Below are 137,287 nucleotides of genomic sequence, written 5' to 3' on the forward strand. Positions count from 1 at the left end.
TAGGGAGAAGGGCGGGGTAGAAATACAAGAAATAAATAAATAAATAATAAATTAGATAGTGAGCAGAAAGTGAAGGCCAGGATCGTATTCATAATACAGATGACACACACAATATGTATATATATTAATCAGTAAGCAATCCTAAGATTCAGAATGAATCAGTAATATATCATGCATTGAAGAAGTATGTCTTGTTTTCTGTTTTGGACATATATCTTACATAATCAGCATACAGGTGTCCCTCAACCTATATCAGTCCCTCTGATTGTGGGAAGCCAGCAGGAAGTTGCCTCAGCTAATGACTGTGGGATTTAGTTAACAACGGCAACTGGGACTACAACTGCATTGTTTAGCAATTGAAATTCTGGTCTCAATTGCACTCTTAAGTCAAAGACTGCCTGTGTTATTTTTATGAACTTAATTGGTACCACACAAACCCCAGGATGCCAACAATTTTCTATAAAGTATTATATTTTGATATCTTTATAGCTGAAATGCATGTAACATACAAATGAGAAGGTGGCAAAATGTATTTATATATTTGTCATATTTGTATGCTGCATATTCCTGACAAAGTCAGTCCACAAAATCAAATAATGCCCAGTGGTCCTGCAGTGCCCACAATTTCCCTAAACATGTCCATTCACATCAAAATATCTTTTTAATTAAATAGCCGAACTCTTACAAAATAAGAGGACTATTTTTCTTACTACGTTTCATTTTGTTTAATATTTTTTTTTTAAAAAAAAATTTAATCTCTAGTGCACACAAAAGCTTGTAAAATGTTATGTTGTGCCACCTGCCATAAAAAAACCGCTTGATCAGATGTAGAGCTTGTCTCATGCCCCAATGATTCTTAATAATGGAAACATAAAAATCATTGCATAATGAGAACAGTTTTATACATGGTTGTTTTGAGTAAACATGATCCACAGTGAGGAAGAAAATAGTATTTAAAATCAGGATGGAGCGATTAAGAGTTTTAGCAGATGGTAGCTTTTCTGAGCTTGGAAGTTAAGGAGTGTTGGACCTGGTTACTGCTTGAATGGGAGATGTAAGGAAAAATGCTGGGCTGTAATAAAACATAAATGCAAAACATAATTTAGACAGAATGAAAATTTGCTTGCTATATTTGGCATAAAGTTGGGCTAGAATGGTTGAAAAAAAATCTTAGAAGGTAGGAGGGGCAAGCTATTTTATTATTGGCAGCATGAAAACATGGACATAGTCTTCAAATCATCAGAAAGTGAACTCAACTTGGAGGAATGAACACTAAGATAGATTATGACTAGATAAATATGGAATGGACTTAAAATGAAAAGATGAACTCTTAATATGTAAAAAAGAAGAGTTATTGTCAGGGTAGCATCTAATCGTCAATTTGATCATGTTCCTGCTGCAAAAAACTCTGGACGTGAATGTATGGATTAGAAAGAAGGAGAAAATATGCAAAACATAATTTAGACAGAATGAAAATTTGCTTGTTATGTTTGGCATAAAGTTATGTTAAATGCGACAGGGTGGTATGTTAAAACTTTGAAACACAGCACTTTTTATAGAAATGGGTTTGTTTAGATGTCTTAAGAGATCTAAACAATCTTGTAAGAATTTTAGAACTTATTTGTACTTTGGAATGAAGCTTCTCCCATTCTACACAGATTCATCCACTTCCTTCTCAGCCAGAAATAGAACATGAAATATTAATACAGAGATATTGAATTGAGCAATATGTAACAGTGGCGTAGCGTGGGTTGTCAGCACCAGGGGCAAGGCAAGTAATTTGCGCCCCCCCCTCCACAGTGGGCGGCGACCCGGCGGCTCGGATCGGATTCGCACAGGCAGGGGCAGAGAGCTGCGAGTGCGAGCGCGCCCCCCCAGATGTTGCGCCCGGTGCGGCCGGCCCCCCCTGCACCCCCCACGCTACGCCTCTGATATGTAAGTTAGTGCTCATCTTTGATGCTCTTCTTTGGTGACATGTCTTCACTTGTATTAAGAAATACTTGAAGCAATAATGTTTCACTGTTTGTTGTTCTTTTTAAAGGCTGTCAAAAGGGAAGAACTGTTTGTTACATCAAAGCTATGGAACACCAAACACCACCCAGAAGACGTGGAGCCAGCTTTAAGGAAGACTCTGGAAGATCTAAAGCTGGATTACCTAGACCTCTACCTTATGCACTGGCCACATGCCTTCGAGTGCGTTTTAATAAGAGAAAAATTAAGAGATTAAACCATAATTTGTTATTTATTTAAACCTGGGGCACAGGGCAGGGAAACAGAGAGGGAGAGAGGCTGAAATTTACTCCTTTTAAAAAAATGTGGTGGGGGAAGTGATGTGTGATCCAACTCCTATCACAATGTTGATGTTTTGTTACTTGTTCAGCATAGTACTAAGACTCTAAGAAAAATTACATATGACTCCTGGAAGTATTTTGTTTTGCGTGTTCATTCTGGAGGGCTACTATTAATTTGTATATTTCATAATACTATGAAAATTTATATAGTTCATAAGGATAAAAATGTAAACTAGTAAATAGTAATTAAGCAATTATTTTAAAAGTGCATTCGTTCTTAATGGTGTTTCCAATGGATTTGTTAACTATTTTTTATAGGCGAGGAAATAATCTCTTCCCCAAGAATCCTGATGGTACAATGCGTTATGATTATATTGACTACAAAGATACATGGAAGGCTATGGAAAAATTGGTGGGAAAAGACTTGGTAAAAGCTATTGGACTTTCAAATTTCAATAGTCGACAGATTGACGATGTTCTCAGCATAGCTTCTGTCAAGCCAGCAGTTTTACAGGTAAGATAGAAGAAGGAAAAGAGGATGTGATTGATTCTTAAGATTATGATTAGAGTAATGGAAGTGCAATGTAAAAGAAACAAGTTGTGTTTCTTCTGAGAGGCATGTCAACATATCTGGGCCAAGAAGTGGCTTCTTAAGCAGTGGGTGCACCACACCTTCCTCTTTCAAAACTGCCAGCACCATCAATCCTCTCAAGGATTCATTCACCACTCCTGTATCCAACCTGTCATCCCCTCACATGTACTAGCCAGGAGGAGTATTTATCTAAATACAGGTGGTGAAGTTCATCCAAGAGAGGACTTTGTTCCTGTCCTCAGCTGTCACAGGCTTGAAAAAGTCCCAGATGACTTTGTAAGATGTTACCTTTGTCATCTCACAAGACTTTATAAACATTTAATCCGAACAGATTAGAGTGATTTTGTCTGCAAAATATCTAGTAAAGTGGTCATAGTGGCCTACTAGAGGATCCAACGATGATTTAGGTCATATTAAATAAGGTTGCTGGATGGCCTTTGCCAATAGATTAACTGGAGAAATATTGAAGCTTTATCACCCTTACTGCCACCTACGTTCAATCACTTTCCCTTTTTATTTTTCACTGCCATTGCTGCAGGTGTCTCCTGTATTACTTTCTGAAGCATCTCTCTAAACCAAAGATGACTCTTCCCCCCTCCCCCAGATCCATGCACAGGGAGAGGATGCTCAGGCATTCTGTCAAGTATTTTCCTCAGTTCTGTGTTTGTGAATTCAACTAAGAGTCTCAATTAAACACTCCTCAGTAGACTGCTGTTGTCCCTTGAATCCAAGCAGACTCATAAGTGACCTGGGGCCAACCCTTTAATGCTTCTTTCTTCCCTACAGGGTTGTTAGTGGCCATTGAATATCAAGGATATCAGAAAGTGATCTGACCATTTTAAAGGATTGGTATTATTGTCTTTGAGTTGGTCTGAGGTAAAAGCCAATCTAACATGTGACTCCAGTCTGAGTAAGGACTGTAGTAACTTGGGGCAAGCCATGGTTTCATGGCAGTCATAAACAAAACATAAACAAAGTTTATGCAATCATAAACTTCTAAGTTGTCCTATAACATACTTCCAACAGTTTGAAATTGTCTGGAAAAATCAACCACCAGCTAGGCAACGTTAAGCAGTTCTGGAAGGCAGCGTGCTGGCCAGCAGGGATGATACTACATTAGCAGTTCCCCTGCTTGTCCTTGATACCCAGTTTCATGTACAGGACCTTTGATGTAGTCATTACTACAAGAGTGCATCTGTTCACATCAATTTCTCATTGAATGTTATTGCCTCTCCTCTTTTCCAGCCTTGGTTTCAAGTTGGTATATTCATAAAACCTGACCAGGCAGCTTTTAGACAAAAGCAATCCTTCATTCTCACCTAATCCAGTCTTAAAGGTACATGCCCATGCATGTCTGCTGCCTCCTCCAACCCATGGCCATGTAGGGACATGTTCTTACTCTAAATAAAACCGGAATTGAAAAGAATCAACTTGAGGCCAACTTCTCCTGCAATTCAGAATCCAGGTTCTTAGTTGGGACTGGGGGACAGAAATGGAGATTGGTATCAGGTATCCAATTTACCTTTTTCTGTAACAGTCTGTCTTCACTATGCCCCATACTCCCTTTGTCCGTCACTACTTTGATCCTTTCCCATTCGGTCCTCTCCTGACTCTCCTCCCAGTACAGGGCACCCCCAGCCTTTCAGTCCAGTCACCACCCTGTTTGTATTTTTGAATAATCATTCTGCCATTTAGAATATAGTTACGCTAGCAGAATGGGCCATGGGCACCCTCTTCAGGTATCCCTTCCCTTCTCTCACTCATCCCCTTCCCTGTTGAAGTCAGTGTTACCTTCCATTCCAATTCCATCTTTAGTTTTTTTTCACTGTACCCTTCCTGGCTCTCCTCTAGGAAAAAAGAGTGCTCCCTCATGCTGTAAGTTTCCTTTTCCTCCTTTGGAAGTTGGTCCTCCATTCCACCTGCTTTTGCCGTGTTCCAGTGCCAGTCCAGATTTCCCATAAATACAGTGAAGTTTGCTACTCTTTCAGCATATTATCTCTCAGCTATTTGAGTTTCTCCAGAAATGGCAGTGACCAAACCACTTCTTTTTTCATGGAGCCTTGATGATGCAGAAAGTTGCTATTTATCACTGTCTTTTCTTTCTTCAGGCAAATCTTATCCATCTTTTTCACCAACATAAATCTGTCGGTTAACATCACTCTTTCTCTGCCCACTCAAGTCTTTTTTGCAACATTCCACAATCCGTCAAAAAAATTAGGCCACTATCTCCAGTTCTCTTCCCATCTAGCCCCAGTTCTCCTTTCTCCCTTGTTATGCGCTTCCTCACATTATCTTCAACTCACAGTAAAGCTTAGCTTTTCCCATGTCCTATCTCAGTGCTTTCTTTCCTGCATATGGAGTTTCTATTCTCTTGTATCCTATCAAGAAGATCAAGAGCCGTATCTATATTGTAGGAAATCAACAGGTCAGTCTTCAGCCTTAATTCCACTCCAGGAAAATGGACTGAGAAATTAGCTAAATTAGTGTCATTTATACAGTGCATCATTTTCTCTGTTCCTGCTGTTGGCAGCAAGCAGACATATCTAATGTTACATTACTTTCTTCTTTCATTCACAACTACATCGTGTACCTGTTCTTTGATTCTCATTTGGCCAAGGCCCTCCCTCCTACCCATAGCTTGCAGGATTAGTAGTCAAGGCAATTAGCATTCACCTCAACTCTGCTGTCTCATCCCTATTCCTTATTCTGCTCTGCCAGTTTTTCCAGCTCCTGCTTTCCAGGTATGTTTGCTTTCTCCCTCCTGCATCACATATCTTCCTCACTATAGTTTTTAGTTAAAACCAGGGCTTTTTTTTGTCATAGAACACCCAGAACGGAGTTCTGGCACCTTTTTTGGACGGAACCTTGTAGGGTAGGCAAGGCGGGTTGTATGACGTGAGTTCCGGCACCTTTTTTTTTTCTCTTCAAAAAAAGCACTGGTTAAAACCAACCTGAAAGAGGGAGAAAGCACAAAAAAGTGTCCCTTGTTTCTGATGTTAATGTCTCATTTCCAAGATATGGGGAAGGGGCACCTTTCCCCCCCTCCTGCAAAGTAATTTGAGGATGTATCTTTGTGTTAAAAGTGTAGAGGCAGAGACAAAATATTCTACCTTGTAGCATATGCAGAAGGAATCCCATCACTCAGTTGAGCTCCTTTGTTTCCGTATGAGCCGCTGGAGAGCCAAAACTGCATTTTTATTAACAATGGAACTACTTAGTTTTATAGAAGCAATTTAAAATCCAGTAGAACAGGAATGGGGGATTTGTGAACCTTTAGATCTTGCTGAATGCAGCTGCTTTGATCCCTGGTCACTGGCCAAGCTGGCTGGGCATTAGGAGGGCCAGAGATGTCCCACTCCAGCCACAATGAATGAAGGTATAGGAAGAAAAGTGATCTCCATATTTTTCTCTGTGAGGCCTTCTGTTTCACATCTTGTATTCTTGTATGGACCTTGATATGGTTGTAATGTCGGTACGAGAGGGAAAAATGTAAAGCAAAGTGGAGATAATGCAGTAGCTGAAGTAATTTTGCTTCTAGTTAATGCAGCACAACTTAAAAGCCACACACAGTTTCTATCACAGGCATTTCTACATTTTGCCATTATGTTTTTTACATTAACATTAGGAGGTTTTTCTCCAAAAGAATGTAGAGCTTGAAAATGTTTTATTATCTTGATTCTATTCATATAGTTCATTTGTCACATAATGTTCATCTAAGGTAGACAAAAATGCAGTATAGACTCTAGCTCAATACAATCTGCCAGAATGTTAGCTGCACATTTGCCACCAACCCACAGTTCATGGTGGACTTAATTTCCCCTAAATTGCCAATGATTGGAACTTATTACTCTAAAATCTACTCTTTCAGCAAAGTGATTTTAATTTTTTGGCACTAGTTTGCTCACTATTGTATATTGCTTTTAATAGGTGGAATGTCATCCTTACCTAGCCCAGAGAGAACTAATAGCTCATTGCCATCAGCGGGGGCTGGTGGTAACTGCTTATAGTCCTCTTGGTTCAGGTGACCGGATGTGGAAGCACCCAGATGAGCCAGTATTGCTGGAAGAACCAGGGATAAAGAAGCTGGCAGAAAAATACAACAAATCTCCTGCTCAGGTTCTTCTCAGGTATTAGTAAATGAGCTGTTGAGAAATCAGCATTAAAGATCTAAAAGAGCAGAGAACTAAAACCTAAAACTCTTTATATTGCTTATTAATATACTTAGCTAAACACTGTACAGTAAAAATTGATGTTACAATGTTATAATGTGATGGCAAAAGGATACCAACCACTCCTGATTTTGTAAACACTTGAATTTTGATTCTGTAGTGCTGAAATATTGCAGTGATTGTGGTGGCTAAGCGAATTTAATATCCGCTTGAAAAGACAGAGTGTAGAAATATAATTCCAATACAAGTCAGGCCATCATCTGCCAAGCCCTAGGCCAGTGGTTCTCAACCTTTTTAATGCCGCGACCCCAACCGGTCGTAAGTCAAGGACTAAACCGGTCGTAAGTCGAGGACTAAACCGATCGTAAGTCGAGGACTACCCAACCGGTCGTAAGTCGAGGACTTTCCCTGCCCGGGAGTGCCGCGCATGCGTGGTTCCGCCCCCTTCGCCGGCCAAGGCGTAGCTGGCAAGCGGCAGAGAAGGAGCAGGCCGACCACCAGCTGGCCCAGCCCAAGGGAGGTAAGGCACCTGCCAGAAAAGGGGAAAAAATGGCGGACAAAATAAATGGCAGACAAAATAAATGGCGGAGAGCCTTGCTTGGCGACCCCCATGAAATGGTCGATCGACCCCAAATGGGGTCCCGACCCACAGGTTGAGAACCACTGCCCTAGGCCATTCGAAAGAGTTGCAGAGGCATTCCAGTTTTCAAAGAAGCATTGATAAAAGAGATGTCAGGGATTGAATCTGAGATCTTTATAATGCAAATTTTTTTTAGAATGAAAAATTCCCTAAGGGAGAAATGAAGCTGGTTTAATGGTTAAGCTGGAGACTTGAGTTCTAGTCTCATCTTAGACATGAAAAGCCAGCTGGGTGACCTTGGACCACTCATACTCTCAACCCAACTCATTTCACAGCGTTGTTGTTGTTGTTGTCGTCGTTGTGGGAAAAATAAGAGGAAGGAGCATTTGACATGTTTGCCATCCTGAAGTTAGTTATAAAAATAATAAAGGAGTGATATAAATAAATAAGGAAGAGGAAAAAGAATGTTATTTTTTTGCTATATAACTAAAACGTTATTATATTTTGTTAATAGCACAGTATTATTTTATTATACAGTATTAATGTTTTTATTCTGTTGAAAACAACTTTGTAGTTTAAAATGAAGATTTGCAATATAAGGTGCTTTACATACATTTTAAATAATAATAATAATAATAATAATAATAATAATAATAATAATAATAATAATAATAATAATAATAATAATAATAATAATAATAATAAATGATAAAGTTGGAAGGGACCTTGGAGGTCATCTAGTCCAACCCCCTGCTCAGGCAGGAAACCCTATACCATTTCGGACAAATGGCTGTCCAGCAAAAGCAAGGAAGCAGCTTAGTTTTTTTTAAAAGAGCCTCGGATTCTAGGAACACAGTTTGAAGTTCTATTCAGAGGACCCTGATTAGTATTCTATATTCTATGTTACAATGGCATTATATTTAACTTTCAGCCTAAAATTGTGTAGCCTTGTAGAGAAAATATTTTCCCTGTCAGAATAGAGCACTTTGGATTTTGTTTATTCTGAATGAGAAAATCATAGCTTGTTGTTTAATTCTATAACAGATGGCAAGTTCAGCGGAAAGTAGTTGTTATTCCCAAGAGTGTTACTCCTGCACGCATACTCCAAAATCTTCAGGTGAGTGGGACTTCCGACTGACTTGCAAAAAGACATTACTTGTAGGCAGCTTTGGTCAACAGTATTGAAGCTTTAGCTGTGTCTTTTCCTTGGTAATGCATTGTACAGGTAGTCCTTGCTTATTGATTGCTCATTCAGCAACCATTTGAAGTTACAATGGCACTGAAAATAGAGGTTTACAGCTGGTCCTCTCATTAGCCATCTCAGTGTCCCTGCAATTACACAATCATGGTTTAAGTGCTTGGCAATTGGTACACACGTGTGACAGTCACACCATCCCATGATCATGTGATCTCTTTTTGCGACCTTCACCGCTGGCTTCCAACAAGCAAATTCAATGGAAAAGCCAGTAGGAAGTCCCAAGTCATAGTCACATATATTATGTATAATGAATGGTTTGCTTAATGACTGCACCCAGAACTGATACTGTAAGGTGTGGTCACTGGTGTTTTACTTTATAACAGTGTCACTTAGTGATAGAGTTGCGGGTCCCAATGCAGTAAGTAACTGAGGACTACCTCTATAGGAAGAATATAATTCTCATCTGATGTGTCCTGGTATCATTTTACTAGAGCTGATGAAGGCACACATGCACATTCTGATTTGTTTGAAGTACCAGCTGATCAACTAATTTACTATTGAATCTTACTACCACAGATTCTAGACTTGTTTATGTGGTTATATTTTTTACCTGCTACACTGTACTAGTTTAATATATCTGGTGCTTGCAGTTTGTGCATTCAATATATTTAATTGATCTTCACTTGTAAGCTTCTGCCTCCCAGACTTTAAAGGAAATTGTTTCCCTTTTGATCTTGATAGGTCCAGTAGAATCCAACATTTCTGTGTGATATCATATTACTGTATTGCTTTAAACTGCACTTCAAACGTTGTTTTTAATGCTGCAATTTCCTTTTGAAGTTGTTATAATCCCTTTGATATTTTTCAAAAGCTTTAGAAAAAAAATCGGATAAATATAAATCCCTTCTCTATCAGCCCTCTTATGTAGAAATCATTAAATAACAGATCTATGGCTATCTAGAAAGTGTTACAATTAATGCTATCTTATTTGCATACTCCTGAAGTGCTCAGAGAGATTCATTTTGAATAATTTGCAAAATTTTTGTTTGTTTAACAGCTTTTTATGTTATTTCTACATATTACTTGGAGAGGTATTACATCTGTAGATGGTTGGAAAGTTACTCTTTTTTGCAATGATAGGAAGCAGAATGAATATCAGTGCTTTTCTTTCCAAAGAATTACTGTATTGCTGAGTTTATTTCTTGTCTATGAAAAAAATATTCTTTTTGTTTAACCCACCAAAGAAAATTGCTCTTGCATCTTCTATTCAGTTACATTTGTTAGGTTATGGGAAAAATGAACAGTTAATCCAGGAGAATAAATCAGTAATTGTCACTTTGGCATCTTGTCAGTCAAGGAAGGTGGCGGTAAGTTGGGCAGCACTAGCCCAGGGGTAGGCAACCTCGGCTCTTTTATGACTCATGGACTTCAACTCCCAGAATTCCTGAGCCAGCTGTGGGAGTTGAAGTCCATGAGTCATAAAAGAGCCAAGGTTGCCTACCCCTGCACTAGCCTAACTCAGGAAGCCGATTCTGTAGGACTTGGCCTTACCTTTTCATGGTGAATCACCTGCTACTTTGATTTTGCAAAAGTTCACGATGATGAAATCCCGAGTGGAAGTCAAACTTCTTCTATAGTCATGAACTATCCTCTCATTGTCGTGTTGTGACTTAGTTTGCTTGAATAACTATGGCATATTAGGCCTGTTGAGAAAGTTTCAAACTCCATGGTACTTTCTTGGAACTTTACAAAAGCTTCTGCAGTAACATGCCTGAATATATTGTGACTCATTCAGCTATAAGCGTACGATTGAACACCTTCCGTGTAACTCTTCAGCCCTTGTTGGAATATTAATAAAGCTACTACAGCAGGACTCGTGAATCTGATGTCAATGAGCTCCAATTTCCAGTGAATTCAGCCATTATAGACAATAGTGTGAGATGCTGAGATTATTACAGGGATATCTGAAAGATCACAAATTTCCGAACTCATTACAATAGTCACTATTGTCCACTATCACTAGTTTTCACCAAATTATATAATGTTGCTTTTTGTGATGAAAATTTTGCAAGGAATAAACAAACTTTATTAATATGAACTCCTACTGAGGAATGTGCTTCTCTGTGTTCAGAGATTGCTGCTTTTCTAGTACTTGTTTTTCTGCTGTATATCTCATTGAGGCAAAAATTATAAGATTTCTGTAATCTACACTCCAAATGTGTAGTATATAGCACTGCCTAATAGAAAGTGTGAGTTTTTTAAGGTTGTCTCCAGTATCAGTTTTCTTGCAAGATGTCCTGTATTAATAGTTTCGCCAAGTTTCTGAAGTTTGGGTCTATTTCTGTACAGTGCTATAAGTAGCTAGACAATGGAAGTCATCACAAAGGAGATAATTTCACAATTTAAAAATAATAAAACTTTACAGATGAAGATTTTTTTTTTACACTTAGATCTTTTACAAAGTGTCAGAAACACTGAAAAAGATTATTTCTATATACCAGGCATGCTTGCCGACAAAAAACTATGTTTTCTTTAGGTGGTTAAGATGTGCAATGCTTTAGACCTGCAGCCAAAAATGTGCTTTCGAATGGGCAGGCACATTCATATCACATCTATCTGCATCACCTTAAAGAAGCTGCATCTTTAAGGAGATGCAGCATACACACCCGTTCCCACTTCAAAGCATCTTTTGGCTTTGGCACTGAAGCATTGCACATCTCTTAGTAGATAGCTTAGATATGTTCTCCACCTGTTTGCATTTACATGTGTTCCACAAGCAGAATTTTTAAGCTATTAAGACAGCTCACGAAGCAGCAACAGTGAAAATCATAGCCTTAATTAACAGTAAATGTATTTACATGTTTTAGGTGTTTGACTTCAGCCTGACCGTTGAAGAGATGAGCTTTATTGAAGGCCTGAATAAAAACTGGCGATATATTGTGCCAATGGTTACGGTAAATGTTGTTTCTGTTCATACAAAATCAAATAAATAAAAATAAACTGAAATTTGTAAAATACCCACTGAGTGTGTTTAGTCTCCTATCCCTTCAACAGCTGGTCTATCCTGTTCTATCAAAAAACAAATACATGTTTAAACTCTATATTTGTTAATGTTTTCAATTAAAAGTTGCAGTTAAGAAATGGATTAAGGTACAAATAAATCCATAACATCCAGTAACAATATTTTCATGTTTAATTCTCCAAAGTAAAAATCTGTGTGCCCTCTAGCGGCTTGTGAGCTATAGAACAAAATTATATAGTGACCCTGTTGCCAGTTACAAAGGTTGCCTTTCAAAACTCTCACAATTTGGTAAACTTAAGACCATATCGGAAAAGTAGAATTAAAGGAATGAAATCATGTTTCATCCTATTAAAATACTTCAAATATTAAAATAAAACTAACGAACAATAATAAGACAACAGAATATATTTTTGAGAATAGTATACGTTTAGATATAACCTTTACCTTTGTTGCGCTGGTCATATTAATATACTGTAGATATAGATAATGATGATGATATCTGTTCATATCTACAGTATTTCTCGACCTTGACAATTTTCAGATATGTGGATTTTAATTCCCAGAATTCCTCAGACAGCTTGATGGCTGCTGGCTGGAGAAATGCTGGTCTGCATGCTGACTGGGGAATTCTAGGAGTTGAAGTCCACATATCTTAAAGTTGCTAAGGTTGAGAAACATTGTACTAGTGAATGGTTGAAGATCAAGCTTGGCTGCTGGGCTTGCTGACTTTTTTGAAGAAAACATGACTAAGTGGGCTGAATATGTTTATATCTTAATATTTTTTTTGCATCGTTATATAGTATTACATTGTCATTCAGTGACTTTCAGCTGTATTACATAAACTGATATTCATCGCCTTATCTGTCATCTCAGTTGCATACTGCAATAGTTTATTTAAATGTTCCTCTTGTTTTTCTTTGTAAGCTACTTGATGAAGCCATCTGTTCTTGGAAATTCTTGGTGATGTTAATCAGTTCATGGATTCTTATAAATGGCCTAAGAGAGTGATATGTGCCAATATTTAACTACGTAATGAGAATTTGTCCTTAGGATAACAAGGAGCATTATTAAGAATCAGCCATAGCTTGAAAGCTGCATTTTTAGTTTTCAAATAATGTTTATTTCATGGGTGAAACAGATTTTGACTCAGTCATGAAAAGTGCACCAGTTACCCATGCCTTTCTACCCTCTAGAAAAGAGGAAGATGGCTCTAGTTCTTATTCCTATAAGCATATGGATGAAGGACCCTGATATAAAAACATAAAATCTTGACCATTAAATCTCTGAAGTACTGCCAGGTGCTTAGTTTTCTTCTAAGACCATCAGAAACCTAAAACACTAAGCAATTTCACTTCTGATTGTGTGCTTAGAAATAATTTCAATCATATTTATTAATATTATTTATCATTTTTATTTAGGAAACTGTTACTATATAAGTCACATGCCTGTGTCTCATTTGGGTATCAGTTACATAGAAGGCCAATGCATATACAGGTAGTCCTCGTCTTACAACCACAACTGAGCCCAAAATTTATGTTGCTAAGTGAGAAATTTGTTGTGAGTTTTGCCCCATTTTACGATTTTTCTTGCCACATTTGTTAATTGAACCGCTGCAGTTGTTAAATTAGTAACACAGTTGTTAAGTGAATCTGGTTTCCTCACTGACTTTGCTTGTCAGAAGGCTGCAAAAGATGATCACATCACGGCACAACACTGCAACCATCATAAATGTGACTCAGTTGTCAAGCATCTGAACATAAACCATGTGACCGTGGGGATGCTGCAATGGTCGTACGTGTGAAAAATGGTCATAAGTCACTTTTTTCAGTGCCGTTGTAACTTCGAGCGGTCACTAAATGTATTGTTGTAAGTCGAGGACTACCTATATACACTCATGTGCCTAGAACACTTATGAATGTATGTACAAGTGAGATACTTTCAACAGAGACTCATTGAGAAAGAATGAGATCAGCCTGCATAGTTGCTTCCCTCCATCTCTTATGAGAAGAGTCTTGCACCAGGACACATCATCTTTCCCTGCCTTGCCAATACTTAAGATTCTGAGAGTTATGAAAGGGAAGTTGCTCTGCAGAAAATCTTCCATGGAGATCAAATTTGTATGGTTGTTTGGTTATGGCAAAGGATCACTGTGGTATCAATTTGACTGAAAGCCTTTTCAAAATTCTAAATGTTAGTTAAGGTCATCTGCAAAAGTGCAATGTCTCCTTCCTGTTCTCTTAAGAGAACTGGGGTAGATGTTTTCAAACATGTTTCTTTTAAAGAGTTCTTTTCAAAACTATACATTGATAAATCTGATATAGCAAATGTAAATATTTAAAACATTTACAGTTCTCGCCAAGCTTTTGTTTCTATTCTCTGATTTCTTACTATATATTAAAAAAAAAACACCAAGCTGCAAGCTGTGCTGCTTCAGATGCCTAAACTGTAGTTAGTTTAGTGATATATTTGCTATATTTGCATATCTAATGTAGTATTGTGCTGATTTTAGGTTGCAATTGATACAAAAGTATCCATTTTTTTCAGAGAAATAGAAATGATGACTTTGTTATTAAATAAAGTCAAATTTCAGAGAATGCTATATTCACTTTGAAATAATAGAAACAATTGTGTTTCCTTTTAACTAATACTTTTCTTTTATCTTTCACAGGTGGGAGACAAAATGATAGCAAGAGATGCTGGACACCCCCTATATCCCTTCAATGATCCATATTAATTCATAGAGTTTGCCAAAATGAGAAATGTATTTCCATTCAGGACTGCTAGTGCCATCAATTAAGAAATTAAAAAAACCCCTAAATAATGTTTTATATCTGTAGGATTGCATTTAATCCTGAAGAGTTAACAATGGTTTGAGAGAAATAACTGTTTAACAATATAAATTGTACAACCTGAAATTTTTTTACAAGATCTTAACTAACATGTTTCTGCATCTTTTTTTAAACATCTGGACCAAAGTGTTTTCTCAAAATGTAATAAGGTGCAAAGAGGAATACATGCAAGAAGTATATAGCAATAGCACTTAGACTTATATACCGCTTCACGGTGCTTTACAGCCCTCTCTAAGCAGTTTACCGAGTCAGCATATTGTCCCCAACAGTCTGGCTCCTCATTTTACTGACCTTGGAAGGATCGAAGGCTGAGTCAACCTTGAGCCGGTCAGGATCGAACTGACAAACTGCTAGCAGCCGGCAGTCAGCAAAAGTAGCATGCAGTACTGCATTCCAACCACTGTGCCACCAGGGCTCTTTACACTATCTTATTTTTGTTCTTTAGTGCACCTGTCTCCCTAGAATTTATGATAGGTGAAATTTAAAAAAGTCTCGCATGGCTTAAGACCTACTCTTTCACAAAAACTGAAATCCCATCTAAAATAGTTTGGTGCAATGGTTAAGATGCTGGCCTAAAATCCAGGAGACTGTAAGTTTTGATTCTGCCTTACATCTTACCTTCCTGAAAGTCATCTGGGTAACTTTGGGCCAGTCACTCTCTCTCAGCCCAACCACTTCGCAGGGTTGTTGTGGGAAAATAAGAGGAGGAAGGAGTATTGTGTATGTTCACCACCTTGCTTGTAATAAAGATGGGATAAAAATCAATAAGTAAATAAGTAAAACAGGCTTCCCAAAATCACCCTGTCCCCTTTGAATTGAATGTTAATGTATTTCCCAGCTCCCATTCATTATAGAATTTAAGTGGTGTTCAAGAGTACTAATGGCTTTCTGGGAGGGAAACTATAGAGGTTGGTGTTATCAGCATATTGACAATATCTCATCATGGTTCTGTATAGATTTGAGATCTAACTTCATAGGGAACAAGATAGAATGCTATGGAACATAGTAATTTAGCAGTTAAGATATAGAATGGTAATTCCTCCATCACTATCTTCTGGTGCAATCTCTCAGGGAACATTGAAACAACTCTAAAATAATGCCTTTAAGCATGGCCCCTGCCATGACCAATGACATTAGTTACCAAAGATTCTATGAAAAGTACTAGCACTGCACTCCTCTTGTGATTCTTAGTGCAGATCACTTATCAAAGTAGTCTGTTTTATATCCTGACCTGACAGAGTATAACAGATTGTCGCCTTCCCAAAACAATACTGTTAAGCAAATAAATTCATATTTCAGGCTTTTTTGTAATATTTTTGTTCTGTAGCTTTTATTCTTGTAAAGTATCACTGTGAAAGGTTATTATGCTCCTGTAATTAGAATTTAGGAATACAGAAACTAGGGAGCCATAGTTTGTGTATTAATCTGCTTCAGTGTTTTAATAATAATCCCTTTTAAGTAATGAATCTTGCAATCTGAATAAACAAATTACTTCCTTGTAGCAACCTCAGGAACTCTAAGGTATGACTTCAACTCCTAGGTTCCCCTAACCCAGAGATAGGCAACCTTGGCTCTTTTATGACTCGTGGACTTCAACTCCCAGAATTCCTGAGCCAGCATGGCTGGCTCAGGAATTCTGGGAGTTGAAGTCCACGAGTCATAAAAGAGCCAAAGTTGCCTACCCCTGCCCTAATCTTAACCCTGGGGAATTCTGGGAGTTGGTCCACATACCTTAAAGTTGCCACGGTTGGGAAACGTAGCAGAAAAAAATGATAATCTATATAAATAAAAACGTAAATGTTCGTTTGTTCAAAATCTTAAATCTCCAAAAGTTCTTCACCAATTGCTTTGAAATTTTGACACAACGTTGCATTCAAATACGCGCATGTTTTTATATACCTACTATTATATAGATGTCACACCTGTGACACAAACATGCATTTTCTCTTTTCTTTTCCATTTAACCAGACTGAGCCACAGCAACGCGTGGCTGGGTACAGCTAGTTTCTGATATAAAGCCCCAGGCTGTTTACATTTTTACTATAAACATCATGTAATTAGGTTAAGTCACAGATACATTTTAAGATTTGATAGCCACATAGAATGATATATGAATTGAAGGACGTTAGAAGCAGTGTAGCACTACAGATGTGGAATGTTCTTTTTTATATATAAAGTACAGTTGTATTAACTAAAGTGATGGCTCATGAATGCACACATGGAGTTTCTTGGCATAATAGGTTTAACCATAGTTAATAAAATCATGGTCTATCCTGACCAAAAGTTCTACATTTGATACTAAACTAACCATAGTGGCCAGGTTCACACCATAGGCTAAAATATGATTGGCTAGATTAGTTCATTAGCCAATCTAGCTACTAATAGGGGCTTGGACAATGTTTTTGTACAGGTGCATATTCTAAAATTTTGTTTAATTTTTATCTTAAGTGTATCATACCAATACAATAATAATGTTCAGTGCAAAAAAACAGTTCTGAAGTTTTATTTTTCAGTGTAATGCCTTTATGAAAGCTTGCAACCCAGACCAAACACTTTAGTGATTGTAGTCTTTCTACATCCACTAAAGAAATATAAGTCTAAGGCCTATTGCTGTTTTTACAAATAACTCATATATACAGTGTTTCCGCTTATGAGATTTGTTCCTGAGCTGGATTTTTTTACATTATATTGTATGGTTAACTAATTTCTGTTCTGTCTGAACCCTGAAAAGATGGTTCAAGTATTATGCAGACCATAGCATTGATTAATTCAGTAAACAATGATTCTTTAAATCAGTGTTTCTCAACCTTGACAATTTTAAGACATGTGGACTTCAACTCCCAGAATTCCACAGCCAGCAATGTTGGTTGTGGAATTCTGGGAGTTGAAGTCCACATGCCTTAAAATTGTCAAGGTTGAGAAACACTGCTTAAATTAAGGATTAATGTGGAAACAGCCACCAATTACTGCTCCCACAAATGCAGTGCTACTTCTTCCGTCCAGAAAGTTTTCATAGCGAACAGAACAGTGTGCACTTAGTTGCATAAAAGATTAAAGATTTGTCCTCTCCATCTGATCATCTCTCTGTGAGAGGAGGATCAAGCCACATTTCACACTAATGCCCTTTTATTTATGCAGACTGGGAGCAACTACGCGTACCTTTCCTTCGGGATTATTTCGGGATAGACTAGTTGATCCAAGTTAAAGCAATAACGTAAGACGGGATAAAAGCCCGGGGAATTTGTCTGAAACAAATATATTTGCACAACCAATTATTTTTAATGCTTGCAAATCGGTTCTCATGCTTGCAACCCACAACTACTATGTTGTGAGATTGTATTTTCCAGCACGCCGAGACGGTGAGCTTTATTTACTCCGATTTTTGGACTACCTTTCCCAAAATGCCAATCGAATTGCAGACGGAACCACCCAGTTCTATTACAATGGTAGCTACCGGTATTAACGACCCTCGTCAAGAGACCGCCTTTCCTTTATTTTGAAGACGTCTTCCGATTCGTCGAAAGCCCTTAGTTAGAGACCACAAGGCATTCTGGGAAACGTAGTTCCTTTTCCGGGAGAGCGTGCTTCGCGCCACTGGGGCGTGTCCTCAAGGGCTATATAAGCATCTGGAGGGGCGGTGGGCTGCGTTTGTCTGCTGATTATTGCTTCGCTTTTGATTTTCTGTGGCGGGTCGTTGGTTACCATCGCCTTTTAAGGTACAAGGGGCTTGAGGCAGGATTTCTTTCTTCCGAGCTGGATAAGCAGGAAGGGGGAGTTGAGCTGTGGGTTCGTGTAATAAAGGGGCTACAAGCGGCCGCGGTACCATGGAGCCTTTTCGGAGGCTTTACGCGTTTATTCTCAGGTCGTAATCTGTGATGTTCGGACCCAGCTGTACAGTTTTTGATCCGGTTTTTTTCCTGTTAGTTTTCTCCATTTCTCTCCCCCCCCCTTTGAGTGGGTTCGTACGTGCCGTCCTCTGCGTGATGGAGGCGGCGGTTCTTAAAAAACCGAGACACCACGTGACCTGGCTGGAGTTTATGCCGCCATTTTTAATAGCTATCAATCCGGCGCGCGCCAAAGCGAGGGAGGGGGGGGTGGTGGTAGTAGAAGGAAGGGAACGAGTCACGTGGCCAGCAGCCTTGGCCCATCAAAAGCGGCCGTTGAGATTTGGCGCCGAAAGCGCTGACAGGAGAGGCGAGAAAGTGGCCCATTGTCTCTTCAGGTGAAGGCTTCCGTAGGAAGCGGGACGCTTCCTCTTGCAGAAGAAATGACTTTAAAACATATTTGAGAAACCTGAGTTATCGGTATTGGTGCCAGTCTGATGCCTCTTGACACATTTGGGCGTATTATAGGGCCTGGGTATATTTATTGTATCCCCTGTGGTTTTTATTAGGACAGGAAATGAAACATGCTTGAGAGACTAAAGCTTCAAATGCAATTGCGCAAAATATATTTTTTTTAGTTTTTCCAGTAATTATTCACATGCTTGTGTAGGTATTTCAGAGGATCATATATTCTTTGGTATAGCTTGTCATTTAAAGCTATGGGAAATAGCAAGTTGTCCATGCGGGTTTTTTGTCACTAGAATATATATCAAATCACATATGCTTCCTATATATATATTGAAATATATAGAAACCGTTTTTAAACCCATTGTGAGTTTTCAATTTTAATATTATTATTGCTCTCTTGGCAATGAAAAAGCTAATGATTTGCCACTGCATGAGTCAACTTATCTGAAGTAGCAAGTTATTTTACACCACACTTAATAATTTTGTAATTGTTATTGATGTATTTTTTAACTGATTGTCAGCCGCCCTGAGTCGGCAAGGAGAAGGGCGGGATATAAATTCAATAAATAAATAAATAAATAAATTCAATAAATAAATAATTTAGGTGGTAGCCTAAATACTTGAAAATGTGATAAATGCTTAGTGTTTATGTTCCAAATGCCTTCTGGCTAAACTTTGAAAACTTCCTAGTTTGCCTAACTTAAATTTTCAGTTTCAGGATGACAGAAGAGGCTTCTGCTCCCTCTACTTCTGCTGACAAAACAGAGAGGTAAGAAAGAATTGGATAAAAAACAAACACGGGAGAGCCAGAATAATGAATTAATTGAGCTCTTCACTCAAGCTGATAAAGGTGACACAATTGTATTTTGAGCATTTGGTGCTATTGATTTTAGAGCTGGTGTGATACGGTAATTTTTTTGTGAAAACCTTTTAACAAGATAACTGGAGGGTATATTATTTGGCCAAACATAGTAAGTATAAAAACTGGTATAAATTGGTAATCTGGAGGAACATGCCTCTGCTCTGCTAGCTGCATTGGTTATCAGTCTGTTTCTGGTTCCAATCCAAGGTGCTAATTATGACTTTTAAAGCCCTAAATGGCATGGGACTACCTTTCCCCTATTAACATCTACTTGTTCCACCAAATCTAGCAGAGAGGGCATGCTGGGGGTCCCATTGATTAGGGAAATTCACTTGGCAGATCCTGGGTGGTAGGCCTCTTCTGCTGTGCGCCCTCCCTTTAATGAACATCCTTCCCCTCAGCTTTCTGGAGGTTTCTCAAGATCTGGTTGTTTAAGCAGGCCTTGGAATCCTAGAGCAGCGGTTCTCAACCTATGCGTCGGGACCCCATTTGGGGTCGATCGACCATTTCACGGGGGTCGCCAAGCAAGGCTGTCCGCCATTTTTTTTTGTCCGCCATTTTTTTCCCCTTTTCCGGTGGGTGCCTTACCTCCCTTGGGCTGGGCCAGCTGGTGGTCGGCCTGCTCCGTCTCTGCCGCTTGCCAGCTACGCCTCAGCCGGCGCAGGGGGCGGAACCACGCATGCGCGGCACTCCCGGGCAGGGAAAGTCCTCGACTTACGACCGGTTTAGTCCTCGACTTACGACCGGTTTAGTTCTCGACTTACGACCGGTTGGGGGTCGCAGCATTAAAAAGGTTGAGAACCACTGTCCTAGAGACTGACAAAATATTTAGATGGTCTTGAATAATTAATATCTCTTCACCTAATCTTTTTATTCTGCTTTGTGCTTTATATAATGTTAAAAGTTTTTAAAATTAACTATATTCTAGTTTGTATATTTTCTTTTTAAATTTTGTTACATTGTTATGTAAAAAACTATGCAAAAAGCTATATTATGGGAAGACAATATATATTTTCATACTTGCAGTATTGATGTGGATGGGGAAGCCAAGAGATTACTCGGCTTGGGACAAAAGAATCTGGTAATGGTAGATATCCCATCTGCTGTTAATGCATTTCAGGAAGCTGCTAGCCTTTTGTAAGTATTTAGAGCATTCTATAAATCGGCTTTTAAATGGGAGTAGCGTGTCGAAGATTTGAGATTATATATAATGGGAGAGTAAAATGTTTACACAACTATAATTTCCTAGATATATTTTTAGTATTTGAAGATTTTAGTCTTCTCTGTTGTAGTTTGCTTTTGATATGTTCTACATAGTTTAAAGGTTCATTAAGAAGTTAACATGGCAAATAAGCAGGAGAATAGATTTTGTCTGTTGAACTACATTCCAGTTCAGTCAAGCTATAACAACAGCTTTATGTAGTCAAGACTAATGCATTTACAGTCAAGGAACAAATCCTTTAACACAGGGGTGTCAAACTGCCGGCCCACGGGCCGGACGCGTCACATGAAAGCTGGGCCCACCCCATTGCCGGCAATGGCAAAACCAGCCGGATACGTTGCGCAATGTCATGTGATGTCGCGAGTTTGACATGCCTGCTTTAACAGCCTAATTTACTCAGGCCTCTGCTATCTAGTTCTTTACTAGCTTATTTTTTATCTACATGGCAATATGAGTTAATATTCAGTACAGATAGGTCTCAACTTAACCACAATTGAATTCAAAATTTCTGTTGCTATGTGAGATATTTGTTGAGTGAGTTTTGCCTATTTTACGACTTTTCTTGCCACAATTACGTGAATTATTGCAATTAAGTTAGTAACATGTTTGTTAAATGAATCTGGCTTGCCCATTGACTTTGCTTGTCAAAAGATTGCAAAAGGTGATCACATGGCCTGGGACACTACAACTGTCATAAATACATGTCAGCTGCTAAGTGTCTGAATTTTGATCACATGACCATGGGGATGCTGCAATGGTTGTAAGTGAACAACTGACATGTTACTTTTTTCAGTGCTGTTATAATTTTGAACGATCACTAAATGAACTGTTGTAAGTCAATCTGTAGTATGGAGAGTATGTTAATGAGTTAATTTGAAATTGCTTATTATCCCTTAATATAATTTAAGTTCAGTTGAAGTAATTCTTAAAAAAACGGGAGAGTTTATATCTAATTTTTCTTTAGGGGCAAGAAGTATGGTGAAACAGCAAATGAGTGTGCTGAAGCTTTCTTTTTTTATGGAAAATCACTTCTGGAGTTGGCAAGGTAAGTTGATATGTCCTATCACTTAGCCAAGTGAATTTCAGTATATTCATTTAAAATTTAACCAGTCAGTAATTCATACAATTCTTATTGCTACTGTTCACATGTGCTTTAGTTCTTCTATGTGCAAGACTCTTTCTATGCCACTTTATTTTCCAAGAAAGACCCCAAAATCATATTTTCATAAGTGTGTGTGTGTGTGTGTGTGTGAATATATATTCATACTAAATATTTGCTCTGAAACTAACTTACACAAATCTTCCAAAAAGTCTCAAGTCACTAGAATAGATTTTATAGATATTTTATTATTGAAGGTGTAGTATCAGAACCTAATAGCTTTTTCCTAGACCCAGTGTAGAAGTCTGTAAATATTTATGAACTATACTTCTAAAAATTGGAAAGATACGGTTTATTTTATTTGTTTGGGTTGGTTAATCTTGGATACCTCCATTCCCAGCTGTTCTTTTTAATGAGCCATGTATTTACTTTCCAGAGTAAAACTATGCAACATGAAATGAGGGCCAGTTTGTGTTATGCTATCATAACACTGAATTCTTCCAAGTGTTCCTAGATTAAACATGTAATTTATTAGAATTTGAGCACTGAACTACCTGAATAAAATATTAATGTTTCCATTAAATACTGGTTAATGACACAATAGCACATGGTCTGTAAATCATTTCATCAATTAATATTGTTGTCCTAGAATGGAAAATGGGGTGTTGGGAAATGCTTTGGAAGGAGTGCAGGTGGAAGAGGAAGAAGAAAAAACAGAAGACTCAACGGTAGAAAATGCTGATAATATAGATGGTATGTAGAGCTGTCTTAATGCATTAGAGAGATGCCAAGCTGTATGTATTCTGAATGAATATGAGGCATGAATTGAGATTGTTTGTCTTAAATAACACAAATTGTAAAATTTAAAATTACAATAATTTAGTAAGGTCATTTAAGTGAAAATTGCAGTACTTAAATTTTTTTGCTAAATCAATGCTTCTATTAAATTAAAATCCTGCCACTTGTTCTTCATGGGAGAGAGTACCAACTGTTTTTTCTTGATGAAAACCTTGATTTATATACTTGTTTTAGAAACAATTGGAAGTAAACCTTAAAAGAAATGTTTTGAGACTAAACCAGATAAAAATCCAACACTTGGGCTTGCAACCAACTCATATATGTTGCAGTGCTCTCTAATCTTATTATATAAGATTTGAAGTATAAATTCTGTTGTAAGTATAAATGAAATTCACTTCAGAGAATGAATAATTGCTTGTCAAATTTGCTTAAGCCCCTGTATAGTGGCTTTCCTCTGCAATGTTTGGTGTCTCAGAAGCTTGGCATCTCTTGTTTGGCTGTTAACTCCTGCTAGCACACAATTCATTGCTTAAGCTCCACTGCTTGCAGTTCATAAATGTTACAGAGGTGCTTGTTCTTAAATTAAAAATAAGCATCTGGTATTTTGGCAGCAAGGTGTTAGTGGGACATAGGGTGGGATGTGAAGATCATAAATGCTTATCACTAAATTCGAAGATTTCTTTGTGCTTCATCTTCCTTCTTCATGTAGAAGAAGCAAGAGAGGAATTAAGAGATCAGGTATATAATGCCATGGGGGAAAACGAATCAAGAAAAACTTCAGAAGAATCTCTGGTAGAAACTAAAGCACAAGTGAAAAATAAAGATGCAGAAGTGGAAGAAGTTAGAGAAGAAAAGGCAGCTGTGAATATAGACAACAATCTTGGAGAAAAAGAAAAATCAACCAAGCAAGTAGAAGATATGCAAGAAAAACAGATCAGTGAAATAACTGTGAAATCTTCGTTAGAAGGTAGTGCTGCTGCAGAAGAAAAGCCAGAAGAGATAGCTGGACCAGAAAAACTAGCAGCAGAAGAAACCCAGGAAGACACTGTACTTAAGAAAGCATTGGTTGTAGATAAAACTCCTGGGGAAGAAAAACTAATAGAAGAGGCTGCAGAAGCAGCTAGTGGAGACACTATACAGAAGGAAGAGACTGCAGAAGAAAAAAAGCTAGCTTTACAAAAGAAAGAACAGAATGAAGAAAAGCTTGTAGTTTTGGCTGTTGAAAAACACACAAATGCAAAGCTAGAAAATTCAATAGTAGAGACATCAAAAACTTCAGATGAGACAGAGAAAAAAGAAAAAGATAAAGCAGAATGGCAGGCAGAGAAGGGAGAACAAACACCTGTGCCTATTCAAGAAACAGACATTGTTGTCGGACAAGAAAACGTGGATTTGAAAGAGGAAGAAAAATCGAAAGAACCCGTGGCTTCAGGGAAAATGTTGCCTACAGCTCCAAATGAAATTACTTCTCCAGGGGTTGTTGAACAGTCATGTGAAACAGAAATTGAAGAAAAAGCTGAAGCTGCTGCTAAGGTAGAAAAGGAAGAAGAAAAGGATCACGAGATGGGAGAGGGAGAAGGTAACAGAGATAGAAAATACTTGTGGGTGGATTTTGTTAGAATGCTAACCCAAGTAAAACACTAATCCATTCAGAATTCTCTTTGCCTCTAGTGAGGGAAGGGGTGTAGCTAGGGAGAAATATAAAAGTGCACATAATAGCATAATTACTCCCCCCCCTTTCCCCCCCAGACAGTTAACTGATAGACATAGGAAAACTATTGCCTGATTTGGGGTTATTGTTAATCTAAAAAGCAGTGGCCATTAGAGAATGCTGAATGGATGTTCACTGCATGCTCTGATATTGCAAAATTAACTCAAAGCATAGCTTTTCTCCTGTCATTTTATACCAAAGCAATAGTACCATTACATTAAGATGTCGAGATTATAGATTTATGCTAAAAATTAACAATTTGCTATCATCTAGAAATATCATGGTGCAACTAGCAAATTCATAATTTTCATGCTTTTTTCCTGCCTTATAACATTTTAGAAATTTATCTGTTCAGTTTTTAAGCAGTTAAATGTCTTAATAATTGCAACTATTTGCAAAATATAATTGATATATTAAAAGAGGCATGTCAGTAAGCATATTTCAGACCTTGCAGAAACTTCAGATTCTACCTCCTAAATGTTTTTTTTTACAAAGCAGATTGTATTTAGACATTTAAATGAAAAGAACCAGTAAGATACAGAAAAATACTGTTTACTTGCTCCGTAAACAGCATATTTTCTCAAAAATTGCAGAGTTAACAATTTGAACTATCCCACCTTAATCCTTTTGGAATGGGATCCATTGTAAATAATTCTCGCCAGAGAAACTGATCAATGCACTGAACTGTTCTAAAAGTTAATTTTTATTTAGCAGAGCCAAGTACCTTTTACCGTTTTCCGTTTATGCATCAGAAAATTTAATATAAATAGAAATGAGTTAACTTTGGTTAAAAAAAGTAGAAGTATTCTTCAGATTGAATCTTTAATCTGCAGATATTTTTAAAATTAAGTATGAATGTTTCCTGAATGTCTTGACAATTATAAAACAATAGCATGCAGCTGAGTTTAGAAAGACTGTTAAATAATGATGCTGTAAGAATAGCATTGAATAAAATAACCAAGTAAATAGCATGCCAGTAGTGTATATAACCAGGAAACTCCTCTTACAGAGACAGAAGGGTCAGAAGAAGATGATAAAACTGAAGAGGAGAAAGAAAATTATTCTACAGCTGAAGAAAAGGTGAAGTATAAATCAGTATTCAGATTATTAAAAGCTATTAGTGTTATGTAGGAGAAAAATAATGTCCTATTAGTAGATAAAGAGATGGCTCTTCTATGGTAAAACTCCTTAAGAAATATTTTCTGGTTGTATGAAAAAAGATAATCTGTTCTAAAGCTGTGTGAAATCTTCTCTTAATAAGAGTATTTCTATGAGAAAGACTATCATTTTCATAAGATTCAGTGCAGAGTCCAATATTTATGATGGCTATTAAGGAATAGGAAATTGGTACTACCTAATATGACTAATAAATCATATTCCTTCAGGAGAGTGAAGAAGATGAAGTTGGAAACTTAGAACTGGCTTGGGATATGCTGGAATTGGCAAAAGTAATATATAAAAGGTTTGTCTTGGAAGTTCTAATAAAATAATATTCTTAACTATACTACTGATGAATGTTATTACAGTGTATTTTCTGATTTGCTTTTTTGGTCTAGGCAGGACACTAAAGAAGCACAGCTCCATGCTGCTCAGGCTCATCTAAAACTAGGAGAAGTTAGCATTGAATCTGGTAATTGACTTAAAGTTGTCCAGACATGCTATTTCTAAAGTATTTTGCATGTTATGACTGTATATGAGAACATGTCTGTTATGCATTGACTATCAACCTTTCAGTCATACTTTACATTAAAAGTATACAAAATTGAAGTAGCATAAACTGAAGTATTTCATATACTGTGTTTTGACAAGTTTGATATTCTTTTATGTATATTATACATTGAAAGTTGTAATTGTTTATTTTTTTATTGTAATCTAATTACATTTATATAGCTGGCATTTTTTTCACTGTTCTAGCACTTAATTCCTAATTAAACTGATACAGATAGTCTTCAACTTACAACCGTAATGGAGTCTCCCCACTGCAGACACAAGTTATGACAGTTACAAAGTGAGCTGTCACATGACCAATCTAACTGACCTTTTTGCCATAGTTGTTAGGTGAATCATACAGTTAAGTGAATCCAGTTTCTTCCTTTGACTTTGCTTATTGGAAGCCAGGTGGGAAAATTGCAAATGGCGATCACGTGACCCCAGGACACTGCAACTGTCATAAATACATGACAGTTGCCAAGTGCCCAAATTTTGATGTCGTAATCATGGGGACACAGCAGTGGTTTTAAGTGTGAGGACCAATTGTAAGTTATGTTTTTTCAATGCTGTTGTAACTTTGAATCGTCACTAAGTGAACGGTTTTAATGAGTCAGTCATCATGTATGATGACTGAAGAAGGGAAAAAAGGATAACATGGAGGATGCACATTGTCTTGTAGCTATTAAATTCCTGGTTTGCAAAATTATAATTGTACCTTTGAACTGAGTCTACTTGTCTCCCAATATATGATACAATTATTTTCCTAAACAAATGTGAATATTTTTCTATATTGCTTTTAGAATTGAGTTTGTCTGCTTTTGGGATAACGTTTATCATGATTTTCTGGTGTCTTCTACAGAAAACTACATGCAAGCTATAGAGGAGTTTCATTCCTGCTTGACTCTTCAGCAGAAGTATTTAGAAGCCTATGACCGTTTGCTTGCAGAGACTCACTACCACCTTGGATTGGCATATCACTACAACAATCAGTATGAGGAAGCAGTGCTGCAATTTAGTAAATCAATGGAAGTAATTGACAAAAGACTGGGTAAATCAAAGCAGAAGTTCTGCATCCTTTTAATTATGTTCCTCCATTACTGTTCCCTGTTTGTTTCGAGTTTCAAATTAACATTGAGTGCAATTTGCCATTAGCGTCCTTCGACAACTTCCATAATTTCTGGTTTTGGGGGGAGTGAGGAAAATTTTAGAGGAGTGGATTTTCAGCTACAGAAGATTCTAGAAAGAATGAGTTATCTAGATCAATTCCAATCCAGTTTTACACCTGTGTGGAAGACAGAAGTATCTTGCTCTGGTATATGATATGAGTAGGAACTTGAAGAGAAAGAAATTGTGAAGCACTGTGAATGTGATTTTGCTCCTTTCTGAGTGTGTGGCTCAGTTCTGTCTGGGGAAGGGAACAGTTGATCCATTGGTTATTTCAGTATAGGGTGAAGGTGGATCTGCTCTCGTCTATTTTTCAATGTCTGTTGAAATTTTGGAGGAAAGCCTTTAACATGCGATGAAGTATCATTATGTTGGTACATAGTTGCATATAATCACTGTGGAGTTGTTGACTTGCTGTTTGGAGTATGTAAGGGACTGGATACCAGAACAAGCTTAAATTTCAGTAAGAGTTTGATCTGGGATAGAATCACTCTTTCCCTGAGGGAACAAGTCCATGTCTTAAGTGAAAGGCAGGTGGAACCTGTAGCCAGGAGACAAGTTTCGCCCTGCTTCAGCTGATAGTATAGTTGCAAGCCAATAAAAACATATGCTGTTATAATAATAATAATAATAATAATAATAATAATAATAATAATAATAATAATAATAATAAAAAAGTTGGAAGGGACCTTGGAGGTCATCTAGTCCAACCCCCTGCTCAGGCAGAAAACCCTATACCATTTCGGACAAATAGCTGTTCAGTCTCTTCTTAAAAACTTCCAGTGTTGGAGCATTCACCGCTTCTGGAGGCAGGTTGTTCCACTGGTTAATTGTTCTAACTGTCAGGAATTTCTCCTTAGTTCTAGGCTGCTTCTCTCCTTGATTAGTTTCCATCCGTTGCTTCTTGCCCTGGCTTCAGGTGCTTTGGAGAATAGCTTGACTCCCTCTTCTTTGTGGCAGCCCCTGAGATATTGGAACACTGCTATCATGTCCCCCCTCGTCCTTCTCTTCATTAAACTAGACATACCCAATTCCAGCAACCGTTCCTTATATGCTTTAGCCTCCAGTCCCCTAATCATCTTTGTTGCTCTTCTCTGTACTCTTTCTAGAGTCAAAACATCTTTTTTACATCGTGGTGACCAAAACTGGATGCAGTATTCCAAGTGTGGCCTTACCAAGGCATTGTAAAGTGGTATTAACACTTCACGTGAACTTGATTCTATCCCTCTGTTAATGCACCCTAGCACTGTGTTGGCTTTTTTGGCAGCTGCAGCACATTGCTGGCTCATATTTAAGTGATTGTCCGCTAAGACTCCGAGATCCCTCTCACAGTTACTACTTTTGAGCAAGGTACCTCCTAAATTACACCTGTCCATTTGGTTTTTCTTGCCTAAATGTAGAACCTTGCTTTTTTCACCACTGAATTCCATTTTGTTAGATAGCGCCCAATGTTCAAGTCTGTCAAAATCTTATATCTTAAGCCTGTCTTCTGGAGTATTGGCTATTCCTGCCAGCTTGGTGTCATCTGCAAATTTGAGGAGTTCCCCATCTATCACCTCATCCAAATCATGTGCTTTCTGCCTTTCTTGAGCCAATGTTTGGTTTAAAATTTGGGTTTTCATTATAAAGCTGTTTTAAAAATCAGTGGGTCAATTTACAGAAAATTGATCAGTTACTGCTCTCTGATTTTGTTTGGGGGGGGGAGTATTGTGTTTTGTTATTCTGTACCAAATGATAATATGGCCAAATTAAATGAATTGTTCCTACAAAATACTAATGGCCTCCTATATTGTCACCTTTTTTCAGTTATGTTGACTGAGCGATTAAAAGCAAAGGGAGAAGGACCAGCTGAGGATGAAAAAGAAATAGAAGAACTCAAGGGCCTGCTTCCTGAAATCAAAGAAAAGATAGAGGATTCAAAAGAGTCTCAAAACAGTGCAAGAGTGACTGAACTGGCTCTGAAAGCAACTCTAGTGAGTTCCATAATTGTTTCTGTTGAAATAAACAGATTTAAAACTGTATCAAGGCAAATAAATCTATGTGCCTGCAGGATGTACTTCACTATGAAAAGTGATGAATAGGTCTGAAACCTAAAATCTGAGCAGAGGATCTTTAATATCACAGTGACATATAATTGATCTTGACATTTGAATGCAATATGAAATAACCATGTTTCTGTAGATCTTATTTATAATTGTCACTGAAAGCAAGATTAGTTTACTAAAACTAAGGATTTAAAGATTAAGCTTTTAAATGACCTTGCAATATTTGTTTTTAACACTATTCAGATATATTCAATAAGTCAAGAGGTAGATTTCAGAAAATGCCTTTTTGCCCTAATCTGTTTTTTTTCCTGGAGTTTCAGTAGTTAGAGGCTTTCTAATAGTATCTTAAAAGGATTTATTTCTTTCCAGGTTGGTGGATCTTCTAGCTTTTCACAAGGATCTGAAAGTAGTGCAACTTCAACAGTAAGTGACACTAGCAATAGCAAGCAGCTTTATGCCATTATAATTAATATTTCATAGAAACTTCAACTGTTTCTGTAATAGATTCCAGCTGGACACAAAACTGATGGAGCTACAGACATCTCCCATCTTGTTAGGAAAAAGGTGCGTATTCTGTTAAATAAATGCAATTCTTACTGGCTTGTAGCTAATCCTGCAATTAAAAAGTTAAATCACATTATTTTTACAATTGTTATATATCCTGCATAAAATCCTTTCCACTGGGAGCCAGTCAGTCTGGGAACCATCTAACGTCCTTAATAGCTTTGATGGTTTTGTGCTGCGCAGCACCCACCTTATTAACGCTGGTTTAATTTCAAAGCTTGATTTTGTGGGTTCTGCAGGCACTTCAACTTGCCTGTGTTAAGGACCTGCAGAAGTATCCATGGTAGTCCTTCAGTGCAGAAGTCCCCAACCTTTGGGGCACCAGGGACTGGTTCCATGGAGAGAGGTTTTTCTACGGACTGGAGGGTACATAGTTTTGTGTGCTGCCTACATCCCATGGATAGGACTTTGCTTGTCTGTGCAGACCGGTTGCTGGCATGCCACAGCCTGGTGTCGATCCACAGACCGGGGGTTGGGGACCCCCTGCTTCAGAGTACAAAGGTGACATAACATCCATAGAAGCTGAACTGAGTTCCCTTATTTTAAATGGAAATGGAGAATTATTCACTAGCATTATTCAATCTCAAATAATCTGCTTAACTATCTTTGTATTGCGGCTTGGTTGTTTGCTTGCAGACGTCTTATTTTGTTTCCTAGTCACTTAATAAAATATCTGCACTTTAATCAAGGACTCTGCAGTTCAACCCTAAGCTACATGTATTCTCTTCTATTGTATGTTAGAACTACTATATGAGTTGCTGAGCAATATATCAATATTGTCCTTTAAATCAATTATTTGATTCTCATAATTAAATAATCTCTCTTTTTTGAACTGCTGGTCTAATGTTAGAATTCTGGTCCTAAATTTGCTCTTTAGAGTAATATGGAGGCTAAGTAACTTGAGGTAATTAACTTTTTAAATTTTCAAACACTTGGACCAAATAAATATTCATGTTTATAATCTTAATTTAAAGCAGTTAGCAGCTGCTATTTAATAGCATATGGATAATGATAACTAAATATTCTTAAGATTCACATTTAGAGTTCCGCTTGATGAGGACTAAACAATTTTGTCTTCAGAGGAAACCAGAGGAAGAACCTCATCAGGGAGACATTGGAGCTAAGAAATCTAAATCAGAGCCGTCTGTCAATGGTGGTGGTGATGCAGCCCCCAATGGAAACGAGGTTGCAGAGAAAATGGAACAGGAGGTGGGCAGTTCAGTCAGGAGTCACATAAATTGAAGTAAAGAAAAATAATATTCCTGGGCTTTTTTTTCTTGACTATGTTTAATTGCTTGCTGGTTTTTTCCCCAAACATCTTGAAGTTGGAAATATATCCATGCTAAAACACATATTGATGTATCAGATCTAAATAGAAAACCTAATTTGTTGTTGGGAGCAAACAACCAGACCCATACATGCCGAGTTCTGCCTATAAGGAATTTTTCAGTCTGGCAGCCTACCCTTGAGAACAATTATATAAGACTCCCAAGAAATTTAGGGGTCCTAGTCCTTTTGTGGTTGTACAATGAGTCCAAGCTAACTGCACTTAATCCCTTTCCTTGCCAGACTTCATGCTTCCCAACAAAAATATAGCAGTGTGTACTTCTTGATAATTGCTACAGTTTATACATGGGTTTAAATCTTGAGCTTCTTTAAGTGCTATTATGCAAGCATCATATGTGTATATTATGTGCAGCAAGATACTAAAACAGGATTATTAAGCACTAATAGATATTAATATCTTCTATTAAATTGTCTATTTGTTAGACTTACAAACTACCAAATCCTTTAACAACGCATGAATTAATTAACCTTCTAAAAGAAATATATTTATTGAACTTTTTCTTTTTTAGACAGGGGGAAGACCACAAGTTGAAACTGTTCAAAGTACCGTATGATAGTTCTTTTAATATTGGACATGCTGCCTCCCAAGGATTGTGGGTTTTGTATATAATGTATTTTTTCACTCTTTGGCAACTTTTTGTATTCAATAAAGATTGTACTCAAACATTAACATTGTCATTTTAAGATATGTAAAATTAAATCTTAAAATCTATTAAGTTAGTGTTCTGGCTTCAAAATTTGGTTATCTGCCTTACATGCAATCAGCATGGTAGTTACTTATTGTCTGGTTTTTTTAATACTTAAAAGTACTGTTGAATCTTACCATTTTGGTACAGTAAGTTTCTCAAGATTAAAGTGGGAATCTTCCAAAAAATCTCAGACCAAAATAAGTAGATAGGAAAAGAAAAATGTATGGAAAAGTATGTTTTTAAAACTCTCTAGTCTAAAATGTGAGGTTTCTGTTTATTTTAAAATTGTAGTTTTGAAATTTCATAGAGACAAAGTGTCAAGATTATGACAAAACCTCAGTTTAAGAAATCTTAGGAAAGAATGACTAAAGGAAAACCCAGGTGGAGTCAGAAAGTTTGCACATAGTCCATTTTGAAGGATTACTACTTAGTACTCAAAGCTGAAAAACCACTCAATAATATGAACTTATTGAACCCTGATCCAAACAGAAATATAGCTTCTTGGATTGTAGATAGGACAAAATCAGTGGCTCTAAAACTCCTTTAGGAATTAAGTGTGAGACAATGCAATCTTACTAGTAACAGTATAAAATCTGAAATGTAGTTTTAACAAAGTACCTAGTTAGCAAGAATTAAGGAAAAGATAAACGTCCTTCAAGAAAGCTCTTCTATAATTGTATCATGCCCAGACAACAACTTTTCAAGAGAAATAACTGCAGATAGTTTGCGTTGCACTGGACCAATCATTGTCTCTCCCCGTAGATTTGCAAACCTCTAAGTAAGCGCACACTATGCTTTTCTGTGTCTACTCTGCAAGCGAATGCAATTTGTTGATTCTTTCCTGGAGTTAAAAATACATGAAATATTTTTCATCACTAGCCTTATTGATAAACATTTTTATCTAATACATGATACATTTTTAGCTTCTTGTTTGCACCAAGATAAAATAAGACTTGAGGTAGAGCTGAGTGAGACACATAAGAAAGTAGCATTTGATGAGAATATAAGAATTTGGAAGATTTACTAATAATGATGGCATTTTATTAATACGGGCAAATAAGATATTTTAAGACATATATCCATTTGAACCTTTTACCTGAACTGACGTGGACATTTAGGGCTTCTTGAGATAGCAACTTCAATTTCAGACTTTAAAACTAAAGTATACTGATGTAATGGATTTCCGATTGAGATTTTTCTAGTTTTACATTTACCAAGAAAAGAAAAATTCAGCTAGAATGCGATGGTAGTGCACGGATTAAATGCTCTGAAATGTTTGGGACCAGACTTCCATTGGTCCAGCAGTTATAAATAATTGCAAAATACTTTGGCAATTGCGGCATATGTACATAATTAAGGATATGTGCCTACCAGTGATCTGGTACAGGGGTCCCCAGCCCCCGGTCTGTGGACTGGCACCAATCCACAACATGCTAGAAACCAGGCCACGCAAACAAGCAAAGCCCCATTCACAGAATGCAGGCAGCACACGAAACCACACACCCTCTTTGGTCCACAGAAAAACCCCTCCACGGAACCAGTCCCTGGTGCCCAAAAGGTTGGGGGCCACTGATCTAGTACATCATTGGTTTTGATACTGAGCTACTTCAGAAAAGTATGGCTGTAGTGCTAATGTTTTGCACTTAAGAACAATTGTGGAATGCTGTGGAAATTGTTTCAATTTCTTGTGTTTTGAGATTTTTTTGTCTTTATAGAATCTAGTTTAAACTTTATTCTTTGAGAGACCTATTGATATTTGGCAGTTCTATATGTTGTTAGTCAGAATACAAACTTGAGCCTTACTTTACATGAGAGACTGATCGTTGGTAATTTGAGCATTCTTTAGCATATTTTTTAGTATTGGAATATAAATTGATATTTTTCAAGTCCTTTGGATGGCTGGAGAATTCTGGGAGTTGAAGTCCACAATTTTAAAGCTGCTAAGGTTGGGAAGTACCACTCCAATGATATTTTGCAACATTTTATATAACTCAACTTTCTCTTGCTTTCTATACTTTTCTTAAATAAGTTTTTTGTTCTTTCTTATTAGCCTCTATTTCTTTGCAACAATTATTTAACTATATCTGTCTCTTGTTGCTGTTCTTTGGAATTCTGCATTTATTTGGTGTACCTGTTGTCTTTCACCTTCTGGATTTTTTCAGCTATAACAGGAGTGTCAAACTCACCATATCACTTGACGTGTTGCAACATATCATGACTTTTTCCATTGCCGGCAATGGGGTGGGCGTGGTTTTGCTATGACACATCCAACCAGTGGGCCGCCAGTTTGGCACCCCTGAACTATAGCATATCTTGAGGTATAAAAACTCATCTTACCAAATCTTTACTGTGTAATCATGGAATATTGCTGAAATTGTATCTTGTTTGTCTAATTCTTTTTGTTTTAAGTAATATAAGAGGTTGTTTGAGAAAGAGCTACAATTAGCACCAGGTCTTGCTTTTGCTGATGAAAGAGAGTTTTTCTATCTTTACTTGCAGAATATATAATTAATTTGCTTTCAATGATGTCTGTGTAGAGTCACTTTTCTTTTAGGTTATAGGAAGAAGGTATTTTGCTATAAATGTTACTTTTTCTTGGCAGAACTGTTCTGTTGTCAAGTCTGCTAACATTGGATGTTCTTGCTCGACATATGTGAAGAAGCAAACATATCTTATTTAGCCTACATATCACTTCACTGGTTAAAGCAGACATTGCTAGCCATATGAGTGGGGAGGAATGCCTGTGAATAATAACATTATCTTAGCATAGCACGGCCAAGGTCAAAGCAACAGCAGAGCGTAATAACAGAGAATAGACGGGGGAACGATTCACACTTTAAATTAATTGGAGCATATGATTGATGACTGTGAAAGGAGGGAGGGAGTTGTGCTCCGTCACGAGAACTAGGGTGGGGGATGTTTTAGTTCTTGGCTTTCCTCTGTTCGTGCCGAATCATGTAATCTATTAAAGGATTCTTTAAGGTAATTAAGCCTCAAAGTTCTTTGAAAAGTTATTTCTTTCGGAACCATGACATCTGTGTCATGGTTCATTTCATAGACCAAGGCCAGATTTTTCTGTTATTCATCATTTCAGTCACATAGAGTACTATGGCATCTTTTTCTTCTTGGTGTTGAATAGATGTGTCAAATCATCATAAATTCATTCAGCTTTGTTTCCTTTATATCTATGATAATCGATTCACTTGCCCTGAACCAAAATTGAGATAATTCTATCATTTGGGGGTTGTATCAGAATACCAACATCAACATTCTGTTAATAATGACGATAATTGGATTTCTTTTATGATTTTCTTGTTCTTTTAATATGAAGTGGTTCAGTTCACTAATTCACACAATGTTAAAGTTCACAGTCTTGCTCTGACAACATCATGTTTGCCTTGGTTCATGATTTTGACATTTCATCAATGGTATGCAATGATATACATATCTTTGCAGTGCTGGATTTCTTTTTGCCTTCAGTCATATTGGTGACTGGAGGTCCTTTTGGCTTTAGTTTAATGACATCATAAGTACCAATAGTATTTGTATTTTTCCTCTGCTCCTCTAGTAGTTTGTTGGATAATTTCTAACATCTTCCAATAGGCCGGTGGTGCACTGGTTATGAATGTCCATTGGTTTTCTTAACAATACTGGACTGGATTACTACTTCCTTTCCAATGGATTGTATTTAATCTGATTTTTCATCTATGACTTGCCCATTGTAGGTGACCCTCCTGGAAATGTATGTTCCAGTTGGTACAACTTATAACAATAATGGGATGGACAAGCTCCTTCCTCACTTAAAACTAGTAGTCTATGAAGGGAATGTTCCAGGAAGAGATTTTTTTCAAAATAATTTATCTTTTTTAAGTGTGTACTTTTTAAAATATTTCACCAGAATAGCTGTGCAAGGTAAAACATACATCAGAGCACTGTTGTCAGAGCATCTAACAATCTGCACTCACTCTGGCAAAAAAAAATCCCCTGTGGCAATTGGCTTTTTTTTTCAGAGCTACCTTCAGGGAATTAAGTCTTTAGTTAAATCTATTCCTCAGATGTGTGCTTGATTGAAGATATTACTTGAAGAGATTGGTTTCTGTGGTAAAGAGTGCTGAATTTAATGTAAGTTCCTTTTAAGAGAGCCCCTCCCATCTCAACTGCCCACCCAGCCCACCAGCATGCACAAAACTGCCTTGGCATGTTCAGTGGCTACTTATTCCTGCTGCACCATACCAGGAGGCCTGGGTCTTTTCTCCCCACCATGTCTGGTAGGCTCTTTCCAGTCTTAAGAAAGATCCTGTTGTTAGCTTCCTAGTTGTGCCTCGCATCAGCTGGGCAGACCTGTCAGCAGCTGCAGAAAAAGGCAAAAGTAAAAAAATCCAGGAATTGTGGGACAGGGAAAGAATCCCCTAGATAATGGGATAAGGAAAAGGCCAGGAACCAGTGGTGGGATTCAGCCCATTTGTACCACTTCGGCAGAACTGGTAGTTAATTTTTTGTTGCCCAGGCCCAGAATGGATTTCCGGAAGCAGCCATCCACACAGAGAACCGGTTGTTCACATATTTGAATCCCACCATTGCCAGGAACTCCCTGCCCATGCCAGATTTCTGCATGCCAATGAGCACTGGGGCGGTTTCTCACCCACCCCCTGAGGCACCCTATGCAATTTGTCATGGTTCCGACATGAAACTCTTCAAAGAACTTTGAGGCATTGTTTATCTTAAAGAATCTTTATTTGAGCAGCATAGCATCTAACACAGTCGAAGCCAAAAATTAAATTCCCCTCCTCAGCACATAGTATCAAAGCACAATTCCCTCTTCCAATTAACAGTCATAAATCACATTCTCCAATTAGTTTGAAATGCAGGCTTTCCCTCCTGTTCTCCAACCTGCCAATTCTTATCTCTTATTTCATTAACCTTGGTTCACACACTAGGGTCCAGTATTATGTCTAGCTAAACTCTCATGCACATTCCTCCCCCCAGCATCATCTAATTCTAACTATAAAAGTAAAACATAAGAAGAAAATGGTTGCATCTCCAACTGTTGTCAAAGCAAAACATCCGATGTTAGCAGCGTTGACACAATTGTTTAACTGCAATTGGGAGAGCCAGGATTGCAATCTAGGGGAATGGTTACATGGGCATTTCAATGACAACTTCACTCAAGTCCAAGTTTAAGATCCTTTAAGGCAGCAAACATATCCAACGTACCTTCCTATTTTCCCCACAACAACCTGGGCTGAGAAAGAGCAACTGGCCCAAGGTCACCGAGGCAGTTTCAGGCCTAAGGTGCGACTAGAACTTACAGTCTCCTGCTTTCTTGTCTGCTGCCTTAAGCACTAGACCCAACTAGGAGAGATGCATGTGTTAGTTTTTAGCATCTTGCAGTATTTTGTTTTCATAAAAAGTTTATTATGTATTCATAAATAGGCCATTACATCCATTGCAAAGTACAGTTTGTGCTGCCTATCCAAATATATTTACACCATTTCACACCCTCATTAAAACCAGATAAGCCATCCTTTAAAAAATGCTCAATTTGAATTCAAATCCATTTAGCCTTGAAATTCTTTGAATGACCATTAACCTAAAGGAAGACTATGGGAAATAATTATAAGATCTTAAGTATCAAAAATGCAGAATATGATGGTAAATAAATTTAAATTATTTGGAAGGGAATATTCATATTCCATTTTAAGAAGTGGTAGTTACATTAGCAAAAATAGGAATTTATTTAACTGAAGTAAAAAAAGTATGTAAAAAGGGGGGAAATGGAAAAGAACAGTTTTAAAACACTATTTACTTTGATTACATAGAATGATATAAATCAGCCTTTTTATTACTATATTAGTGCAGATCTAGTTCCTAAGCAGAGTGAATAGTATCATTTATAAATCATATGATTATATAGGGATTGATATCTTTCCAAGGTAAGAGTAACTTGTTTTTGGCCATGCTCTTTCCACAATAGTTTTTCATATGATAGATTATTAATCCTAGATCAATAAATTTATCTGTAACTTCCAAATCAGAAAGTGTATTCATTCAAGAAGGTCGCAAAACACAACAAACAAATCGCTGCAAAAACAAAATCCTCAAGATGAAGAATAAAACCCCTTTTATTTAATTGTCAGACAAATTGAATGCATGTGAACACAGCATGTGTTTGAGTAGTTACTGTACTGGGGAGACAACTGGAGAAAAACATTGACTTCTTTTCCATGTTATTTGAATGATGTCTTGCAAAAAAAAAAAACCCTTTGGGTTCTTCTACCAGTTCTGTTTCGGATAGATAAGTCCAAGCCATCCTAGTTTACAACAACAAACTATTCTTCCTCTAGCACTTGTATGGGATTAGCTTTCTGTAGGATCAAGTATGGCTGGTGACTCTGGTGGGAAAGGCAGCTCAGGTTTTTGGGTGCTAAAGATGTGTAGCCTCAAAATAGCATCGCCATACCTTTTGTGTTCTGGCTAAAGTGAAAATAGAAATGATAAGGCTTGACTAAGACACAGAACATTCCCATAGAGTAGAATGAAAACTAAATCAATTGATTCTTACACACATGACATTGCTTCTATGGCTTGTAAAACATGGCTTTTAAAATGGTTTAATGTTTAAAACTACTAGGTCAATTAAGAACGTTGAAGTAATAATAGGATTGGGGGGCCATCTCTGGATTTTTACAACAGACTGGCATATTATGTACATTTTTGCTCAATCTATTGTTTATTGACTAAAATCATACTAGGTTTATATAATATACAAAGTTGTAAACCATGCTGATAAATAATGGCTTGGTTTGGCAATAACACTTAGACTTATACTGCTTCATAGTGCTTTACAGGCCTCTCTAAGCAGTTTACAGAGTCAGCATATTGCGCTCAACAATCTGGGTCTTCATTTTACTGACCTCGGAAGGATGGAAGTCTGACTCAACCTTGAGCTGGTCAGAACTGAACAAAATCCTCAGTCAGCAGAATTAGCCTGCTTCAGTTCTGCAATCTAAGCATTGCGCCACCTTGGCTCTTAATTTAGTTGACATTAAGCTAAAAGCAAACCAGATTGTCCCATTTTACAATGTGAATAACATTTTCTTAACGGGGGGGGAGGAGCTACCTTAACTTTAATGTATTTACTATTTCCTAAACTAAACCTTGGCATGCTACATTTGAGTGGACTTACCACAGTGGGCAAAACTGTTATAGGTGGCACAGGACTTTGATACAGAGATGATGTGTGGGTTCCAATATTCCACGTAGTCATTCTGGATTCCTTTTCCTTCTTTGCACCTATAGAGGCAGAGTGGAGATCATTTTATTATTGTAAGAGAGGAGCACCATGAAAATCTTGATTCCTGAAGAGAATCATAGCTTCAAGACATCTAAAACACCAGCACATACCTGCAAACATCACTTCACAAGATTCAAACCGCTTGGTTAGTCTGAACACAGTCCAGGCAGTTAACCATTGTTCACTCCCTAATGATGGATAATGGGAGGTGAATTTGTTGTCCCAGAATGCAGATGCTTCCCTTCCATTGGGGCAGTGATAAAAGCGAGCAACAAGGATCATATCTTCTTGTGGCAGAACATCCCAAAATATTACCTGAGAGGAGATCAAAAGAAATCTACAATGTTCAGTAGAAAGATGTATGGCTCCAATGTTTCCGCCATTGCCCATCCATTCCTTCTATCATTGCTTTAAATAGGTGTTTGTCACCACAAAATCTATACAGGTAGTCCTCAGTTTAGGACCACAGTTGAGCCTAAAATTTATGTTGCTAAGTGAGTTTTACCCCATTTTATGCCTTTTCTTGCCACAGTTGTTAAGTGAATCACTGCAGTTGTTCAATTAGTAACATGGTTGTTAAGTGAATCTGATTTACCCACAGACCTAGAAACATTCAGTAATACCCTTTCCCTTTTCACATATTGTGCATGACAATGAATTGCAAATAAATCCAAGCAGTTGCCATGAGAGAGCTCTACAACCAGTGACACACATGTAAAAGAATTTCTTAACAAAATGGGGAATGGAGACCTGAAAATTGAGAGGCAGAATTGGAAATGCTCACCAGCAATCTCTGCAAAGCTTCAACATTGCAGACCAAGAAGAAATGCCTTTCGCAAGAGTAGGGAATTAATTACGGCTAAGTAGGTAATTGTATAAATTTGGTGCAATGGTTAAGGTACAGGCCTAGAAACTGGGAGATTGTGAGTTCTAGTCTTGCATTAGGCATGAAAGCCAGCTGGGTAACTTAGGGCAAGTCACTCGTTCTCATCCCAATTCACCTCACAGGGATGTTGTGAGGAAAATAGGACGAGAAAGGAGCATTATGTATGTTCACCACCTTGAGTTACTTATAAAGTAATAAAGGCAGGATGAAAATTGAATATGTAATAAGATCTTTCAGGGGCAAAGCTGATTCTGGAACAGTATAAAGATTTCCTGTAGAAATATAAGTCCCACAATCTGAGCCTTCTGCATACCTGTTCTTCTCCAAATAGGAAATAACTGTGTTTAATATCTGATCTGATGAAATTAGTGCAATAATTAAATCCTGAATTGCTGGTGCAAATCACCTGAGAGGATCAAGAAAAATAGAGTTCATCTCCTTGCTTAAGTCATTTAATACATTTCTTATATTTGAGACAAACGCTTGGATGATTCTATTCCAGTAAAGCTTAATAACATGAATTGCAGACTACAAAACGTGAGGGATGCTATAGTCCAAATATACATTATGGACCTTGGATAACCAATCCAGCTGTTCTGAATTCACTTACATATAGATGCTTGTTAACTCAAAGTTTATGATTTATAGAAAAGTCTTGATAAAGTTACATTAGATTACAGTAATTGTTAGCTCTTCTTGTTTCTGGCTAGGCTTCAGGCACCTCACAAGCTGCAGTTGACAATATACCGGTACTCTTCTGCATCTAATGGGTGCCAATGTAAGAAATTATTGTGTCAAATTGTTTCATCTATTCAGTACAATATTGTCTATTGTCTGGCAATAGATCTCAGGATTTTAGACACATCTTTTTCAGTTCATAAAAATACCAAGAACTGTGCCTTTTGAATGGATGAAATATGCCTTTCTCCCATAGAAAAATTAGAACGTAAGAGCATTTAAGCCAAATCTTCTAGATATGCATAAGTGCAACAAGAATTCAAATATGCCTAAACTATACATAAAAGAATAAATTTGACTTAATAAGAAACACTGTAGAAATTGATACTTACACATCACAATGGCTACCTAAATTAACTTCCTTTATATACCTAGACATAAAATACAGATGTATGAACTTATATTTAACTTGCATGCTCTTCCATCTTCAAATTGAATGATATGCCACATTAAAATTCAGTTTTTAGAACACATTTAAAATGTGATTGGCAGTGTGTAAACTTGAACATTTAGGCTAATTCAGTAAGTCACAGTTCAGTAAACTAAGGACTAACCAATGATAAATTCACACATTTGCTACCTACCTGACCAGTTTTCTGATGGTAACCTGTCAGCCGGATGGCCCCTTTGCCTGGAGGGGCACCTTTCACTCTATCAAGAATGATTCCCAGTCGTATTTTTTTTGGCTGCCTGCAGTTTCTCTGCTCGGCAATTGGACTTGGGGGTATTTTTTCACCTCTGCTGGAATTATTAGATGCTGATTAGCTCAGATATTCTTCTTCCACATCTCACGAAATAATATGTACCATCTTTATCAGGCCCCAGGGGGAAAAATAATTTTCCACCAAAAAAACCCTAAGAAAATAAATCTTCCTACATGCAGAGAGAGAAAAAAATTAATCTGAAAATCAAATTGCACTGAATCTTTACCTGGAATAGGCTGGAGAAGCCTCTGATCTGTTTCTAGGTGCTGCCAATGCCACAGTCAGGAAAATAGTGTAGTGGAAGAAGAGGGACACGAACAAGGAGGGGGGTTGTGTGTGTGTTGAATATGAACAGAGCACAACATTAAAGTCCAGAAGATTCTTTAAGAAACCCAGTACATACCCATTTGGATGTTAGAGAGCAGAGAGGAAAGTGAAAGGTAATTTGTGATATAGATGTACAGATAGGTACAATGTACCTATGTAACAAATTGGAACATAGGAAGAAAAAACAAGTAATTGATCAATTAATCACTGCATTTATTTGGAAAACTATTGGGCACAGCAAAATAAACCCCAAAGCAATAACAAAGAGTAAACCACACACAACAAACGAGCTAAAGTCAGAGTAATCTAGAATAAGCTAACATTAGAAAGTTCTAATTTAAATCATCAGGAATTCAGCTATATAGTTGTATATCACTGTGGTGCCTTTTTCAGTCAGACAATTTATAACACTGGTCACTGATCATAACCACAGCTATGGATATTCAATGAGAAGCTTTCCGATAACAACTGTTTTGAAAACTTCACAGTTACTCAGGAGACTATTTATATACATTTGTTTGTAAGTTGCCTCTAGATGGGATGGGCAGCAAAGAAGTCAAATAAATAAACAAATAAATAAAAAATGTTCACTAGTATTAGGGACTTTTTTTTTTTTTTTAAAGTTGCTTAATAGTTTAAAAGGTTTTATACCGCAATTATCTCTTCAAAAAGCAAATTATAGCCTATTTATCTGAAAGTGAGCTCCACATAATTTGATGGGACTTAGTGCTTGATAGTTAGATATAAAAAGTGATGTAAAGGATCTTAAAAATGTTTTTTTCACATACTACCCTACTGAATTGAAAAGGTGCCTGTAATCTGTGTAGCACGCAATTTGCATAATCACCTTGTCTTCCCCATCGCATCTCTATTTAAATCCTACATCAGGTTACACATGCCCCTGATGGTGTGCTGTGGCACTCAAAGGCTGATACCTTTAGTTAATCTGGAAAAAGTACTACGTACTTCACCAGATTGCCTGATTTTTAGCTCAAAGAAAAGGGTGCGCCATTAAGATTTGAAATATAATGTTTCTTTACTTTTGATGTGTACTAAGTAGTTGCCAAACTGCTGAATATAAAGTGAAGTATATGTCTTATTAGAAAGATTTTTTTTAATTTATTATAACAGCTTTTTAAACAAACCACAAACAGGGCAGGGGCAGGGAGCTATATTTCTATGCTGATTTGTTTTAAAATTGAAAGGAAAGAAATCTTGGAGGGAGAAAACAGTTAATCCTCCTTTTTCACCTTTCATTAGTTTTTAGCTGGACAGACTTTTCTTGATTAGGAGGAGGGTCAACTAAACCAGTGTAAGGAGAAGCAGAAAAGGACAGGCTGGTGGGGGCAGGATGGAAAGAATGCTGGGTTGGAGGAAAATCGATAGGAGGCGCTGTGGAACTGGATGCCTGTGTAGGAGAGAAGAGAGCATAAGAGTATTATTGTAAGCAGCATGTCGATAGGAGAGCTGGTCTCCTCTCAAAAAATAAAATAAAATAAATGTAAGTCTGTTATCTTTGCTGTAACAAACCAATGCACTTTAACTCTGAAGATTGCAACTCTGCTCAAGAGCTTACAACTTTATTGTTTCAAATATAAATGTGGAGTTGCTGGCTTTTTTCAAGCTTACTACCTTAAGTTTGTAAACGCTTCTTCTCTTGGAAAGTGATATAAAATAATACAGTAGAGAGGTTCTTTCTACAATAGATGTTTCCTAAACATCCTTATTGCTGAATACAGCCATGGTCCAACAGAATGATATTTTGAGTCTTCCCGTTTCATACTAACAACCACTACCGAGTTTTCTGTCTCAACACATGCTTTTTATATTTTCCAAGCAAATGCATGGTCATGCTCATTGTTGCCTTTTTGGCAAATGGGGAAGGGCTCACTGTCTAAAGAATATTTCAGTCTTCCCCTAGCACAGAAATTTGCACTACCAGTTTGGGGAACTAGAGGATTTGAATGGGTCCTCTGTATTCTCCAAAATGGCAGTTCTTGCAATTGTGTGATGCTAGAAGATCCAGTAGAAAGAAAGTATGACTGGGGTAGTTGCTAACTAGGTTAAAAATATAGGATCAATCTGACTCTCTTGACACTTTGAATTAGCAGCATGTCTGGAAAGTGCTCTCCTATCCTATGAATTTGGATATTCGTGTGTATTTGTTTCTCAAAGAAGTTCTCTTTTCAAGTACTAGGATTAGACGCGCATCCACACACAGATGCTTAAAATGCCAAAAAAAATGGGTTACAGTTGCAGCATCAGGAGCAAACTTGAGCATGCATAAATATTTAGAAGGAAGGCAATAAGTAAAGTTTTATGTGCAAAAGAAATTAATTGTTCCAACTGTTCCTATTTGGTATATATTTTGTTTCTGACATGGCAACTCACTGTAGGAGGGTATTTATATAAGGAAGCACTGCCAGGTTGGATGTCAGCCATTGATTGCAAATCAGCATCTCTTGTGTTCACCAGCCGCAAATAAAGCTCAGTTTTGCCAACCTGAGAAATTAAAGGGAATTTTATATGATCAGAACAGACAGATGAATGCAAACACGATGGGTTGAGCATATATAATTTGATACATTGCCAAAGATCAGGTATTCTAAGAATGAATAATCAATTTGAGAATCAGTGGTAGACTGGATGAGATCTGGCAGAGAATCTGTCTAAAATCACAAACACAATAAATACTAAGAAGCTGGCTATGAAAAACTACTGGAATACCTTTTTTATAACTAATAATTGTTTGGGTAGGAAGGCTGTTGCTCTGCTCTGCTCTATTCCTTCTTACCTGGGGCACACCATTCAACTGTTCTTCAGTAAGACTTGGTTTTATAGGAAGTAGTCGTATAGGAACTTTCCAATGCCCACTCATCACTTGGTGCAGGTGGTCAAAAATGTGGATTTTAGCCCATCCTCGGGGAGCCAAATTCTGGATTTCCTGCCCATAAACATCAAAACCTCCAGAAGCCTGAAACTCAGCTACAAGGCTGATAGAGGTTGAAGGAAGGATTCTGAAAAACACAGGAAATCCACAATAGTATGGCCACTTTTGATGAAGGATCCGATGTATGTCTGTTTCATAATGTGCTGTAGCATAGACCATGACTTTTAAGAAAATATACACAGTTAGTGTAATGTTACCTCCTAAATAGGAAGAAGCAGAATTTAGCAAACCTGAAACTGGATGAAAAGAAGTCATTTTGTGCATATTTAGATTACATATTGTTCCCAGTGCAAACAAGCCGAAACTTTTCAAAAGTTCTTAGAATAAATCTGACATATTAAAATAATACTACAAGGTATACTAAACAATCTATGGTACCTCATGAATATAGCCACAGAACAGAAATGACAGTAGTTGGCACTCAGTTGGAGATATAGAAATATTAAATAGCAATACTATATTATTCGATATTTTTACTTTGACAGCCTTTAACTTTACTTTGTACTGCTATTAAGAAAATATTTTTCTAGAATTTAGAAATAATTTGTACAGTTACAAAACCATAGTAGAATTGCCAACTGAATGGCTGTCCACACAATTACTTGCTGATTAAAAAAGATGTGACATGATGGAAATAGCTTGGAAGTTCACCTTGGGACTGGCTGTCTAGCTGCTAAGATGGCACAGCACGCTCTTTGCCTGTCCATCAGAGACTGTGGAGAGTGGCCCATATCAGAGGAGACAATGGGAAGAGGTGTGGACTTCCCTAGTTGCTGCCCATTACGATACAAGCCAGAGACCAGGCGAACATGGTAGAACATAGGATCCAATCCCAAAAGAAAATCATAGAATATTACAAAACCAGATCTGTAGAGAGAGAATAGAGTTAGTTAAATTCATAGTATTCCATGTTGCTACTTTTTCTATAGAGCTGGATGAGAACCATCATACCCAAATAGTTTGATCAAAATCACTATATGCTTGGATGGAGAAAGAATAGAAGGATGAGTATATTTACTTCGTGTGAAAGTGGCCACTTGATTTTTTAAAAAACAAAATATTTTATGCAGCAGTGATTTCTAATTGCAACTTATTTAGAAAAGACTGTCTGTACATGTGCATGAATGTCTCTCAGGACTGAATATTATAGGTTACAGTACTACATACACTGGATCATATGGAGCTGGTCCTAGTGTGTCAGAGGGATCCAGAAAGTACTGATTTGTTCCTGCAGCAGATGATCCCATGGGATTCTATAACAAAGAGGACATTTATGAATTTTATCAGCAAAATCCAATTAATTCTTTAACAGCATATCCTAAACAAACATATCCACCAAGGACTTCTTCTAACATGCTACTGTCTGGAAAGATTAAATGGTAGACAAATTGTGGTCTACCCCTCCAGGCACTTGTGAGCTGCGTTCATTACCAGACCCCTGTGATACCCACCCCACTCCATACCTATGAACTGTTTAAAGTGCCCTTGTAAAAAAGCATTAATGGCAAGTTGTGTCCTTTTATTCCCCACATATGCAAGCAGGAAATCCCCCTGCCCACACGCACACAGAAGACCTAAAGCAATGATGGCGAACCTTTTAGAGACTGAGTGCCCAAACTGCAACCCAAAACCCAATTATGCATCGTCGGGTGCCGGGTGGGCATGGCCCATTGGGTGGACATGGCTGCGGTGGTAACGGCAGACTGGGTGGGACTAAAAAGTTTGATCAATCAATTCCAACTTTGCGAGATCTTTTTTTTCCCTCGAAAAGATGAAATTGACTGATTGATTGAACCTTTTTTTTTTTTGTACACGGCGGCAGAGGCCTAAAACGAAAAGGTTTTATAAAACCCAATTGAAGGCCCAGGACTGGGGCGACGGCACACGTGCCCACAGAGAGGGCTCTGAGTGCCGCCTCTGGCACCCGTGCCATAGGTTTGCCACCACTGACCTAAAGTGCCACCTGCACCTGCAACCTTGATAGTACCTGTTTGGAAAAATGCCTGGCTGCAAAAGTATGGTGTTATATCATAATCACACTTTCAGATGGAATTTATATATAGAGATATTGATATCTTCACATCTGAGTAGCCAAACTGTTTTCCTGAAAAGACTAAGGATCAGTAGGATATTTTTCCCCACATGGAGACTGAAGTTGAGAGAATATTTGTTATTACTATTGACTGAATTATTATTTTTGCACTTTGCTGTTATTTGGCAGGAAAGAACAGTGACTGGCTCATAGAAGTCCATGCCTATTCTCAATGCTCTGAAGTTAACAGGATTTAAGATGCAATAGTTGCAAATATCACCTCCCAATGACCCTGGCCTGAGATAATCTCCCCATTACAGGACCCATCATCAGCCTCTCACTGAGGACTCACCCTTGACCCACTGATAATTCACATCTTCCAACGACCCTGACCTGAAGTAACCTACCCATCACAAGACCCATCACAAGCCTCTCTCTGATGACTCATCACAAGACCCTCCCTTGACACACCCACACCTGAAGCCCTTATAAATAGAAGAGCACTGGCACAGACATCCCCTAAACGAAACTGAAGATGTTACCTAACCTGGTAACGAAACGTTTGGAAACCAACCCTCAAGCTTGGAGAACGAACCTTCACCCTCAGGATTTAAGATGATTAGATGGTTGAATTTAAGATGCTTGGCAATGAATTTACAGCAAGTTTTTAAAAGAAGAATTTTTTTTTTGCCTCAGTTGTTTCTCCTAGGTATTACACATAATCTGGATGTAAAAGAAATGAATTTGATGTTGTATTGTTTAACTGCTGCCCGTTTGCTGATAGCTCAAAACTGGAAGAGTAAAGCTCTACCTACAATAGAGGACTGGAGAGTGAAGGTTTCGCATCTTGCTGAAATGGCAAAGATTTCGGCTTATTTGAAGGATCATTCAAATGAACAATTTTTATCAATATGGAGAAGATGGATTGTTTATATTCAAAATAAGCATAGAATGGTGGAATATAGGTTAGGTTTTTAGATAAAAAATTTTTCTCTTTTTATACATACATATATATTTCACCTACTTATGTAGAATTACATTTTGTGGAGTTAGGGATATTAATATAAGGTTACTTTTAGATGAATAGTATCCTGGGATTAGGTTTGGGAAGTCCGGGTGGGGGGGGGGTTTCAATTGTGATGTACTTGTGTTGTGTTTTTTTTTATGTTGAAAAAAAAAAAAAAAAAATTTGAAAAAAAAAAAAAAAAAAAGATGCTTGGCAAGGACTGGAAAAGGAGAACCGTGCCATGTGGAAGAGTTCTTAAATGCAAAACCAGTTCTGAGACATTGAAATTTGGCACCATAATACTTTTTAAGATGAACATATAAATGCAAAAATGTCTTGCTATATTCTTTTTCCTCTTCCAGTAGTTAGTAGGTGTATTTTTCAATATAACATTGAACACATTTTATGGCATGCCATCACTTGAATCAAAAATATCTGTAAATAGGGATCTGTAATTGTGACTAATTATGGCAGCTGATTTTTCAACTCAGCAACCAAGGGTCAGCGGATGCTAAAGCAAATTTGTTGGAAAGAGAAATTGCAAGATTTTCTTGTATATTCCCTGAGGCAAAGTATTGAAATAAGGGAAGAAGGAAGGAAACTATGGGCAAAACTGCACTACAGCCACTCATTGTATAGATTGTGTGTCCTGCTCATTTTTCCAGAACACTGTTTCCTTTACTACACATTAACTGAGAGTTAAAGTTAATGAAATCATCACAAATATGACAGAAAAATATTGTCATAAAAGCTAGAGATCAAAATTTGAATTTCATTCAAAGCCTAGATTCATGATCCATCCACTGAACTTGAGTTGAATTTAGAAAAAAACAAGTCCCATCCTAGAGAAAACTCTGCCTACTTTCTCTGTGCTTATAGGAGCAATGTTTTCTTGCCTTTCTTTGTTAGAAAATATGCATTATAAACAAAAGCACAGCAGATCGTGCAGATCAAAGAGTTCTATATAACTGCAAAACCTCTTTCAAATTTCTCCAGGGAAAATGGCACTCACCATATTTCTAGTCAGAATGGTGGGATCAGGGAATCCAAGGTGAGGAGGAGGAGGAGGTGGCAGAGGTGGTGCTATAGGAGGTGGCAGAAGGGGTGATGATCCCCTTCGAGGCCACTGAAGTTTTCTTCTTTCAGTTTTGTGTCTCAGCCTGCCAATCTCAGCATGTAGCTGAGCCATTTCTGCCATGTGTACTTCTTGCAACTTGTCCAGCTCTAAGTCCAAAGAACCTAATGAAAATGAACAACACACAAAAGCTCATTAAATGTAGCATTGTATCCAATGACGGGGCGTGGAGAGTTTGACACCCATGTTTTATAGGATACTTTGAGGTGCTGCAGCTGCCCATGCTAGCATTTAAGATACGTGCAGACAGAATAACATTGACACATGTTCTACCAGTTTGTCCTTCTAGTTCATTTAACTAGAAACTGTAGAACCATTTACTGGCCTTTACAACAATTCAAGGTAGATTAGATGAGGAAACCAATGACATGTAGGTGAGTTATAGTTTTATTGTGAAGCCGTGGTAATAGAAGTTTGGAAGTCTGAATTCACTCCTCCTTTCTCCCTTTATATTCCTGTGAACTGGGGAGGGGGTTGTCTGAGATATTTACACAGGTTACGTTCTTGCCCAGGATTCAGGCCCCTTTTAACTGATTGTTGCCTTGGCATCAGTTCTTCCTCCTGTCTGTTAAGGCCATTCCTTCATCCCTCTTCAGGCCTTCGGGTAATTTTGATAAACCTCAAGAATAGCTCAGCTCTTAATGGGCTGAAGGATGGCCAGGACCTTTACTTTATATCTCTTCTCTGTCCTACTGATCTAACAATTGAGCTCTTTTTGGACAAAGGCTTGCCAATCTTAAGAACACTGGTAGGCTGGTAAACATGTTCATCATTCTTTTTGTGACCTGGGCTTTCAGAAGATCAATAGACCTGTGTTCAAAAAAGAGCGTCCTACAGCACTGGCGACACAGGAATCAAAGGAGATGTATCCCTCTTTGCCTTTATTCTCCTCCCATTTCATGCATGGACTGACTCTCTGTTTTTGTTTTTTTTCATTTCAAGGCAGAAAAGGGTTGAATGTGCAGTCAACATTTCTCTAAGATAGCATATTTAATTTGGTTCCCAAACTTTACTGCTGCCATGTGTAGATGCAAACTATAAACCAGGGATGTCCAACCTTGGCAACTTTAAGACCTGTGGACTTCAACTTCCTGAATTCCCCACGCAGTCACTCCTGCTATAAACCAAAACCTCTAATTATAAAAATGTCTTCTTAACTCTTGTGAAAGTAATTTGCCCTTCAGCATCTTGTAGACTAATTTGAAAATGCTGGCTTTGTGGCCACTATCTTTACTCAGTTACAAAAAAAGGCTATGAACTCTACCATTTTCCATTCTCCTTCTATCCTTCAGAATTTTCATTTTTAGTATCTCATCTTCCAGACGCTGATTCTCTAGCTCAACAGACAAGAGTTCTGCATCCAAAGTTTTTGAGTTGAGACTATCTTCATATTCTGTAGAGATAGGAAGGAGACTCAATCAGAAGCAAGGAGAGCTACAAGTTGTGACTGAGGAAAGAAGCATTTGCTAAGATTTCAGATTTACAAGATCTATCAATAATTCAGCTTAAAGATTCACACATGCGTAATACATGAGTTTTCATAGGCAAGGTCATACTATCCAGTGGAAGGCAGTTTCCTCATAGACTGGGTTAAGACTTCACGTTAATCTTACTGCAATTTATTTGGTTTTGGCTTACCGTCTTGGATGAACCCAACCATTGAAGTTATAAATTATAGTTTAAGTTTGGGCATGTGGTATAAATCTAGTGATTATCTGTTAACGCTTTGCTGAGCTCAAGAGAGATGCAAACATTCTTGGCTTAAGTGTAGGATCAATATTCAAATTTGGGGTAAAGTTGATTGGGAAAACATAACTCACTTTTCTTTCTACCCCTTTGTTCAGGCTTTGTGCCATTTTTTTCCAGGGCTGAGGCCTCCAGCTGCAGTTCACACATCTGACGGAGGATGTGATGGTCACTGCCTCCATTCTGCAAGTAAGTCAGGTACAGCATCCTGTCAGGAATATGAACAGTCATCATCAAGAATTGTTACAATTTTTTCTCTATTTATATATTTAATAGTTGCATTCCCCAAAAATGCAACTTTTCATGGCACGGAGATAACTTGATGAAAAAGGATGCTTCTGTTCAGTTACTGCATTTCATGCAGCTGCTATAGGGTTTTGGTTAATTCACTGGTCCCACTGGGAATGGAGCTAAGCCTTCTCAAAATAGTAAAAAGTTTGTAATTTCAATTGTTGGAGACCACATTTTGTGTAGAAAATCAATTTAGGACATTTTGTCACTAGCAATTTGTGATATTTTATATTATTATTCAGCCATCATCATGTCAAGAAACATGAAAAGTACAGTTTTATATTGCCACAAGGTAGCTGAGTGATGCTAGAGAAAATGGCCTTAAGAGTTGCAGATGCAGGTTTGCTATGTGGTGGGAAAGTTTTATAGGCAGAAACAATTACAGATATAATAATTCCTATATACTCTGACTTTACAGAAACTATTATACTACATGTTCTTACAGTGTCTTCCAACTCACTGTATCTCAGAAGAGAGGGGCCCAACAGCTGCTGGAAACATCATAGACTTGAAGATGGCGTTCTTGTCCATTTTATTTACAGTGCTATCTGTCTTTCTATTGGTGGTAGACTCTAGATTGCTTCTAAAAATGAAAAAGGAGGCGCTTATTTATTTACTTATTAATTTTTATGCCACCTATTTCGCCTTTAAGGTGCTCAGGGTAGCTTACAAGAAAAATAATTAAAATATTTAAACTATGGAGATTAAACATTTAAAAACAATACAAAAACCAAAATTAAGACAGATGGCATAGAGATGAGGTCTTTTTACCTTATCAACAGCTCCAGAAGTGAGCACCCCTCTCAGAGCCCCAAGACAACTGGCAAAGTTTTAATGCTCTTCCAGAAGGCTAAAGGGGTAGGAACAGTTCTCATGTCTGGTGATAGAATGTTCCACAGGGATGGGGGCCAAAACGAAAAAGGCTCCTCTCCTTGACCTCACCTGTTGGAATTTCTTAGCAGGGAATTGGATGTTATACAAGGGCCTTTTTGCTTTCTCCATTCATTGGTGATGCTTATTTATGTTTTCAAGCACACTACAACACTCATATTACAAATTTCCAGACAAGTCTTATTAATATGGTTTGAACTATCTTTGATGTCCCACATAGTATGCACTAAAACACTGTCATATAAATCTTTTTTAAAATGTGTTCATTTCCAGAGTTCTCTGTCTTGGAGTCTTACCTGTTCTCTGTTGCTGCCTGCAGAAGTTTCACTTGTTCCCTCAGTGCATTCAAAGTCAACTTGTTCTTTTTTTCTTGGGTATTCAGCTCCATCAATAACTCTTCTATCTGAGATGAAGATGAATTTCCTAATTTCAGCTCTGACAGGCGTGTACGAATTTCTAGGTAAATACAAAATGGAACAAATTGGGCTGGAACAACTGCATCAATTAATGCAATGGTTACACACACACACACACGCACACACACACACGCACACACAATATTAGATGTGGAGTATGCCATTTTGCCTTAAAAATATATTGGAATCCTAATCCATTTAGCTCAGAAACACTTTCTACATGTTTCATTAATATATATTCTTCTGGCCTGTTTCTCAGAAGGAGTAGATTGTCAAACGCCAGGAAAATCAGGAGATCCTGACAGTTCAAATGGGTATAAGGATATATTGAAGCTTTATGAGCTCTCTGCAAGAATCTGAACTATCAACGGCCAAGAGAAATTAGCTGGAGATAAGAGTAGAAGGAATTCAAGGTGGGCTGGACTTAGAACTCTTGTGGGCATGAAGGGACTCATGACTGGTGATGCTTTTGACCCCTCCCTTGGGCTCAGCCTGGTCATCTCCTACATAGATCATATATATATATTGGGTATGTCTTTTGTGTTATTTTATATATATATATATATATATATATATATATATATATATATATATATATATATATATATATATATATATATATATATATATATATATATATATATATATATATATATATATATACATACACACATACCTATATATATATATATACATACACACATACCTATATATATATATACCTACCTCTCTCTATATATATATACCTACCTATGGTAGAGTACAAAAGTAAAGAACACCAGGAGAAAAAAGAGACTCTAAAAATATTTAATGGTTAAAACCAACAAGACAATGTTTTAACCATTAAATATTTTTTAGAGTCTCTTTTTTCTCCTGGTGTTCTTTACTTTTGTACTCTACTATGGATCCTCCCAGGAGTCATGGGTATGTCTTTTGTGTCATTTTTAATACCTACCTATATATATATATATACCTACATCTTAATCATATGACAACACTACAAGTAACTATTCAAATGATAAAGTAGTTCTCCATAAAGAAGACCACAGAAAGGTAATCTAACATGCTAGAGTAAAAGTTGGGTTTTGAATTTTTCTTCGTGAAATTGTAATTTATACATGTAGAGATCATTTGTTGCCTTTGGATTGAATAACTCTGATACACCACACTCAAACCTCCTCTTGAGGAGAACCAGGTCTCCTCTGTCTTTTGAGTTGGGAAATTCCATACATAAAATATCAGGTACAAGCATCATTGAGTTGGTATCCTTTGACTAATTGCTTCCTTCTCTTATCTGGTATACATGGCATAATTACCCTTGTGTGCTAGTCTCAAACACTTTTGGCTAAATGAAAGCCCATTTATCCTTCTTTATTACTTTTTTCTCCAATTCAGGTATCTCCTTAATATGAACCAGGAACAAAAGGATGACAATTCAGCAAAATCTCTAATTTTCAACTTACCATCTTTTTGCTGTTCCAGGTGTTGATTGCTAGCTTGGATTTCAGCCAACTGGCGCTCATGTGCATCTACTATTTGCCTTTGACGCTGACAGTATTCTTGCTGGTGAAGTATTTGGTTTTCATTCTAAGAGTCAGGGAAAGACACAAGATTCAAACAGTTGTTTCTTCTACAGCAAGAGCAAGGAATTGTAGTCCTCCAAAGATAGATGCTGAACCTTATGTTCCAACCTCCATCAACACTGACCATGCTGGTGGAATGTCTAGGAATTATAATGTAGCAACATCTGAAGCATAGCACCATTCATACCTAACATAAATTCAATTATTTCAGCGATGGCGAACCTTTTAGAGACCGAGTGCCCAAACTACAACCCAAAACCCACTTATGTATCGTCGGGTGCTGGGAGGGCGTGGTCAATTGGGTGGGTGTGGCCAATTGGATGGGTGTGGCTGTGGTGGTAAGGACAGACTGGGTGGAACTACAAAGTTCAATCAATCAATTCCAACTTTGCGAGATCTTTTTTTTCCCGCGAGAAGTTGAAATTAATTGATTGATTGAACCTTTTTTTTTCTGCACATGGTGGCAGAGGCCTAAAGCGAAAAGCTTTTACAAAACCCAGCTGAAGGCCTAGGACTGGGGAGATGCCGCACATGCCCACATTAAATATTATTAATTAAAATAATTGGCGGTCAATCACTAGACAAAGAAGGTGTATTTTTTAAAATACTAAAAAAGTGAGAGCAAGACACACCTTCCGGTTCAGTATAGAGTACCACATTAGAAGTGAGTGCATTTACATTCTGTTCTTACTTCCTACTATATTTGACAAAAAAAAAGCAATTAGAAAGAAATATTAATTACATCAGCATGAATGCTATATATCTGTCTCCCGGGCAAATGTGTACCCAAGAAAAAGGTGGTATGCATGAAAACCAGATCTTTTTAGTGGTATAGGTGAGGTAGTTTCTTCCATCGCATTGTACTAATTCTTTCAATACCACCTATTCAAGGTCCTGATTAGTTTTTAAATCTTTACTGCAGCCTTAAGAAAGCAAACGTCTTCTTAAGAATCACTTTATTATTTAAGTATGTTTACTGTAATATCCCTCTTTTTACTCTTTTGATTTGGGTGCAATACAGGTTTTATTTTCCAGTTTTGCACATGCTATATTTTGTGATATTTTTATGAAGTTACTCCACCATATAGTTTTGGCAATTATAAGCATATCACCATAATCCAAAATTGAAATAGCAGGAAGAGCAAGGATAGTAATTTGTGTTTAGCTGAAGCCTCAACATAAACTGAATATTTGTAATACATAATACTTACAAAAGTGAGTTTGGAGTAATTCCCCAAGGAACCGAAAAAACATACTATGTGAATTGTGGTTCTGTATTACACAGCTAATTATAAATATTATAATTATAATAATTAAATTATGGTGATAAGCTTGTAATTTAACACCATCAAAATCCACATCTGCCTATCCCACGTTCTTGGGAAAGATTTGAAAAAAATGCCAGATCCAGTCTGAACATCTGGCTGACTGTGCAAGGAATCATAACGATAATAATTTACAAAATAAACTGTAGCCCTAGTCCGACACAACAGAAAAACAGTGCTGCATAGATTTTTCTGAGTTTGTATTCCTGTATGTGTGATGTTATAAATCTCTTTTCAGCCCCCCCCAAATGTTAAATTTTTTCATGTTCATTTACCTGGAGTGTCCGAAATGTTGGAAGTGTGCCTTCAAGTGATATCCTCAATTTGTGGAACTGTAAAACAGAAAAATTACTAAATAGCATACTTCCTTTATAAATGTTGGTTAAAAAAACCACTGATTAATTCATTGCTATATCAAGATTCATACTTGAATACTATTAACTTATTTCATTTATCAGGAAATACCATGTAGTAGCAGTCTGTAGGAGAAATCTGAACTAGATGCTGGAAATTTGATATGCTAAAATTATCCAAAAGCCAAAGTACAGTTTAAAATGTCTAAGTCCTAAATCAGTTAATTACTCTGGTAGAGGTTGATGAGCTGATAGGAGCAGAGTCATCTATGAGAAAGACAAAGGTTTACCTCTTCGGTCAGTTTCTTCAAGGCCTGGTTATCTGAAACTCTTCCATTATCTTCGGAGCTTTGAACTTTATGGACTTGTTGTTCGTGTTCCCCATTCCCCTTGACATGTCTGAAATTGTCTTTTTCTGGCTTTGACACGGGAAGCTAATAATGTTGATCCATTAGATACCAGCAACCAAGAGAGAAAATAAATCAATACTGTATGACCAAGGTACATATTCAAGAAGGTTGGAATGTCTTTTATATATTAGCTATAGGTCCCATAATTGCCAGCCAGCAGTAGTCATGCTATACTTTCAAGAGGAAAACGAAATGTTTGTGAGAAGAAATTAAAAATTTGTCTACTACCACTAGTAGTAGTACTGTTAGTAATAGTAGTAATAGAATAAACAAATGCATGCATCTAATCTTTTCCTAATGCTTGGTTGCAATAAGGAGGTATTGAATGAAATTAATTTATTCAAGTATCAAGGGGGGCTCATAATCATTAGAGTGCCATAATTACAGACATATTGTATATGAGCACTACTACAATTCTCCTCCATTCCTGTGCCATTTTTTCTTCTAAACGTTTTAAAAAACTTATTTTACTTGATGACAAATTTAGCATTCCTATACTGAATAGCTGAAACATACAAGTACTTCCATGTGTTACTCCACTGACTGTTCCTTTGAAGACTCTCAAGTAGAAAATTTGGGTACCTAGAATAAAGGTTTTACAAGGAAAAACAAGACAATTTCATATAGGTGGTTATTCAGCATACAAAAACAAAACAATTTTATCTCCTACTAGTCTATCAGAAAAAAGTGCAGGTATAAAGTGCAGGATTATTATCAAGTCCATTATCAAGCAATCTCCTGCTCTCATCTTCAGGCCAATCAAAGTAACTTTCAAAATAATTTTCATTAATAAAAATCACGCCGTTCCTTTTACCATGCTGTCTGCCATTTCTGTTTTCTTGGGCTCTTTCCCTTTACGCTGTGCCTGCCTGTGCCAGTATTTTATATGCATTGCCATTTCTCGTCCAATGCAGAATTTTTCGGTGTGCTTCTCTAGCAGTCGTCTGGAACGGAACCCCATCTCACAGTTACGACAGTGAAAAAATGCTATATCTGTCATTTTGAAAAGCGTTTCCAGATATTTACAAAGGGTTATATTTATCAGTATCTGAAAGGTACTGGCTACTCATATTTCCTTGTAGGAAAGAACTGTAGTATCATTTGGAGTTTCAGTTGCTATGCTATGCTGGTAGTTATGGGGTGTAACCATCCTGACAAAATAATAGAAGATTGCACATAGTAGTTTGAAATATTACCATGCCAGTTATTACTGTTTATGTTTGTAATTGCCAGGGTTACAATGAGCAGTCTTCCCAACTTGTATCCTTTGGCCAAGCTGGCTAGAATTCTAGAAGGTGCCGTTCCAGTGTGCGTGAACATTATTAGTTTGCAGAAAGCTGACTCAGGAATTTGTAATGGAGGGGGATTTTTTTTATTGGCTATTCTCTGGAAGATGACAATGGTACACATAACCATTGGACAACTAGATGCTTTCGCAGTCCTATTATTTTACATCTAGAATCTCTATATTTAATACTTCAACACTGCAAGCTGGCATGCCTGGAATAGGCATGGGATGACATCTATACTGATAAAATCCAAATCCTGAGGAAGAATAAATGTGATGCATAATATGAAAGAAAGTGCATCGTTAGTGTTATTCAATGTATTAGACAATAGTAAACAATAATGCTGCTTGTTTAGTTTTCATATAGAATGTTGCATGAACTCTGTTGAAGTTTGCAAAATTATTCAGTTTAGTATGAATTCAGCCAATTGTGTCTTGTTCAAGTCATAGCTTAGCGCAATATATGAACCTGTCATGCCCAGAAAATCAGCCATGGAATCTGAGAATAATTGGAGAAGCAGAAGCAATGGAAAAAAGCTAGCATTTTATATAAACAAATTTATTAACTATTAGACGTGCAGATGGCAACTATAGAGCTATGAGGCGTTTGGTAGAAAAGCTAATAAAAAGCTTTACTCCTTTGTAGACATAACTCTAGCCTATCTAGTTCTTTCTTCTGGTGGAACCAATTAAAGCATCCCCAATGTATTCAGGGTCCTCAAAATTATAGTCCAAACTTTATTCTGTTTGTTAAAGCAAATAATACTTTCCAGCAGCCAGTGAGTGTATTGGTTATGAATGATCTTCAACAAGCCTTAGTTAGTTGCAAGTACGATTTCCTTCTCTCTGGGTCTCCATGGTGATGAGCCGAACAGCAGTAAAGCCAGAGGAGAAAATTAATCAGCTTGTCTGTAATAGTAGGTAGATTCAAATGTCAGAAAAAGGCTTTGAAGAGTCACATGAGGACAGCACAAGGACGTGTGAGCTTGGCAATCAATTTTCTGATGACATTCTTTTATACCAACATCTAATGTTGGCGTATGTTTGAAATCCACTTAATTAAAATAACAATGCAACTACGATTTTTTTTTATATTTCAAGAAAACTGAAAATTTTTTTCATAAATTTTAACATGTCAGAGTTATATATGCCTGGAAAGGAGTTATATGTATTTTAATAAATGTGCCAGCATTTTCTTTCCCCGAAAATGATACTAATTTTGACTTCATTTATTTTTTTCCTGTTTAAAGACCAATAAAACATGAGTAATATTGGTAAAAACCGGGATATTTCTATAAAGATTTTAAAAGAAAAAATAACAAAATATCCCCAATTTTTTAAAATTACCGACCACCAGCCATCAAATGCATCCCCTTATAGATGACACGGTTTACAAATACCACGAGAACAATAAGTGGTTTAATTTCTTAGGGGACTACCACTTCCTGTACTGTCTGTATCAGACTGGAATCGATTTTAACCAACTTTTGCTACCAAGTCTCTCTGGGAAATGTAGTTTTCAAGTAGACAAATGGACAACGAGAGGATCTCCCACTGCATGCTGGGAGGTGTAGTTCTTGCAAACGGTTGAGGTCTCCCGACGGACGTAGTTTCCCGGCAGCCTTTTCGGCGCGCCCCATTCAAAGCGGCGGCAGTTGGTTGAGTGCTCTTGTGCGGTATCGGGTTTATTTTGAAAGAGGGGTTGCTAGTTTGCAGACGTCTGAGATTCCTCTGGTAGTATAATATGGATTCCAACATTTACAAGTGCCTTCAGCCTGGGTTGTCGATTAATATCGAACGCAGCAATGGTGAGTGCCGAGAGGAGAAATGCGATTTGTTTTGGAGTGTCTTTTGCCTCCTTCCGTAAGCCTGGATGTTCCCTGGAGGCTCCGTGAGATTAATGCTCATGCGTTAATCGCTTGTCTGTAATGCAGGAAAATGGTGTGGCCGGACTAAATTCCAGACTGTTCCCCTCTCCGGGTTCTTCAGGACAGAAGAGTTGTGCTTTTCCCTTGCTGTCCCCTCGGCTGCTTCTGAGTCAAAGAAGCAACTTAAAACTCCCGTTTTGCCCAATGTTACTCGCTGGGACTGGCTAGTGCCGGGGTAGGCAACCTTGGCTCTTTTATGACTCGTGGACTTCAACTCCCAGNTCCCGTGGGCTAGTGGGTTGAGCGTGTGCTGAGCAGTATCTCCATGTGGCTCGCTCCTTGGTGCTTAGAACAAGGGTTGGAGAACTATGGTCCTTTTATGACTTGTGGACTTCAACTCCCAGCATTCCTGAGCTAGCCATGCTGGCTCAGGAATTCTGGGAGTTGAAGTCCACGAGTCATAAAAGAGCCAAGGTTGCCTACCCATGGGCTAGCGTGTTGAGCGTGTGCTGAGCAGTATCTCCATGTGGCTCGCTCCTTGGTGCTTAGAACAAGGGTTGGAGAACTATGGTCCTTTTATGACTTGTGGACTTCAACTCCCAGCATTCCTGAGACAGCCATGCTGGCTCAGGAATTCTGGGAGTTGAAGTCCACGAGTCATAAAAGAGCCAAGGTTGCCTACCCGTGGGCTAGCGGGTTGAGCGTGTGCTGAGCAGTATCTCCATGTGGCTCGCTTCTTGGTGCTTAGAACAAGGGTTGGAGAACTATGGTCCTTTTATGACTTGTGGACTTCAACTCCCAGAATTCCTGAGACAGCCATGCTGCCTCAGGAATTCTGGGAGTTGAAGTCCACAAGTCATAAAGGGGCCATATTTCTCCACCTCTGTTTTAGAACAACCGTGCGATAATTTCCGATGAAAATTTCATTGATACTTATTTTTTTTCTCTTGCAGAACATACAAAAACATGGCCTGCATATCATTGTTTAATATTCAGAATCTTCGGAGGGTGTATTGTTTTCAGCTGGAGATGATAATTATATAGGTGCTGTGGATAACACTTGCAAATAACTGGCTTTTTCACAAGGAGATTCACTTATACTCCCTGTGGGGTGAACTGAAAAGAGCCAGATCAGTGTTCTAGATTTCATGAGAAGTGACTTTAAGCTAAGGGGGGAAAAATAGGAATGATTTCACGGGTAGGAATTCTGAGGGGAAAGCCAATTTAGGAAGGTTGAGAAATCACATGACTGCATTTTGGGTGCTTGGCATCTGGTCAACATTTATGGCCATTTGCAGTATCCCGACCACAATTTACGAATTTTGGGCCAGAAACCGGCATTTACCTCCAGTTTCTGGATAAAAAAGACCATTGTGGATGAAATGGGACAACGCATCACAGCCAACTTGCTGTGGCCAACTCTCTATGGGACAATTTGCCATGGTCAACTTGCCATGGGACAACTTGTGGCAGAACAATTTAACAATTCAGTTCAATTATTTAAAATAAATTATTTTAATTTTAGTCATTCACATTTCATCCTCCTTTTGCATCCTTTCTTTAATGGATTTATTCCACCATTTCTTTGGTATTAGTGTAACTCTTGTCCCACAGTGAATTGTCCCATGGAGAATAGGCTGTGGCAATTTGTTCCACGGCAAGTTGGCTGTGATGAATTGACTGTGGCGAGTTGGCCATGGCGAATTGTCATAGACTCATGTTATTTTTTATTTCATATTAACTAACCTTTATGAAAATTTCCTTCTCTTATTTTCTAGCCCTTATTATAGTACTTTTCTGAAATATCTTTTATACATACACACAATTAATATAAATATAATATAATAAAATAAATATAATAAAATATAAATATTGTATTTTAGGTTCAGTCCATGGTGCAACTATCAAAAGTGTAAATCTGGAAAAAATGACTGTATCTGTAGAATGGACTGAAAACAACAGTCTCAAAGGGAAAGAGGTGAGTATTTGAAACTATGACCTATTTAGCACACTTTTCTTCCTTAATTATGAGTTGCAGCCTGCCTCAAATCATCTATAAAACAGGTTTATGTAGAATGAGTAAAATGAGTCTAACTGGAAATTATTAAATATCTATTGTCCACAGCTATTCTTTTCTTATTTCATAATGGGAAGAGCGTTTTTTCATTCTTTTTGTTGAAGACCAACTAAATAGCAGTTTCTCTAAAAATATTGACATTTTCTTATTGGAAATTTTAAATGGCAGTGTATTTTAAGGAATCATAAAACTGTACATTGCTGAGATTGCTACAAGATAAAGCATACATAAATGTTTTATGTCAAATGAATTTGAGTACAGGTAGTCCTCAACTTATGACCACAATTAAGCCCAAAATTTATGTTGCTAAGTGAGAAATGTGTTAAGTGAGTTTTGCCCCATTTTATAACTTTTCTTGCCACATTTTTTTTTTTCCCCCAAGTATAAATTTTTTATTATTTTCATCATAAAAAAAACATCACAAGTATATCACAATGTTTTAAAAAATCTTGCCACATTTGTTAACTGACAACTGCAGTTGTTAAATTAGTTGTTAAGTGAATCTGGCTTCCCCATGGACTTTGCTTGTCAGAAGGTTGCAAAAGGTGATCACATGACCCAGGGACATTGCAACCATCATAAATGTGAGTCAGTTGTTAAGCATCCGAATGTAAATCATGTGACGATGGAGATGCTGCAATGGTCATAAGTCTGAAAAATGGTCATAAATCCACTTTTTTCAGTGCCCCAAAACTTCGGTCACTGAGTGTTGTAAGTCGAGGACTACCTATATTCCATGAAGAGACAAAGTCCTTAAAAAAACAGAGATACAGCTTCTAAAAGCCATGGATAGAGTCTCCAGAATTATTTCAAAAGTTGCCACCAAATTTATAATTTAAATTAAGAAGAAAAAAATTTGAGCACCCTAAAATGCCAACTTAGAAATAGACTTCATATATCCCTATATACTTTCAAGCAAAACTGAGTAATCATTATATTTATTTAGCAACATTTCAATATGTTAGCAGTTTATCGATTGACTATTATAAGTACATAATACATCTGCTCACGATGAATGTAATAATTGTGTTATAACTGTACAGTGTTATTGCTAAGCTGCCTGTATTACATGTGTAATAGAGCACTAAGGACTTATCTCCCAGCACTTATTTATTTTTATCCCACCTTTTTTATATGTATGTATAAACAATTTAAGATGGGGAACATACATAGTACTCCTTATTCCACCTATTTTCCCCACAACAACAACCTTGCAGAAAGAGTGTCAGGTCCAAAGTCCCCTAGCCAACTTTAATGCCTAAACCAGGACTAGAACTCAGTCTCTTGGTTTCTACCCTGGTGCTTTAACCACTAGACTAGACCAAACTGACCCTCATATGTAGTGCATTGTAATTAAGGTGACAGAAAATAGTAATTATTAAATTAATTATATTTGTTTTAAATATCAAAGAAATGAAATTTATTTGTCTTGGCTACACTTACTATATTGTTTTCTTGCTACTTGTTTAAGGGATGCACCACTAGCACCTAGTGTGGTCCCTTACCTGAAATAGATTCTGTTGCATACTAGTATGTGAAGGCAACAAAAATAACTAGTTCTCTTATTTGCCCACTGTATATTCTCCAATTATTGTTGTATAGCTTCTCCTAACCGTGCTATCTGTCATATATTTATACATATATTTCCTGCTATATATTATATCATATAGCAGGAAATCTAAAAGCAGAGGGTTGAATTAGTAAGTTGCTATTTAGGCTACAGTTCTAATGTAGTAGTTGGGAGTTGTTATACTTAATATGACAGGGTTTATCATCAGAATAAACACAACTGGGATTAAATTAAATATCGTGTAACATGCGTATTAAACATACACATATAAATCTTATTAATTTGATATAATGTACGCATTAAAATCAAACCTATTGCTTTATTAGTGGCAGTTTTCAGAATCTGATATAATACCTGTAGAAGCTGAATTGTTATCTGGAAATTAAGATTCATGTGCTTGCTTTAGGTGGCTTGCAGATCAAGAAAATGGCTGTTAGAATATTGCAGCAGTAGTAATAGGATTGTGATGTCATTCCAAGTTCAAGCAAGTAGACTTGGTGGTCATGACATTCACTGCACTTCTGTAAATGCATAAAACTGTGAAGGAGAAGTCATCTGCAGAAGTTTATTGTTTTTGTCTTGGATAGTGAATACCCTTTTTGTAATGTCAGTTTTCTTAAAATTAATGTTCGGTAAGTAGTAATACTTGCACTGTCTTACAGTAAATATTAAGAAATCATTGAGATGTACTAAGATTTAAAGCATTTGTGGTCAATGACTTTCCCACAGTCTTGAAATATACTACCTCTCATGGAACTGTGAAAATGATATTGGTTGACAGGTCAGTTAATATCTTAATAATCACTGAAACAATAATTTTACTGCTTAATTTGCCGTGCCAAGCAAATTATTGATTGGATTGAATTGATAATGTTTGAGATTCATGCTTAAGCATATTTTAGATTTTTCATTCTGTTTTGTGTGGTTTTTTTTTCCTATTTGAAGATTGACTTTGATGATGTGATAGCAATAAATCGAGAACTGTCTACAGCTGCAGTAGTTGCTGATGTAAAAGAGAGGATTCTAGTTCAGAACAATGTAACTGTACAGGTATATTAATCTCAAGTTATTTCTTTGATTCTTGATTAAGTATCATGATATTTAAAATAGATAAATTCAAGCAGTGAATTTACATTATATATACATGCACAGTTCTGGTTTTCATATGACACTGTTTTTGGAAACAATGATTTTTCTCTTACCTGCATTTAATTTTTACACATCCTCTCCAAAGCTTTCTGTGCTTCCCTTTCATGCCTATATCCCTGCTCAGTTCTCCACAGATCTTCCTCCACCTGCACTGCACAGCCCACACACTATCCCCCTATGCTTGCCATCTTTCCTTCGCCACATCCCCTTCATGCACCCACTCACATACACTCCCCAACCCATGCTGAATCCCCTGGGCAACATCCCCACCTGATTGGCACTTCTTCCACACTCCTGCGCATCTTGCCCATCCTGTTGCTTCCGTTTGCACCCTCATTTATTTGCACAGCACCTCTCTTGCACCCTCTTGCATCCTTCCTGACCTTGGGGTACCTCTTGTGCATTCTCCTCAGTCTTGTGTGGTTCCCTCACTTGGCAGCAAGCGCTTACCTCCCTGCCAGTCTGGAACTTCTAAATTCCTGCCAGTTTCCCCACTGATTTTGTTGGAGCAAGCTTGTAGGGAGCGTTAGAAATGCTGATCGGCTGACCATGGCACTATGGTAGTGCTCAAGTACCTACAATTTTGCCAAATTTCAATCCCATGGGAGTCAGGGGTCCTGGATTTTGGATGCAGTCTTTAAGTTAGCCCATTTGAAGCACATTGATTTAAAAATTCATGCATCGTTTCGCCCAATTGAAGGTTACAAACAGACAAACACGAGAGTTTTAGTAGTATATGGATGCCCAAAGCATACACTTAAATCATAACCCTAGTAAACAAAAAGTACATTTTCACAAACCAGCAAAACATTTTTTTTCCAGCTGATAGTACATTTGGAATACTATTTATGTTCTGCCAAATGTGTGGAAAGAAAATAAATCAACTGGATAAATTTTTGCTCATCTGCAAGAAATAGGATTTCTTCAGGAAAGTTTAAATATTTAAATAAATCTTGACAAAATGAATTGGCAAATGTTTTGCTACTGTAGTTAAATTTATGAATAGTGGAAGGAGAAATTTTATCAGAACAATCCACTAATTACTTTCTACATTAATGCTTTATTTAGTTCTAGTTTTTATACTTCTCTCCAAGGAGAAAGTGGTCTATGTGTATTTAGTTTAGACTTCTAAAGAGCAACTGTTGATTAAATTAAAAAATAATTGTTTCTAAGCTATCTAGTGTAATATTAGATAGTTTAGGGACAAAGAATAAGAAGATTCTAAACCAGGGGTAGTCAACCTTGGCTCTTTTATGACTCGCGGACTTCAACTCCCAGAATTCCTGAGCCAGCATGGCTGGCTCAGGAATTCTGGGAGTTGAAGTCCGCGAGTCATAAAAGAGCCAAGGTTGACTACCTCTGCATAAGTTATTATTATTGTGTAGATAAACATTTAATATCAATAAGCATTTATATTGGTATTCAATGTATCTTGTAAATACTACCTGTGGCCTGCCTAAATGTTGCAGACTCGTAACTGGCCACATTGGCTTTGTATTCCACCTTGGCTAGAAATTTGTCTAAATGATAACAGAGAGCACCAGATTCCATTCAAATATTTTTTTTTTATCAGTTGCCTTATTCATTTAGATTATATTCAATTGTTTTAAAAGTTTCTGATCTATCTTCAGGACATAAGTACTTTTTTTTTCTCATGTTCAAGATCATGAGCTTCAGCCATCAAGTTTCTTAGCTATTGTAGGTGAATTCTATGCACTCTTTCCTCCCCCCCCCCACAATCAACTTCTTCACAACCAACATTAAAATATCACCCAGTAAATTAATTTTTCAAGAGAGTAATTTTCATTGTTGGTGTGTTTTCCACATGTTTTCAGCAAGACAGACAGACAGACACAGACACACATGCTTTTGTTATTTATTAAATTGGAACTTTTTTTATTTTATTTTTAGAGACAAAATCGCAGAACAGTTTCAAAAATCCCTGGTCCCAGAGAAGGTAAAAGTATTTTAATTGCCATAAATATTACAAATAGTTGCAGTCTTCTGTCCTGAAAATGATTTCCTGAAGCTAGTCATGTGGCACGTGATCAGTAACAATAAATATATAAACCTCTTAAATTAAGAGTTTTATTACAATTTCAACATCTCAAAAATTTGTGCACAATAATTCTCTGCAAACTCAATATTTTTTTTGAGAAATTCCATATAGCATGGATTTGGACAAGTATTTTATATTTAGAATTTTCATAACTGCAATTTAGTATGACAACAATGTCACTCCTACTGAATATGTGTCATAACAATATGATTGTTCACTATTTAAACCATTGTATTTTTTTATTATACTGTAATAATTTACTTTTATTTTCTTAAGAGCTAGAACATTCTAAAGATATAATAGAGTGATTAATCTTTTCAGCAAATGATCTTAATGCCCAAATTCATATCCCTTGAGCAAATCTCCACTTGCTTAGTAGGATTTTTCTTCTGTTTTATACCTCTATAATCTGCTAGCAATGATTGTTCTGCTGATGAAACAACCCAATAAATCTTCCAATTAAACATTAGTGATATTTTGTTTCTACCATATATTACGTGAAGTGTGGAATTATATTCTGAGGGTTGAAAATACTTGTTTTTATTACTTATTTGAATGTGTCTCAAAATAGCATGTTACTTTAGACTTGAAAGGTTTTGTGCAGTACATCCGTCTCTACATTAAGAGACACTATATAATAACAGGAACATAAGTGCAAAAATTGAACAGTGAACCTTGAATGAGGGAGGAATTGATTTTTTTCCCCACATCAAAAAAGGTTGGTAGATGAACAGCATTATAAAATGATGATCAGAATACTGGAGTCAAACTGATAATTTCACCAAAAGAGTTTATGAATCTGTGACTCTTGTGATATGATATGAACATAAGAAGCAAGGAAAATTTGTAGTAATCAGTGCTCAGTCATTGCAGGGTGCAAATATGGCTGACTGCCTTCACAGTGTTTATTGCCTTATATACAGGTATTCCAAATAGCATAAAGTAAGATGGCATCAGCATAGCAACAGCATTTCTATTGGTGAAACCCCTTGCCAATCCTTAAGAATATACCAGCTAGGAGGCCCCAGACAGGGAGCAGTTTTCTACCACATCCTGTTGATGTAACCTAGCTGATATCATGTGAACCAGGTGATATCATGTACCAGCCTGGGGTAGTTTCCCACATTGCCATGGTGATGTGAATGGATGAGATCATGTAGAGAGAAGAGGCACGCAGGCGTTGGAAGGGCAGTTTGCTGCTCACGACCTCTACCTGGCCCCTATCTCTACAAAAATTGTGTTAAGGAATTCTCCATTGATTTGACTTTGATCAAAGGTTAATATCACACACACACCCCTGCAAAGCGTGATACCATTAAGAGTATTTTATGGGTCTCAAACCTCATCTACTCCCAGTTCTTGTCTTCAGGCATAAAGTTGAGGACTTTTGCTCATTTTTGAAATCTTTAATTGATTAACCATGTCATATTTCTGTCTGATGTATTAAATGTACTGATAGTATATTTCATTGTAAGCCATGATTTCAAATCTCTTTCATAATTATCTTGTTATTTAAGTAGAAAAGTAGGATTTAAAATAGGTAAATGCATCTTTAGTAATGGAATAACATAAATTTAACCCCCCAAGATATGTGTGCTTCTGAGGTTTACAACTGTTGATTATGGATCTTCAAATGCCAGTGCTCAGAGTTTGACTCAAGAACAACAAATCCCATAAAAATGACTTATAGGAAAATTAAATTATTCCACATTTTTGTACACATGCATAGAAACTTGTCATTTGAATAGTGAGTATATGACATCAGCTATATCCTCCCTCCCCACATTCACAGTCTTCAATTTGCTTCACTAAACCAATTTCTATTTTGGCTACATACTGTTAAGATGCTTCCTAACAATATTTTATTCTTACTTTGCTTAGCACTGAGGTTCCAAGGCAGCAAAATGTCGGTCATAACAGAACTACCAAACAGTCCTCTGGAAAATGATATGGAGGTAGAAACTTCTGCTTCTGTACCAGCTCGAAGCCAATCAGCTCTTCCTGGTGAGTTTGGATTAGTATAACATATTCTGACCATATACTTAATTTATGCAAGTAAACTGGAAAAAGATATTGTTCATTTCTCAATATTGAAACATCTTATAAATCAGTATTTTTGAATGCTCCCCTAAATATTTGAAAATGGATTGATATTTTAGTCTAATGCCAACACTGTTTACCTTCTAATTGCAAAACTAAACATTTACTTCTATTGTCTTGATCAGATATTTTATATCAAGTAGTTTGATATAATTTGTTTGTCACTGGAAGGCTGCAGAATACTATTGTAACTACACAATTGATTTATTTCATTTGTCTTCCTAATTTGAATTCTACAGTTTGGTGGCTAACTTATATAGCCAACTAGCCAAATGTTATAGTCTTCAGTGATCATGTGTTGGACACTATCTCATTATTTCATGCAGGATCACAAACACCAAAAAATAAACTCTCTGTGTGTATGTGTATGCATAAATGCATATACATACACATACACACATATATATATTACAATTGTGTGATATTGAACAAGAATGCACTTCTTCCAGGAAGGATTTGACTTGCAAGAGTTTGATCACTTTTAAGTGAAAAAAGTTCAAATTTTAGGTTTTTAAAATGTTGAGTCTATGAGTGCCATTTGGTGTCATTTTGGTTCAGAAGAACGTTGAGAAAATCTGGGGAAAATATATAAATAAAAATGTATTTTGGACTAGATTCTAATGGCATAAAGCAAATGCTTAGGTACCATTTGGCTAATATTTTTTCTGTAAAGATGGCAGAAGAGAATTATTTTGATAAACTAATTAAATTCTGGATATCAATTTGATAATGAGTCGAGGGAGAAATTGGAGGCCCTTTATGAGTTAATTTTTCTCTTCCTCTGAAATAAATATTATAAGCCATTGTGCTATTTTTTTATGCTGCCTTGGCTATTGCTTTTAACCAGTAGCTTCTTTCTTCAACAGTTGTACGAGCTCGAACTAGAAATAATTATTCTTCTGATAGATGTAGTATACAGCCTAATGGTAATGAAGTGTCAGAAGAACCTCCACAGTCTCTCAGAATTGTGTCTGCTGCCATTCAAGGTAGAAGAACGTTGTTCACGTTTACTCCTTAGTTCTGTCTCTTTAGTGAATAGTATTCAATCTGGCAGAGAGCTTCTGTTACTGTCTTCTTTATGGAGCTGGTGAATTGATAATTGAGTATGTTAATTAAAGCTTAGCTTTAAGTTGGATTGATTTTACCAGTCAAAAATGAAAAAAAAAAATCAGCTCTGCAATTTGGAATATTACCTCACATATTCGAAATATACTCAGCTGACCAATTCTGTCTGTTAAATGTAGTAGTAGGTGGAACTACTGGTCATGTTGTATAAAATATATAAATTTTAACCTATATATACTTTATTATAAGTTAATATTATTAACTGATATTTTCCCTAAGGGTAATAAAATGGTGAACTTTTCAGTTATTCAAGCCATCCTGAATATGTATAGATAGAATAGCAATCTTGAATATAGTTTGGTTTTTGTCAATAATAACACTGCTTTCTCTAGCTCGGAGGAAGTCTAATATTGTAAAGGAAATGGAAAAAATGAAAAATAAGAGGGAAGAGAAGAAAGCCCAGTTTTCTGAAATAAGAAACAAGCGTGCACAGGTAAAAATATGTTGCTTAATTCTTCAATTAAATGTTCTATATGATGTTTCATTTAACAGCTGAATGCTGTCAATGTCTCATGCAAAATATTTTGTGTTTCATGACTATTTTCCATAAAAAAATAATTTTGCATTCAGAGTAATGTCCAATAATATAGTTCCACAAACAGAGGTAGTTGCAACTGAAAGGATGTTCCCTAGCTATAAGGACTGTACAACACCAAACAGTCTGGAAAATTAATCTTCTGTATTGGAAGTAGTATTTAGTGTTGTCAGGTGAAGAATTCAGTTGAGTTCAATTCAGTTCAATTAAATTCACCACCCCACAGCATCAGAATCAGTGTGACACGGGAAATAGAACGTTCTACAGTACTTTGTGATATCTTTTTGGAACATTTGAGGGGTCTTTTTGCATTGTACTGGCTATATTTCTGAAAAAAAGGTTTAGGCCTGGTGTATATTGCAATAAGCTATCTGGGAATGCTGACTTCTTTAGATTAGCCATTTCCCAACCTTGACAGCTGCCAGATGAGTGGTCTTCATCTTCCAGAATTCTCAGCAATGGCTGTGCTGGTTATGAAATTCTAGGAGCTGAAGTCCATATCTCTGGAAGTTGGAAAATTCTACTTCAGGCCAAGGTCTATAAAGTCCTGGCCTTCCAGATGGTGGTGCATTGTCATTCCAAGCATTGCTTTGATTAGCCAAACTGTTTAATGAGAACTATGCTTCAACAGCATCTGCATTCCTAGTTGTACAAGCAGATTAAATTATTACCTGATAAAGCTTTTATAAAGAAGACTACAGTCCAAATAATACAACAGGCAACTTCTAGCTGGAATTTTTGCTTAATTATTTGCTTTTCTATATTCCCTCTATTTTCAAATTAGCATTTCATATAGTTAAGAGGGGGAAAAGTTGGATCCTTGATTGTCACTAATCCAAGACCACCTATTTTATCTTACAGGAATTTGACAGTAGTTGTCCAAATTGGGATTTTGCACGAATGGTTAAAGAATATCGAAATACTATTAATTGCCAATCATTATCAATGAATGATCCAGTAAGTAAAGATATGTAAACTATCTTAAATGTCTTCTTTATTGATAAGGTGTACTTACAAATAATTAATTTAAAGAGGAAAAGATAGCAATTTAGGTTTCACTAGACGTAGGAGATGATCAGGCTGAGCCTGAGGGAGGGGTCAAACGTGTCATCAGTCCCTTCGCGCCTCCAAGAAATCTAAGTCCAGCCCACATTAAATTCCTTTCTATTCATAACTCCCACTAATTTCCCTTGACCATTAGTAGTTCAGATTCTTGTAGAGAGCTTAAGCTTGTAATAAATCTTTATACTCATTTGAACTGCCTGAATATTTCCTGGTTTCTCCAGCACTTAACATTAGACTATTTTTAATTTTCTTTACAATATTTGCGAATCTGCTTTGTCCAGATAACTTATGTGAGAGCAACTGAAATATTTGTAATTTTGGATGCTCTGTTATGTGTTTGTAGGAGTAGGGGAAACGAACAGAATTGTTATATTCAGCATGCCACAGATTTAAATTCCTGAAAAAGGTTCTTGAGCATAGATCATCTGATGCTATGATAATACATAGGGAATTTTCTTAGATTTCATGATGTTTTGAAAGAACTAATTTTATTTTTAAATTAAAATCTTCATTACAATGACACTACTATTTTCAATCTCTATTCATAGTAATAATAATAAAATGTTTTTATCCTGCCTTTTTATATAAAACTCAAGGCAGAGAACATATCTTGCTTCTTATTTTTCCCCACAACAGCCTTGAGGCTCACATTTTGTGGTCATGCAGAGTTCTTAACAAAGTGTCTTTTCTTATGAGCTTTTTTAATGCTTTTTGTTCTTAAAACGTGCATGGATTCTGGGGTGCCACCGGTCAAGATGATGGCCACAACTACACAATCAAAACCCTGGCTCTTTTTGATGTGTGTCATAAAAAGGTGGTAGATATAGCTGTGCCTGCAATATTAACTTTTTGATATTCCCCTCCCTCACATGGACAACCCTGATGGATTAGTGAGAAAAATTTTCTGACCTTGTCCCTTAATGCAATCTGCAATCTTTTTTTAAGATAGAAGAACATAGAATTTGTGTCTGTGTGAGAAAACGACCCTTAAATAAGCAAGGTAAGATGACACTCAATACTTTTCACATTTTCACATATTCATATTTCAATTCACTATTGTTCCTCATAATGGGTTCTTTGTGTCTTCAGATATTATGCGTTGAAAGCTAGCATACTGTTACTGAGTTAAAATATCATTTTAAAGCAATGTCAAACAACAGGAAACCAGGGAAGAATACATTACAGTACTACTAGACCTCTTGAACAAACCTCCTTGGGGGTGCAGTGGAGAGAAGTTATAATTTATCACATCTAATTTTAATTATCCCATCACTTTTCAGCTGAAACAAATGTCATTGTTTAAATTGTTTTCTTACACTTCCCATAGCAATCACGATTTCCCCCCAAAATTGTGTACTAAGGCTATTTATTGATCTTCTGCAACAGTAATCATGCAAACTATTGTCTTCCTAGCATATTTAAATGTTTGTGGGATTAACAAAGTCCTATTCATGGAATTTTATTCCTACCTTTTTCCTTGTAAACAGAACTTGGAAAGAAGGAATGTGATATAATCACTGTTGTTAGCAAGAACAGCGTCCTGGTGCATGAACCAAAGATGAAGGTGGATCTGACAAAATATCTTGAAAACCAATCTTTTCGATTTGACTTCTCGTTTGATGAAAAAGCTACCAATGAGATGGTTTACTGGTAATGCATTTTTTTTCCCCTGGCAGAACAGTGACACTTTGCAAAGTTAACGATAGATACTGAGGACTGTATCACTACATGATGTTTTCTGAGTGCTATGCTGCCAAGAGACTTTGTGGAATAAGACTTTTGCTCTTTGTATACATGTATCTTTTTTTAAAAAAAAAAAAAACCTTTCTTATTCCTATACGTGGCATGTGTCTTCCTTAAACTCAGGTCTTCTACCAGAGGCCTGGGAGTTTGAGAGTTCTGCACAGTAACGTAGCTGTTCCTAGCATTGCACTCTATGGACAGAGAGCTATGATGTTGTTCCAGGGATCTGTTGAGACACTCCCCCAACTTAGGAGTCACAGCCTTGAGTGCTTCTACCACTAGGACCACTTTAATCTTTACTTTCCACGTTCTCTCTAGTTCTTCCATCAGGCCCTTCTCCACAACCTGCTCCAGCTTCTCATACTCCTTCCTTATATTGCTGCCCTTTGGCACTTCTATAATCTATCATCACTGCTGTCTTCTGGTTTTTGCCTTCTACCATGATGACTGGTTGATTGGCCAGTACCTACCTGCCTATCTGGATCTGGAAATCCCACTGGATCTTAGCCCTGTTATTCTCCACAATCTTTTGTGGAATCGCCAGTCTGGACAAACATTCTAGCATACTGTCCAATGGTCGTAAATTCATGTCAGTGGTCAAGTGTCCAAATTTTGATATGTGACCCCTGGGGTTGCTGCAATGGTCCTGTAAAAAATGGTCATAAGTCACTTTTTTCAGTGCTTTAGGACTACTTGTATATATACGTATTTATTATGTAGGCTTTGCTAACATGAGCTTTGCGCTGGTAAACATAATAGAAATGTTGCCGGTACACTCATGTACATGAAAGAGGCTAGATTAAGCCTTTGAAGTACCTGCAACTTTTGGAGCATACAGCTACTTTAATGCTTTGAAGAGGGGTGTTTCACCTGTGTTAATACGTTTTGTAAAGTTTTATAAACATTTTAAATATTTGCACAGCTGCATTTTGCAGTAATTCTACATTCTGGAATTATAGAACGAAACATTCCATTAAAATACAACTAATATGTTTCAAGAAGCCATAGTTCCATAATCATGATTTGACATAGAGAGCTGTTATAGACGCTTCTTTGGAAGTGATAGAAATTAATCTCCCATGGATCCATGGGCAACCAATGTTTCTTGGATTCCCCCTTTTTTGCCCACTGGAAGATAGTGAAAATTGTCCATACTTAGTGGAGGATGTTCCTGGCAATGGACCTCACTTTTCTTAGAAGGTAATTCTGCTCTTCATTGTCCTATTTCCTTTCTTTGTGTATAACAATAGCATTTGAGTTTTTACTAAAACAACTATAATTACAGTGTTGACCTTTGTGCACTTGTGATCCTGAAAATGTCTAGAAATTTGATCTGTGTTAGTATTTTATTGACCACAGATGTAATTGCTGCAGATAATATTTTACAGATTGCTTTTTATCGTTTCATTCATCGATATTTTCTATTTGTTCTTATGCTTGGTCAGGTTTACTGCTAGGCCACTTGTGCACACCGTTTTTGAAGGAGGGAAGGCTACATGTTTTGCCTACGGGCAAACTGGGAGTGGAAAAACTCATGTGAGTGTTGGCTTCTGTTATATTTTTAATTTCCATTTCCCTGAATTAGTTAATAACTTGAATAAAACAGAAATAGTCCGAATTGCTTCTAAATGGTTATCTGAAAAATTCTTGGCTTAAAAGCATGCTACTTTTACAGAGTTTATAAGAATGCAAACCTGATGAAATTGGAAACTCATTATATCTGCCTTAAATTCTGAAAATGGGATGCTTCATTTGTAAACTTTTTCTCCCAGTCAATCTGTAGATGAACAATAAAATATTTTATTTTAGCTTGCCAAAGTTAGTCTGGAGTTAGTAGAATTAAGGAGGGATAGTCTGCTCTAATTTCAGTCCATAGTGTAATTGGTGTGGGAGGGGGAACAGATTTTGATAAATGGAAAGCCAGTTACACATATTAATATGTATCTGGAATTATTTACTAATCTATTATTCCTGTGTGGTAGTCCTGTAGTATGATTAATAGCATTTTTAGTAGTAGTAGTATGTTTACATATATAACAAAGCTTCTATTTCAAGATATAAAGAAACTTTTGAGTGATGACTGCAATTTGAAAATTTGAAACACTCATGCTTTCGTTTATCTCTTTACAGAAAAGTAGGTGTAAGGGTACTTTTTGAACAAGTTATTATGCTGGATAGTATCAGCAGTAATTAAAATCTAATCTGCTTGCAAATAATCAAAGTGGCAGATAATGAGATTCCTGTTTAACTGTTAAGATCTTGTCTCCTAATATATGTTCCTTTTTTAGACTATGGGAGGAGACTTCTCTGGGAAAGTACAGAAGGCTTCAAAAGGAATATACGCTTTTGCATGTAAGTACTATCACAATTTGAATATTTTAAAAATTAAATCAATAACTTTAGTGGACAGCCTGCTACCCCCCTCAATATTAAGTCTTGGACACAGTGCCCAAAATTCCTATGAAAGTTACTGCCATATTAATTTCTAATATGAAGGAGGGAGAGCTGTTAAATATATGGGGAATACCATCTCAACCTGAATGCAATTAAATTTTAACTAAAAAAAGTTTAGGTTTGTCTTGGCCCATACTATTTTTTTGAGTATGGTCTCATGATAAAGTGTTCAAAGACCAAGCATGGCTTATGTGCTCTCTGCTGCAAGAACGTTAGAGTAGGATGTAAGAAGCCCATGCTAACTTTTCCCAAAGTTACTAGTTAAATATTGTGTGATTGCTAACACCCCTATAGTTTATAATTGCTGAAAGTGCGTAAGCTTTATACAGTCTTGTTTTGGCATTTTCTTTCTCTTACTAGCACAGGATGTATTCCTCCTTCAGAATCAGCCACGGTATAGGGCCCAAGGCCTAGACATATTTGTGACCTTCTTTGAGATATATAATGGAAAGGTGAGGCCATGTATATTTATGTGTTATTCATGAGTGCCAAAAAATATATAAGTCTTTTGTATAAAATGTATTGCTGTTAGGGAATTGACGGGATTGATACTTCTCTTGGCTTGGATAAATGGCAAACTCATTTGGCACAGCTGCATTTCTTGCTTGCTCTTTGGTCCTTCTGTATTAGCCAATGAAACTTGGATTGGTAAATACAGTTTTATCACAGTGTTGTTAACATAGTGATAAGGAGAGACCTTTCAAACATCTGAATATAGTTTTGTCAAACTATAACTGGATACGAAGATCCATGCTCATGCTGGATATTTGGATAATATTATTATGCAAGGAAGGAATCATTACTATAAGAGAAGAATTAAGATAGCTATTGGGTTTAACAATATGGTTCAAGCTGCATATTGCAATTTTTTTCCACTTGCAGCACAAAGCTCAGAAGAGACTTGGGCTCTTAAGTGTTTCACTTTGTACATTTCAGTGTCTTCATTTTAATACTTACTTGAATCAGTTTGTTTTTTCTTATTTCAGTTATTTGATCTTTTAAACAAAAAAGCAAAGCTGCGGGTACTAGAGGATGGCAAACAACAGGTCCAGGTTGTTGGCCTACAAGAAATGCGTGTAAATTGTGCTGAGGATGTTATCCGAATGATTGAAATAGGAAGTGCCTGCAGGTTAGTTGTTTTGGGGCCACGTTTTAGCTTAACATGTTTACTGTTCTCTTAACATGCCCAGGTCTATTGAGGAGAAGGGAGTGTTATGTAAGAGCCGTGGTGGCACAGTGGTAAGAAAGCAATATTGCAGGCTAATGCTGCTGATTGTCAGGAGTTTGATCCTCAACCGGCTCAAAGTTGATTCAGCCTTCCATCCTTCCGAGGACGGTAAAATGAGGACCCAGATTGTTGGGGGCAACATGCTGACTCTGTAAACCTCTTAGAGAGGCCTGTAAAGCATTATGCAGTGGTATATAAGTCTAAGTGCTATTGCTATTGTTGCTCTTCGTAATTGTAGAGACTGGGTTTGGCTTAACTCTCAGGATCTAAATGCTAAGATATCCTGTAGCACAGACATTTGATTACAGAATGAAAAGAAACTTTTAGTTGTTTTTATACATTTTTAAATATCCAATAATATTTTGGTTATTAGAAAAAATAATTCTGAAAGAAAGATGAAAAGAATTAGAGGGAAATTAAGGGAGATAATCAAGAGAAGGCATTTTATCATTTAAGTTACAAAAGTGTCACTTTGAATAGCAAAGTGTCTTTTGTAGTCATTACAAAGATTAGTGACCTTCATGATATGCTAACATTTTAATACTTAAATTTGGAAATGGGAACACTAATTGAAATGTGTTGGGCCCAAGTTATGGGAAGAAAGATGAAGCATGCAGGACACAATGCATATTTTTTATCAGAGAGTATAAGGGAAGCTGTGAGAAAGAAGCTATGCTTCAGTGAATTATCTTAGAACAGTGATGGAGACAAGCCATTGTGGCTTTCTGTCCCTTTGAGTTCAAAGTAAGGAGAATAGGTATTTTCTTAATGCCTGGTAGATGCTCTGAATGCCTATCAGGCACAGAAATGGAGGACTGTACGTCTCTTCCTTTGACCAGTGAGGACCTTCCAACTTTAAAAGTGAAAACTGAAAGGCAATTAAATTCTGTATCCCTTGCCCTCTGCCTCTCTGACTGCTGTTTGGCCACTGCATCTGGTTCGCTATACCACAGCATAGTGATGGTGACAATAATTTTTTGATTGGTAAGACTAACCAAAACATACTGTCTTCTACTGATGTATCATGTCATTGGTAATTCTATTGTCATTATAGGACATCTGGACATACATTTGCCAATTCCAGTTCCTCTCGATCGCATGCTTGCTTTCAAATTATTCTGCGCAGAAAAGGAAAGCTTCATGGCAAGTTCTCCTTGGTGGATTTAGCTGGCAACGAGAGAGGTGCTGATACATCTAGTGCTGATCGTCAGACACGGATGGAAGCAGCAGAAATAAACAAAAGCTTGCTGGCACTAAAGGTACAGACTAGAACATAATAGCATTGTTAGTGTATGATTGGCCTCAATAAAGAGCAAAAGTCCTATTGCCCTGTTGCCTAGATAATGTCAGGCCTACAATCTTTCTTTGCTACTGATTGTTTATGGCTCTGAACACATGGGCAAATTATTATCCTTGCTCCTTTTCCCACCTTTTAGGAATGTATCCGTGCTTTAGGTCAAAATAAACAACATACACCTTTTCGGGAAAGTAAACTTACTCAGGTGCTGAGGGATTCTTTCATTGGAACAAATTCCAGAACCTGCATGGTAAGTCTTTCAGTCCAATTCATCCCACAGGTTGTTTTTGTGGGGAATTTGGGAGGAGGAATGAGTACTAGGTATGTTCGCTTCGCCAGTTTGAGTTACTTTTAAAAATAATAAAGGCGAGATGAAAATCTTTAAAAAAAAACTTGGGTAGGAGGTCTTATGATCTTAACACAAGAAGAACTATTGTGTTGTTTCATCAAACTGAAGGTACCAATCTACACGTTTGTAAAAAGATTTTTAAATGATGTTGGTCTGGGCATATTTGATTGGAAAAGTTATAAGTTTGTGGGACCCTAAATTCTGAGTAATTATTCTGAAAAAGAAATTCTACAAAAGTTTAAATGCTTCATTATAAATAAGGACAAGATAGCAGAGGTGTCAGTTCAAGCAGGTAGATTAGCAGAAGGTGAGAGCTGAGCGCAAGCTGGCAAAAATTTTGTTTCCTTTTAGATTGCAATGATTTCCCCAGGCATGAGTTCCTGCGAATATACTCTAAATACCTTGCGATATGCTGATAGGTGAGTGATATCTGAACTTGCAAATCTTACCATATCTTGGGGACAAAATGGGAAAAGAGATTTATGTTCTTTTTTTTTTAAGATTGCCATTTCTAAATTGGTTCAGGTAGGAGAACTTCATTAGAAATGGCAAATTTTGCCCAGAATTTCTGATACAAAGAAATTGGTTATTTTTTTTCCTTGCTCAAAAAGCAATCTATCAAAATGTCAAAAAAAACCTCTTCAATTTAGACATGTCTCAGTAACAACTTAATCTCAGGAAGTATTTGCTGTATCAGCAGAAGAAGAAAAAAACTGATTATCAGGACCGTTTGTAGTCAAATTTACAAGGAAAGGAAAGCCTAATCCAGTTACTCCCTGCATCAGATAGAAATTTTCCATTCTGCTCAGTCCATGTTGCCCTACTTGAAGAAATGAGTGCAGGATGTTTGTTCATATGAAACAAGTTGAAGTACTATTCCTGTGCTTCTTTATCTGTGTTATGTATTAGGCTGTCTGAGTTCTTTATTTCAACAGCTGGACTTGTATTGAAATCCCTCTGCTCTGTTTCCAGAGTGAAGGAACTTCCCAGCAATGGAACAGCTGGTGAGGCACAAAACTGTATGGAAACTGAGAATGAAGAGTTTGAGATTAGCAGAGAAGAATCAGACCATATTCTTGAAGTATGTATATGCCTAGCTTAAGACCAATTTATTTAGCAAAACAGGTGCAATTGTGCTAATATTTTTGCTTTTGAATAGCAGCTTTCTGAAGATGAGCTGTCTCCTCATCTGTCCAGTTTTCGTGATGCTCTCACCCGGATTAGTGAACTTGAAGAGAAAGCAATAGAAGAACTTAAGGAAATCAGGGAGGTATATTTGAATATTCAGAACTTAATAGGATCCTGTTTTCTAAAGTGACTAATATTTTTGAGGTATTATGCTATAGATAATAAAATTATGCTTGTGTCTGTGGAATGATGCTTATTAACAAAAAAACTTCACATATTCTTGCTAATTTGGCAGATATTTTCATTGATTTTTGTCAATTCAGTAAATGTGTTTTATCTCACAAAGCCATCCCAATTTTCTTATATATTCTGTATTCAGAAAATGAATGACTGTAACTATCTCCTGGACATTGCGGAACAACCAGAATATGACCTAGAGGCCTTTGTGTACCAAACCCAATGCTTCATAAATGAAGGATCCAAAAGCTTTCTCAATCTGAAAGGTACAAAGGCTGCATTTGTATTCATCTTGAATTATTAATTAAGCTTTATTATTACATTTTGCAAATTGCATTCTAAACTCTATAGAATAATTTGTTGTTGTTTAGACACCAAGTCATGACCGATTATTTGGGACCCCATGGACCACAACATGCCAGCCCCCCATTGTCTCCCAGAGTCCACCCAAACCCATGCCCACTGAGTCAATGACGCTATGTCATCCACTGCTGTTCCCTTCTCCTTTTGCCATCTACTTATAGTTATAGTGCTAGGATGTAAACTAATGAAAGAAACCTCATGCTGCAGCACCTGTGAGAGTCATTCTAGCACAGAGGTGCTCTCTATTTCAGATGTATAGGGAAAACCAACATTCTCATTTCCATTTGTCCTAGTCCAGTTAATGTTTCTATTTAATGAAACTTCATGTGGGCCTCATGCGCGGTTATTTCCTTTCAATATAGAAAGGAAAACACTTTTTCTGAATTCTCTTACAATCTGGACTTCACTCACGTTGAACTTGCCTTTTTTCTTCTTTTTCACTTTCCACAGAGACTCTAGATGAACTAACGCTAGCCATGCAAATGGAAGAACAAGCCAGCAAGCACCTGAATCAACGTCGCCTTCAATAACTGCCCATCTGTTAAATGAACCTTTGCCCCTCACTATTTGTCTGTCACTTATTTGGTTGGCAATTAATGCATTTTAAAAGCAAACAGATAATCCAGCCTATCTGCTTTGGAGTGGGTCTTTTAAACCTGATGCAGGAAAGGGACAGCTCTCGGCCAGAAATTTCTAGGACTTTTTTTTCTCTCTTTTACAGTACTGAAAGCTGCACAAGGGAGGCTCGTTAGTGTTACATGTTAAGCATGTGCATATTTCTTGTGTATATAGAATTTTTGACTAAATATTTTTATCTGTTACCACTGAGCGCAAAACAGTGAATCTTAAACCGGGTTTGTTGTTCTTAAGATGGAAAAAGCGAGTGAAGCTGTTTAAATAAATGTTTCTGAATTCATTAACTTCTGCCTTGCAAAAACACTATGGCATTTTCTGTAGGTCTCTAGTTTGTTCTGACCTTTTCATTGAGTGAAGAATCCAATTGGATGAGTATTCATGGTAGGAGTTGTGCTACTGGATGGCACATTTCTTTTTAAATACCGGTAAGCAAATTTTGCTGTTCCTTTCAGATAGTTATTTTCCAATAATGATTGCTATAAGCACACATAAAGATAGGGTTATTGACTAAAAAAAATTAAAAAGCAGTCAACAGCCATAATTAAGCTCAGAACTGAAAGATTCACAAGATAATAAAAATGCAATTTAACAGTCTTGGGGATTGGAAACAACTGAGATAAAGTTAAGATACATGCTCTGAACATTGTAATGGATAGATCACTTAGCATGAATATCAATCTTTGCTCTAAATATAAATTTCTGGAAATGGATAGCCCTGAGTATGTGCAGTTACACCTAAAATCAAAGGTTGTAAGATAAAAACTTTTATTAAACAACATTTTTATTTTCTAAAAACCTTGTTTGCTACTGAATAATAAATAAATATATATTTAATAATGAATGCTATTAGAAAAGATGAGTCATGTTTTCAATTATTTTCAGACCAAATAAATGATCTTTATGAATTTATTTGAGGCAAAACTACTTTCAGAGTAGACAGCTCTATTCCAGTTGTTGAATTGTAACTACTACAGTCTCATTCCAGCTGGAATAATGAAAATTGTAATTCAAAACATTTAATCAACAGATAACTCTACCTGCTGTGCTTTAAGGTTGGTCTTTTAGCAAACACATGTATGCATAATTGGAAATATTATGTTCTTGGTCATACAGGCTATAAAAGAATGTAGCAGAAAGTATGTATTCATGTAAGTAAGCAAATAAATTAGTTTAAAGGTAAGTATAACTTTGAAGTATAGATTAAATGCAACAATTCAATGCAATTTTATTTAACACAGATTTTCCTTTTCCTCTTTTAGAGTCTAGGTTAGTTGTACAAGGAGCTGTTTCACATTAATATATAATTCATAATGATACGAATCAGGGTTGGACTATGAAATTGGCCAAAAATTATCCAATGGTAAGAGCCATTTTTGTTCCTTACATTTTCCTGAGCTTTATGCCTTCCAGTGGTATTGAACCACTGTTGTGAGATTATGGGAACAATAGTTTAGTACAATCTGTACCGCAACAGATGAGAAAACTAGTCAAGTAATTATCTAGTCAATGAAAATAGGAATCACCTGTCCCAATGTCTCAAATGCCACATAGTTTGCACTGCAGTTACATAGTCCTCCATCCTTTCTTCATAGGGATGCATGAAAAGATTTTGAAAAAGGTACTTTGTGCAAAGGGTGCAGAAAAATGGAGAAAAGATTAAAATCAACAATAAACCTAATACTTGAATGAAATTAAGCAAGTGGCTCAGAAAGTACTTCACTGTCTTCAGACTGCCCTTCCTCCTCTTCAGGGCTCAATTCTGTCTCTAGGTTGGTGAGAAAAACAATTTCAGTCCAAGAAAAACAATTTAGTCTTGAATCTATTACTGAAGCATTGGACTAATTTTAAGCATGTATGTATATGCATACCTATGTACACACATGAACACCTTTCAGCTCAAATCACAAAGATTTGTGCTGCAAAAATTAATCAAATGACTACGGACCAGTTTATTTTGCAATAAAGTTACAACAGTGATACGACAACCATTTTAGGTTGTCGGCTGGTATTTCCTTCCATAGGTTTTATATACACAAACACACACACAAAAGCATATATAAAAATACTGCTTTTTATGCTTTTATTGCTTGACTAATTTAAACAGTTTCTGAATTTAGCTGTATGTGTTAAATGCTTTTCTGATTCTGCACCAAAGGAGAATTTACAATTCTGTAAATTGTATATACAATTCTGTATATATGTTTCTTACTGTAGATTTTGCCCATGACTGCAAAAAACATACCTGTTAAAAGCGTTTTTCCTTTAGCCAAACAATCTGCTGGAATATTGACTATATTGGTAGCCAGTATATCAGCCTGTACAGCATCCATATTCAAGTACAAATTTGCAGCATCTTGCTGCAGAAAGAAAAATGTTCGTAATTTTAATTTGAGAACATGTAGATCACAAATGACTCTTGTGTTTGCCTGTCTCAAAACCATTCAAACTAAATTCTCTTTACACATCTTCCTAATTTGAATCCCATAATGATTGTTTATAGCACAAATTGCTGAAAACAAAGGGCAAGTTCATACAAGTGCATCAATTGATTTCACTTTGATGCATGGGCAAGCATATGAAACATTTTCAATGGAAAGTTAACATAGGTCTTACTGTAATTATTATGCTGCAGTTTAATTAGACATGAACATGCATATGTGAATCAGATTAATGTCCTGGTCCTTAAATTGGGGTTTTGATGGCCTCAGTCTTTTGATCACATTGGATATGCCAACTGTGACTAATGAAGTAGGAAAAAAATCTGTTTTTCATGTGCCCACTCAGTCACTTGTCACCTTTCAATTATATTCCACACACTAGAAGAATACTGAGGAATGAAGTAATGTAAATTGCTTAGCCAATTCTGCAATCATTACTAGCCTTTGTTTTAAGTCCAATTAAATTTATCTTTATGGTTGCTGGGAACTACAATTTCCTTAAATCTGAGGGGCAAAAGATTTCCACACTTGGTCTTGGCAATGGCAGATTTCAGTAATCTTCTCTAAATAATTAATTTGCCCTTTGATCTCAATCTGGGTGTTCTATTCATGCATAATTGGTAATAATCCAGAAGGTCTTGTCTCTGGGTTCTGAACATTTCTATAGGGAGTTTTGTTTGGAAATTATTATAAAATGACAAGGCTTACTTAATACGGCACAATTATGCAACGGCATTATGGTCTATAGGCTTACAGATGTGTCCTTTTTCCTTTTAAGCAGTCAGTTCCCTTTGAAAGTGCTATTAATACGAATAAAGACCAGGCCATTATGGGTCTAATTTGATCTCCATTATTGAATTATTTTGAAATGGAGAAGATTCTAAAGACTTTTGAAAAGGAAAATATACCAGGTAAACAAATTCAATTATAATACAGTGTGTATCAAAATTGCAAAACATAGCCTCTGCTAATATGGTTAACGAAGCTGCATGGCAAGAATTCTCTGAACAAGAGAAAATTCATTCATGAGCAAGTCAGAATTGCAAAACTGACGAAAGAATATTGGAGCAGGGACATGTCAGAAAATAATGACATTACAAACAAATGGACAATAAAGTCATATAGTCAGGAGATCTGCCTAAGGCAAACAACAGAAACCACTATATTTCTGCCTGTCTCTCTGTCCCAGTGTTTTAAGCTTCTTCCACCCAATTTTGGTCAAGGGACTTTTGGCCATTTTTTCCTAGCCTTAAGACTGAACTACCCCTGTGTTGTGTTTATCCAATAGTCATGGCTAAGCAGCACTGGTTTATGCCTTGCCAGGTTCTTACCTTTCTTTAAATCTAGGAACCACTACTGCTGTGGGGCAATCATGCAAAACAAAATCAAAATTGAACAGATTTAGGGACTATTTAAAAATACCTAGCAGGGAGAGGAGAATAATGTTTACATTTAGTCTCATTTGGAAAGATGGGAATATAAAGTTAGGGGAAAAAAATCATTTTTTTGTTTTAACGATATGTCGTTTTCAATATTGTCAGTTAAATTTCTCTAAATGTATACCTCTCTACATTGCGCCCTGAGTCCGCAAGGAGAAGGGCGGGGTAAAAATCCAATAAATATAAATAAATAAATAAATAAATTGTACATTTTAAATATTACTATATTTGTTAATGGTACAATTAATTTTACAAATGAATGTTAAGCTATTTTCACTATGCCAATATAAACAACAAAAACATTTTCATAAAAATTGGTGTAATTAATTTAAAGTTATATATAATACCTGGATTTTATTAAATGCTGATATTCTGACTTTTTTGTGGTATTTATTTAGTCTGTTCTCCCTCAGTGAGATAGAGTACTCAACAGCTATTGAAATATGTTTTAAAAATATATTTTGATTTCAATCCTTAATTCTGCCCTTAAAATAAAAAACTTGATGCTTAAAATTGACAATCCATCAGGCAAGCACAATATATACAGGACAATATATACATACCATGAATAGCTCGAACAATTTTTCTCCCATAGCCCTCCGTACGTAGTTCTCAATCATTATAAATATCTGTACAAAATACTACAAGGAAACAGTCCAGCTATAAGAAAAACCACAATTTTGCAAACATTTGAAACATTTACAAAGTGTTTTCCAAAGCACCCCCCTGCCTGAAGTGATAAAATAGCGTCATCTGGAAAGTTAACTGGTTTTCTGCATCATTATGTACAGTATATCCTCTGGCAACCCTTTTTGTTGGGTCTACTGCTAAGTGTGCTTGTGTAGGCAGGCAGTGGCAGCATTTGAAACACTAGCAACTACTCCAAGAGAAGAATGTTTTTAAAAAACCCTCTTTTTATGACCCTGTAGTGCAGACATGTCAAACACAAGGCCCGGGGGCCGGATGTGGCCCACGAAGTGGTTTCATGTGGCCCACGAAGCCATCCTGGAAACAGTGAGGGAACGGCCCCCGCTGCCTTGGACCTGCCCCAGGCTGGCCGGGAGCCAATGTACAATTTTGTGGTGGCCATCTATGCTGAGACGCATTCAGTCTTAGCTCCACAAGGCCATCTGGAAACAGCGAGGAACCAGCCCCTGCTGCGTCGGCCCCGCCCCCTGGGTGCATGCTGGGGAGGTGTCACCCTTTATGAGGAATGAAGAAATGCACCATCGCCTGGAAGTGGCCAGCAAATGGCCCTCGCCTACTTCACATATCCGGCTTGATGGGCTCTGCCCTGGTCCCACCCCTTTCTGCCAGAGACCCTCAGATCTGTCCCACTCCTGCCCAGGCCCCCACAGGCACCCTTGACGTGAATGATGTAGAGCTGGCCACGCCCACCCAGTAGGCCACACCCACTCCATCCACGCCCACCCAGTAGGCCACACCCACCCGGTCCCCCGAGGGCAACTGCAATGCTGATGCGGCCCTCAATGAAATTTGACACCCCTGCTGTAGTGTAATCCCTTACTTTGGGGAAGAGTTGGGGTCACTGGATGGAGCTGAGCATTTACTGGCTGGATGTCCTTCCTGACACCATGCAGTGTTTGCAGCAGCTTTTTTTTTTGTGCCCTAGCAACAAAAAAAAATCTGTTACTATCTAGGATTGAACTCTCACCTTTCTGAGTGGGTTGAGAGTTCAATCCTAGGTAGTGGCAGATGTTTCTCTCCTAAGATGCTTCACTTGTACTAAATCACTGTGTGACATGTCCCTTTCCAATTATTTGCTCAATTAAAACAACACTATGTAGGAATTCTTAGGCAGGTTTAGTTGGTATTTTGTTTTTTTCTTCCTGTGTTTGTGCTAGAGTGTAGAGGGAGATGAGGGAAGCTTTACTCACTATCGGTAGCAGTTTTAAAATAAAAACTCTATAGGAATATCATTCTGCCAGCTTTACTTAAATATGGAAGCAATCCCTTTTCTACACCAACATGTTCCCTCCCTGTACTTCGGCCACAGTCTGATCCTGCTTCTATTGAGTTCAACTACCATAATCCCAACTGTATATGCAAACTCTTAATTTCAGTTACAGAAATGACAGGAATAAACTACCCCTAGTTGCCCCCTAGTTCCAAATGGTACTTGCCTCTAATGTGATGCTAGCTTGTCTCTGACCGTTGGTGTGGTCTTTGTTGCCCATAGCACACATAAGGCCATGTACCACATTCAAGAAGATCAGCTCCTCAGCCACTTCCCTAGACTCCTGGGCCAGAATTCTGCAAAGGGAATATTGAATAGTTTAGAACCAAAATATTAACCTAGACTGGTTTGGTAAGGTCTGAATGCATGGCTGGTGTTTCAGTTCAACACTGAAGTAATTTTTATGAAGTAATAGTTTGAGTACCGCAGGCTACACGTGGCCTATCCCAGCACTCATTTTTGCTGTCCTCAAAACAAGTGGGACTGAAATGTTTTTCTCTTTCTTTTTGAATGGGTGATTAAAGAGCAAAGGGCTGCTTGTGGTTTTTACAAAATCTATTTTGCCCTTTAAATCCACACAAATCTCAAAGAACACTAAAATAAATAAATACACCCGATTTTCTTTGGTACTATTCCATTTACTCTTTTCCCTGTAACAACAACAGCAACAAAAATAATACTGTAACCAGTTGAAAAAAAAAAGATGATGGAATAACAACAGCATACTTTAAATGCCATTGCCTCCTTTTCTGATGAAGTAAAAAGCTGCAATTGTGCCTGATTTTGCTATACCACTTTATCTGTAAAAGTAATACAATTATTTTTAAAAGAAAAAGAAAAACTGCTTCCCCCACTTGGGAATGCAGCATTCAGGATACTGGGTAAAGAGTGATATGGCCCTTGAGCCGACATACGTTGTGTACTTTACTATAAAACAGGTATTACATTGCATAATTTAAATAATTTAATAACACCTAAATCACTTATTTAAATAACCACTTTGCATTTCAAAGATGATAATCTAAACCAGTGATGGCGAACTTTTTAGAGACCGAGTGTCCCAAAACCACCCCCACCCCCGTCCCCGCTCTGCCCTGCCCACTGGGCCACCCACCACCTCCACTGCCCGCCACATATCACCCAGGCAGCCCAGCAGCGCCATGGTGGCCACGCCCTCCGCCCATGCCCTGCAGCATCATCTGCGCGTGACGGGGCGCAAGGGCAGAGTCTTGTCCCCGCTGCCCAGCTACCATGTCCTTGGCTGCGCTGCTTCACGTGGGCCATGCCCAGGGGCAACTCTCCGGGGGGGCTGCTGATGAGGAGGGGGCTGTGGGAGGAGGCGGGGCTGGGGAGACGGTGTGTGTGCCTACAGAGAGGGCTCCAAGTGCCACCTCTGGCACCCATGCCATAGGTTCGCCACCACTGATCTAAACAATTAAATATGCCTTCTTTAGAATACCAATAAAGCTCCAAACTAAATACTCAGTAATACTGTCTCTGTACAATAATACTGTAATAATACGTAGTTGTTATCACTGTCCTTATTGTGATGTAAATCAGATGTCAATATGGACATTAAGATCAGAATACCAACAGAGCTTCAGACAAAATAATAAGTACTCAGTAATACTGTCCATATTCAATAAAACTGTCCATATACAATAATATTCCAATTACTCTGATCTTGGTAAATGACTATTTGACTTTTCATTAATTTGGATTGGTATAATTTCTAAAAAAGTACATCCTAATTATTTCAATTATTTAATTATCCCCTCTTTCAGAATTACCTGTTTCTCTCCTCCATAACAATAGCTTATAAATGAAAAGGTGCAAAGATTTAAATATATCCATCCCATTAAATAGTATTTGCTTCTTTTCCCTTTCCTTTGTAATTGTGATAAAAGTCTTAATTATAAAGTATTATAGGAATAATAGTCTTCTCTATTATACCAAGCAGGACTGCATATAAAATGTTTGTCAAAACAACTTTTTTTTAAAGAAGTATCTGAAGGGTGCCTGTATCGTACTTGTTCTGGTTTGCCCTTGGACCTGGTGGTTCCTTGTACCTCTTCTGCTGCACGGAGCAGTTATTTTAAATGTTTAGAGAGCTAGTTCCAGTAACTAAAAATTGCTTACCCAATGGTTTTGGCTGCTGCAGCTTGCTGTACATATGCTGGCAAGGATTCCATCAGGCGCAAAGAGCCTGCTTCTGAACAGATGATATAATATACAAATCAAATACAGTATCTCATAGCTTTCTCACAGTTTTGTTTTTGATTTGAGTTGGAACCAGATAGAACGTTCTTAATCAGATTTCCCAAGAAAAGCATTTCCAAATTCTCCAGCTTTCAAGCAGCAGCAGCAGTATTTGACTTGGCTAGCTATTTTTCATTTCAGTAGTAAAGGTAGGGATTTTGATTTTTTGACTTTTCAGCAATGTTGATGTATGTTTTCCTTTGAAAAACACAGTCCTGTCATCCCATTCCCAACATATGCAACTACAATCAATGGTGAAGTTTTATAATGGGATTTACTGCCTCAGAACCCAGGCTTAGTTTCTGAAAATTTGGAATCTGAGATAAACTGATGACATGGATTTAGCTAGATAATATATATTTCATGTTGCTTCCTCTGATAGCAAAATTTTCCCCTCTCCTCATGCACTTATAAATACAATTGTATTATTGCAAATAAAGTTATAATTGCAGGTACTCCTCGACTTACGACTACAATTGAGCCCCAAATTTATGTTGCTGAGAAATATGTAAGTTAATTTTGCCCCATTTTACGACTTTTCTTGCCACAGTTGTTAAGTGAATCTGGCTTCCCCATTGATTTTGCTTGTCAGAAGGTTGCAAAAGCTGATCACATGACTCTGGGACACTTCAACTATCATAAATATGAGACAATTGCGAAGCATCTGAATTTTGATCATGTGACCATGGTCGTAAGTCACTTTTTCAGTGCTGTTATAACTTTGAATGGTCACTAAATGAACTGTTGTAAGTTGAAGACCACCTGTATGAAAGTAGGAAACATCTTCCTTACAGACAAATCCAAACAGCACTGTTCAACATATTACCTTCCAGGATTCTTGCTTGCATCTTGGCTGTCTCCTGCCTTGATGGCTTTAGTAACGTAACCAAGCCTTTTAGCAGAGCTGGTCGCACATCATAAGCCATAAGGTCCTTGATCAGTTGAATAGCTACAAGAAGGAAGATATCAAAATTCCTATTTTGCCACAAGCTAGTTTTAATTAGATAGTATCTCTTATACAATACATCCTCAGTTTTTCCATAGAACAAAACCCATTATATCATTTAGCTCTGATTCTCTATGGTCTGATTTCATTAAAATGGCTCTGCCATTAGAGATGCTGACGTTATGAAATATGCATGGGAACATTTAGATATTATAATGGCCTATAATGATGGAGGAATTACAGAATACTAAAGACACACTTTATTTGAATTCAATTCTTGGCAACTACTTCCATGTAATTTTCATATCAGCCTTACAAACTTAGATTGCTACTTTTCCCAGTGTGGCTCTTTTTTAACTTTAATATTTTAGCTCATAACTGAGGAGGTAGTTTTCCATTCAAGTACTATCTAGGGTGGACTTTGTCCAGCTTGCAAGATCAGCCAAGAATGATTATGTACTTTGGATGTCATGTCATTAAGTTGCAAATCTGTTTTCAGGGGAAAAAATAGAGCAACCAAATGATCAATACAAAGGTATTCCCCAAAATAGCATAATCAGCCCTTGTCAAAATCAGCCATTACTCATGTCCTGGGTAAAACAATTAAGATGCAATTTATCTTTAGGTTTTCTGTCTTATCCCTTAAAGAGAACTAAGTCCTTTTAAAACAAATTCATTAAAACTGTTATAGATCATTTTTGTTTTGTTTAATGGAAATGTCTATTAAAAATGAAAGTTATATGCAGTCTAAAATTGATCTTAATAGGAAGATCATTATGACATGATCATTCAGCCATGACTTCTCAGCCAATAATTATACAGGCCCTTACAGTGTGTTTGTGTTCTGACCTCTTTTTATTGGAGAAATCAGCACAGCTGTCTTTTTAAAAAATAGAATTAAGGGGGAAAGTCTAAAATAATACTATCAAGCTGCACAGCTAGGTTAATACAATCCCTTTCATTTTGAAATATGAAGCAAAATAGTGGGTGAAAATTGAAAATATAAAAGAATCGAGGAAATCTATTTATAGTAAAATAAATAATGAATTTATATGTTATTATCCCAGGCAGAGTTGTATTCCAACCCCAGTATTTTTTAATTTCTAAGTCAATGATTTATCATCATTTTATTTTATTTTATTATTTTATTGATAAGGTTGCAAGACTAATCAATAAACTATTACTACTACATTATCCAGATCCAGAGGAAGAGTATACAGTACTCATACAGGATGCATATCTCAGCTTTTATGATCAATATAGGCTAGAACCAATGGAAAATGTGGAAAAATAAGTGAATATATACGTAAGAGAGTTTTATAAAATCTGTTAATGTAGAATAAACAAGAGGTAGAACTCCAATTAAGATACAAAATATTGGGGTTCTTATGGATTCAAATAACGTCATACTTACAGTATGTAGTTACAAGAAAATAGCCGTAATTTACAACTGCCCATTAACAAATTTTGAGAAATTGATACTAAATTACTCTTCTCAATCTAAAGACATGACCTCCAAAATGTATATGTAATTATAGGAAACAGATACAGGAAATCCTTTCCTAAGGTTGAAAGAATTTTGAGAAATTAACATCTGGATAACGAATGACAGGTGCTGTAGAACTCTGGGAAATTTCTGACAGCTTCTTTGCAGGAATTATATTGGAAGATTTTCCACTGATAGCCTTTAACCACCGTAAGAGTTGCATAATTATATCATCATTATGCAACAAAATGTTGGAGGGTTATAAACAGAAGGGAACAGTCTTCCAGCGCTGGTAGATATATGAAAAACTGTCAGATTTTTGGAAAAGGATAATTGCTAAATAACTAAACAAAGTTTCACCAAAATTATGTTTATTGCCTATATATCATGGAGAAAACTTGGGCTTACATTATAAGAATACATTTAGCATAAATTAACATAAATTGTAAATCACTCATCACTGGAAATATTTAGATAATTTATCAACTGAGAAATGTCATAGCAAAATTTGGTCCATGGCTCTACTGAAAAAAGTATTGGATATTCTCATAAATTGAAGATACAAGATATTTTCTTATTTCTAAAGGATCCAGAGGGATTATATTTGTTTTATAAAAGATTCTAAGCCTTACTCTGTCAGTGCACTGGATATGTGGAAATAATATGATCTGTAAAATGGCTAGATAATTTTGATAATGAACTTGTAGAATGTTATCAAAACTTTAAGAAGTTTATTTTAAAACAATGATTAGTAACATAAAAACATTTACTTTCGTATGAAGACAGTCATTTTGCTTATTTCCTATTAGTCTCAGAGATCTCTTGGCTTTGTTGCCTCCCATTCAGTAAAACTAAACTAACATAATTTGTGCACACATGGTTTGACTCCCTTGGCAACAAGATTAATTGTTATGATGGGCAGTATAGGCAAAATATCTGAAATGACTCAGGTAAGGAAAATGTTATGGTAATTTATATAAGATTTCATGTTGGGTGTAACATTTGTTTAACATACAATCTTAGTTTTCAAGATAGTTCCCCTCCCACCACCCCTGCTTTAGAAATGTTAGTTTTACTCACTCCTTCATTTAAACTCTAATTTTCAGTTTCCAGTAAATGTATTTTCCTTAATATAACCGTTGAAGAGAGGGGAAAAAAACAGTTTTACCTTCATATTGTACCTCAAAATTCAGAGAGCGAAGCACGCTCAGCACAGAATCAACAATGCTCAGATGCGCTTTTCCCACAATTGACTGGCAAATTAAAAAAGAAATAGGGGAGTATTATTTCCTGAACTGGATTATGTAAAATAATATGTTCATCTTAGAATGCTTCCATTCAAAATTTTAATTTTATTTATTTAATTGTTTTTTCGCATTTTTGAACCGCCCACATACTTCAGAGGGACTGCATGTGCCCAGTTAAATTGGAGAATACATGTCAGAAATATGTAAATATTTAGATTTAGCATGTTCCAGTAGACACTACATTGACCAACACAGCTGAATTCCTTTTTGCAGCAGAATACCTATTTGCCCTTGAACAATTCTGAACTTGCTTTTAGTTTTAATTCTATTTATTAATTTTATTTATTTATCTATTGTGACTCTGGATAGCATAAAGAATGCCAAAACATAACATAACAATACCAAAAAGCAAAAAATAAAACAACCATGCAAACAACACAAAAGGTTAAAACAATACAATTAAAAAACATGTAATATAACCACCAGATTATATAAGGTAAAACGCAAGGGAAAGACAAAACAGTAATGTTATCATATATATATATTTAGTTTTAATCATCTATATTTTAATGCTGATTTTTCTATTTTAAAGGTCTGTTTTTATATATGTATTATTTTTACTGCTTATTGTACATCACTATGTGCCATTTTTCATGAAATGGAGGAGTTAAATAAATTTGATTAATAAATACATAATAAATATTCAAATCATATGTAAATGTATAATGGCAAATGGGTGCCAGTCACTGAAGTTACTTTTGCAGGTATATATATAAAACATTAAAACATGCATATAAAGTACTTTAAAAATTAGGCACATTAAAGAAATATGCTGAGAAATAAATATCTCTGGCAAAGAAGTCTTAAAGAAGGTATTAAAGCAGAGCATAAATTTCAGGAATTATGCACAATGGCCTGGTTTTAAAATAGTTCACATGTCAAATAGAACAATAAAGTCAAATTTTCCCAGATATGGAGTATCCTCATAATGCCGCAAGTTGCCAGAAGGCAGTTACATTTTATCTTTATTAAAGTTATGCCATTCTTCAGATGAAAAATAGTAGCTGGCTGAAGATTGTCCAGTGGTTATTATTTGAGTAGTCATTTGAACCCATGATTTCTTAAAATTAGTTTTACTAATGTGAAAGGCAAATCTTGGTTGAGGAGCTAACAACTTCCTGGCATTAGTTCTGTTAATTATCATCTTTTTGCTGAATAAGATATTGAAATAGCATTTAGCAAAAGGATTTTATTGTCATCTCTGTTTCAAATAATATAATTATTTCTCACTAGCAAATCACATTAGACAATGCCTGTTCTACAAATCAAGCATGTATTGCTATGACAAGTCAGTGGCCCCAGTTATTATTAGACAAGATTTGTTTCAGATATGAAAACCAGTTCCATTCAATTTGGGTTTCAGAGAGGGAGATATATTCAGGTGGTACAGCATAAATAAATAGTTGTACAATAAGTCTTTAAGATGGACATTTATTATAGCAGCCTTTCAGACCCACTTTATTGGAAATATACATTATTTCCCTAAGTTGATAGGTAAGTTGACAGCTTGCATTTTTGTGTTACAGTATATTTTCTTAGATTAGCCCCCATCCACGATTCCCCTTCCATAATTACCAATTTGGTGATTTTTTTAGGCAGCAGGGGAAACAAATTCTGTTTTACTGAAAATTTATGCATAATACATTTGTGGCTAGAAAATGCAGATGTGGAAAAAGCATCCTATTGGTCCAGCCTGCGCATAGGTGCTGGGGACTAGAGCCCCGGGGGAACACCTATCTCCTCAATTGCTGGGGGCCATGCTGCTGGTCTGACTAAACAAAATTGGAGAGAGAAGGAAAAAAGGAGAGGAGAGAAAAAGTCTGTGTAAAATAGAGTGGCTGGAGAGAAAGGCTGGAAAGTGAAGTTAAGTGAGTTTGCAAAGCAGTTGCCAGTTCCTGGTTGAGAAGGGAGAAGAAAGATCTATGGCTGACTTCCCTGGAAGAAAGGAATAGAGAGAAGATATCAACAGCCAAGACTCAAGACAGAATGGAGGGGATTATCATCGCGGGTGAAGCCCTGGTCTCTGTGGAATAACTGGGAGAAGACTCTGATTAGAGGTTGTTCCCCTAATAGACAAGCAGTAGGTGTTCAGCTGAGCAGAGCCAGGAGAAAAGTGAACTGTGCTGAGCGTATTACAGTAAATTCAGTATGTTCCTTTTTTTCTCATTTCCTCTTGATAAACCCAGAAATGAGGGAGAGAGATGAGTAAAACAGGGACAAAGCAGAAGATCTTGCAGGGGATAATTTTTGGGTGCAAGATTTAGGAGCAAGCCTGAGATCCAATTACATTGTATATACCTTTTATAAATAGCTGCTTTAAACAGCCTCAATGTAAATAGTAAAAAAGCATAAAAGTCTCCAGTCTTTTTTCTGTGTCAGTTGCCACCCTCACATTGCAAAATACACCTCCAGTCCCCCCCCCCCAAAAAAAGAATCCTGTAACACTGTGACAATGCAAAAATTAAAACTGACTCTAAAATGATGCCTAAGATAGTAGAAATGTCATGGTCCAAAGATGTGCAGTATACCTCACGGTATAGCTATAAAAATCTTTCTATTTTACTCTCTGTTATGAGTGTTATGTCTTGAGAGTTACACATTATTACTGTTGGTCGCTGCATTTGCAAATCTATCAATTAATTTATTTAAAGGAAATAAAATTCTATTCAATCCATAAAACTGAGGTTGCAAAACTTCATGCTTTATCCCACTTCTCATTTATTTTGCTGACCTGTATTATCCTGAGTGTTTGTAGGGACAGCTGTTGAGCTTTGGGAGAAGTGCACTTTAAAAGAGCAATCAGCCCTTTGTACACCTGATTTTGGTATTTCGGGTTGCCGTGTCCTAAAGTATCCAGAAGAATCTGCACTTGCTCTTGTGTCGCTTCTGACTTGGAAGTGGCCAAAAATTCAGCAATTGATCGCACACCTGTGTAGGAAAAAGCTTTCTGAACAAGTAGGTTAAGAAAAATCTGCCAATAATGAGTTTCTTTGAACTCATCAGCAATATCAATTAACAAATTAAAAACATGAACCGACCGGAAGTGGCGCCATAGAAAATCTTGCCAAATGTGAAGATGCCAAAGGAGTACTGCTAGTGAAGTTCATGGAGCGTGGTTCAACCATCAATTCAGGAATCTACTGTGAAACATTACAGCCATCCATAACAAGCATCAGGGCATGTTGACTTCCGGTGTAGTGTTGGTTCACCATAATGCTCGCCCACACACCGCTAGATGCACCCAAGAACTTTTGAAGCAGTTCCGTTGGGATGTTTCTGATCACCTTCCCCATAGCCCAGATTTGGAGCCGAGCAACTACTACTAAGGAATTTCAAACCTTGTAAGACGTTATGACAAGTGCCTCAATTTGAATGGTGATTATGTTGAAAAGTAATGTAACATTGCAGTTTTCTAATGTGTATAATAAACGTTCTGTATCTGCGAGTGTCTGTCATTGATAACCAAACGGTTTATTTTCGAATTGCCCTTGTATATATGCTGTTTTGGAAGCAAGGAACTGTTCATTGCAACATCTGGCTTTTTAAGTAGGCCAGTTTCTGAAACTGTGCTAGTTGAAGCCTACAATCCTTATGCAAAGTTAATCCAACTAACTTGGTTGGGATTACATCTCAGTTGCACAAACTCTTGTGTGTTTGTTTTATAAAAAACTAAATGTTCCTTAGAACTGGAGTCCTTATGGTTAGATGCCAAATGTTGCTAAATTACATCTTCCAGCATCCTCATTATTGGTTGTACTGGCTGGGACTGTGGGAATTTATGATTCAGCATCTGGTCTCCACATGCTATATATCCATATTTTAGAGAAAAGAATCAACTGGATGATATATAGAGATAAAGGGAAGATATATAAACATCCTGTAGATATAGATACATAGATACTGTATAGACATCTAGAGATATATGACAATGGAATTAACTTTTCACTTTCTAATAGTTGGAATGCTGTAAGGGAATTTCAGAAAGTTAACAATTTGCAGCCATTTCAAAGAGGAATTATGCTTCAATTTACTCTATGCATGGCTCTAACACAGAGGTCCCCAACTTTTTGGTCAACGGGGACCCATTCCATGGAGAGAGGTTATTCTGCAGACCAGAGGGGCTGTGGTTTTGTGTGCTGCCTGCATCGCACAGATCGGGCTTTGCTTGTTTGTGCGGCCCGGTTGCTGGCATGCCATGGACCGGTACTGGTCCACGGACCGGGGGTTGGGGACCCCTGCTCTAACATACTGCAATAAAGAAAAAAAGGCCATAATACCCCGTTGAAGGGAAATAATCTTATGAAGACCAAAGATTTCCAGTCTTTTAAAATTAATGTAAATTGGATCACTGAAATGATTCATCATTCTGCTGAATTACAGAAGGGAAGCAATTCTTTTCTTTCAATGAAGTTCAGAGACAGGAAAGATTTTAATTATGTAAGAAAATAATTATCCTGATACCTCCAAACTGCTTATCTTAAACAGATGTTGAAATAAGCCTACCATAGCTTTCACAGATAAGCTCTTTGAATTTCCTGCCAGATTTTGCCACTAACTGAAGAAGTTTTACAGACTCCATTTTGTCTTCTTCTTTCAGTTGTTTCAGCCCAAGTATTTCCAATAGGGTGAGGATACCACCAATTTCCAGAAATTCAAGAAGGTACCGCTGGCTGCAAAAATTTGAAGAACAAAACAAAAAGCTTTATGGCAATTCTGTTTGTGTGTGTGTGTTTGTGTGTGAAGTAGAATACTATTTAACATTACTTCACTCACTCCTAAAGAGATGTTTGTTGATGCCTTCTCAGTAAACTGTCAACACCCTCAATGTTTTTGTGATGACATACAAATTAGCAATACTTTTATCACAGAAAATTAGAACTTGCAATTTCCGTTTAACATGTAGCAATCTGCATCCCATCCAGACAAACTGAAGGGGATAGTGGTTCAGATTTCACCAAAATGCTTTCAAGGGTTATTTCTGGAATTGCTTCTATCCTTGGTTATGCAGCTATGTTGCATGATTTCACATGTGATAAAATCTGCAAATGTATTATAAAGGATTATATAACATTTCTCCAATTTGGGATAAGCTACTATTCAAGCAGTGTATCCTTGATGCTACCAAAGAATGTTTAAAACAGTAACCATATTTTATTTTCAAGAACTTGTAAATAAGTGAATGTGCAGAAAACAGAGATTCATCAAACAAGAAAATACAGAAGCATAACCAACAGAACGTCCTATATAGATGGTCGTTGACTTATAACCATTCATTTGGTGACCATTTGAAGTTACAACAGCAGTGAAAAAAGTGACTTATGACACTGATGACTGTTGCAGCAGCTCCATGGTCATGTGATCAAAATTTGGATGCTTGGCAACTGGCATGTACTTATGATGGTTGCAGTGTCCCAGAGTCATATGACCACCTTTTGCATTCTTCTGATAAGCAAAATCAATGAGGAAGCCTGATTCACTTGACTATGTTACTAACTTAACAACTGCACTGATTCACTAACAATTGTGGCAAGAAAGGTCATAAAACTCAGTTTACAACTGTCTTGTTTAGCAACAGAAATTTTGGGGCTCAATTGTGGCCATAAGTCAAGAACTACCTGTACATCCTTTGATAATACAAGGAGAATATAAACAACATTCCTTCTTTCAACAACATAGAAGGCTAACAATTGTAAAGTTCCTCCGACTCCTGAAAATCATTTACTCACCCACTTGCAGCTGAAAGAAAGATGCCAACTGATTTTAACTGTTGTTCCAAGCATGTTCCGTACATATAGCTATCATGACTTAGTTAAGGCTTTTATTTTAATATATTCTGCTGAATAAACCTTAGCTGAATTTATTTTTTCCCTATCCTTTTTGCCCATTTTAAAGCCATTTACAAAAATTCTGCGTCTGGGCTTATATTTATGTTACAATAAATGGGCTAGCTTTAAGAAACTATCAAACAGGCTGTTTATTTTGCCATGAAAGAATAAAAATAGTGAATACCCTTTCAGAATTGGTTTCTGTATCCAAGACTACAAATTTAAAAACTGCGCTTTTTGGGGTAGTTAAATATGTAGCCCATCCTGGTAATTTCAACAATGTTTCCTAGTATTTCTTTGCTCTACCTAACCATCAATTCTCAAAAGGGATACGTCAGCCGGAGCCAGGCAGTTATACGAGCCAGAAATAAACTGGCTCCCTGAGAGAATTCTATCTCAAGTTCTGGACCAGTCTTGCCTTGGTTAGCAAGTATGAAATTTTCAAGAATATGTTTTCGAGTAACTTTGCCAGCACTATCCCATTCTTGTAGGAAAGTTATTAATCTACTGATTGCTGCTTGCTCTTTTATAGAAGTCATGTCTGGTATGGTTTTTCTAGTGAGAAAATGAAAAAGAGAGATTAAGACTTTATTAGATTAATATTTGCAACCTCAGAAAATCTTCAGACATTCTATCTAGTTTGATGATTGACACAGACGAAAGGTCCTTTCTAAGTTTCATTATATACAGCTTTGCAAAATAACTACACCCTTTCTTATTTTTGGAAGAACTTGCACACACATTTTTATATTTGATAACGTTATTCCAAATATGCAAACCCATTCTACTGCAGCAAAAGCATTCGTTTGAATCTATTTTCCCAGGGCTTTTTAGTTAAGATAAGTCTCAGCCATTTTCTTAGGTGTTTCAAAAATCATGCCACCGAAGCATGTGCTTATACACACATCAATACAAAAAATATAATAAAACTAATATGTATCAATCAGAGAACTGTAACTTTAATTATATTGAACCCTAAATAGACACTTTTATAAAATGAGTACAGAAAGATCCAATTTAAACAAATAATAAATCATGAAAGGTTATTTTATAAAGTGATGCCATTGCAGGTAATGTAGGTAATGAATCTGTAATCAAATTTGATTTGTATACTTACCCTTTATGGTTTAGTGTAAACTGGGGTACTATAGCTCATTCAACAAATGGATGGAATAAAAAACGAGCACAATATTATGTATGATGTAATAAAAGATTGTATGGTCAATTTACCCATATGAGTTCAACTGAAAAGCTTCATGAAACAAGATTATAACTTTACTGTGTAACCCGTTAAAGTCATTTTCCTTCATCTCTGATAACAACATCTGCCAATAAGAAAATTATTCTTATGTGAGTGAGTTTAAATATTGGCAAGCTTGTAGAAAAACTAATTTTCTTTTTGATAAGTAAAACAAAGATCAGATTAAGATCCAAATTAGCTAACTTTCTCAGATTAGCTTTCCCAATCTGCCCACTAAAGAATACTAATTATATCTTAATTGTAGCCAATATATTATCTCAATTTTGATATTTTCCTAAATGGTCTTAAAAATCGAACAAATTATTTGGATGAATCCTCTGGTTCAGGATTTTAAATCAGAACGAAAACTACCATATTGTTTTTTCTGATATTTAACAGAATTATTTCAAGACCAGAATCCAAGCCAACTTTCAATTGCATAGTTTAGATTTACCAGTAATAGCCTGATTCAAGAAGTTGGCAGATTTGGTGAAGTGGTTCAGAATGGTTAATTAAAATAGATCTGAAACAAACTCTCCACACAACTATTTTGACAGTAATATCATTATTTCTCTACTAATCTCCTTTGTTAAAGGTTATTCACAACTCTGGTTTCTTCATGCTTTCATCATTATATCTTAATATTTTCATAAATTTGCAGCATTTTTTCAATCCCATTCAAACCAAAAAATATTTTCACATCTTCCAGTTTGATAATAAATGCATATTTAATAAGAACACTGAACCATGTATTTATGTTCTACACATGGTACAAAAACTCACATTTGATTCTTACATAAGAATGTTGGTGTTAACAGTTAGAAAAAGACTACAATTGGGGCAACATTAAACCTATATAAATAATTTATCACATCTTCAAAACCAAATCAGTCCTGGCAAAAGCACATACATCCATTACAAAATTAGCAAACTGATCTGTAGGAGCTTTTGTCTATGGCAGAGTATCTGCGTGGGAAAAAAGTTCAGAATAAATCAGTTTTCTCAAAGAGTTATGGCCGAAAATTTATTAGCCATAACTAATATTAGTGCTGACAAGAGAGCAAAATATAAAGTGCATATCTCAATCATTCCATTTACAGAAAATTTCTGAGCTGTTACTTATAACTAATATTTGCATTCGGAAAAAGATACTACTTTTATTGAGCCATCCATATTTAATTTATAGCTCAGTGTGGTATATCTACTGCATATCTTCAACGTTACTAAGAACTTTAATACCTAAAACAAGCCCACGTTCATACAATGGGATTTCCCTTTTTTCTTGTAACCAGAGTTCTGTCACTGTTTAAAAAAGAGAATAAAGTTATTCAACATATTTAATATATAAACCATTCCAGCCAAAAGCAACTGTGTGCAATGACCCTTTAAGAAAATGAGTAATATCATCCAGTATCAAGACATTTATTTTTGAACTCCATTATAGAAAATATACAGAGTACAACAACAGAGCTATGAAGAAAGAAAGGATACAGGGAGTCCTTGACTTTCAACTATTCATTTAGTGACTGTTCAAAGTGACAACACTGAAAAAAGTGATTTATGACAGGTCCTTGCACTTAAAACAGTCATGGCATCCCCACAGTCACATAAACATAATTCAGGTGATTGGCAACTGGCATGGATTTAAGATGGTTGCAGTGTCCCGGGATCACATGATTGCCACTGGCGACGTTACCAGTTGGCTTTCAACAGGTAAAGTCAGTGAGAGAAGCAGGATTCACAAAAAAAAGTTTGTAAAATCAGGTGCGATTCACTTAATAGCCACCTTGATTAGCAATGGAAATTCTGGTTCCATTTACGGTTGTAAGTCCAGGATTGCCTGTATTCCCACTTTAGACAGAATGGGAACTGTGGACCACTATTTATGTACAGATTTTAGAAGTAACTGAGAGATCAAGGCAGGAATGCAATCTGTATGTATAATTTTTGAATAGCATGTCTTTTTCTCAGTTCATGAAACCTACTGTACATATGGGTATGTTTTTCTTTTACACACTAGAACAGTGGTTCTCAACCTTTTTAATGCCGTGACCCCAACCGGTCATAAGTCGAGGACTAAACCGGTCATAAGTCGAGGACTAAACCGGTCGTAAGTCAAGGACTACCCAACCGGTCGTAAGTCGAGGACTTTCCCTGCCCGGGAGCGCCACGCATGCGTGGTTCCGCCCCCTGCGCCAGCCGAGGCGTAGCTGGCAAGTGGCAGAGACGGAGCAGGCCAACCACCAGCTGCCCCAGCCCAAGGGAGGTAAGGCACCCCCCGGAAAAGGGGGAAAAATGGCGGACAAAAAAAATGGCAGACAAAAAAATGGCGGACAGCCTTGCTTGGCGACCCCCATGAAATGGTCGATCGACCCCAAATGGGGTCCCGACCCACAGGTTGAGAACCACTGCACTAGAAGCTGAAGATCAGATAACGCAAATCAGTCGATAACACATATTAATAGGACACATGCCAACTCTCTTTCTTCAATCACATTCAAATAATTTAAGAAGTATAATGAATGTATCAAATAAATGATTTTAAAGCAAAGTTGAATATATAGCAACTTATCTTGTTGAGTTCATAAGATTCTGTTGGTGAAACCTGAGGTTGCAAATCAACATTTATGGACAAACAATCAGCTGATTAAAAAAAAAGACTATGCATAGAATCTATCATAAAGAAATCCATTCCAAACTGAAATAAATATATCAGTATGACTTGACGTATCTCTGAAAAAAGTGCCAATTAAGACTCTATTATTATTGATACAATTAATACCACACAATATATAATAATATGTGGTTAGAGTTTAACTTCCACTTCTTCCATTGAAGGAATTGGAAAGGGGAATTTAATTCCTTTCTATCTTGCAACTTTCACAGTCCCTTATGTCTGCCTTCAGACAGTTAGTGAAGGAGCGGTTTGGAGGGGCAATTGAATCATTTGATAATGATAGAAAAGAAATAACGAGTAAATAAAGTCCCTTTGCACAAGACAGATTCCTCCTGATGCTGTACTGATATTGTGAATAGGTAACCAAATGGTGAGAAATAGTATATTCTGAACAAAATGAGCAAATAATCATAAATTCAGTATGACACTTTTAGCTTCAAGCCCACTTCAAGCCAACAGTTTAAATTAGTTAATTATTACATATGTGAGACTATATCAGTCAGCTAGACTTTCTAAGTGCTAGGGTGCATATTCTTGTTGCTAGATTTGGTTCTTTTAATGACATCCAACTAGCTGAAAAATATATTATTCATCTTAATGCTTAACAGTCATAATTTGAGAACCTTAGGAAATAGAAACCAACAATTCTATTAATTTTAATTAGGCTGTCTTCCCAGAAATAGCTTTAGCAAATTTAATAAAATGTTACCCTATTTCTTAAATCCTTCCATTAACTACATTTTCTAATTTAGCTAGCAAGAAACGAGATATGGAGATTATATAAAGAGTAAGATAGCAGTGCTTTAGGCTATTTTCTTATACAATTCTCTTTTCATACCACATTTACTGTTTATTTTTAGATAAATAGCATTTCGGAACTACCCTTCTACATATTTCCGGACTATAACCTGAATTTATTAGTTCCCTTTTTCAAACTTTTCTGTATAATTCTCCAAATATTATTATTTGTAGTTATTTGAATAATGCCTATAATATATTGATTCCTGGAGGCTGCCTATTTATTCCATTTGGCAATTAACATACACATTGCTTTTTGTATTCAGCTGAAACCTAGTATATATTTTGTCTTAAGTATTAAATTGGCTAAAAGAATCAAGGAAGACATCCTCTTTCCATTAATCCCATAATTAGACTTGAAAATTGGAGGTATTATATAACTCTTGAAGGCAAAAAGCTCCAAAAACATCACCTTCAGTTGGTGATCAGTATCCTTTTATTTGTCATCTTCTCTTGATTATTAATTTTTGGCAATCATGCCAAATGATTCATCTGTGTACGATAGTATTCAAAATCCAGAACTGTGTAGCACATTGTATTAATTGATCTATCCATAGTATATTTATTCATGTTTGGCTTCCTGTTTTGTCCAAATAAACACTTTTGCTAGGCGTTTAAATGGTTTAATGGAATCTAACAAAAAGAAAAAGAAAAACAAGAAATCCAAGAAGTGGTTGGTTGCACAACATCTCTCTGATAAACTGAAAGACAAAAAGGATAAGTACAAAAAAATGGAAAGAGGAACACATAACTAAGGCAGAATACCAACAAATAGCCTGAACTTGCAAAGATGAAGTGAGGAAAGCTACGGCTCAAAATGAAGTAAGATTTGCAACAAATGTCAAAAATAATAATAATAAAAGTTTGTTTCAACATATAAAAAAAAAGTCAAGGAAACAATCAGATCACTAATGGAAGATGGCAAGGAAGTAATATGCAGTAGAATGAAAGTACAGCTGCTTAAATCATTTTTGCATTGGTCTTCACACAAAAAGAAAATATAGCCCAACATACCAAAAACCTAACCATAAAAGACAGACTAGGAATGCAAGTTAAAATTAGCAAGAAAATGGTAAGAGAACACCTGTCCGCTATAGACAAGTTAAAATCACTGGGACCTGAAAGATTATATCCCAGAGCTCTGAAGGAGCTGGCAGATGTGATTTCAGAACCATTGAACCATTTCTTTCAAAGATCCTGGAGCATCAGGGAACTACCAGAGACTGGAAAAGAGCTGATGTGGTTCCCATCTTCAAAAAAGGAGAGAAAAAAACAGATCCAGGAAATGACAGACTTATCAGCCTGACATGTGGGAAGATCCTGGAAAAGATAATCAAGCAACAGATCTGCGAATACCTAAAAGCAAGCAAAGTTATAACCAAAAACCAACATGGGTTTGTCAAAAACAGATCATGCCAGACAAATCTTATTGCATTCTTTGACAAAGTGACTAAATTAGTGGATCAGCGAAATGCTGTGGATATAGAATACTTGGATTTCAGAAAAGCATTTGATAAAGTAGATCACAACCTACTTCTTGGTAAGCTAGAAAAATGTGAGACAGACAGAACCACCACCAGATGGATTTGTAACTGGCTGACCAACTGCACTCAACGTGTAATTCTTAATAGAACTGCATCTACATGGAGAGAATTAACCTAGGTTGCATTAATAGAAGGGTAAAATCAAGATCATGTGAATATTAGTATCACTTTATAAAGCCCTAGTAAGACCACACCTGAAATACTGTATCCAGTTTTGGTCACCATATTGTAAAAAGATGTTGACATTTTGGAAATAGTGCAGAGATAAGCAACAAAGATGATTAGTGGCCTGGAGGCTAAAACATAAGAACAACAGTTGCAGGAATTTGGTATGGCTAGTCTAGTGAAAATAAGGTCTAGGGGTGACATAATAGCAGTGTTCCAATATCTGAGGGGCTGCCACAAAGAAGAGGGGGTCAACCTATTTTCTAATCTAAAGCACCAGAAGGCAAGACAAGAAGCAATGGGTAGAAACTAATCAAGGAAAGAAGCAACCTAGAACTAAGTAGAAATTTCCTAACAGTGAGAACAATTAACCAGTGGTACAGCTTGCATTCAGAAACTGTGAGTGCTCCATCATTGGACGCTTTTAAGAAGAGACTAGACAGCTGCTTGTCTGAAATGGTATAGGGTTTCCTGCTAAGCTGGGGGTTGGACTAGAAGACCTTCAAGGTCCCTTCTAATTCTGTTATTCTGGATAAAATTCATCTCATTTTAATGTTCTGTAGGAAAAAATAGCTATTCCAAACATACGCATTTGTTTTAGTTATGTATAATGTATAATATGAAACAAATATTTCTGGGTTTCAGCTTTTTAAATTCAGAATATGCAACAGCCTTAAATACTGTTGGCAACCACACATTTCCTTTAATGCAATTTACTCTTTGAAACTTAATTGGCCGCTTCTGGTCTTATTTGTTCAAGTTGATTTGAGGCTTGACAATGCAAAAACATTTTAGATAATTGAGCCCAGAAGGCAAGGATTACAACACAATACATCTTCAGAAATAGCTGAGTACTGCCAACAAAAAAAGAGCAATTTAGATTTAATTTTACTAATTTGTATATTAGAATGTTCATTGAGAGCAAAAGTTAGAAGCTTCACTTGTTACCAGAAAACAACAACAGCAGTGAACAACTTGTGACTTCATAGATAGATTCAAGTATTTTCCTGGAAACAATATATAAGTACTTTACTGCTGCCTTCTGCCCGACTTTATTTATTTATTGACTTCTGAGTGTTCTGGATCTCTGAAATTTCGAGAAAATTCTTTCTGCATGTCAAATCAAGAGCAGCCCTTTTAGCATCTTGAGCTAAAGCTGTCTTGGTGCTATTTATCATTTAGCAGGTTTTCTTGTATGTAAGAAAAAACAACAACAATATTCATAGGCAGGTTTTTGCTAAACCTTGAGCTAAAAACTGACCCCAGCCCTCCAACAGTAAGCCCCTTCTTGCCTTCAGGTCTGTGATGAGAATTATTCCACCATGTAGTTGTTAGAGTCACAGTACTCCTGGTGTGTGTGTGTTTGTGTGTGTTCACCCACACACACACCCCGTGTGTACACACGCGTGCACACAGTAGAAGTGTAAAAACAAAACCTGGTTTTCAAGAGACAAACACTCTCAATGTTTATTCTATTTTGCTCTTCTTCATTTCTTTCTCAGAGATCAGCTGTGAAGTGCAAAATGTAACTGAAGTTTAAAATTTTCATTGCTTAAGAGCTGCCTAAAGAGCCCCCAAAGCTCGCTCAGACTTCAGGCTATTGACAGCCCTCCCTCTTTTTCCGTTCTCTGCTTAGGAGAATCCCTATTTTCAATTATCATCTTGCTTGTCCTCTTGTGGAAAACGAAAGAACTCTTACGAATTCCAGAGGGGTTTAGCAGAGAAGTTTATTTGCGCAAGGTTCAGAGCATATTAGAGATAGGCAATTCTGAACGAGGAGGGCGGGATTCGACTTCAGTTTTTATACTCCCCTCCTTAAAGAACAAAGGGCTACACATTGAAATACACACTGTGATACATTAGGAGCGTTTCTCACAGGCATACAAACCTTCCAAAACGATGTATGTTTCATAGGTACACGTCTCGCGTAAACCAACGGTGTATAATGACTGTCTCTTGAAAGGGTCACTTAAAAGGGTCACTAATACGTAATGTAGTAACAAGATCGTTAATAGCAGACACATCATTATTGCAGTTATGCAGACAAATCATTATTCTAATAATTGTTCAATTTACTACATTAGTCCCAAAGGTGCTTTTTCAGGAGGCAACTGGACTGTCTTGTTTTTCTTTGAAGACCTTTCGCTTCTCATCCAAGAAGCTTCTTCAACTCTGACCGGATGGCGGGGAATGGAGGGATTTATACTCCTTGCAGACAGCTAGGCATTTGCATTCTTTTAGAGAGTCTTTGAAGCCATTTGGAGGTTTACCTGTGTCCTCAGGATCACCTGAGTAGTGCAGATGTGTGTGGAGCCTTCTTGGCTGCAGGGTATTTTCTGCCCTGTGTCCCTTCGCTGGCTGTTGAAGACCGGCGCGGGCTGTCGGGGATGCTTCTGTGTTGTCTGCATCTCAAACCGAACTGCAAATGGTTCCTGTAGTAGTCTGCAACGTTTTCTGGAAATCCGTTCATCCTCCCGCGCCATGCAAATGCCCAGCTGTCCGCAAGGGATATAAATCCTTCCATTCCCCAACATCCAGTCAGAACTGAAGAAGCTTTTCGGGTGAGAAGCGAAACGTCTTCAAAGAAATACAAGAAAGTCCAATTGCCTCCTGAAAAAGCACCTTTGGGACAACCACGACCTGGGTGACCGAGAACCTCCACAGACGCCATCTCGCTTCGCTTTTCCCCATATAAGCGCCACATACCCGCATCACGTCCCCGGCGTATATAAACTGCTTTGAGCCTCCGCTCGGCACCTTTCGGTCAGGATGCCCTTCGGCCGGCGGACGGCCGAGCGGCCGACCACGGCTTCTCTTCCTGCAGGGCCGAACGGGGCCTCGGTTGCTAGGGCCGCTAAGTTGCTAAGGAGACCGCGATAGAATTGTCGCGCGCGCTCGGCCATCCTTCCTGTTTAGGTGGACAAAAAGTCGGGCATTTCCGGCGGGGGCGGAGGTGGGGGGGGGAAAGAGGAAGAATAAGACGGAAGCGGCAGTTGCGAACGCCGGTGCAGCAATGGGGAGGCGAGCGAGGGAGTTGGGCTGCGTGGTGGAGTTTCCTCTGGAACGAAGCGCTGGTGAGTGGGTGAATTGGGGACAAAACGGCCTGGCACAGAATTGGGCGAGGCGCCCGCTGGAGTGGAGACGGCACGTCCAACGCGTGTCGTAATCAGAGCCGAGGTCGGTTTCTTTGGCCGACGTCTGGAATCGGTTTCCAGCGCTCAGGTGCTTAACCTTGTGTGAACCTATCAGGAAAAAAAAAAGGACTATACTGTACCACGACGAGGTTTTTCTGGCCACCGATGCTGAAATGCATCCTGTATCCTTTTAGAGTCGTAGCGCTATGATTACCACTAAGATGCAGACTCTTATTTTTATTTTTATTTTCAGAGACTTTGTCGGAAAAAGGAGATAAAATCAATCCTCCGGTGGTGATAATGCTCGGATGGGCTGGCTGCAAGGACAGGAATCTAGAGAAATACAGCGCCATCTATTTACAGAAGGTGAATATTGTTTTTCATACCTAAATTCAGCTTCCTCAACGGCCGATTTACACCTGTCTGTCTGTCTGTCTGTAAATGAAAGAACCATCCTTGGCCCATTCAGAAATCAGCCAGAAAAAAACAATACCAGGAGTAGTATCTTCACCTTTCCCCACAAAACACCTATTCAGAATTTTTAAAGTATCAAACTAGAAATCAGTTTCTTCATGAAAATTCTATGTAAAAAAAAATCGAAGATGGAATTTAACCTGGGGAGAGTTGAAGGACTTCTGTGATTGTAAGTGCCCAAATTTTGATCATGTGGCTGCAGAGGCACTGCAATGGGCATAACTAAGGGGACCTGTCATAAGTCCATCTTTTTACCATCTTTGTAGGTAGGTGTATGTCCTGCATTTTATTCAGTAGCTCAAAGCGGCACATACAGTCTTCATCTTTTTCTTCTTCACACAATAACCCAGAGGGAAAAGGGGATGAGAAAGTTTGGCTAGTTCAAGACAACCCAGTTAACTTTTGTATTTGAGGGTGAAGTATAACCTGAATTTTCCACTGCTGGTCTGACATTTCAATTGCTGTACTGTGCTATCTGTGAATGGTTGTATACCATGTTAACTGCACAGCGATTATAAGCTATGAGCACTTATAAACCCATTCTAAAACATGTGTATTCCTCACAGGGGTGTGTAGTGATCCGATATACAGCTCCATGGAGACTTGTGTTCTTTTCAGAATCCTTCGGTATAAAATCCATGCAGACTTTGGCTACAAAGCTGTTGGAGCGCCTTTTTGATTACAAAGTGGAGACGAAGCCTCTACTCTTCCATGTCTTCAGCAACGGCGGGTTCATGCTCTATCGTTACATTGTGGAACTTCTTCACACTCAACAGCAGTTCCAGCATCTGAGGGTAGTGGGGACTGTTTTTGATAGTGCACCTGGCAGGAGGAACTTGAAGGGTGCGGTTCGTGCCCTCTCAGTTGTCTTAGCATCGTACAATGTATGCATAAAGTACTTTCTCCTACTGTCATTTGCAGTGTTGGTGGTGACATTGCGGATTGTGTTGTATCCTGTGACCCGCTTTATACATGAGAGCCATTATGAAGCAATGTTGAACCAACCTTCTAAATGGCCTGAGCTCTATTTCTATTCCAAAGCTGATTCTGTCATTTTAGCAAGGGACATCGAGGACATGGTACAAGCTCGGCGACAGCATCAGGTCCTTATTAAGACTGTTGACTTTTTACATTCTGATCATGTTAGCCATCTGCGAGCATATCCTACCTCCTATGCTACTCACTGCATCTCCTTCATGTACAGTTGCATTGAAAGCACTTCTCACTAGTGTGGCCAATCTGAAAATACTAGCATATACCTCTTCTCTCGATTGAGTTTATATATTAAATAATACTGCTGGTTCTGTCATTTGCCAAGAGTTTGAAGAACTCTTGCTCATTTAATTTAATTTAACTTAATTTAACTTAATTTAATTTCCAAACTAGTTATTGGAATCTTTCTGAGATACATAGGTTCCTTAGTTTATCCATGTTTAATATACCATATTCAGTGTGATTATGTGGAGCTATAGAATATAAACAGCACTGTCTCTATTCAGTTCTCCTTTTGTTAGTTTCTTTCTTTGTTGTATTTCTTTTTTCTCTCATTTCTCAGATTTTTCTTCTAGCAGAAAGAAAGACGGTGAAGTTAGAGTGTGCAAATAGGAATTTATTGTCCACTGAAATGTATATGATACAAGATAAAATTAGGAGGAGGAATCAGCTCCATTCAGTGCAGATCTCTTTTAGGAGTTATGGCATGAATTGCATGCACAAATAAACATTTGGTTGTAACTGCCTTATCTGTAGAAATCAAACTTTGATTCAATAATCATGGTTTGAAAACTAACAGAAAATGTTCCTTTATTGTCCTATTTAAGTAGATAGGTGGGCAAAAGTAATTTTATAGCAACTTATCTATATTAACAAGTTCATGAGTGAGAAAGCTATCACAAGAAAAGGTATTGATAAGAGTACTAGACATTCTGTTGTAACTGTAATAACATTAAATGATGGAGTTACTCATTTTGGTGTCTGTTTTACCTCTTTTTTTCAAACTTAAATGGCTGCTCAATTTGTATACTTTAGTGTTGCATGTCCTTTATTTCCAAGCATATGCTTTTGTGTCATTATCCATTAACTGGGATAGTTTGTTCCTGGTTTAACTGTGCGTTAGAAATGATCATCCAGTATGGAGCTCTCTGGGAGTTACTGGATTCTAATACAGAGGACCCCAACCTATGGGCCGTGGCCCACTACCGGGCCATGGTCTCTTGCCCACCGGGCTGTTGAGTGGCTGGTCCTTGCTGAGCCGTGAGTCTCGTGCCAGCACTAGCTGAGCTGTGTGCCTCTCACCGGCGCTAGCAGCCCCATTTGCTAAGTAATAAAATCTCAGTTCTTAGTACTATAGTAATGCCAATGAAATTAATGGGATTTCAGGAGAATACTGTAAAGGTTTTTAATCTTGTTTCTTTAATTGTCTTAACTGCAGATCTGGCAGGATGAGTTTTCATAGTACTTTCATCCCAGTAAATTAGGACATGCTTTATCTTTCAGATGGATTTGCTGCCACTTCTGCTGAACGCAATAGCTTTTAGCTCTTTTTCCACAATATTGCCAAAAATGTTGGAGAATTAAAACTATGTAGCTGTTTCTCTATAAATTTTAATTTCTATGCTTTTTTAGATTTTGGGGGTGGGGGTATGTGAAAATCCATGATAAATAATATGAAAAATTAGCAGGATGGCTTTGTGTTTTTATGCTTCATTTGTTTTAAAGTCGTGATTATTGGTGCACTTCAACCAGCCAGTGCCCAATAGCTTGGTACTAAATGCTAATTTGTTTAAACTTATTTCCAGGTAAGCATGGAGAAATGCAGTCTCATTCTGAAAATTACTGTGTACAGTTGATTTACATAAATATATTCCAAGTAGTTTTCACTGAACCTAAACTCCTTGTGCTATATTGCATCAGTATTACTGTTAAATCAAATTATATAATATATAATTGGTATAGACTTTTTTTTAGCACTGATCAAGCGTGTGATGAATTCTGCTGCCTGCCCTGTACATCACTTTAATTTGGAACTAGATGAACTGCATGCCTCAAGTCAGTTTGTTTTACTCTAAAGACTTATATATTTAAAATAACGTTTCCCATTTATTGCCCAAGGAAATTAAAATCTAAATAATAAAAATGGATTACATCATATCAGACTAGAAGAATAAATGCAAAATTAATCAGAGTGAATAACCAGATAATCCGCAGTTCAAATACTTAAATGTTACATCTCTGTTAAGCAAAAATTATGATGAAAAGAGTCTTTCCTTGGCATCTAAAATGAATATTGTTTTTCAGTTCCATTTAAATTGCAATATGAAATTTCTAAACAATATACACACATACACACACACACATACACATATGCTGTCATCTTTACCTTTTTGTATACAGGTGTACAACTGACCTCTGAGGGCTGCCCAACCTTGGTGTAGCAAGTTAATGCTTTATTTTGTTTATTTTATTCTTTAGAGGATTATTGGCTGTAGGAGTAGGGTGACTAGAGACAGATGGGCAGCGTAATAAGGGAGGAAAAAAGGATTATCCAGGGGTTGGGAGAAGCGGGCAGAATGATAAATGGTTTGAAAGGAGGGGAAAATTCATCAGATTGGGGAAATAGAGGGGATGGGGGGAAGAGGTGGCCAGTCTATAGTGATAACAAGGACAGTGGTGGGATATGAGTAGAAAGGGTTGTGGGACACAAAGCAAGAAAGCAAACAACTAGGAGTTGCAGGGAAGTAGTGACCAGGGAAAGGAGTGATGAGCAAAATGACCTGGGCAGGAGAGAAAGCTTGGGATGTGGGAAATTAAAGGCACATTTTAGGCTGAATTGGATAACCAATTTTTGTAGTTAATCTTTGTTCAGAGCATACACTATGTAGATATGGTGTAAGTAAGTGCTGAGACAGAGAACTTGGAACCCTATATAAATATGCACATATTTCTATTCTTATTTTACAATTGGATTTTGGTAGAAGTATAAAGTATCAACTAATGTGGACATATCTTTGCTAGAGTCACGTCTGCCAGGTTAGGAAGAAGCTTGGCAGCGGGTACTTGCTGTACATACAGTAATTTTTCCAAGGAGCAAGTTTTTTTGCTAAGGGAGTGATTATATTAGTTATTTCTCAGATGTTTTCCTGAATAAAGTCTGTTTTGTTTTTATAAAAATACCTAATTTGTGGGGTAGCAGGGGAAACCAACTGATTCTTCTCTAGTCAAAATAGCAAAAGAGTTACAAATACTTCCTCTACAGTGCCTTTTTAACAGTAGCAGGTAAACGTTGCTCATCTAAATATTGGATTGTATTTTTCCAACTGAAGCAGTGCTGTATTTTTAACCTAAAAGCTCTCTTGGCAGGCACAAGGTAATAGAGTTACTGTGAGTTCATGCAGGACAAATTTACTTTGACGATCTCCTGGGTAAAAAGTTAATTATTCTATATTTGAGAAATGGATGAACATCAGAAAAAATCACACAGTCCTTGTACCTAATATTTATTTCTGACACAGGATATAAAGAAAGTTTTTAAATGGAAATGAGATTAGAAGTCTGTTTATGAACCTATTTTTTTTCATTAGTCAGATAAATCATTCAGTTTAATGTGGAAGTAAGAAAATATTTTTGCAGTTAAGCACAACATAATGGAATTATAATAAACTGGAAAAGCATAAATGCAGAAATAACTTTTATGTTAGACCAGAAATTTCTATTCCTGATTTAATTTCATTAACATATGGTATCCTATTTGGTAAATTCTACAAATTAGAATACTTGATTACTTGATGTCACGTGGTCATAGCAAATAATTTGGTCAAGTTAAATAATAGGAGCTTAGTTCTGCTTTTACTCCTTTATTTACCTAGGTATAAACATTTCCAGGAAGAGTTCTCAGCTGCTAAATTTAACCTATCCTCAGTTTCACTGCAAATGCAAATTTTTACTCAAGAAAAACTCACATCATCAGCTAATCAGAATGATAAAAGAGCAGATAAATCTTCTGTGTATGATGTGTAAACTTGGCTTTAGGAGGAGCTATGGTGGTGCAATGGTTAGAATGCTGTATTGCAGGCTAGCTCTGCCCACAGCCAGAAATTTGATCCTGTTTGGCCCAAGGTTGATTCAGCCTTCCATCCTTCTGAGGTCGGTAAAATGAGGACCCAGATTGTTGGGGAAAATATGCTGCATTTGTAAACTGCTCAGAGAGTGATGTAAAGCAGAGGTCCCCAACCTTTTGGGCACCAGGGACTGGCTCCATGGAGAGAGGTTTTTCCGCGGACCGGAGAGTGCATGGTTTTGTGTACTGCCTGCATCTTGCAAATGGGCTTTGCTTTTTTGTGCGGACTGGTTGCTGGATGCTGCGGCCCTGGTACTGCTCCACAGACTGGGGTTGGGGACCCTTGCTGTAAAGGACTATGAAGCAGTGTATAAGTCTAAGTTTGCTATTGCTAACTCTATTGCTATTGTTATTTTCATGGTTAAGCACAAATGATATCAGAACTGATGATACTGGAGATAAAGTCGATTAGGAATACATTTGTCATTCATATAGAAATCTTCCAATTCTTTTGCGAACATAATCTAAGAACTTTGAAAAGTAAGCAAATTTGTAGCTGAGGAAAATCAGGTATAAAGGAAATAGATATTTTTTAGATTAGATATTAGATAACCTTTATTTTCATTTTTTATTGTGGGCACAACGGCATGCATTAAAAATGAAATTTAGTTGCTTGCTCTCAAAGTGTACACATACATAACACACATTTAAACATACTATATACAACATATGTATAGACGTACACCCAGTGGTGTTTTTCAAATATGTGAACAACTGGTTCTCTGTGTGGATGCCGCTTCCGGAAGTCTATTCTGGGCCTGGGCAACAAAAAATTAGCTACCGGTTCTGCCGAAGTGGTGCAAATTGGCTGAATCCCACCACTGCCTACACTCTTACATATAAGTAACATATATAACTATTAATCACTGTCCATCTTGAATACATAACGGAAGGAGGAAGCTTTAGAGTTCACAAGTTAATACTGTATAGCTCAAAACTGTGACTGAATCTGGATGTTCTGCTTCGGATACCACGGAGCCTCCTCCCAGAAGGTAACAAGAAGAAGGCTTTATCCTGTTACCCAGAAGGTAACAAGGCTTGTTAGTGTGTATTGGAGAAAAGATCTTCTACTGAAAGTTAATGGATCTTCAATCATGTTGCTGAATATATACTGTTAGTAATTATTTTCATAACTCACTTTAGTACAATCTTTATTTTTGTCCCATAAGAACTTTGTGAGCTGGTCAATATTCTTTCCTTTTACAAGCAGACTGTAGGTTTTACTTAAGAGGTTCAGTATCTTGTCAGGAAGGCCTAACTGATACAGAAATTAAAGCCAGATCTTGAAGATTACAGTAAAGTGCAATTTGACATTAACTATTTTTTAATCTTAAACATTTATTTGACTTTTATTTTAATTCATTAAATGTGTTTAATATAACACAGGATCAAAAGCTATTGGAAAACTTAACATGTCTTATCAATTGCTTCAGCCTAACCTAATACAAGGCAAAAAGATAAAACATGGGTCTTAATGGTCTGGAAGCTCTAGTGTCCAATCCTGCTTTCTGCACACCTTAGTTGTTTCCAACCTCTCATTTTGATTAAAGATCTGACAATAAAATATTGATAAGAAATTAACCTTGAGCCCTTGTTGCTTCAGGGTCAATAGACCAAGAACCAAATACACGCCTGCAATTGGAGATCTTGAAGTGCCATTGACATGTAAGGCCAAGGAACCAAGTTCTGGGGGCAGGAGTCCAGGTCATAAATGACACTCTGCTCTGATGTCTATGCAAAGTCTTGAATACCTCAATCACTTATTTTCACATGATCTGTCATTATTTTGTACTTCTGTCTGTGCAAACACAGGATGTGTTCCATACATAATTATACCATACATACAACTGGTGTGTTGACATAATTGATCTTGGCTTTAAAAGCTATGTTTTAACATATAACAACCGTATAATATACTCACTTTTTTTTTTGTTCTGTTCTTGTTGATGCTAATTTTGAAACAACATCCCAAACCATGTTGAGCCAGTTCCACTTTATATTTCAGTTGGGCACAATAGTTTACTATTCTTCTCAGCCATAGTTAGTCCAATGTACTTAGTAGTCTTGTCAACTGCTAGTAGACAACAAGTAAAAAAAAATGACAATTTCTCTGTCACTTTGGACTGCTGTATATTTTTTAGTTTGATTAGATCCTGCTTGAACTTTCCTAAATATTTCATGAGCTACAGAAGGCTGAAATGTTTTTAATGTAACAATACAAAATAGACCTATGTAGTCAAAATTTGCTATATTTTAGAATGTTAGAATACCTATTTAACATGATGTGCAAATAGCATTACAACCATTTTGACTTGTACACCCTCTCTTCTGCTTCCATTAGGTTCTATTGGATTGCTTTCTATACCATCTTTCACAAAGTGAGGCCTGTGGTAGAACTCCTATAGCTGGGAATATGATATTTTGCTTCTTTATTAATGTTCTTTTGAAAGTCACTTTCTGGCTAGCTGAAAGTAATTTTCCTTCTTTTACCATTGTTAACAGTTAAACTGTTCACAGTGTTTGACTTTAATTTTTAATTTGAGTTGTAATTAAAAATGAATATGACCTCAGAAGGTTCATCATAGCTACATTCATTTAGCTCTACCAATATACAAATTCCATCCACCAATATCATTCAAATATATATCATTATAAAAGTTGTGACTTTTATGGAAGCCAATCTGCCTATAGGTGTACGTGTGAAGATTTTCCTCCTTCAGACAATTAGGACTAGGATGTATAAAACCATGCACAGAGAAAATGGACAGGTAAATTTTTGCCCCCTCTCTCAAAACACAAGGACCAGGGCTATCCAATGAAACTACTTGGAGAGAGATTTAAAAGAAAAAGCATAGCAAATAATTAAGAAGGGAAATTTATTGCAGCATGATATGTTAACAGCCACTAACTTGGGAAACTTTAAAAGTATATTGGATAAATTCAAAGAGAATAGGCTTATCTTTGGTTATGAACTCTACTGTATTTTATCTTTGAGTTGATAGTAGCATGACTTCAAATTCCAATTGCAGGTGAACAAAGATGATAGAAGGGCTAAGACAGGCCTTGGCCTGATGTAGCAAATTTGTTCTTAATACTTGGTGAAACAGTTTGATCTCAAACAACTTTACCGTTGGGATATATAACTTAGTATATGGAAGAAAAACATTCCACAAATGGTTGGGGGGGGGGGAATTAAGGTGATAGACTGCATCCAATTCATTGGGCATGTTTTGGGTTGGGGCCCTAATGCTATAACTGCTGAATAATCTTTGGTCTTTCCTAAATTTAGAGACTGTCTAGGAAGCTTTCAAAAATTTAAGATAGAGTAAGCAAGGCCTTCACTTTTGTCTGTGCAACAACTATAACAAGTCTTCTTCAATCCCTGGCAACACCATCACTTGACAAACCTCTTTTTCTTTTGTTGTTCTTCCCATGCTACTGCCTCTCCCAGCTTAAAATGGTTATATGTTTCTAAGACTCTTTTGAAGCCAATTTAGTACAAACAACAACTACACATGCAATGCAGATTGATCCTTGGACAAATACTTCTTAGCAAAGTCTGGACCTAGTAATGATTTTTTTACTTTTACCTTTTCCTCCCTTTGAATAGTAGCACAGATCAAGAGACACATGTTCTTCATTCGAGCTTAGTGTGATCTGGCTTACAGTAAGAATGCTTATAATGAGTTGCCCTGAAAATAACTTTTTTTTAGAGGCGTCTAAATCATTTGCTATCATGGTATGTCGGCCTTTATCCAGGTCCTGTTAAAGGTCCTCCAGTTCATACAAGAAATGGAAGGAACCAGCCAGGATCTGAAGGGCTGGCAGGAGTAAAGTGAGATTTGTGTAGACATTCTTTGAGTGCCAAAACAGTATCCTAATCAGTTAAAAGTGCTGATTTTGCCTAAATTTTGTGCTAGTAGACAGAACAGCAACAAAGACAAGAACCCAAAGTTCAGGTCTCCATGATGGGAACAGTTTGCTTAATTAATTGTTTTGCCTGATTTCCATAACAAACTGGTGGCTTGTTGTCAGTGAGGCTTGCTCATTCATTACCGTTAATTAGATATGGATCTCTGGAAGGCAGCAGAGAGTGATGGACGAGCCTCCTGACACCTGCTATTATGCATTAGCATTTTCTCAATACATTCGATAGATCATCTCTCTCCTCTTTTTGAGGATATTTTAAATAAAATATAACCTGCTCCATCAGTAAGATTTATGTCCCCTCCCCCCCTCCCCCACTTTTTTGCATGTTCTGTTTCATCAGCCTGGTCAAGAAGTAGTTAATTATTTATTTCCAGCACCTCAATTTGCCAGCTTCAAGGTAGTGAGTAGGAAGTCCCTTTTGCCCCCATTTGTTTGTCTGAACATTATTACTGATGAGCTTCATTGTTATTTTTATGGAGCAAGATAATTTACTTAAAGCTACATCAGAAGATAGTGGGCAGCACTACAGAGAAAAACCTCTCTATTTCCTCATAATTCACTCAACATTTATTAAGTGTTTTTTGTTGTTGTTTTTTGACTGATGATGCTTGCTGGTTGCTTGATTTTGCTAGGCCTTCCTCCACAGTTTGTTTTTAATGCAAGAACGCAGTCCTGGATGAATGAAAAAAACTGTGTCTATTGCTTTGAATGCAGAGGTCTTGAAACTGAAAAAAAAAATATCATAATGTCTGTTCCTTGCCAAAATAGCTTTATCACTGTGACAGTTTCTTGGTTCCTATTCCAGGAGAAAAAGTGGCTGAAAACTGTTGCTATTGAGAAATACAGATGGGCTTGGAATGGTGTTGATGAGGCAGTAATTAGTTGTTGATGTAAAAGGCCCACACAGGGTGGAAAGTGAGGACCAGTCTTTTTATTTTCCAGGGCATACCCATAGAGAGCTGAGTGTATATGTATGCCTTGGATTGAACTGTCTGTATGGTGTTTGCACACTTGCAGTAATGGCGCCACCTGCACCTTCCAAGTCAACCGAGCTGTTGGTTTCTAGTGTTTATTTCTCTTATGCTGGGCCTGGTGTAATTCTATACTTATGCTTGTGGCCTCCTAATGTAAGTCCTTATAGATCTGTTTGGGCTATGCCTATGTCTCCTCACAGGCCAGAAAATGACAAAATAATGCAGCTGCCCTGACTTCATTACCAGAGTATTTAACAAATCTGACACTCTCCTTCAGTGCACTAAGTGTGACGTTAACCTTTGACCTCCCCAAGCTATATTGACAGTGTCAAAGGAAAGCATGCACTAGTCAATCTTAATTGGTTTTTCAGCTCTCAGCTGGGATCATGGAACCATTAAAGTCCGAGCAGGTGGCTTCAAACAGCATTGACATAGGTTGGGGGAACCCAAATTAGGCCTAGATTGGTTGATTCCAAAGTTCTATATGGATGTTAATCTATTTTATCAAAAATATCCTGCACTACAAACAGAAGGCCAGTCCATGGGAGAAATTATGAAATTGACTTGTGCCCTGGAATATAGATATTTTAGGTTTCTCTCAGATTTTGGAAGCACTGGTTTTAAAGGGTTGATATTGCTACAAATTTCTTAATTTTAGCTGCTGACAACCATCTTTAGCCATGTTGAAAAAAATATGATATAGAGCGTTATAATTTTAGCCTGGAGAACTTTTAGAAACCCACGCAGGTATTGGTTGAGGTCTTGTGTTGTCTATTATCACAAACTCTTCTATGCTGCTGGCTTAATTATCATTAGGCTGTATCTAAGAAAAAACAAGCACCTTTTCTCTAATTTCTGCTTATTGATAAAACTTCAAGGCCCTGGGGAAGATATTAAAATGCTAAATGAAAATAAATACAGACAAAAGATTGGGCTAAAGTTTTTAAAGGGAGAAAGGAAATGATGTAGCCTCAACATAGAAAAGATTCAAAAGTATAGTAATATGGCAACAGATTTCCATATGTGAAAAATTAGCTCATGGTAGTAGACCTACAAATGTATTACTATTATCACATGATGATTAGTATCATGTGATTGTAATTAAACTAACTAGATGACTTTGTTTATAAGCCAAAATTCTCACTTGGAGTGGAATCTCTGGGTTTGGGGTAAAACTATTGGTTTTTATTTTCTTATTCTTTCCCCTGTTTGATAAGTCTAATTAAAATTCCAATTAACAGAATATTATGAATTTAGTCTTCCCTAAGAATTAACTTATAAATTGGCAAAATCCAGTAAACGAATATATGAAAATTGTCAAACAATTCATCCTAAATAGATAGACCTGTGCATTCTAATTGTTAATTTAAAACCATAACTTTTACTTCATAATTTTAAACTATTTGCCCCAAAGGGTTTAAGTATTCATATGCCCAAACATATCCATGTTCTGATTCTAAAATGGGGAAGTGAGTTTCTTGAGTTGTTGGGATTTAATTTGCAATCAAATGTGAATTCATTTATATTGGGGTGTGGTCACTTTTTGTCATTCAAGGTTCACAACATTCCTGTAGCAGGAATTTTATGCTTTCAATAAATGACTATGTAGCAAAACATTAGCAGGTGAACCTTATCTTCATAAGTGGTAAATACAATAATAGGGGAATGTTTCATACAGTATGCTAAAATTTTGCTTGTTAAGCAACTACTGAGGGCACAAGTGCCCTGTTAAGAAAAAGCTGCCCAAGATGTCTCCTGATGCCACAGCTGGAATGCTTCCTCTTCCTACTGCACTGTGAATTCAGGTGGCTTTTGACTAAGAAACAGATTTCAATGTGCTCTCACGTCAGTATTTCTTTTCCCATTTCTATGGATCACCAGATGACATCTTCTGGGATAATTGGTGGACTTGGTGCTCTGTATTTTATATCCTTTTTTATCTTTTAAAAATATCTAGCTTTTAAAAAACTGTAATACATCTTCCCCACATCTTGCTTTTGGGGGGCGACTGTACAAAGAGGCTGCTTTTTAGTTTGACCTGTTCTATAAAACACTTTACCAGTAGAGGTCAGTATTGATCCACTTGGAAGACTCACAAATTCTTTTACTGGTCTGAATTTTTTGATATATAGATAGAATCATGGCTTGTTGACCAGGAGCGCCTTGAGCCAGTCTGACTCTGATGGATGACAAAGCCTAAAAGAATCCTGTCTTGCCATATTCTGAACTTTTAATCATTTGATCTGTCTTCATTTGATTGTCTCACTTTTTCCTGGTCAACCAGTATGTAATGTCAAAAAAGCCAAGAGGCGAATGTTAATTTCTAAATTACTATCTCTTTTATTTCTCTTTTCCTCCACTTTTCCAAGTCCATTCCACATAGATTCCCATTTCGATATCCTTTACATTATAGCATAATGATCTGAAATTAGACCTCAAATATGTTTTGTAGGATAATAGGTGTCTCGTATTTTAAAGATTTGGCCAGGGGTGTGATTAAGAGAATTACAATATTAAGAAATTACATTAAGAGAAATTAATAGAGCTTTTGTGGTTTGTTGGCAGCTGGGCTATGAAGGATGTTCAAATGACTCTCATTCAGAGGAGAAGTTATAGCTCAGTATAATGGACCAGTAGCTTCAGGGAACTAGAATTACCTATTGATACTGAATATATGAATGAGAAAGAGAATGAGGAAATGGTTGTATGATCTGATGCTGTTTTAGATGGGGAATTAGATCAACTCTCCAGCCTAGAAGCACAAGGCTTAAGTGATCATGCATCAGCAGGGAACAGTGAACTATATGCTACAGAACTTGGTTTTGTAAGGTACATATGGCATGTTGGAAGGTGATTGTGCTTAGCAATCTGACCAGAGAACTGAGTCTCAAATGAGCTTTCTACTTTGAATTTTACAGGACCCATAAGAGAAGTCTTAAAAGGATAACATACTGTATTTAGGCTCTATCCTTTATTTCAGTGGTTCTCAACCTTTTTAATGCCGCGACCCCCAACCGGTCGTAAGTCGAGGACTAAACCGGTCATAAGTTGAGGACTAAACCAGTCGTAAGTCGAGGACTAAACCGGTTGTAAGTCGAGGACTACCCAACCGGTCGTAAGTCGAGGACTTTCCCTGCCCGGGAGCGCCGCACATGCGTGGTTCCGCCCCCTGCGCCGACCGAGGCGTAGCTGGCAAGCGGCAGAGATGGAGCAGGCCGACCACCAGCTGGCCCAGCTCAAGGGAGGTAAGGCACCCGCCGGAAAAGGGGAAAAAAATGGCGGACAGCCTTGCTTGGCGACCCCTGTGAAATAATCGATCGACCCCAAATGGGGTCACGACCCATAGGTTGAGAACCGATGCTTTATTTTGTATGTTAAGCAGAAAATTAACCACTAAAGCTTTTAACTCTGAATCTTTTCCTTAGCGGGATGAAGACATGGATCAACTTTTGATACAGTGATTGACATTAACTGCCTTAATTAGCTTTAGTTATATATGAGCTGCATTTATATAAAATAATAACTACAAGCATAGCATAAAGTCATGCTATGCTAGAAGTGAAGTCAGTCTGCAGGCTTACCTGGCACTGATGGAAAGTCTTTTAATGTTTGTTCAAAATCACTTTTTTGCAAGATGAGACAACTATTGGGGGTTCAAATACAGCCCTTAAAGCCACAACGCAGCCTGCTAAGTTCTTTTGTGCAGCTTGCAAAGATTCATACATCAGCCGCTACTGCCTTGGTATCTCTGCCCATCTTTTGCCTCTGAAGGATCCTACCTTCTCCCTTTCTCCCTTATCCTTTTCTTTTCTGACCTCCCTCTTCCCCTGCTGTCTGTTCATGTAGCATACTGGAGCAGCTTTGTCAGGAGACCGAGTCTGAAGGTGTGGATGTGACAATCCTGGCTCTGGTGCTGAGGATTGCAATAACAGACAGGTTGGGCTTGCAGTCAGGGGAAGATAAAGTGCATCTCCCTTTTTGTTCACTGCAGAAACACACCGCAATATAATAATTTTACTATTTTTACAGTAAGCAATATATTTTTCCTTTGATTGACCATCCATATTGTTTCAATTTGTAAGTTATTAATTGCTTCTCAAAAATGTTAATATTTATTGAATTTTTGCATTTGCATAAATGTGGCTCACCAATTAGCACATTTTATGTAATGTGCCTCCCCCCATATTCGTCTGGGTTTGAGACCACTGTTGTATACCGTCCATCCCAGTACCCACATAAATAGGGAAAGCGATCTTTATCAAGTGCCCTTATTTAAAACAATTACTTGTGAATTTGCACCAAGTATTACTTGCTATTTTAGCCTCTGTGTAGAAAATGTATTTCTTTCTTGCGTTCATATTCAGGGCGCAAGCTTGAGAATTGAATGAAAGACATACAGCAACAGCACAGTCCCCATGCAGGAGCTGTAGTTGTTCAAACTGAACACATGGCGGGCAGTTCAATGGTTCTTCTGTCATTAATACTCTGCATGGAAAAGGCATTTAACAGGTGTACATCAGCTGCATCTTTTATCCTTTAAAAGGGTCTCTTCAGAGCAACTAATGAAAGAACAGGATTTTTTGCATTTGCTTATCTGGCTGGTTGATGATATCCCATGGGGAGAATGAAATATTTTTTTTATGCCTTTGTGACTTCCTGCTGTTAGCACAAGCACCTTTTAGGGGGAAGATAAAGCTTTTTTCTAGACATTTGCTGTACAAAGCTTCACTCTCCTTGATTCAATCTATTCATAGTTCTTGATCTAAAATTCTGTTCATCCCTTATTTTTATCAGTTCAGAAAGCCCATAGCCCACTCCACAAATGCTGCTTTTAAGTTTTCATAGAGATAGAAAGGATCTTGTCAAGTCCAAGCTTAAACTCATTGCCATTACAATATCCTTGACATAAGGTGCCTAAATTTCTTCAGTGAAAGGGGCCATGCTCCCTGCCAAGGCAAGCCTCGTATATTGTTAAACAGTTTACACTTTTGAGTACCCAAATTTTGCTTTCTTATGATTTCCATTAAACCAATTGTAGATATGTCTTCTGAAGAAACATAAAATAAACTTTACCTGACTTCTACCTGACATTTTGCAGTTATGAGCATATTTCAGAACTATGTAAGTGAACAGAGAGGATCCAAAAGCTGCCCGTTGTTGACAACCATCTTAAGACAGGAAGACATAAAAGCAAACTATTAGGCAGTCCACCTGAATGAAGCTCTACCTTCGCTAACCTGTCTTGCTTGGAGCTATTTGTCCAGTGGTTATACTGACGTCTTCTGTGCTCGCTCAAATTTAGTGTGTGCTGGGAAATTCTTATATGCTTTATGGGAGAGTCACTGCCAAGTTTTCTCTTGCTCTGCCTCATAAATCAGAAAATTCTCCCTCTCCATCACTTTTTGTGGCTTGAGGGAGTCACAAAACCCAGAACACATACAAAAATAGTTACATTAACTGACCTTGGCCAACTTATTTATGGCAGCGCCTGGAGTTTAGGCATAAGCAAATTTCTGATTATGCTTTCATGCTAAGAATATACCTGAGGAGCTAGGATAAAAGTCAAGCAGAATTTCCTCACTCTTGATAGTTATGTTTTTGGTATTGATTTGGCAGAGTGTGCAAATTCTGGTTTTTAACAATGCTTTATATTTTAGTACAAGTGTGAAGCAGGCTACAATGTTGTGACATACGTAGATCCTAATTACAAAAATAACACATACATTTAGCCACTATCTTTTGTCATGTGCTCTTAGCTATATGTATACAATTTATTTATAAAAAATAATTACCCTCTGATCCCCTATTATCACACCCACTAAGTTATATCTCTGTGAACATCCATTTTTTGAAGAGTTCACACTTCCATTTTTTGGTAGGGTACGTTTCCCTGATAGAACTATTGTGAACTTTACTTGTCCTGAAATAAAGAATGCTACCTTAGTCTGTTGTCTGTAAACAGCAACCTTTTCTCCAGTAAAATAAAAGCAGAATTGCACTGGGAAATATTCTTAGTTTATAATCTGAGTTAAACTCCCTTAGTCATGCAAGCTTTGGAAAGAGTTAGTTGTACCTCCCTATATGATTCAAATAAGGTTACAAGAAGAAACAAGGAAGTCAGAAAGTTTTGCTGCTCTTTCCTTAGATTGGTGGTTTCATTTACCATAAGCAGGAGAAAAATTAGCCAGCTGCTCTCCTTTTGTTAACTGATCAGCTGGCTGGGAGAAGAATTTTTTTTCAGGAGCCAGATGGTTGGTGGAGACCTGACAACTACTTTTCTCCTAAATGGAAAAGTATGTAGAGCTCTCTGGGCACTAGTATGTTGAGAGATGGACATTCTGAACAAGGACAATTACACTGTATTGGATGTTTTGTTGTTCGTCCATCGATTTCGATGAAGACCTTGACATCTTATGGATTATGGGCCATCAGCAGTGTGTCCGTAGATGGCTGATGAGACCGATGTTAGCACGGAATGTTCTGCCACATACTGAACAGAGAAATGTGGACACTATTGCTTCAGCATTTGCAGCTCTGGCTTTACAGAGTGCTCGCTTCTCTTGTGCCAAGATTGTCCTTCTGTGTTCATATGTCCGGCAACCCTAGTAAACCAGGGTACGCCATGTCGGTCGATCATGCGCCAAAAATTCCCAAGAGATGGTGTCGATATCCAGGGACTTGAGAGATGCTTTCAGTGTGTCTTTGTATCGCTTCTTTTGTCCCCCATGCAATCGCTTTCCTTGAGACAGCTCACCATAGAAGAGCTGTTTAGGGATGCGATGGTCTGGCATCCTTACAACGTGGCCTGCCCAGCGCATCTGGGCTTTCATCAACAGAGTGTAAACTGATAATAGGCCTGCTCTGGAGAGGACATCTGTATCTGGTATCTTATCCTGCCACCGGATCCTCAGAATTCTGTGAAGGCAAGTCATGTGGAAGTAATTCAGTTGCCTGACGTGCCTCCTGGACATAGAAAATGTATATATTTACACTTTATGTGATTTTTGACACCTAATGTTCTAGATCAGACATGTCAAACTCGCGACATCCCGTGATGTGGCAAGACATATTGGGACTATTTTGCCATTGATGGCAATGGGGAGGGTGCGGCTCCAGTATGATGAAACTGGCCTGTGGGCCGGCAGTTTGACACCTCTGTTCTAGATGGAAGGTTATGTAAATTAGAATCTTGTGTCTGGAGTTTTACAGGGCAGCTGTCTCCAATCAAAAGTAAAGTGACTATACACCTATGATCTTAGATCAGTAGTCAAAATTGTTCCTGGGAATTTCCTCTTGTATATTAGCACATGGATTAAGTTTAATAAAATTGGCTTTGTTGTTTTCTTTGTAAATTCTCATCTGTGAGCTACCTAAGAAGGGGAGAGTTCAAACTGGGTTTATGGAAGGAATGCCCTACTTCAATACAGTTCTGATTAACAACAATCCCTGGTCTTAAACTAGAATTTTCAGTGTTCAGTTGTAGATAAAATATGGGTTTAAAACAAAACACAAATGTAGTTTGATGTATATTATAAATATCTATTCCCTGGTCACTTTCTTACTATTTAGAAAATATATGTTGTTCAGTTGTTAAAAATACCAACATGTGCTTTTAGACTACACAGTGAGAAACTTTGATGATTCCCTATCCCAGGGGTAGGCAACCCAAAACACTCAAAGAGCCACTTGGACCTATCTTCATTTTAGCTGTCAAAAGGGTCTCTCTCTCCCTCCCTCTCTCTCTTTCTGCCCTTGGCCTGCCAGTTCTTTTCCCCCACTCTCTTTCTTTCCTCTCTCTCCCTCTCTCTCTCTCCCCCTCTCTCTCCCTCTCTCCGATCTTCTGCTCACTTGGCAAGCTGGCTTCAAGCTGTTCTCCAACAAGCTCAGGGGTAGGCAACCTCGGCTCTTTTATGACTCATGGACTTCAACTCCCAGAATTCCTGAGTCAGCATAGCTGGGCTAGCTAGCTCTCTCCTGCCCTTCCTGCTTCCTGCAGAGACGCAGCAAGGGGAGGAGCCCCGCCCAAAAAGCTTTTCAGCTTGTCAGAGAACACCGTGAGTCCACTCTTTTACACACACACACACACACACACAGAGAGAGAGAGAGAGAGAGACAGACAGACAGACAGACAGACAGACAGACAGAGAGAGAAGCAGGGAAACGCAAGTGCCTCTCTCTGTCTCTGTCTCTCTCTGCAAATGGCAGAGGAGGCTGGGAGCCACAGGGGAAGGCTCAAAGAGCTGCATGCGGCCCCAGAGCCACAGGTTGCCGATCTGTGCCCTATCCCTACTGTAGTTCCGGACAGCAAAGCACAAAGGACTTCTGAGGTAGGGCTGGGCAACCCATTTTGTGAGGAAATTAAATCTACTATAGGTCACACATGTCAGGAATGAGGGTATTTTTAATGATTTAAAAAAAATCATTTTAACATTAAACTTACCGTACTGCTCTATTGTAATCATATTGGTAATTATACATAAATACATAGAAATAACTACACATGATTTTTAGCCAAAAGGCTAAGAAGTAATTATATTAGATAGAAAGCTCCATTTGAGAAAGATCCAGTGGAAATATCCTTCACTTTTTCTCAGAACTATTCAGATTGCAACCATTCGAATTTGTAGTGGTTAATTTGTAATTTACCTGTATGGTGGCCTCTCCTTCATTTCTCCCTAATCCTCTACCATTCAGCACTCTATGGTAGCTGCAGGTCTTATTTTATAGGGCACACACACACACATATACCCCTTTACTATCCACATGATGGATAATTCTATATATACCTATTTTGTCTTATTCAGAATTTTTAAAAGCTTAGTATTAGTTTACCACTCAAGGGCAACTCCTCTGACACTGATGGTTGGTCTTTATGGTTTTTTTATAACAGCAACCAGAACCAAACACAATATTCAAAGTGTGACTAAGGTATATAGATTGTGCAAAAGGTTTATTTAATGGTTTATTTCCAATATATTTCCTAATGATCCTAGAAATGGATTTGCATGTTTCTCAGCTGCTATATACTGGGTCAATGTTTCCACTGAACTATTCGCTCAACCCAATATTTATTTCTTGATCAATCTCACCTATTCCATGTAAGCCATGTACTATACTAATAGGCTGAATTCAGGATTGCAGTATCTATCTGCTTTTCATTATATTTCCTAAGATCCACCATGTAAAATATGGTGCAAAAGAAATACATTTAGGATATTGAACCCAGGAATATGAATACCATAATTTAATGAATTTACAGTTCTTTGGCATTAAAAATTAATTTATCAATGTAACTTAACGGTTGGGCAAATAATTTTAGTGCTACTACTGCTAGAAGCCTTTGTGGAACCAAAACAAATCACCCTAACAGATCTGGACTGCTTTCTGCCCATTCTTGATCAATAGTGATTAACATTTCTGCAGTATCACATTCTATACTAGATATTCTTTATTTTTTTGTACAAGGCACATATTATATGGTTTATGATGATCTGCAAATAAAACCATCCACTGAATGAAGAGCAAATCAAAACACTGAAGTTTGAAAAGAAAAAGGGAAAACCCAAAAGGGAATGATATGAATACAAATACTGCATCTTTTTTGTCACATATTGCCATTGCTTTTATAGTACTTTCTCTACTAATTTGTATTAAAATTAGAACACAGAATTTGTGGGGATCTTAAGGTAATATAGTCCAACTTTTAGCACAAGTAGATCCGTTTAGCACAAGCAGAAAATACAGCACAAACCAACAATTTGGTCAGCAAACCATTTGATCTATTAAGGAGTCTTAACATTTTCACAGGGGCTTTTGTCAATGAAAACCCAGTCAACTAATCCAAAGAGAGTTAGTTTAGCTCAAACTAACTTCAGGATAATTTCAGACTAAATTAACCCTATAGTCAATGTTGTTGTCTGAATAAATGTAAGATTACCAGGGTGCTTAAGTGCTTTCAAGAAATGGAAGATATCATTGAGCACTCCAACAAAAACAAAGTTTCTCTAGGCACTTTTGTCATCTTGTGACATGGATCAGTCCTTGAAAAGAAATGGCTAAGCCTCCACTTCAGCTCACGGTGCTCTTTTCATATCACTGCAGGTATTTTTTTTTATTTCAAAAGGAAAAATGGGATAATATTATATTCAGCTTCCTTTACTGTACCTGTAAGATCATAGAAAATGGTTGTTCCATAGTAACATGTGTCATCAGCAATTGTGCAATGCAATTTGAGGGATGAGTTAAGTCTTCTAGGGAAATGGACTGGGCATTCAGTTGTGTTACATAGACATGGACATTGTCAGATGTTCCCAATGCTTTGCAAAATTGCTCGTCTTGTAATTCCAAGATACGATATTGGTTTGCATTCTATTCTTTGAATGAAAAAAAACCAAATATTTAGGAAAGTCTTCCAAACGTTTGAAATTGGCTATCATAATTGTTTTTTCAGATTTTTCTCCTAGTTCATTGGCACCTTTGTCACCTTTTGTTATCTGGAATAGAACAAGGTTGAATCTAAAGAAGTACTGCTTGCATTGGAGGGAGGGGGATATAGAAATATAGAATCATACAGGGAACTGTCATTAAGCAATGCAGTAATAAGAGTGCAATGTCACATGACTGCATTGCTCAGCAATGGCAGTCCTGGTTGCCAAAATGAGGACTCCCGAGATTGCCAAGGATCTCTCTTGATCACAACTTCCTGATGACTTCCCTGTTGACTTTGCTTGTCAGCATCACTTCTAGCAAGAAGCTACTGATGAAATTATTTTTTATATAAGCTATATTGACATAATATGCTTACTTATAATTTACCGAATCCAATTTCCTGGATTGCACAACACATGGAATTAAGTAACTAATCACAGTGGTTGGGCTTTTGCTAGTTAAAATATGGTAAGACTACTATGTGATTCAGGATCTCATCTGATTGCAGGTATAGTCAATACATTCTAGCATGATCTAGCTCAGGGGTAGACAACCTTGGCTCTTTTATGACTCGTGGACTTCAACTCCCAGAATTCCTGAGCCAGCCATGCTGGCTCAGGAATTCTGAGAGTTGAAGTCCACGAGTCAGAAAAGAGCCAAGGTTGCCTACCCCTGATCTAGCCTTCAATTTTACCAGCTTGCATTAAAAGTATGAAGAACCATGTTGCAATCAAATTATGTTCATTTAGCAATATTCTGGTGTAAAACTAGCAATTTATGCAAAAAAAAGTTAATACAGCATGATTTAAAAGACCAATTCAGTGTTGGAGGAGGGAAAGTACTGGAGCAGAAGTATTGAACAAAGTCTTATGTTTTGCAGGACTTGTGCTAGCAGGGATGAAGATGACCAGGACGTAATATTTCCTTTATAATTGCCTATTTTTTAATTAAAAGCAGTATTATCCAACTGCTATGCCAGTTGAATAATTTTCACATTGTTTCTGGAATATGTCAGAGGAATAAGGCTTGTGTTTTGTAATTTTGCAGCCGCCTACAACAATGACTAGAAGGATTGTAATTAATTTTTGAAAAAAATGAAGTGGAGTTTCTAACAGTTTATCGGTTTCTTGTAAATTGCATAAAAAGCTATAATAGTTAAAAATAGAATATAAAAATGCAATTAATTGAAAGCAGAAAAGGGAACTTAGTCATTTGATATCCATTGTGCTACAAAGGACTCACAAGGATGTACAATTACTGATTATGATTTAACAGCAACTACTGTATATGCAAGAGAGGGAGAACCAGTTTGTAGTGGTTAAAGCAAGTTAAGATCCAGGAGACTTGATTCTAGTCTCACCTTAGGCACAAAAACCAGCTGGGTGTCCTTGCGCCAATCCCGTTTTCTCAGCCTCAGGAAGCAAGCAATGGCAAACCACTTCTGAAAAATCTTCCCAAGAAAACTGAAGGGATTTATCCAGGTGGTTGCCAAGAATCAACACTGATGCACAAACGAATTCCAAGGGAAGTACCAGATTTTGAAACTGGCAAACTAAGAGATAAAACTAACAAGCAAGTAGAAGACTGGAAGCACAACTTGGAACCTTTTATATTCATTTAATTAATGTCAATGTAGTTTACAAACGGGAATGACAAGTACCTTTTAATAGAATATACATCGACACACAATCATTGACACAACTTTAATACCACCTTGTGCAGCTGGGAATCTTTGGGCAAAGACAGATCATTTATTTTCAAGCTCGTTGAGGGAAAGGAGGGAGCAGCTATGGAATTCCAAAATGCACCTTCTCCAGAGAAGGAAATTAACAAGTTAGTTTTTTGCATTTGCCTTAATAGGTTTCTCTGCTCTCCTTACTCCTCAAGAAATAAAAATGTAGGTCAGATTCAGGTTTAAAAATAAATGCTAATAATTATATGTGGTTTTACATATATTCATTTGGCTTAGAATTAGTCCACAGGACCAGAAAAAGTTCTTTATTCCCAGTGCCAACTTGCTGGGACATCAAGGATGAACCTTTTCAGTTTATTGTCTAACAGATCAGGGAGAAGAATAATCATGCACTTAATGTCCCAGCAAAGACTGTTTGATTGTATTGGGCAAGTAGGTTTTTGAGTGACACATGGTATCATCCCCATTACAACAGATTTAGGAAGGAATAAGTGCTATACAGTTGTGGAATCTTGGGCCCAAGCAAATAGCATTTTAGATGCTTTATGGCTCTTGTAAACTGTTGCACCTTTAGAATGCCAGATCAATATTTGCTTGAACCAATTGTCCCCCCTCCTTCCTACCAACCTGCAACAACTAATACAAGTTGCAAATCAGCTTTCAGTATGTTGCTTAATTGCAGCAACATTTTTGACTGAGATACACTGGTTCAGATAGTTTTGGGTATTCTGGAGCTCAGAATTAACTAAGAATAAAAAATAATTCTCCGTAAGACAATTTTTATGTATATGGGGATGAAATTGTGTCATAAGAGGCTGATTAACAACAGATGTCTTCAACTTGCATTCAGTGCATACACAGTTTGACTCAATAGGAATAAAGAATCCTGGACTGGGAGAAAATCTTGTGGTCTAATCAGTATCATGCCAAAGGTTTTCCCAATAGCATGATAATCTAGCCAGATGTTTTAGTGCAATCATGTCCTTCTGAGGCTTAAATCCACAAATATAGTATAAGATGGAATTAACGAAAAAAGAGAAAAAGTTATTTAGTAGACCCAGGGCCATAACTCCATTAATTTTCACGCTGTAATCCCAGTTTAAATAGTGATTTATAGGCTTATTTGCTTGTCAGCGTCAAGCAGGATAACTTCCTGTCAGAATTTACAGCAACTTTGTAAAGTGTTTCCTGAATGGACTACAAAATGGCATGTTTGGCTGTGCATGTAAAAACTGCAAGGTTTTGCTGTTGTTGTTGTTTAAATTAAGGCAGGTAGTGGCTCACAGGGTTATTTTCAAAATGCAGAATGAAGGGCTAAGCAATGTTTCTGTAAGGAATGCTGAGAAAATGGAGTCTAAATTGATCTAATTTTGAACAAACCCAGATTACCTTCCACCATTACCACAGTCCAAGCAGAAATGACAAAAGGAGGAATCAAAACTGGCACATACCTATTTCCTTTTCAAAATGAAACATGAACATCTGAAAATTAGATGAAACAGCTGTTAAGAAAAATATTCCAGAGTAGAAAAGACTGCCAGTAGCTGGACCTGGGAACATGTCAAAGCAGAATGCTAAAGATTCTGCCAGAGGTATGATAGAACATTGGGTGTTTTTCTGCATTTATTTTGGGGCCCTGTTCAAATTTAATTCTTGTAAGCTTGCAGGTTGATGAATACAATTACATTTGGACAAAAGATAGCTTTAGCTTTCACAAGACTAATTGGTCTGAACACAGCTACGCTAACAATTCCATCTGTAATAGACAAAGACCAGTTTTCTGCTTCGTGTAAGTGCCTATCAGAGTTCACCACTAATGTCCATTGTTACTAAGGCAGTTGCAACATTCTGAGATGGCGCACCTGGAACCCAAAAATTAAAACATGGCTGAAACAACATATGATTCCCAAAACTTTATAAGATTTCAGACATGTATTTTTTTAAAAAAAAAAATATTTTGATGCCTATGCCATCATAAGAGGTTCCATAAGAATGTTTAGTGCCTAAAAAGTCTACTGACCCCTGCTATGACTTTTCCCACAGGCAATGGAGTAAGCTTGCACATCTTATGTTTTCCCAAGTGAAAAAAATGGAAAAGGGTTTCAGTAAAGTATTTTATATAAATAGCCCATTTAACTGTAACAAATGAAAGAAAACCTGTTTTTTTTTTCTATTTTCCCCAGAAGTCATGTAAGTTATGGCCGAAACTACGAATTGTTAATTTCATATCTGAATGAGGAAATATACACCACAGAACATTAAACCATTTATATTATATATATGTATAATATATATTTATATACTTTTTTAAACTAATGACTTTAATGCAAAAACTCTGCAGAACCAAGAAAAATATGGGTTTAATGTTCTCTGCTTATTTTTTCTCTTTTTTTAAAAAAAGTCACCCCCCCCCAGGAAAAAATAAAAAGGGAAACATTAGTATGTAACGTTGGAGTCTATCCCATTTATACACAACATTGTAAACATATAGTCTATATTACATGTGCTTCATTCTGCCTTTGTGGATGTGAAGGTATAAGTTTTTTCTTTCATTAAAAAAATCCACTACAACACCACAAATAAAAAGAGGGCGGGAAGGAGACTGCAGATTACAGGCTCGGACATTTCCTGCCATGGAAGATCCAGCACCTTCTCATGCTTCCCTGAAAGGTCTTGCAAGTTGTCCACGATGGAACCCCAACTCTTGGAGAAACGGGACAGACGTGGAACAGCAGTTTGTAAAAAAGGAAAAACGAATCACAATAAGGATTCTGGTTTGGCCTTCTTGTGGAGTGGGCAGCACCAGTGACAGGTTCGGAAGCAGAGGCATCGTGCAGCTCCCTCAGCCTCTAGTCCACTTTTGGAGTCTTTAGTTTCAAGTTTCTGTGTTGCTGCCACTCCTTTTCCCTAGTCCCCATGGTTCAAATAACTTGATCTCAGCAGCCATATTTTTTTCATAAGTAAATGCGCCTGAGGTCCCCTGGTGAGGTGATGGTATTGCACTGAGGGCACAACTTCTTAGCACCCTGTGAAGGATTGAGAGAAGAGTTATGAAACATAAGGATGCTATCTCAGTCACATCGCAACATAAGAAGATCTAAAAGGAAGTAGAAGTGGTAAACTGTATCCAACCATTACAGGAAACAGGCTGTAAATGGTAGCCTCCATGAATACTATACAACTCAAAACTAAATACCAGTGAGATGCTTATCACGCAAATAATTTCTCAAACTTTGCACAGCTGAAAAAAAATTATGTATGGATGAAAGGAAAAAAAAATATCCCAAATTCAGAGACCAGTTATAAGAACGCTTATTTGAGGTAGTTTCTGCCAAAGACAGCAATAGCAGGTATTAGAACTGACCCTATATTTACTTTTCCCACAGAAGAAAATGGTATATCTGTTAATTATTGTTTAATAAATGATTGCAAAGTCAAATTTCCAATTTTTTTTGTTCAATTAACATTACCTTTAGCTTTATATGAGTTTGAATGAAAATAAAATTGTGACTATGTCCACAGAGTAAAGAAAAAATCTTCAATGAGGCATACTTTTTCTCACAACAGTGAATCACTTGTCAATTAATCTGATGGATTCTAAATCTCAGAATTTAGGATAAAAATATTTGAGTTATCAGCTGATCAGTAGGCGTGATAGGAAAGAAAATCAAGGCAACAATTATAGCAATCCATCCTTTAGAAACAAATATAACTTGGAAAGGACTCTAAAATGCAGCATAGTGGAATTTAAAGTTAGCCTCTAACTTTGGCTGGTTCCCTGTCTGTGATCCTAGTTCTCCTCTTATCAATATTTTCAAATATTCCCCAGCAAAATGGGGAATGGGGGAATGGTAGCTATACTGGTTCCCAGCTGGCATAGATGATGATCTCAAATAGACTTGTCTGAAGCCCATTGTAGAAATGTCTCATCTTTGAGTCCAACAGTCAAAAGTGGCTTGGATAAAGTGGGACCCTCGACAAGGGAAATTTCTCCTCCTGGCAGAAAACACATCCTCTACTATTATCTTCACACCAGGCAACATCAGAAATTAGAATAGTACTTTCAGAAAACAAGAAGAATCTGATTGATAGTTGAAATTTCTCTCAGAACCTTTTACAATTTTTGCCTTTAGTGTCTCAGGAGCTTCAAACTCTCATCTTCTGTAACTCTCTCTCACACACAATATGTAATATAAACACACACAAACGTATGTGGTGAAAGTCTGGATTATGATCTTAATGCAGTCATTTTTCCACAAACAGAAAAATTCCACTGGTAGAACAGGACAACTGCTAAGCTTTGTTGATCCCCTACAAAGAGGATGTGGCAATACCTGATGGTGCAAAGGGGAAGGGGAATTATGAAAAAAATTCTGCCTCTATACAAGCCTCAGACACATGCATTGGCATAGAGCCAATGAAAAAACATTTCCTTCCCAATTCCCATGTAGCTCACTTGCCAGCTGTGATTACTAAACTTTTATTTTGAAATAAAAACACTGAAATAATATGCCACACCTGTTGAATGAGTGGATGAATGAATATGTGAATACACACACATATATATATATACAGTACATAACATAACATAATGTAACATAACAAAAAAAAATCAGAAATGTTCTATTCCTTTCATCATGATCCATGGAAAAATCCTGATGAGTAACAGAAGTATATGCTGACTGAAGGCCTCTTCAGGCTTTCCATTATGAACTTAAGTTTTCCAGGTTTTATAAAACATGGCTGCAAAATGTAGCTCCAGGAAAAACAGCACCAAAAAGAAATGAGAAGTTTGTTGTTTTTTTTACCTCATACATTCTTAATTAAAATTTGGCAGATATTGATTTTGAAAGTTTATTAATCATTTTGGGGAGTTCAAAAAATAATGAGTACAACCCACTTTTAAAGTCATTATTTCTCAGAGAATATCAGAAGAACAGTGCCTTGACAAAAGAGCAGGGAATTTTGCTTTAAATTTTAAAACGTGAAAGCTGAACAGAATCTAAGTTACTTTAGGATAGGACAGACCAGGCCAGGCCAGGCCAGGCTAGAATAGAATTCTTTATTGGCCAAGTGTGATTGGACACACAAGGAATTTGTCTCTGGTGCATAAGCTCACAGTGTACATATGAACAGCAAGTAATACGTGGTCTAGAAAAGAAGAAAGTTGTCACTATAGATTTAGATAAAAGCTGAGAAGTGTGTGGTCAGCAAATGTGCATTAGGTAAAAACAGTTTTAAACACATTAAACTGTAAAAAGGACAATGGTTACAAGATTCCGAAATGAGCATTTTCATGCTCCTAATAGATGAGCAATGCTATTCACTCCAAATGCAAAGGATGCATGGAAGAGAGAAACAAGGAAAGAAGAAAAGATTTCAAGTAATTTAACTGGCAACATAATTTAATATAATTATCAAAGTGAAGATAAATACTAGGTATTTTCTGTCCTTTTGAATTGATCAGCAAATCTCAGCATTTTAAGACTGCTATCAATACTGTCATAAATTGATCACTATGGAAGAATGCCCATTTACAAAATGGAAGCAATCATGAGAGTTGGTAGTTTTAAGATACAGGACAGCAAACTGAAGAAATTAAAGATAACTTATCCCAAATACAAGATATAAAATGATTCCTTTTAAAGTGTAATTTTTACTTTCACAGAAAGACAATGAGAAAAAAAACAAGTTTCATTGTAAATATGCAATAAAGGTAACATCTGAATTTTAACATAAATCTTTAAAATTTCAATTATTTCTCTTGTTCAAAACGATGCTCACTTAGCTGCAAAACCCACACTCCCAACAGAGAAGATCCATTCCCCTAAGTTAAAGCTTTTTTACTTAGAGATTCAATGATATTTTCATCAACTTGACCCATGAAAATGAATAATTAAATTTTATCATGACTTCAACAACTTCCACTCCCATCAGCCTCAGCCTAGACTTAACTATAGAAAAGTCCACTTCAGTGATGTCACTATAAAACCACACAACGAATCCATAAACATTATGTTTTACACAGGGAACCTAGAGAAAGTCATACATACCTATATGCCACTAGCTCCCACCTAGAACCATCACCAAATCATTTTTAGTCTGTTTCTATGTTACGACCATATTTATTCTGAACCACGGCATTTAGAAGACTGAATTATCCACCCAACCAAAACAGTAGACAAATCAATACAAGCAGATCAATTCCCAGGGAGAACCTATACAATTGGTTGTTGCCTACACCTCTCAACCAAACCACTCAAACACATTATTAAGCTACAGCCCATACTAAACAAATGACACCACACTTTTTCAAGCATTCTGTGACAAGCCCATACTTGCATATAACCATCCCAAATATACTCATAAGTAATAAGGGACAACAAAACAATGATACCTCATAAGAACCAGAGCCTGCAATAAACCCAGATGTCTATTTTGCCTTCACATCACATGCCGCAAGTATACACATAAGATTAGAGCTGCCTTCACATAGTCATCCTCCAAAGTGATAGGTATACCACCATCTGCAAGCAATACCCTTCTGCATCCTACATAGGACAAACAGGACAAGCTTTGCATAAAAGAATTAGATTATCTGGACCCCCTCCAGTCGGGCTTCAGGCCGGGGTACAGCACGGAAACGGCATTGGTCACGTTGGTTAATGATCTCTGGAGGTTATTCCTCTGTCCTAGTTCTTTTGGACCTCTCAGCGGCTTTTGATACTGTGGACCACAGTATCATGCTGCGGCGTTTAGGTGGGTTGGGAGTGGGAGGCACGGTTATGCGGTGGTTCTCCTCCTTCCTCACCGATCGTACGCAGTCTGTATTGGCAGGGGGACAGAGGTCGACCCCAAGGCCCCTAACTTGTGG

At 37.1% G+C, this 137,287-nt stretch overlaps 7 protein-coding genes across 12 annotated transcripts in view; 4 read left to right on the forward strand and 3 right to left on the reverse strand.

Annotated features, from left to right (window-relative positions):
- Window positions 1-14,889, forward strand: part of AKR1A1 (aldo-keto reductase family 1 member A1) — a 24,045-nt gene extending 9,156 nt beyond the window's left edge. For all 3 annotated transcript variants that reach the window (XM_015811330.1, XM_015811333.1, XM_015811331.1), the window contains exons 4-9: window positions 2,042-2,193; window positions 2,610-2,805; window positions 6,811-7,010; window positions 8,677-8,749; window positions 11,698-11,784; window positions 14,521-14,889. In XM_015811330.1, coding sequence (XP_015666816.1) covers window positions 2,042-2,193; window positions 2,610-2,805; window positions 6,811-7,010; window positions 8,677-8,749; window positions 11,698-11,784; window positions 14,521-14,586 — 774 coding nt within the window. In that variant the 3' untranslated portion in view covers window positions 14,587-14,889. The remainder of the gene's footprint in view (window positions 1-2,041; window positions 2,194-2,609; window positions 2,806-6,810; window positions 7,011-8,676; window positions 8,750-11,697; window positions 11,785-14,520) is intronic.
- A 3,392-nt stretch (window positions 14,890-18,281) lies between these two features.
- Window positions 18,282-32,205, forward strand: NASP (nuclear autoantigenic sperm protein). Its single transcript, XM_015811336.1, has 15 exons — window positions 18,282-18,417; window positions 19,706-19,762; window positions 20,882-20,992; window positions 22,042-22,122; window positions 22,826-22,929; window positions 23,684-24,553; window positions 25,695-25,765; window positions 26,071-26,147; window positions 26,242-26,315; window positions 27,255-27,443; window positions 29,366-29,532; window positions 29,974-30,027; window positions 30,109-30,168; window positions 31,249-31,377; window positions 32,025-32,205. Exons 2-15 carry the CDS (start codon window positions 19,713-19,715, stop codon window positions 32,067-32,069), a joined length of 2,082 nt encoding a protein of 693 aa, XP_015666822.1. The 5' UTR covers window positions 18,282-18,417; window positions 19,706-19,712; the 3' UTR covers window positions 32,070-32,205.
- Window positions 32,206-43,342: 11,137 nt separating this feature from the next.
- On the reverse strand, window positions 43,343-57,383 carry CCDC17 (coiled-coil domain containing 17). The gene is made up of 14 exons (XM_015811339.1): window positions 57,106-57,383; window positions 56,172-56,315; window positions 55,804-55,860; window positions 54,084-54,207; window positions 52,501-52,660; window positions 51,774-51,896; window positions 51,097-51,230; window positions 50,541-50,669; window positions 49,154-49,380; window positions 46,271-46,356; window positions 45,755-45,970; window positions 44,948-45,170; window positions 44,545-44,655; window positions 43,343-43,561 (listed from the first exon to the last, which is right to left on the reverse strand). The coding sequence occupies exons 1-14, from the start codon at window positions 57,289-57,291 to the stop codon at window positions 43,400-43,402; spliced, it is 2,082 nt and encodes a 693-aa protein (XP_015666825.1). The 5' UTR covers window positions 57,292-57,383; the 3' UTR covers window positions 43,343-43,399.
- Window positions 57,384-59,251: 1,868 nt separating this feature from the next.
- On the forward strand, window positions 59,252-80,632 carry KIF2C (kinesin family member 2C). Of its 2 annotated transcripts, none has more exons than XM_015811340.1 (21): window positions 59,252-59,387; window positions 61,331-61,425; window positions 64,040-64,144; window positions 66,155-66,200; window positions 68,184-68,306; window positions 69,269-69,388; window positions 69,860-69,960; window positions 70,924-71,019; window positions 72,073-72,127; window positions 72,615-72,777; window positions 74,316-74,406; window positions 75,159-75,222; window positions 75,685-75,776; window positions 76,311-76,453; window positions 77,607-77,811; window positions 77,989-78,099; window positions 78,550-78,617; window positions 79,171-79,279; window positions 79,358-79,468; window positions 79,706-79,829; window positions 80,377-80,632. In XM_015811340.1, exons 1-21 carry the CDS (start codon window positions 59,324-59,326, stop codon window positions 80,454-80,456), a joined length of 2,166 nt encoding a protein of 721 aa, XP_015666826.1. In that variant the 5' UTR covers window positions 59,252-59,323; the 3' UTR covers window positions 80,457-80,632. The 2 variants fall into 2 exon arrangements, with proteins under 2 accessions (XP_015666826.1, XP_015666827.1); XM_015811341.1 differs by having other exon boundaries at window positions 79,361-79,468.
- Window positions 80,633-81,439: 807 nt separating this feature from the next.
- Window positions 81,440-107,500, reverse strand: ARMH1 (armadillo like helical domain containing 1). Its single transcript, XM_015811342.1, has 12 exons — window positions 107,371-107,500; window positions 98,574-98,795; window positions 98,142-98,210; window positions 96,919-97,085; window positions 95,147-95,343; window positions 92,277-92,361; window positions 89,503-89,625; window positions 88,557-88,629; window positions 86,584-86,713; window positions 85,003-85,080; window positions 82,805-82,919; window positions 81,440-82,327 (listed from the first exon to the last, which is right to left on the reverse strand). The coding sequence occupies exons 2-12, from the start codon at window positions 98,777-98,779 to the stop codon at window positions 82,254-82,256; spliced, it is 1,317 nt and encodes a 438-aa protein (XP_015666828.1). The 5' UTR covers window positions 98,780-98,795; window positions 107,371-107,500; the 3' UTR covers window positions 81,440-82,253.
- Window positions 107,501-107,625: 125 nt separating this feature from the next.
- TMEM53 (transmembrane protein 53) lies at window positions 107,626-110,238 on the forward strand. Its single transcript, XM_015811343.1, has 3 exons — window positions 107,626-107,738; window positions 108,052-108,164; window positions 108,839-110,238. The coding sequence occupies exons 1-3, from the start codon at window positions 107,678-107,680 to the stop codon at window positions 109,499-109,501; spliced, it is 837 nt and encodes a 278-aa protein (XP_015666829.1). The 5' UTR covers window positions 107,626-107,677; the 3' UTR covers window positions 109,502-110,238.
- Window positions 110,239-132,836: 22,598 nt separating this feature from the next.
- Window positions 132,837-137,287, reverse strand: part of RNF220 (ring finger protein 220) — a 333,204-nt gene continuing 328,753 nt past the window's right edge. For all 3 annotated transcript variants that reach the window (XM_029283207.1, XM_015811346.1, XM_015811345.1), the window contains one exon: window positions 132,837-133,439. In XM_029283207.1, coding sequence (XP_029139040.1) covers window positions 133,368-133,439 — 72 coding nt within the window. In that variant the 3' untranslated portion in view covers window positions 132,837-133,367. The remainder of the gene's footprint in view (window positions 133,440-137,287) is intronic.

Source organism: Protobothrops mucrosquamatus, unplaced genomic scaffold (genome assembly GCF_001527695.2).
Source record: "Protobothrops mucrosquamatus isolate PMUCROS unplaced genomic scaffold, P.Mucros_1.0 scaffold39, whole genome shotgun sequence".
Classification (NCBI taxonomy): domain Eukaryota; kingdom Metazoa; phylum Chordata; class Lepidosauria; order Squamata; family Viperidae; genus Protobothrops; species Protobothrops mucrosquamatus.

Excerpts from the sequence above, each read along its gene's own strand:
- TMEM53 (XM_015811343.1), top strand. The coding sequence starts at position 107,678 with ATGGGGAGGCGAGCGAGGGAGTTGGGCTGCGTGGTGGAGTTTCCTCTG. Across the intron at positions 107,739-108,051 it reads TCCTCTGGAACGAAGCGCTG|AGACTTTGTCGGAAAAAGGA; the intron begins GTGAGTGGGTGA and ends TTTTATTTTCAG. Across the intron at positions 108,165-108,838 it reads GCGCCATCTATTTACAGAAG|GGGTGTGTAGTGATCCGATA; the intron begins GTGAATATTGTT and ends TATTCCTCACAG.
- KIF2C (XM_015811340.1), top strand. The coding sequence starts at position 59,324 with ATGGATTCCAACATTTACAAGTGCCTTCAGCCTGGGTTGTCGATTAAT. Across the intron at positions 75,777-76,310 it reads TTGAGATATATAATGGAAAG|TTATTTGATCTTTTAAACAA; the intron begins GTGAGGCCATGT and ends TTCTTATTTCAG. Across the intron at positions 78,618-79,170 it reads ACCTTGCGATATGCTGATAG|AGTGAAGGAACTTCCCAGCA; the intron begins GTGAGTGATATC and ends CTCTGTTTCCAG.
- CCDC17 (XM_015811339.1), bottom strand. The coding sequence starts at position 57,291 with ATGACAGATATAGCATTTTTTCACTGTCGTAACTGTGAGATGGGGTTC. Across the intron at positions 46,357-49,153 it reads CCATTCTGACTAGAAATATG|AATCCCATGGGATCATCTGC; the intron begins GTGAGTGCCATT and ends TCTTTGTTATAG. Across the intron at positions 44,656-44,947 it reads AGTTGAATGGTGTGCCCCAG|GTTGGCAAAACTGAGCTTTA; the intron begins GTAAGAAGGAAT and ends TTAATTTCTCAG.
- ARMH1 (XM_015811342.1), bottom strand. The coding sequence starts at position 98,779 with ATGACTTCTATAAAAGAGCAAGCAGCAATCAGTAGATTAATAACTTTC. Across the intron at positions 97,086-98,141 it reads TTTCTTTCAGCTGCAAGTGG|CCAGCGGTACCTTCTTGAAT; the intron begins GTGAGTAAATGA and ends AAATTTTTGCAG. Across the intron at positions 82,920-85,002 it reads AATTGTTCGAGCTATTCATG|CAAGATGCTGCAAATTTGTA; the intron begins GTATGTATATAT and ends TTCTTTCTGCAG.
- NASP (XM_015811336.1), top strand. The coding sequence starts at position 19,713 with ATGACAGAAGAGGCTTCTGCTCCCTCTACTTCTGCTGACAAAACAGAG. Across the intron at positions 22,123-22,825 it reads TCACTTCTGGAGTTGGCAAG|AATGGAAAATGGGGTGTTGG; the intron begins GTAAGTTGATAT and ends TTGTTGTCCTAG. Across the intron at positions 30,169-31,248 it reads CCCATCTTGTTAGGAAAAAG|AGGAAACCAGAGGAAGAACC; the intron begins GTGCGTATTCTG and ends TTTTGTCTTCAG.